The sequence below is a fragment of the Equus caballus genome, chromosome 28 (genome assembly GCF_041296265.1).
Source record: "Equus caballus isolate H_3958 breed thoroughbred chromosome 28, TB-T2T, whole genome shotgun sequence".
NCBI lineage: Eukaryota > Metazoa > Chordata > Mammalia > Perissodactyla > Equidae > Equus > Equus caballus.
The window spans coordinates 34885797-35007692 of record NC_091711.1 but is presented as its reverse complement, the minus strand read 5'-3'; the positions used below and the strand labels follow the sequence as shown (position 1 = coordinate 35007692).

Sequence of the window (121896 nt, the reverse complement as noted above, 5' to 3'; positions counted from 1 at the left end):
TAAGTTGGGCTATTACAAACATTTTTGCTCATGCCTCCTGATAACACATACATACACATTTCTGCTGGGCACACATACACGAGGAATGAAATTGCTGGGGACTTTCAGCTTTAATAGATACTGCTAGCAGTTCAGTCTGTGCTGTTATGAACTGGCAAATGCCTTGAGGGGTATTATGGACTGAAATAAGTCCCTCAAAATTTGTATGTTGAAGCCCCAACTCCCAATGTGACTGAATGTGGAAATAGGTCCTTGAAGGAAGTAGTTAATGTTACATGAGGACACAAGGGCCCTAATCTGATAGGACTGTTTTTTTTTTTCGGAAGAAGATTAGCCCTGAGCTAACTACTGCCAATCCTCCTCTTTTTTGCTGAGGAAGCCTGGGCCTGAGCTAACATCCGTGCCCATCTTCCTCTACTTTCTATGTGGGACGCCTGCCACAGCATGGCTTGCGAAGCGGTGCCATGTCCGCACCCAGGATCCGAACCGGTGAACCCTGGGCCACCAAAGCGGAAGGTGTGCACCTAACCACTGCACCACTGGGCCAGCCCCAGGACTGGTGTTCTTTTAAGGAGAGGAAGAGACCCCAGAGCACGCTCTCTCTCCTAGCACACACGGAGGAAAGGCCGTGTGAGGACACAATGAGGAGGTGGCTGTCTGCGGCAAGGAAGGGACAGAGCCCTCCCTAGAAGCCAAACCCGTCAGCATCCTGACCTTGGACTTGGAGCCTCCAGCACTGTGAAAAAAAAATTCCTGTTGTTTAAGCCACCCAGCCCGTGGTGTTCTGTCACGGCAGCCAGAGCAGACGAAGGCAAGGGAAGAGCGGTGGAGAAGCTGGGCTCACCTCAGTGAAAGAACTTTCTATTTGGGATCTTGGCCTTTCTAGGCCTGGTGTCTTGGCAACTCTGAGCCCACAGTTTTGCCTCCCCAGCTCCTCAACTCTGCCAAAGCCCAGGTCAGAGTTGCAGCCTCTTAGTGGTTTTTATGTGTCTTTTTAGCGTCTCATCCCTGTGCCACTTCCAACCTGGCAAAGCCTTGAGGGAAAAAGCACTTCAAGGGTGGCCTGTGAAAGTTTACTCTATCATTACTGGAAACGGGAATCTAACTGGTAGTTTTTAACACAAGGAACTTACAAATAACTTTAAAAAGTAAAACTGCAGTAGGACCAACTGACCAATTCTGGCCTCTTTTTATTAAAGTTTTTCTCAAAGTCAAATAGCCATTCAAAGGTAGTACCCGTTAGTTCTTGAAATATCAACCTGACAGTTGTTTCCTTTAAGGATGTCTCAATTCGGAACCTACACTTTCTAGATCTTAGAGAACTCAGAATTTCCTAGAAGATTCGATAGGTGACTTCCCTCAAAATGATCAGAATTGTCTGCAATGACTTCTGAAAAAAGATGTTTAAGAAAGACCACCATTTATTGCCCCTGAATAAAAAAACTGTCACATTTGATGACTGAAAAGTAGAATCATGGATGAAACCCAAACAAAGCCCTCCAAGTTAGAAAGCCTGGTCTCAAGGCCCGGCTCGTCCCCTTGTTAGTGGTGTGGTGCTGGGGGAGTCACTCGGTCACTTAGCGCCTCAGTTTCTTCAGCTGTATAAAGGGAATAATCAGCCTTGTAAAATGCTTCTAAAGCACAGTTACCACTTTGCCTGGGAGCTCTGTCAGCACTGAGGGGGTTAACCCTTACCCGACTGCAAGGCGGCGTTCTCTGACTAGCTCACATCTCAGCCTCCTCCACAGGGTTCTGAGCTCCTTCAGGCAGCGGCCACATCCTGCCCTCTTTTCAGCCTTAGTACAGTGTGTCACACATGGCAAGTACTGAGTGATAAGTACCAGCACACTGGTGGCTCTGCCCAAGCAGACCCTCCAAGCATTCACTGAAACGGTGTGGCACACGGTGCACGGCAATTGCAACTTTGACAGAGTTGATAATGGGGTTGTCACATAATGGGAAATAGTCCAAATCACCCAAGAAAACTCAAAAGGCCCAAGAAGTACAATACATATATCTCGTACACTCAATCCACTATAGTGACCTTTCGGTACCATCATTTTTGAGAACTACGAAGGCAGAGCACAGGACGGAAGGACCGGCATAAGCGAGGCTCCGGGCATTCAGACCCCTCTGCCTCTGTAACCGCTATGGAGACCCTGGGGTGAATGGAGACCGGTGACGGCAGAGGACGGCCTGCTCACCTGCAGCGTGTCCTTCCTTCTGCTGTCACTGTGAGGCCTCCAGGACTTTTCTACCTGTCTGGGAGCTTTTTATTGTGAAGGAAATGAAGTGATGTCGAAGCTGGGTTCTCAAGTTAACGAGATGCTGGCTCCAGGAACATCCCTCTTTTGGAGAGGCCCAGTGCACAGCAGCTTGGTGAAGGCTTTGAAAAACTCCGGTTTGTTTAACTTGGTTACACCCAGCTTCACAACCTTATTTGACTGGAATTTGATTCTTGTTGGTGTATAATACCTATTGATAGTCTGTGGAACATGTTCAATGTGACATGCTAGGAATGCAGCCTTCAACCATTACTGAAAGCTTTTCAGACTTATTTTATAAACAATTCTTAACACGAATATTTATCCAGCTTCAGGGTACAGCAATTAAGAGCAAATTAGAAATGGGTGAAGAAGCCTGTCAGATTAAAAAGAAAATGGACAGCGAACATCCTGGCAGGAACGGAAGGGACGGGAAAATTATGAAGCATCCATGGAATTATTTTCAGATATTCAACAAATATTATTGCATGGGATGATCACGGTTCGAAGTAGTGGCAATTAAGTCCGTAAGAAAAGGTGACACCCTTAACACAGAAGTATATTTATTATATTTCGTCAAGATTAAAATTAAAAAGTTTGGGTGTATAAAGGAAAGATTCAATTGCTGGGAAAATTTATCCCCTCGCAGCACCAGAGAAGAGAGCCCCCACCTTCCCAGCCGCTCTCTCGGCTTCCCGTGGTTCTCTCCCCTCACACAGTATCAGCCACCTTGACAAAGGCCGAGTAGCCAATTCAAACAGATTCTTCATATCCTTCAAGTTTCATAAGAATCTTGAGTTTTATTTAACCCCATTCTTTTTGTTGTTGTTGTTTTTAAAAGCCTGATTTGTCTGAGGCAATTTTTTTTTAAAGATTTTATTTTTTTCCTTTTTCTCCCCAAAACCCCCTGGTACACAGTTGTATAGTCTTCGTTGTGGGTCCTTCTAGTTGTGGCATGTGGGACGCTGCCTCAGCGTGGTCTGATGAGCAGTGCCATGTCCGCGCCCAGGATTCGAACCAATGAAACACTGGGCCGCCTGCAGCGGAGCACGCGAACTTAACCACTCAGCCACGGGGCCAGCCCCAAACATTCTTTTTAAGGAGGAAGGTCCTTTTCATGAGTAAATTTCAAAATACCAGAACATAAATAAAAGTTTATTTATCTTTTAGGGCACCTCCATTTATAAATCAAATAAATTCGCACATGTGCAAATGCACTATCATCCACACTACTGGCATCTCTCCTGAGGCCCGGGGCTCATCGACCACGGCTGTTTAGTCAGTCTTCCGGAGTATCAAAAGCCCCTCCATCAGTATTTTTTGAGACGGAGCATTCAAAGGAATTATTCACAGGAGTAGTCCTCAAGCCCTCCTGCTTGCCGCCGGGTCGGACACATCAACTGCCCTCTTTAGGTCACCATCTTTTCCCTCCTCACTCGTTGTACTTTGACAGTTTTAACCTGGGGATGATGTTCATGGACTGCAGCTCCTGGAAGAGCAGCTTGCAGGCGTAGGGGATGCGCAGGGAGGACACGTGGCAAGACGACTTGCAGTAATGGCACCTGAAACCGAGTCAGCACGAGTTAGAGGGACAGCAGCTCAGACCAAGGCCTGTGCGTGGAGAGCGAGTTTTCTCCACTGCGTCCTATCACTGCTGTGTCAGGTGAGGCAGCATTCTATTCCTCGGTGCTCAGCCACACGATCAAAGACGGACACATGTGCCCCAAATAAAAGGAAGCATCCAAGGAAGCAAAAGAAACAACCAAACAACTATCACTCCCTCAGTTTCAAAAGCATGCAATTTAATCAGTTACTACCATACTTCTAGACCTTTCTCCTTAAAATGCAAAAGTCTACCTATTTACTTGTTTTGAATGAGCCCCAGAAGGCTGAACCATCTGAAAGTTACTCAGATTTAGACTTTTTCATTGTTGAGTGTTTTAAACTGATTCAATCGATCTCCAGGTATTTGTTAAGCATCTACCACACTACACTATCCCAGGCAAGGACATTTTGATTTCTGTTACTGAGGGACTTGAAGTATGATAGAAAAGACCACACTTTGATGTAGAAAGCTGGTATCCAATGCAATGCCACTTATTTTTCCAGTGCTCTTCAAGCTTATTTCCATTAGTATTGGAAGCTACTATACTTACAATGTGCTGTCCCTTGTGCAAAAGTAAGGGACCTGTGTGTGCATATACTCCCATATAATCCTTATAGTAGCCCATGTTCCTAACCAGTGAGCCTGATATTCCAATGAGGATTTCCTTTTCTCTTCCTTCAGGAAGAGCCAGTGAACTGAACCTAGGTCTTAATCAATGGCTGCACCTGAAGGAGGATCCCTGGGAAGAAAGTGAACTGTTCTCTCAGGTTTCAGACCAGAAAAGGACCTTACCCTAGACCTCAGGGCCCTGGGGCAGCTGGGACAATAGGTGTCCAGTACAAATCCTGAGACTTAATAGGTAGAAAACTAGGTCCTCCCAGTAACAGGGGGAAATGAGTGCAAGAGGAATAGCAACCAAGGCTTAGAGGACTCACTGCTGATGGGGAAGCAGAGGGAGACGCCGCAGTGAACAAAGGCCACTCTGGAGGGTAGTGGGGCAATATGTGTAAAATGCACATGTGCGTGCTATTTGATTAAGTAATCACAAAAATGGCAAAGATATGTGCACAAGAATGTTCCTGGTCACACTATAACAGCACAAAGCAGGAGTCTGCTCAAATGCCCAACAGGCAATTGGTTTTGTGATTATAGGACATTTATACGGAAGAATGCTGTGCAGCCATCAAATGGGATGTAGACCCATATTTACTGAAAAGTAAACGTGTCCAGGACACACTATGGAGTGAAAAAAGCAGTTTGCTAAACAGCATGGTCCCAAGGGGGTTCTCAGATGGGTTTTAGTAAATGTCTGAAGCCCCCAAAATCATATGTAGCAAGATTTATTGTATGAGTATATATTTGTATTTTTCTGCTCTTATCAGAATCTCAAAAGGGTTCATGATTTTTTTTAAAAAAAAGGGTACAGAACTACTGGCAAACAGAGATGTCCCCCAGAGTCACTAAAACGTTAACAGTGGTCATCTCTGGGTGGCGGGGGTTAATGTGACTGTTTACACTTTTTCTTTATATTTTTTGTAACTCTGAATATTTTACAGAGGGCAGGGATCATTTTTGCAATCAGCAAAATAAGGTTTTATTATTTTAGAAAAGAAAAGCACTAAGGCTGAGAATGTGAATGTGGTGGCGAGTGACTACGTATGAGCTGCCTGAGGAGAAGAGAATGGGGAAGGACGAGCCATCAGGGACCCCAGCTTGGTCCCTGTGAGGGCACTACAGGGGCTTAACACACTGTGGAGGATTTGACTCCAACGACAGCAGTAACAGAAACATGGTCAAAGACCTTTTTTGAAAGATTATCTGAAGGCCTCTTTAATGCATTACAGCTTAAGAATTATGTTTTCAATGTGCCTTATTCAGGAATCATGCTCATGCTTTAATTAAATTGGAGAAATGGATTTAAAGCAACTTCTTGCTGATTCTCCTGTCTAGTAAATTACCCTGTGACTTCAAGCCAAGCTTATCTATTTAAAGTTTCCACATGTGCTGATTCATAATCCAGAAAGTCCACTAATCTTGTCTATTATTAAATATTTCTCCATCATTTAAAATGTTTCAATGCATATATATACATACATACATAGAAATACATATATATACATACATGCACATATACATATATATAAATAAAAATATATAAATTACCTCACCCTGTGCCTGAACAATTTCCAAAGGAAGATACTTGACCCAAATAACAATAAAATAAACTGATTTTTTAGGACAAAGGCAGCAAAGGAAGGAGGCTGTGGCTTCACATGAGAAATGATTGCCCAGTAAAATATCCTCTATGAGCTAATTACCTTAACAGGAGATTTTCCTTTCTCTGCAGTTTTCCTTCTGGACCTCTCTTTTGTGACTTATGCCCTTCGTGTCTTCTGCAGAACAAGTCTTGCGGTAAACATCCCCATAGCAATGCCTTACTAATGTGCAAATCACTAACAAAAGGCCAGTTTCAAGGTTCTGAACCGCTCTAATTATCCAGCCTCCATTGTGCTGTTCATTAAAGAGCGACCTCCTCCAGCAAACGCCCATGCTCCCTCCCACACAACCCAGCACACATGGTCAGGTAACGATGGGAAAGTGATGGCATCGTTACGCTCCTCTGTGGACAGCAGCACACAAGGAGGCTGCCAGACTACCAGACTGGGTTAGGATTTTTTTCCGTTGGCAACAAGGGTATAAGCAGGCCACTTGAAATCAGACGTACGGTACACGCAGGTCGGTTTAATTACAGTAAAGACCTTATATCGTGTAACCTTATTTAGTCCTCTTTCAAAGGATTTCAAATACAATACAGACTGAACACATGAGCTTCAAAATCAGGCACTGCCATCAGACGATGTCTAAATGAGTCAGAAATGAAGCAGGAAAGAAGCCATGAATTTCGCAGAGTGATGCTGAGATCATTACTGCTTACGGTGGTTTCCCTGAGTGTTCAGGGAGGAGAGGGGAAGGCTGTCAAAGGGCACGAGTGAATCTGGTCTACTGCTTGCTTCTTCCTCTTTCCTCTTGGCCGGGGCGGGGGGGGGGGGGGGGGGGGCGCTGTGTGGAATGCGCAGGAGGGAATGCAGGAAGGATGGAGAAAAACTTTGAACTTTTTGACGTTTCATGATCCCTATTTTTAATAAAATGGCTCCTCTGCAACATCTTTTCAAAGTAAATTACTTAAAAATCTGTGCCAAATTGGAAGATTTAAGCATAGAGGAACTGGGTTCCAGGCATCTCCTTATTACACTTCTTTTGGGTTACACAGCCAGGACAATAAAAGCAAACTTGATATGCATTTCAAAAGATGAACAGACATCTCAGAATTGAACCCCGCCCTGCCTCCACGTCATTGATATAAGAGTGAGCCAGGCTTATGCTTAGAATAATGTCACCCCATCTCTGCAACTTTATGAAAGGAATGAGCTGCACATGGCCACTTCTTGTGTTAGTGTTTAAAATGAAATGATTTCTTCACAGACAGGTCTCATCAACTCTTCTACACCAAAAGTCATAAAATAATTGGCTAAAAGGTTTTGTCACTTAACCAGCAAGGTATAGCGCTGTGTTCTAAGCAGCCCACTCTTTCTGACTCTTAATTTGCTTTATTCAGCCCAGAAACTGCAGCTTAGGGTGGCAAGAAGCTGGGAGCCTCTCCTGGAAGGAGCTTTGAGGGGGGACTTGGCGGGGAAAAGGTGGCCCAGTACTCCTCAGGCTCCAGCGATGAATGTGCATCTGAGCCTGACTCATCCTTCTGGGGAGGCCCGTTCCTGGGGAAGGGGGCTCTGGAGGGCAGGGGCGGGGTGACGCAGGAGTTGAGGCTGTTTCCCCTCCCTGCAGCACCTGCCTTAGCCTTGGTCTCCGACAGGAAAGTGGGCAGACGCGGGGAACGAAGGGTCCCCCGCCCACAGGGGATGTCAGGGCTCTGGAGCGTGACCGACGCTGAGCAGAGCCGCTGTTCTTTGGTGGGAAAGTGGAATCACTACAAGGGGGAAAGGCTCCAACCACAAAACAACACAAAAAATACGCAGCATCTTCTTGTAAGCTGGCCTTTGAAGACTGAACCCTACACAGAAATTACAACTTTATGAATTATATAATTTACCTATTGGCAATCCTCCATACACAGGGTCAGTGTCATTTAGCAATTATTTTTTATTAAACATCTACCAGGTCCAACGCTGACGAAGCAGGGGTAAACGAGGCAGACGTACTTAGAATGAACTAGAAGATGAGCTCCCTGGGAGCAACCATTCATCTGTCTTACTCACCACTGTATTTCTGGGGCCTAGAACAGTGTCTGGCACTTAGCAGACTCTCATTAAATGTTTGTTGAATGAATGACTGAGAGAGACATGGTCTGTGCTGTCATGGAATTCACAGTCCAAGTGTGAGCAGCTTGCGATAGCAGAGAGAGTACAGACAAGGGGTCAGGGTACCAGGACCTGGTCCTGGCTCCATCACCAATTTGTTATAAGACCTGGGGCAACATACCTCACTCTCTGGGCCTGAGGTTAAACAAGGACATGCTACATAATCTCCTTTAAAAACTTTCTAGTCATAAAATGCTATAATTCTAACATTCAACAATGAATCTGCTAGGATTTTTACTAGTGAATAGTGTTTTAAAAGGTACCTGAGATAATATTAAAAGGAAGATAAAGCTTATAATCCTTGGGAGGTTAAGCTCTAGCAATGTGGAAAGCAAAACATTGGGTAGACAAACTAAACATGTACATACAAAATCCCTAACTCTAGGAACGCATGGATGGGGAAGGCTGGAGAATATGTGGGTATTGATGCAGGGTCAGTTCTCAAGTTGTGATTTAAGAGGCCAGGGGTATGGTATGAGAGACATATGGTATCCACTTACCAGCCAGAATACCCCAGAAGTCCACACTGCCCACAGACATCAACCTCAAAGGCATCACTTGAAATCATTAGTCTCTCTAGTAAAAGCATACTGGCTCCATAACCGATTAAACAGTCACGTTCCATTTCTCCAAGACGCAAACCACCATCACGAGATCGACCTTCAGTTGGTTGCCTTTGAAACAAGGTAGACAAATGTGTTGTTATTATATTGAACACACTAAGAGGCAGCACCGCCTGGTGGCTCAGGGCAGAGGCTTCGGCGCCGGGCTCACCCGGACTCCAATCACCTGTCAGACAGTGATTGTGAGCACGCTGCTCAGCCCCTCACCCCCGTTTGTAAAATGTATGTAAGAACACCTATCCCAAAGAGTCTCAGATGAGAAGAGATGTAATACTAGTAGTTGCTATTATCATTATTAAATGGAAATAATAAACAATTACATAATGTTATATAACAACAAATTAACACATAACCATCTAACAGCACAGCTAGCACAACTATTACCATCACCATCATTAGGACAGCACAGTCCTCAAATCTGGGAGGAATGTCTTCTCGGTATTTTCGGAGATGTCTCACTTCTCTGTTATTTAAAAGCAGAAACACTAAGCAGAACTGGGTCCCCCACTCATTGCCAGGGCTCCAGGGAGGAGCTTTACTGTTCAAAAATCAGTTAAACATGGAAAGAAGCAAACGGATTTTTATAAAGTTTGGAATAGATCAGGAATCATCTGGAAGGAGAGCGCCTGAGCCAGATGGGAGGTTCCCCAGAGACCGAGAAAGTTCCGGGGGTCTCGTTCAGGTCTTCCCTTCACTTATGAAAACAGTCTATTCCTCCTTAGAGAGGGCACTTAGCCCCCCAAACACACTCCTTGTGGCTTATATGTCTACTGGCCTTGAGAACCAGGGGAGTCTGGAACAACCTGGGCAAGCTCACCTATGCACTAATGACACAAATTGTTTAAAAAAGAAAAAAGGGAACTCCCTGGCTGGCTGATTGTGGAGTAACACTCCTTGGAGGTGGTCTGAGCAGGGGTGGACCATAACCCTCTTGTTTGCTTGATTTCATGACATCTGTTAATCTTTGTTGTTGTTGCTGCCAGTCTCCCAGAGTCACGAAGGTAAACAGTGTATGCCATCACAGGCTGAAATTTTAAACACTTGCTGCTGTCGAAAGTTACAATGGGAAATCAATTTAAGTTGTCGGTTCTTCACTGAAAGAAATCTACATATGAAAAACTTACAAACAGGTCTAAATGAACACACTGTAGTGGAAACTTCATGACTGAGACCAACGTTTCTGTTTTTATCTGCTGGTAGAACCACCCAGGAGTAGGGGGTCCCCCCACCTGCGGTCACTGGGCAACGTGACGGTGGTCAGACTACATGTGGGAGAGCCCAGCGCTCGGATCAGAACCAGCTTAGGCAACTGACTGCAGGCAAACACACTCCGGGCAGCCTTCATATGGAATACACACAGTGATGCTAAAGTAGTGACTTTTTTACACAAGAAAGCAAAAGACAGGAAATAACTGCTTTGGCATTTATGTTCCTCTGAAATAGTTTTTGGATGCTGTAACTGAAATGCAAGTTTCAGAGGGGATAGCATTCAGGGGAGAGATACACCTAACCCAAGTAGGGTCTCACTGCGGAGGATGGTACTGTTCCGAGAATCTAAACTCCTCTTCCCTGTTTTGCAATTTTAAGCACACATCTGTCTATCATTTGAAAAGGCATGTGCATTTGCTCAGTTTCAAAGGGTCAAGGGATTGAGTCATCTACACCTCTCTCCGTTTAAAAAACCCCAAACACTAGCTGCTTGCTCCCCTGCCCCCTCCCGCGTGTTGCAACATCCAAGCAGTGCTCAGTGACAGCGGGGAGGGAACTGAAGAGTTATGGAGCATCTCCTATGGATCAGCACTGTGTACATTCTACATCCAAACATTTGACATTCACCAGCACCCTGTGAAGCAGGGATTGTCGTCTCCACTTCACATATGAGAAAGACTGAAGCTGAGAGGAGCCAGGTGATTTGCCCAAGGTTCCTGGGAGTGCTACAAGATAGAGATGAGTTCATGTTCATGTCTATCGGGCTCCAAGCTGGTGTTCCCTCCCCTGGCCCAGGGTTCTTCAACTTCAGCACGAGTGCCATATTGAGCCAGGTAATTCTTTGGGGGTGTAGGGGGAGCTGCCCTGTTCATTGTAGGATGTTTAGCAGCATTCCTGCCCTCTACCCACGAGATGCCAGTAGCTCCCTCCCCACTCCCCAGGACGTGACATCCCAAAATGTCTCCAGACCTTGTTAAATGTCCCCTGGGAGGCTAATTGCCCCTGGTTGAGAACCACTACCCTAAAATAGGCTTCTCCAACTGCAAAATGTAGTACTAAGAATATGTAGAACTTAGTATTGGTAATTTTCTTTCCCAAGAATTATACCCATTTATCAATACACAGACATTATGCTGGAATTGAGGATACACTGGAGAATGGGACGCACATGGACCCCAACCCCTGGAGCTTATTCAAATAAGCAGACAGGTGCCTTACGCTCCAATAACAGAAGGTTTACAAAATGACATTTGTAATACATACATACCAAATAACATACGTATGTGTTTTCTGTGTACACATGGGAGCGTGCAGGTGTATCTGTATGTGTGTGGGCGTGTAAGGGCATCTACATTCTTGTATATGCACCTTTTTGAAAAGGACTGCTTGTGCACACTGGGACACAGTAAACGACTGTGTTAGAGACTACGGGCAAGACCTACGGCGGCTTTACTCTTGTGCCTATGAAATGATTAATTGGTGGCTATTGTTTCACGTTAATCAGACATCGATGTCTGTTGTTGATGCCTAACACCCCAAATTCTGGTATCTCAGGAAAGCAGAAACTTCGTCGAGTCTGCTTATTGCTTTCCCTGGGAAACGCAAGGCTGACCTGACTGCGCCATTCATTCTTTTGTGCATGCTTCTCTCACCTGGTGAGCACGGCCCGCGGTCCCCGGGCTCGGGCGTGCATCTTATCCAGCACCATGTGTTTGAGCTTCTGATAGTACACGGGGCCAAAATAGATGTACGCTTCCAGGGGCTCACTGAAAGAAAGGCCAGAGATACGCATTAAGAAACTGAGTTTGCGCTGAGAGACAGCCTTCTCTTGGACTCATCACTGGCAGGTCCGTATTTGTTTACGAACAGGCTGATGACTGAGTAGGAGAGAATGGTTTTAAAAAGTCTGCAGTGAATGAAAAATCTCGATCTGAAAATATAAAAGGACCACGGATATACTGTTTAATTAAGATACAAGAACTTAACCAGGTTGTGAAAGAGTGTGTACAGGATGGCCCCCTCCACTGCTGCCCCCTCAGTCAGGCCACTGTCCCTGCTTGCCTGGGCTACCGCAGATAATCACCTAGTTGGTCTCCCTGCTTCCACTCTTGTCCCTCAACAATCTATTCTTCACATAACAAGCCAGAGTGATTCCTTCTAATATGTAAATCACAGCAGGTCATTCTTCTGCTCTAAATTCCTAATGCTTTCCCATCACACTCAGAATCTCTACCATCCAAATTTTGTATCATGGTCATAAGATCTAACATAATCTGGTGCCTGCCCACCCCTGACTTATTTCCTATTCCCTTTCCCCATTGCTCATTCTACCCCAACAACACTGGCCTCTTCATTGCTCCTCAAAGGCAGCAAGCCTGACTGCCTCAGGGCCTTTGCACTTACTGTTTCTACTGCCTGAAATGTTCTTCCACCAGGTAATCACTTAGCTCTGTCAAACATTTCACCTCCTCAGAGAGACTTTCCTTCATCACCTCATCTAAAGGAGTCCTCCCTCCACCCCAGCATCACCATGCTCCCAAACTGTCTCAACTCTTACCTTGGTTTTATTGTCTTTGGAGCACTTATCACCAAGTGGTAATACAGTATACATTTCTTATTCCTCTGATTCTTGACTGTCTTCCCCACAGGAAGTAAACTCTGCAGGACAGGCATTCTGTGTCCTCTGTCACTGTGGCTCTAGCACTAACGACCCTGCCTGTCAGACAGCTGGTGCTTAGTAATGTCTGTCACATAGCTGACTCAATGAATCTTTAGGAAAACTGTAGTAAGAGTTTAAAAAAGAGTGAATATTTAAGTCCTCTGACAGAAGAGACCTTTATTCTTTAGTCTGGAGCAAGAGCAGCCAGGGGATAGATCCTTTAAAAATTTTTCAGCTGCCCCAGAACTTCCTCCCTCAAGAGAAAGGAAGCATCTGCCACGTGTTGTTTAATCCCTACAACAATCCAGGGAGGGAGATACGGTCATTCCCATTTTTAAGATGAAGAAATAGGCACAAGGGTCCGAGGGGTCAGGTAAGGGCTGGGGGTGCGGCAGCGGGGCTCCAATCCTGTGCTCCCCCTGCCATGCTGGCCAGTCGGAACCAAGCCAATTTAGGCCACAGCACGACGTAAGGGGGAAAGAGCACAGGAATGCAACAGACACGGCAGAGAGGCGCATGAAAGCATCTGGCTCCACTTGCTCGGTGCACCTCATAACACGTTCAGCATCGTGAGCAAAGGCTTTTGCAGCTACCAGGCATTCCGCTGGCTTAGGCACAACCAGATTCTTGGAAGATGCTGAGTAGAGTGGAAAGCACAATGGACAGGGTGTCAGGAGACCCTTTCTTGTCCCACTTGTGTCACGTGGTAATTACATGAGGTTTTTATCTCAGTTTTCTTAGTTGTACAACGTGGTCAGACTGAGGTTCTTTGCAGGTCTAACAATGAATGATTCTATTCCTCCCAAGTATGGTAGCTCATGTAGAATTTATGGAACTCTGTCACCTAATGCCATTCCATCATCAATGGAATAAAGCCATATGCAATTTTTCTTCCTAGCTATGCTCAAGAATGTGACAAGGAATGAAAGCTGGTGGGTGAATCTGTTTGCAAGCCCTTTGTGGAACTTTCAACTAGCAAGCTGGACTAGCGTTTCTCAAACTTAGCTGCCAAGATAAATGACCAAGAAATGAAAACACTGGCTGGGGGCGTAGAGATAGGTGGTGTAGACACAGCTTACAGCTCTCCATAGGAAGCAGAGCTAACTCATCCAAAGCTTTCAGGAAATTATGTCCAGAAGGGCCGCCAAATTGATTCACTGGTTTTGCACAGTTTCTGGTCAAATTCTGCATTATTTCTGGATGAGAAGCAAGACTAAGAAGATCAATGACAACAGCGTTTTTTGAAAAAGACCTTAGCTATTTTACTGAATCACTTTTGACATGGATCATTACTCTTTACCTGTAATGTGATTCTCTATAACATCTCAAGTATGATACACTTAAAGAAATCCGTATTATTATAGTCTGGATAGATCACCTTAGAAGGCACTCAGTCTTGTTAACAGATACAGATTTTGAGCATTTTAATTACATCTGGAGAGTCTATCAGCAGCACCAAAAGCAAGCTGTGTTCTCACACATGCTTCCACGCGGACTGTCGTTTGTGTTCAAGCAGTTTCAAACCTGCAAGAATGGTATAACACTGTCCCAGACTTTTATCTGGCAAAAAATACCTAAGTGTGTCTTAATTGAAGCAACTGATTAGACCTTTAAAACCATGTGTGAGTCAAGTCTCAAAACCTTGTCATTCACGACAGCCTCAGGGGTCTCTGTCTCTCCCAGGTTAACGGGAAGACCCGTGGCTCGGCTGCGTGACCTGCTCCTCCCCTTGTCCAGCCGCAGCGCCAGCCGCAGTGGTGGCCTCTCCACAGTACTGCAGCCAGTCTGGCCTCTTCCAGTTCTCTGAACTTACCAAGATCTGCCCCTGTAAGATGTTAAACAGGCTTTTCCTCTGCACGAAACACTCATCAATGGTCTATTCTTCTCGTCCTTCATATCGCTGCTGAAATATCCGCCTCCTCGCAGGGGGCTTCTAACTTACTCTTTGTCTTCATTTTGCTAAGAGCTATTTGTACTTGTATTTATTTGTTTTCATTCCTTTATTCAACAAATATTTATGGAGCACCTGCTGTGTGTCAGGCCCCGTGCTAGGCACTGGAAATAAAACAGTAAACAAAACAGACAAGGCCTCCTCTCCCGGAGGTTACATTCTAGTGGGGGAAACAGACAACAATATTATGTAGTATTATTACAAAGTATATTTGATAGTAATGAATACTACAGAGAAAAATAAAGCAGAAAATGGGCAATACTGGGTTGTAGTTTTAAATTAAGTAGTCAGGGTAGGCCCTGCTCAAGTTACATTTTGTCTGTTATTTTTTAATGTCTAGTCACAAATCCCCATGGTCAGCTCCACAGGTCAGGGCCCATGTCTATTTAGTTTACTGTTACATACTTAGTACCCAGCACGAGTGAGGTGTTAACACATCTGTAGTGACTGAATGTGCAACTGTTAGGCCTCAGGCTGTCTGTCAGCGCACAAATGATCTGATATGCATCATCTGAATGCAGACAAAGGTCAACAGGGAAGGGATTTTGCATTATAAGCAATTGATGCGTTCCTTAAAAGTTTGCAGAAATCCTATTTTGGCAAATTTAATCTTTTCTGCTTTTTAAACAATAGCCTCACCAGTAAAATAGCACTCCTTAATTTATCAGTTTTCTAAATTTGGATTTTCTTTTCTTTCTTTTCTCCCCGTTCTACTGAGATATAACTGACAGAGAACATTGTGCAAGTTTAAGGTGTACATGTTGATTTGATACACTTAAATACCTCAAAATGATTCCCCCCATAGTGTGAGCTAACACCTCCATCATAAATTTGGATTTTCTCGTATCAGATTTCTTAAAGGAGTGAAGCTTTAAATCTTAAGGGCTCTTACCACTTATCCTAATGAAATCATGCTTTTTCTTTAAAATGTCTAAAAACACACTTACCCTGTGATGCCAGACGTAACATAGTCTTTCCCCAGGTAGTTATAACCATGGCGAACGAGGTCTTCGCACACATCCTTCACCTTACTACCTCCAAACGCAGTGCCGTAGTGGAATCTGCCGTCTAACACACCAGCCTTGCCGGCCAACAGCTCAATTAACTTTCCCACCTGTGGGATGTGAATCAATTAAATGAGCACCTTCTTGTGGTACAGGAATTCTGTTTGTTTATTTAGTTCTGGCCTATTTCCCCAAAGATTATAAGGCTACTACTATTAATGAGAGATAAATTAATAGCAGTAAATATTTATCACTCTCTTATTGTATGACAGACCGTTGGAAAAGCTTGACATGTGTGATCTAAAGTTTATGTCTCCCAAAACCCCTATGACATGGGTACCACAATTTCCCTAACTTTACCTATGAGGAAACTGAAGGACAGACAGATGAAGCAATTTTCCCAAATCATACAGCTGGTAAGTGGTAGAGCCAGGATTACAAGATAACGAGGGAAAGGGAGATGCATTAGGTTCATACAAAGGGTTCTTTTCGCTGAACAGCTAGTTATCACCCAGAAGACTGCTCTCGAAGGGAAGGGCAGACCTGCTCCGCATTACCTCTGTAGAGAGGAGTAGCCCAGCATCACCAGGGGCTAGGAAGCCCTTTACTTGGAAAGAGGTTAAAGGGCCCTTTCTAAAAATCAGTTTCAGGGTCCTAGCACCTCCACTCACTACAAACCAATCACCCCTTTCTTAAAAGCAGCACCTCTGGAAAACATACGGACCGTCATTCGCGATGGGAAGCCATGTGGGTTCATTATGATGTCCGGACAGATGCCAGAATCACAAAATGGCATGTCTTCCTGAGGGACGATCAAGCCACAAACACCTGGGGGAGAGAAGATTTCATGCCACGTAAAGCAAATCATCAGAAAGGAAGAATACAGTACTTAATTGGGATCTCCCCGTTGCTATCTCTATTTCCAGTGCTCTCAAACCTTTCCCATGGTCTCTATCAAGAGTGACAAAAGCAATTTCCAACAATCCTGCTAGACAAATACTTCAAAAACGGCTGTCCTTGCAGAAAGGCACTGCAGCCTGTGGACTGGCCTGCTGGCATGACACACTGGTGCTGTCGGCTGCTTGCCCAACCTCTCATGCCACAGAGATGGAACGGCAGCAACTGCACTGGCCCCTGGCCCCATCAACGTCCCTGAAACTTCAAGTCAGCAGCAATTTTGCCCCTTGTCAGCTAGTCCGTGATCTGCTATACACTGTATCCAGATCACAGGAACCCAAGCTCTCGGGTCACCAAACACAGAACTGATTGAACCAGGGGTGTGTTTCAATTGTGGTTTTAGAAAACTGTGACAAGAAGCACTTGTGTGTGGCTGACATGCTAATAGGTCTACCTATTGGCTGCAGAGCGCTAGCTGGCTGGCTGACTTTTGCCAGGGCCTCCCTGGCTGAGCCTAAGCTGCCCTGAGGAATTTCAATTCCTATAGCTTATAACACATTAGAAAAGTGATCTTGCACTGAAGTGTAAAGGCAAACAAGAAAATTAAACGCCAAATTATTCTTGGAAGAAAAGGGTAGAATTAGAAATGGAATTTCTAAGAATGAAAACAAAATAAAACAAAAAACTTACCAACTCTATGCACACTCCTGCTAGTCTCTTAACTGTACTTTATTACTCCCTTAATATGATTCTAACCTCTAGGGGATTTTGTTGCTTAAATAATTTTTAATTCCTGATTTCCTTTGCTTGGACAAATAGGGGTATAATTTAGATTGTTAACCCAATCTATATAATTTAGAATTGGAAAACTAGTGTATGATGGCTTGGACTAAGGAAAAAATGCTTTTAAATTTAGTTAAGAGAAAATTCCCTTTCCCTTGTATATAAAGTTATCAACCATCCACACCTATTGAAAAGAAACTGCTCTCAAAGAAATTTTTCATTTCTCAGTTTGATTTCTACATAATTAAACTATTTTAAAATAAATGTTTCACGATGTGTTATAATCACCAAGACTTAAAGTCTAAAGAAGAGTGTCATTTGCCTATTTAACACTGGTTATTAATATTCTGATTTCTAACAGCTGTCAACAATATGGTAATTAGGTTTGTGGACTTGAATTCTAGAGCCTGTAGGTACTTTAACTGGCTTTTTGGTTGAAATCGTATTGTTTATTATAAAGAAAGTATGCTTTCGTACATGGAGAACAGAAACATTCAGTTCACTTTATTTCAGATTCAGCTCCAATGTGTTAGAATTTAAATCAAGTAGAGGGTGTGACCCCTCTTTCTTCCCTCCAAAAATCCATCTTGTCCACACTGAAATTATCTGACAACACACTTGGGCTACTGGGAAATCCACTCTGAAAGAGATCAAATAGTAAATCTAGGTGCGCCGACAACAACATTGTTTAGCAGTGAACGAAATGTTAAACATTTAATTCCCGAAGAGGCGGTCCCAGGACGGCTGCGGTGAGAATATCATTTTGGCCGGGGTGGGGGGGGTTCAGTCACATCCCCTAAACACAAAACCAAAGGAAAACCTCTGCACCCCTTCAGCAGCATTCACAGGGGGATGCCGGCGTCTGCTCAGGAGGAAGCTGCCTGTTCACCCCCCAACAAGAGAAGGTGGGAGTGAGGGGCAGGAGGTACAGAAACCCGCCGAGGAAGCACGACAGACTTACATGGGGGAGGCGAGGACAGAGACGATCTGCATTTCGCATTTTCAGTTTTAGATGACATGTTTTAATCACGCAAATTTAACTTTGTTATTAAAACGAAAGTAATGCTCCTTCCCCTGAAATCTGAATCTCTAATGACTCTGCTTGAAATCTGATTAATATTTAGTATGGAGGTTCCTTTCTGGAAAGTTATTTTCTTATCAGTTCTTTTCTGACATTGCATTTAAAAATACAGTAACTTTCGGATTTTTTCATTCCATTATAGGAACTGCTTCGGCCGCATCTGAATCAAGGGCACCTGTAAGCCAAAAATTAAATCTTAGCTAACTTAAAATTACTTTAGGCTCTGAAAACCCTTTTATATGCCAAGATGGTTCCCATAGCAGACAGCCCTGTGTTGTTTGTTTTGTGTGAAAGTGAATGATAAAAGATCCATGAAATCGACACAGAAAGCCAGAACAGCAGAAAGAACTGAGGGCTCTCCATCATTGCGGCTTCTACCCTCTGCTGACTTGCGGAACAATGGAAGCTACACATCCAACTGCAGATCTAACACAGCTGTGCATTTCATTAGATGAAGAGCACTAGTGACACAAGTAAATAATTAACTTATTCTGGTCCGCTGACTGTGCTTATGAGACCAGTCATAGCTGACAGATTTTAATACAAGTTAACACAAAGAAACCATAATGAGCTTAGAAGTTAAAACAAAATATTTAGACAGAATTTGATGATCTTGAATCTCAAATTAGACAGATGATTTTTTAAAGTTTGTATTTTACTGAATTCATTAGCGGAGAGAAGAGGTTCTCAATCTCAGAACCAGACTTTTCTTTTTTTAAAAGGTATTTCTGTTTCAGAATTATTCAAATCCTTAATCAAAGCAGGAAGGTTCCTTTTCTTATTTTCAAATCAGAAATTAAAACTGTTGTCTCCAGGGACAGAGACATGAAAAATCTCTGCTAATATTTAGAACTCTTGAAAGTTATAGTCACTTTCCTTTAATGCTGGTTTAAAAATGTAAATGACATGCAGTGCGCTCCAGTGTGCTAACCCTCCCCTGGATCCTTGAAAAGAGGATGGACTACAAATAAACCACATCGAATGGAGGCTGTTGTGAAACAACGACTAATTCATACCTTAAATGCTTACACAGCATTTCAGATTTTAAAATAAAATTTCGTCCCCTGGCTCATCATGCTGGTGTCCCAACCCCATTGTTTATAGCACGACCTCCTGGCAGTGAAATGCAAATACACCAGTTTAACAGGCCCAGGAACAGTCAATGCACTCACAGGAGCCGAAGGAATTAGACGACAGACTACACGGCAGAACTCTTACCAAATGAAAACAGATAATTGGGAGAAACTGGAACACAGAAAGTCAGAGCAGAAAGGTTCTACAGATACCCAGTCGATAAAATATTATTTCGTCACCACCACTCTTAATCTCAAGTTATAAAGGTGAAGATTTTACGGAATCTAAAGAAGCCACAAGTCTGAGCATCAAGCCACTCAGGAAAGGCAAATCTGGGGAGCCACCGGCACCGTCCGCCTTGCGTCATGCCCCATACACCGAAGGTTTTTACACCAATTTGTTATCTCTATTTCCGAGGCCTCGCAGAACAACATGTAAATCATTTTACGAATAGGTTTACCCGGCAAAAGTCCAGTTAATCTGATGAATCATTCTTAAAAAGTATTTCTAATTATAAACAGCAACAAATTTGTTCAAAAGTCATTTTTGGCTTTTTTTAAAAACTAGTTTTAGTATAATGGACCTATCTCAATTCAAATAGAAAAAAAAAATTAAAGGTAAGAACACAAGAAAAAAGGTAAAAAAAACTAAAGCTAGTACCATATCAAGACAGGAAAACAAGTAGCAACTGGCAGAAGACAACTGTAAAAACATCTTTAATTCAAGTGCTGTTTTTAACGTGACTTCAATGTGTTGAGAACCAGGCAGCAAATGGTTTTCTATTTTGTTGTTAGCCAGGTCTCATTTTAATACCACACTCTGCTTCACTTTTTAATTTTTTAGATTTGTGTTTAGCAAGTCTACTTTCTATGTATAACCACTTTTGGATTACATTTGCCACTCAGGTTGAGATATGTTATTACTCTTCCTTTTCTGAGTGAGTTAAGAGAGAATCATTTCCCTCGGTTTCCCAGTATATGCTGTGTGCTAAGTGCCGTGGTGGAGGTGGGTATATGAAGAGGTTCAGGGACTCAGTCCACTTGAAAGGTGTCCTATGCAGATTCATCTGATTGAATATTAAAAATGAAAACATTTCTACAATTCAGCTTGCCATGTTCTAATGCTGAGAGATGTAGAGCAAATTGGGTGGTACATTCTGCTGAAATCTTACTAAGCAGAGTCTAATTACCTACTTTTACTTTCTGCAGGTACTTAACTGTTAGACAAGACTGTTTATTCTGCACAGTTTAACACCCTCTGCACTAAACGAAGGGTGAAATGATGCTGTGATTTTCCTCTGTCAGTCAAAGTAGAAGAAGAGGGCTGGTGTTTATTAGAGGAATGATCACTCTGCAGTGCCCGGTAAGGAGGTTCATAAATGGGGGGGAAGCCATCTGTGAAGGGCTCATCATCCCCTGGACTCTCAGACAGAGGTATAGAGGGCAGGCTATCAAGGAAGCGGGTGACCTTAATTTGACTCTGTTCTGTTCAACTGATACTGTGTTACCTGGGGGGAAAGCACCACTTTCTGGTGAGCCTTAGGTGTCTGATCTTTGTAATGGGAATAATTAGCACCTACCCCATGAGGCAATTGTGTTAGAATAGATGAGCTAATGTCTGAGAGGTACTTTAAGGTCCTTAGAGAAAGGCAGCATCTAAATACAAGGAATTATTATTATATAAGAAACCTAATTACTCTCAGCAGGAAGCAAACTAGCAAACCAAAGGAGACCAACTTAATGAATAGAAGGAGCAGTTGTAGCTGCACTAACTTTAGCTGAAGAGGCCCAGAACAAGCTGGCTCTGCTGGGCTGTTCAGATCACTTCAAATTAACAGGACGGTGTCTCCCGACAACTTGCGAACTTCACAGGACCCAGGCTGCAGCTCTCCAGCGTGGCACAGTTCACGGAGGATGAAGATGGCGGTAAATGGGGCCAAAGCGGCAGCGGGAATGCTTTCAAGTTCTACTGTTGGTGTTAAGTATGAAATGTTTTTGCTTTGAATCAACTCATCTCGATCAGCCTTTATATATTCAGAAACGTAAATCTCTAAATCAAAACGTGAAGACTAACACAGGTGGTTAGTCCTTTCTTCCTTTCCCCCTTTCCAGTCATTGAATTAACCTTCTTTTATTCTTCACACCACCACCTTAAATAATCCCGAGGGGGAGGGGAGGAGACAAAAACTGTTGAATCCTATCAGCTCTGTTCTGGGGTTGAATCCTTTCCAGATCTATCACGTCGCTTGCCATGTCCCGGTTGACATAATTTTAATTCGGCTCTTCCTTACATGTTAACAGATAAATAATGCATAAGAAAACTTGATTAGCTTTCTTATTAAAACATCACTCTAAATGAGAGGAGGCGCTCGAAGACAATACAGTTTTTACACGGCTTTCCCAGGAGCAGTTGAATGGTTTGATGTGATAAATTTGCATAGTCTGAAGCACACAAAGGGCTGATTAATTGAAACCCTTACAATACTCCTGGAAGCAGCTATTGTAAAACAATAACCATAGGAACTTTACAAAATACACACGGCTGAATGTGTCAAGAGCTTAATAAAATGTGCTGAGGCTATACTATTTGGAAACAGAATTGGAGATTTTTATTCTGGGCCATAAAACACTAAACACCCTAATTTCAAAGCTTTAGTTGGATACTTACTGAAAGGTCAGAGGGTTACTGGCTAGCTGGTGAAGACCAAGATTTGTTCTTAAAAAAGTAAATTAAACAAAATCTTTTTACAATAATGGGCCTATGCAGACAAAATAATCCTCATATCTAACATTAAAGTAAGAGTTGCCAGAATTTCTTTTTGGACCAAAATTCTGAAGGATCATTTGGCATGACACACCTTATCTTGGAGCCCACACTGCTAGCTCGATCGGCCCCCTCCTGCCTTCCGACTTAGAATCTTTCATTCAAGCAGGATCAGGCAAAGTAGGGAGCCAAAGACACCGCGACTTTGAAGCCCCGGTCTAGCAGAGAGGATTGTAGATGGTCTCAAGTGCTACATGAGCACAAGGTGTTATTATTATTACTTGAAATCCAAGTCTCTTCATTCTCTCAATTTTAGAAAACTTAATCTTGAAGAAGGAAATTAATGAAGGTCTGGAAAAAAGCAAAGTTTTTAACCAAACCTTGTTTAACAAACAAACCTTCCTCCTGGCTTTTCTGCCACACGCAAATTAACACTTTCTCACTTCCCAAAGCCTCTTTACACGCACTGTGTAAGGATTCTTTGATGTGGTGGAAAGTCAGGGTAGGTTTTCTTTTCTTCTAATAAATATTCAATCAAAATCTTAATAAATTAATTCAGCAGGTTGTTGAAGAACTTTTATTAATGCAAAATGGAAGCAAGTAACCTTATAATGGAACTTTCGTTGAATGAGACAGTCAAAGGTGAATCCTCTAAACAATTTTATCCGTAAATGCATACTCCTTACGGACCAAAGATACACTGAACTACTCCGTGAAAAGACTGCATGTGGAGAAGACTGTACTTCTACTTTAAAACAAGGGCTGACTTCCCTCTATTTAAACTAGCTGTCAGAGGGTTTAGGGGGAGATACCGAGGAGCGTATGCCATTATCTCAGATTTGCAGTTATTAAAAAGCTTCTGTTTGCCAGGACAAACACTCTTGCTCAAATACAGTTTTTCCTCTCCTTAGGAATACTGTTTGGTATTGCTGCCCAATTCTGTGATCTACAGAACCTTTGTTGGAGGTGCTAATCCTTTTTCACATGAGAGACTGAGAAATGTGCTTTCAGGGATGTGATATATTGCTTCCCCCCCCTCCCACATCAAAGGAGTCCACTTTCTCCTCCCTCATTGTGAATGGCAGCAAAAGTAAGAGGAAATTGGGAAATATAATAATTTGGTTTGCCTGAGCACAGGAATGAAACTTAACTTGGAAATTCCTTAGGCTGACAGATAACTTTTGTTAAAGAACTAAAAAAAACAAAAACCAAGCCAGAAATCTGCTCAGCCTTCTAATAAATGCACTAACCATCAGAAAAAGCAAGGCTCCAGGGCAAAATGTTCGCCTTTGATGAGTTCCCTTCATATAGAACTTATACCAACGTTCAAGAGACTTACATAAGTTATCTTGATTTTAATAAAAAGTTTAGTTCCAAGCACGACTGCAATCAGCATTATATGTGGAGATCTCTTCCTATCTTTATCTATAAACTGACTGAGAAAAAACATGAAGAGAAAACATGAGGAACATTCCAGACTCACGATCTGCTCTATTTTCCCCCATGGAACATCAGTACGTATCTATCGTAAAAGCCATGGCTTCACTCTAAGGTACCTAGCAGTCTGGAACACTTGGAAAGGAGATCAAGATTTTAAAAACAATTCCACATTTCAAGAGTGAAAACTACATTCAATGAACTGTTGCTCTCATTCTGGAGTGTGTCTAGACCAAAATAGAAACAAATCACCGCAGGGACCACGGTGTGACACATGTACCCTGAAAACTCACACTACTACTAGGAAAGTTTTATCAGCTCATTTCATGGCAACCACAAATAGCAGAACTGATGTTGGGGACTACAGTCTCCATTTCATCCACATTTTACTTGCCAACGTATACAACTCTTTGGGGCCTGATCCAGTTCCTCTTTAATGGCTGGGTTGCTGCATGGCTCCTTACAGACGCTGCCAGCTGTGCCACTGCACGTGAATGTTCCAAACCAGCTCCCTTCCATCGCTGTCCAAACATCCTTCAATGCTCCTCCTTTTCTGGCTCTAACCATCACAGCTAGCCAGATGAGTCAGGAGAATGGTCAAAGTTGAGCGCTCAAAAATTTACTTTCTTTTCTATCTGCTCAAATTCTTGACAATTTTGAATTTTAACCAAGGCTACTAAAGCCTGACCAGAGGACCAATTAAAGAAGGGAATGGGGGTAGTGTTCTACAATGAGTTTATTTTAGAAGGAAAGGGATCCCTGGAAAGACAGCTCTATGCGAGGAATATGTCTTAATATGGGGGTCTGGCAGCCATTTCTGGTACAAGGTATATGGGGATGGTATTTACTCCGGATTGGTAGCAGAGGAGTGCTGTGCAAAGCTGCTTAGCCAGGAAGAATGGGCATTTTAATAAGATGATCACCTTAAGGAGCAGACTTAAAGATATATTAAGAAATACTAGGATTCAGTCTCAGGAAAAGGCTGTGTCTTTTCCAAGGGGAATCTCAGGGGCAGTGTGACAATGGGATGTCAGAAGAGAAAAGAGCCACCTTAACCACATTTAACAGAATGGGCAATGCACTCAGAATCAAAAACCCGGATTTGATTGCTGACTCTACCGGCACTAAGCTGTAGTAGGCAAGCTACTCACCTCCCTGAGCCTCAATTTCCTGGTTCTATAAGGTAGGAATAACAATACTAACCAGAACTGTAAAGGTTAAAGGATGGAATACAGATGAAAATGCTTGTAAATTACTAATACACAAAGGTGAAATACTATAAATTTGCATGCAGATGACTTCCAAATTTTACCTCTAGCCCTAAACTCTCCCTGGAGCCCCAGACTCTAAGCAACTGCCTACTCAACATCCTCTCCTGGAGTCTAATAGGCATCTCAAACCTGAGGCCCAAGCTCTCAACCCCTCCTCTGCCTAACTCCAAAAAACTATTCCTTCCCCAGTCGCCCAGTCTTGGTAAATAGCATTGCCAGCTGCTCAGGTCACAAATCTCATCCTCAGTTCATCTTTTCCTCCCCCAACACCTGAGCCATCAGCAAGTTGTGTTGGCTCTCTCTCCAGAGTATATCCAGCATCCAGCACGTCTCTCCATTTTGCCACTGCTGCTACCCTAGTCCAAGCCACCATCCTCTCTTGCCTGGACACTGCAGTAGTCTCCCTGTGTCCCTGTCCCTCCTTGCTCCCCCCTCCAGTCTGCTCTCCACATGGAATCCAGGGCGATCTCTTACAATGGTAGGTTAGCTCTTGTTACTCCTTGCTTACACTCGCTAGCCAACAGGCCTATTGGTTCCCCGCATATTTAAAATAAAGTCCAGGGGCCAGCCCCTTGGCCAAGTGGTTAAATTTGTGCGCTCCGCTTCAGTGGCCCAGGGTTTTGCCGGTTCGGATCCTGAGTGTGGACCTAGCACTGCTCATCAAGCCATGCTGAGGAGGCATCCCACATAGCAGAGCCAGAGAGACCTATAAGTAGAATAACCAACTATGTACTGAGGGGCTCTGGCGAGAAGACGGAAAAAATAAAATCAAGTCCACACTCTTTTCTTTTGGCCACAAGGCCCTGTAGGATGTGCCCCTGTACTATTTCTCTCACCATATCTCGTACCATGCTCCTCCTCAGGCATACGCCTGGCCTGACTGGCCTCTTTTCTATCTCTTGAATATATCAAGCTCTCTCATGCCTCAGGGCTATTGAACTTAATTCTCCCAGACTTTTGCTTGGTTGACTCTTTTTCATCTGTCGGTTCTCAGGGAGCACATATGACATCTTAAATTACTGTGTATTTCTGTTTACTTCTTTTCTGTTTTCTCCCCCAAGAGAACATAAACTCCAAGAGAGCAGAAGCCCTGTCAGTTTTATTTACCATTGTATTTCCAGTCTCTAGAACAGTGCCTGGTACACAGGGAAAGCTCAATAAACAGATGAAATAATAATACATGCATGTGAGATGACCTTCCATCATCTCAAAGTCAACGAGACAAAAGTTGCTCTGTGACTGGTGTCCTCATTGACCAGGCTTAAAACCACAGTCACTGTGGCCTCTTTCCTCTCCTTATTCTTGGGGTCAACCAGTCCCACGCACTTGCTCTTCTCTGTCACCAATCCGTTTTTCTTTCTCAGGCCTCATCTTCATCACAGCCCTCCAAGTCCAGATCCCACCCCGTCTCTGAAGCCTTCCCTTCCTGCCTAGCCCGCGAGAGGAGACACAAGACAGACCTAACGGGAGCAGTTCCCCTTTACCGACTGCCGGCTGTGCACCGGGCACTGTCCACTGCCTTACACACATCATTTCGTTTAATCCCCGCAGTAACTCCTAGGAAACCGTCTCCACTTCAAAGAGGAGGAGATGAAGGCATAAAGGGATAAATAGCTCTCTTAATGCTCTAGACCTTTACCTCTCTGCTATACTCTTTCTCCACCTGAAGGCATTCTCTAAATGCTGAACAGAAGGAGCCCAAGAAGAAAAGGGGAACGTGTCCCTTCAGCACACCAGCAGGCCAGGGCAGGTCTAGCAGCGCACGTTACAGAAAGTGCACTCAGGCTCAATATACCCATCGCAACGGTGTCACTACAGAACAGGTTGTCTCAGACGGCAGTGAGGGCCTCCCTTCACAGGCCACATGTGAAGTGGAAAACCATCTGCCAAAGATAACCTGAAAGGAATTCTTATACTAGGAAGACGGATTTAGACTAGACTTTTAAAAGGTCTTTTCAAATTCTAAGATTTTATTCCTATCCACAATAAACTCTAAACTTCTCTATCATGAGTGGTCTTTACCATATAATTTACTATTTAACGCTTTGTAATGCTTTGTACTGATCTTTTTGCTTCAGGTATACAGCCAGCTCCTCATGGGCATCAGCAAAGGGCTGAACTTCCTTTCTACCTCCTAGAGAGCCCAACACAGTTTTGAGTTCACAGTAGTGACTTAAACATGACTGAATAGATTTCTCTGGGACCGTCAAAGCAGATTCTCTTTGATGCCCAGGGTGCACATGGGTGGGTTTAGTATTTAGTTCTTCTGTTTATAAAAGCTTCAGCGGGCTTATGTGGTCAGTTAGGACCGGGGAGCTATGAGCCTTGGGGGATGAAAGGCTGGTACCAGTCTGGATAACGATGAGGCATCCCACTTCTGATAGCCAGCAAAAGCAAGAAGGCTTAGAGGCAAGGCTCTGGTCAGAGAACAAAATGTTGGTGCTCTAAAACTCCTCCTCACCTTTTACTACAATAATTTCAACTTCAGTTCTACAAACCGCAGTGAAAAATACTGGGCACACTATTCTCGTGTTGAGCATTCTCAGACGGACATACAGATTTCCAGTAAACATGGCAGATGAAACACGTTTATCTCCACTCCTCCAAACCTCACTAACATAAGAGTTGGAAAAATTATGGTATAAACCTATAAGGAAAAAGAATGGTCAATGAGCTAGCAGGGGACGAGAGATGACTGCTGAATTCTGAAAGCTGATGAAGAGAGGCAAGAACAGCCGGCAGCTTAACAGAAGGAGCAAGGAGGAGGCACGAAGAAGCGAGCTGGTTCAGCCTCACCCCCATTCCTGGGGAGGCTCGGGAAACAGAGACAAAGTACTGTGAAAAGCGGGATGAAATGTGAGGCTGGAAGCAGGAGGACCGACTCAAAGTCACCCCATCCATCAGCAATTCCAGCGGGCTCTACGTTTCAAACGTGTCTAGCCTGACCCGTTCTCACTGTTTCTCTATTGTTAGGCTGTTCCTACTCACCACCACCCTCACCTGGGTTCCGTGATAGCATTTTAGCTGGCATCACTGCTCCCTCCCTTCCCCCACTGCAGTCTGTGTTCAACACAGGAGCCAGAACAAGTCAGATCATATTTCTCACCTGCTCAGACTCCTCCAGCGTCTCTCCCTCTCACTCAGCCCAAGTTCACAGACTGATGACCTATAAGGTCTCGTCTCCGATTACTCTCCGCTCCCTTCTCTGCTCCAGCCACACTGGCCTCCTGACCGGTCCTCGAGCGCTCCAACCTCAGGCCTTCCTTTCACCTCTGAAGTTCTTCAGCCAGAGAGGGTCTGTTCCCTTACTTCTCTCAAGTCTTTACTCAAACGTCATCTTTCCAATGAGGTGGTGATGCTTCACCACTTTACCTAAAATTTCAACCACTAACCACGCCCCCTGCAAGATGCTTCCTAGTCTGCTTCCTTATCTTTTATTTACTTTCATCTCAGCACTTGTCATTATGTCTCTTGCCCACAAACTGTAAGCCCTACAAGGGCTAGAAGTTTAGTCTGTCTTGTGCACTGCTTATCACCAGGGCCCAGAATAGTCTCCGACACTTAGAAGACACTTAATAATGTTTGTAGAAATAAACGTCTGTATGAGAAATCATCAGATCCCGAGTTTCTATTCCTCACCCCATACAGCCAGGAAACTACCCTTCTCCTCTCTCCCTCACTCGAGTAAGTGAACCACAATGACCCAAGACCCAAGGGGAGCCAGCACCGTGGAGGGTGGGACCCGATACAGAGGAATTAGATGAAAGTCTGTGCACTGAACAGTGGGCTCCAGCCCCCTGCCCCTGCCAGGCTTCCAGAAGGTCAGCTGATAGCTTTAAGCACTGCCCCCAGCCTCACTCCCAGCTCCAACCTTCAGGCAGCAGTTAGAAAGATCTTACTACGTAGAAACTGATGGCACTAGCAATTAAAATGGTTCCCTGCCTAACCACCCTACAATGATGTCCACCAGGCAACAAGTTCTATCCATGGGACATAGAGCTTCCAACTGCTTTTTAGGGTTCAAGGATATACCAGGTATTAGAAGAAAGATTCCAAGAACAACAAACCAGACCCTAAAACACAGGTGAGGGAAAGAAACCTCTCAAGAAATACAGACAAAATTAGGAATAGAAGAAAACTAAAAAGAAAAAAAGCCCCCAAAAACAAAACCTGAAAGAAAACTAAAAATATATACTCATTGCTATAAAAAGGAAGAGTACAGAGGCCAGCCTGGTGGCACAGCAGTTAAGTGCGCATGTTCCAGTTTGGCGGCCCGGGGTTCCCCTGTATGGATCCCGGGTGCGGACATGGCACCACTTGGCAAGCCATACTGCGGCAAGCGTCCCACATATAAAGTAGAGGAAGATGGGCAAGGATGTTAGCTCAGGGCCAGTCTTCCTCGGCAAAAAGAGGAGGATTGGCGGCAGATGTTAGCTCAGGGCTAATCTTCCTCAAAAAAAGGGAAGAGTACAAATTAAAATTTTTAATTAGAAATTAAAAATATGATAGGTAAAAAAAAAATCTGGAAAATAAAGTTGATCAAATCTCCTAGAAAGAAAAACAAGAAGAGAAACAAATGGACAAGGAGGGGGAAAAGATAAGAAAACTATTGGAAGATCCAACACCTAAGTAGTAAGAAAACCAGAAAGGGTACAGGGAAAATGATGAAAAGGAAATTATCAACAATATAAGAAAATGTCCAAGAATTAAAGGAATCTGAACTTCCAGAATAAGAAGGTCCCTGATTTCCTAGGACAAGGAATGAAAAGAAGGCCTACGAAATTTCAGAATTCCAAGAACAGAAGACAGTAAAAGCTTAGGTGCAGGGAGTAGGGAAGAAGGGAAGGAGGGAGGGAGGAAGAAGAGAAAGAGAGAAACAGGCACACCTACACAAAAGATCAGGAAGAACCATGTTACAGTTCATGTAAGTAACACGGAATCTAGACGATAATGTGGCAGGGCCATCAAAATCCTTAGGCAAAAGAATTTTCAGTCTAGAATTCTATACTCAACCAAAGTATAAATCAAGTATGAGGACAGAACATGTTCAGACGTACGCAATCTCAAAAAATTTACTTCTCATGCCTCCTTTCTCAGCAATTTAATGTACAGACTATTCCACTAATTGTTGGGGGGTGACATGGGAAGAGCCAAGAAACAGGAGCTCAAATGGGAATTTAATAAGTGGCTGCCATTCAGCAAGCTTAGTGTGTGCCATGGACTGTGCCCCTAAATTCATATGTTGAAGTCCTAACCCCCAGGATACCTCAGGATGTGACCCTATTTGCAGACATGATCTTTCAAGAGGTCACTAGGGTTAAATGCGGTCATAATCCAATATGACTGCTGTCCTTAGAACAAGAGGGATGCGGGCACATAGGAAAAAGGCCACGTGGGGACAAAGGGAGAAAGTGGCTGTCTGTAAGCCAAGGAGAGAGGCCTCAGGAGAAACCAAATCTGCCAGCACCTTGAGCTCGGACTTCCAGCCTCCAGAACTGTGAGAAAGTAAAATTCTGCTGTTTAAGACTCCCAGTCTGTGGTATTTTGTTATAGCACACTAACATAGGGGGCTCCCCAACCTTTTCTAAAAATATTTCTAGGGCACACAAGATGAGGCTGCCAAGGGCCTTGGCTGCACCAGGCTCCGCCCAGCACTCCGGGGGCAGCCGGAATCAATCCCTCAGCTCATCTGTTACCAACTCTTCTTTTTCTTTTTTTGAGGAAGATTAGCCCTGAGCTAACATCTGCTGCCAATCCTCCTCTTTTTGCTGAGGAAGACTGGCCCTGAGCTAACATCCGTACCTATCTTCCTCTACTTTATATGTGGGACACCTGCCACAGCATGGCTTGCCAAGCGGTGCCATGTCCGTACCTGGGATCCGAACCAGGGAATCCCAGGCCGCCAAAGCGGAACGTACGCACCTAACCGCTGCACCACCGGGCCAGCCCCTCACCTGTTACCAACTCTTGACATACTGGCTCAGAGAATAACCGCCACAGTTTGGAGCAGCAACAGTGAGGGTGCTATAGAGGAGATCTTCTGGGGTGACACGGGGAATGGTCCTACCAGACTGCCAATCGTGTGGCAAAGTGTGTTGAGAGGCTGTTGATGGCACAGAAGAATGGTAATAGGAACAAAGAAAATTAAGCAAATTTTTTTTTTTTTTTAAAGATTTTACTTTTTCCTTTTTCTCCCCAAAGCCCCCCCGGTACATAGTTGTATATTCTTCGTTGTGGGTCCTTCTAGTTGTGGTATGTGGGACGCTGCCTCAGCGTGGTTTGATAAGCAGTGTCATGTCCGCGCCCAGGATTCAAACCAATGAAACACTGGGCCGCATGCAGCGGAGCGTGCGAACTTAACCACTCGGCCACGGGGCCAGCCCCAAAATTAAGCAAATTTTAAAATAAGATTATTACCTTCTGAAAAAATAAAGTCATATACTTGGTCTGGGAGTGAACAATATTTATCTAGTCATAATAATGCAATCTAAACAATCGAATAACCCAAAATTATGACAAATTTACACAGGAAAGAGAGGTAGCAAAGTGCTCGGTCCCCCCATCTATGGTAACAGGAAATCACTAGGTAGTAATATCTACGATGGATGAATGAATATCCAGCTGTTTAAGAATGTCATTTAGAAATACGAAGGTAAAAATGAGAAGAAATTGCTTCTGGGAAGCAGAATTGGAGGAAAGGCAGCAATTAGTGTTTTTCAGTACAAAACCCCTTTTTTGTACTATTTCACCTTTTTAAACTACGTGCATTTATTATTTGATAAAAAATTAAATAAAAATTACATTCAGTTAAGGGTCCTATATCATTCCAATTCTATTATTCTCTTAAAGTTTACACTACCTATTTTATGTTTGCTTGTTTTTTCCCAATCTTTTCAATAAATCTGATGAAGCTGCAAGAGAGGGGAATATCAAGGGAATCTAGGCTAATCAGAAGGTTTTTACCCTTGGATTAAAAGCCATCTGGAAAAGGAAAACGAGCAAGATAAACTCCGCACTACAAGTGAAAGGTCATCTAACCCCAGGGGCCTTCTTTCAGCTTCATAGAGAGACATACAAGTCACAGCCCCCTAAGATCGAACAGATCTCCAAAATCTGCCATGTTTCAGACCACTGCACGCTGGCAACCACTTCTGTCAATGAACGTTATCCCTGTCATATTAATAGTCTGAAAAAACGCTATAGCACAAACTTACTGACACTTTACCTACAGGTCTGTGTTCATAGGAGCTCACGAATCAAGTGTGTTTTTCATTTTCAAAGGTACATATAACGTACAGATTAAAGCCTGAGTAAACTTAATCCATCAAGAGTAGAGAATCTGTCCTCTTTCATTTCCCCTACCTTCAATTCATTCATATATTCACCCGTTATCAACTACCAATTAAGTATCTACTGTGAGAAAGGCTCAGTCAGGCTTTTTAAGACTACGCGGACATGCTCCCTGTCCTCCAGAAGTTTGGTGGAGTCACTGAACTGAACACAGTGGATAATTACTGAAATGTACGCCAGCCTTCAACTCTTCACATAATACTCTGATGGAGTAAAGCATAAGGATTTGGGATATCTGAAGTTTGTAAACTGATTCAGAAGGGAGATGTTCTCTTACCATGTGCATTCTTATAAAGCTTTCAGTGATGACATTTTATAGAGAATTTGATTTTCACTGGTAAGCAATAGAAAACACTAGAACCTCAAGATACGTTTCCAAAAGGTACTAAGAATTAGCATCTTAGGTAACTGTATGAAGTAGAAGTGTCAAATTCACATTTATAGATGGCATCAATTCTTATAAAATACTGACAGGTTAAAATAATCTTGTGTCTGTCAACTGAACTAAAAATGCTTTTGATGAAATAGTATCTTAGCCTGAAATAGTTTCATTGATGGAACAACAACTAAGGCTGTATTCATTGGACCAAACAAATTGTAATATTTGATGTACTTGCTTGGCAAATAAACCGTTAAAATCAGCAAGAACATAACGTGCAGTTATCTTCAAAACAAGAAGATATCACACTAGTAGTTTATAAACAAAGGCAGGATTCAAGGTTGAAGAGTGGAACGAATACTAGCCCATGTTCATGATCACTGCCCTCACTTCTTGAGCACTTACTAAGTGCTGGGCACAATGCTAACTGCTTAGCAGTCAGGATAGTATAGTTGTAAAAACATGGACTCTGGAGCCAGGATGTCAGGGTTCAAACACCAGTTCTGCCACCAACTGGGGCCCTTGGGCAAGCTATCAATCTCTCTGTGCCTCTGTTTCCTCACGTATAAAATGCAGGTAATAACAGTACCTGCCTCCCAGGATTGTGAGAGAAGCAAATTAGTTAGCGTATGTAAAGTGCTGAGAACATTGCCAGGCGCACAGTCAGTGCTACCAAAGTGTTAGCTGTTGTTGTCTGTAAAACTAGTAGGAGGCAGACAGAGCCAAAATTCAAATCCAGGACAAACTTTCCACTCTTACGCACTATGTATATTGACTAAAAGAGACCCTACTGAAAAATGCATTAATCAATGGTGACGTAGCTATGCTTCTTGAGGATAAAAAACAAAACAAAACAAAACCACAAATGGATGAAAACCCAGCAGTAACCATCAAAGGAAAGAGTGAGGCTGGGCAATGGGATCAGACAGAGAAACCCCATGTAGGAGAGGGACCGCGCTGCAGCTGACAAAGCCCCGCAGTGGAGCCGGGAGACCCAGGTTCTAACACCAGCTCAGCACCAACTAGTGGGGTACCCTTCACTGGCCGCTTAACACACAGGGTCTGCACTTCCTCATGGGTTAAATAAAAGGGCAGACAATCCTGAGGTATCTGCTAGTGCTCACATCCTACGATACCGTGGCCCAACAGAATGTACAGTATTCTAAACACGTATTTATAATTTTGGGCCAAGCAGTTACAGGAGAGTAAAATAACTAGCACAGAGAAGTAACGCTATGGTATATTTTTAAATGCCATTAAGACATAAATAGGTTAATCTGAGAAACAAAAGAATAATTTTGATAACAATGTAATAATTTTTCAAACATATTAATTTTTTTAAATAGGGGAAATTATAAAATATTTCACACACATGTGGTTAATAAATACTTTACTGTATTCAGTTGTATAAACAGGTTGAGAAATGAAACAATTTACCTTTTTGCCCATGACGACTGCTGAATTTGTCTCCAATCTCTGGACGCCTCGTCTGTCTCAGCAGCATTTTGATTAGAAAAGCATCTTCGGCATTTGAAGATATCATCACTTTTTCAATATATGAATCCGTTGCCCCTTTGTAGCTAATGTTAAGAGGAAGTCACTTTAGCAGAGTTTTCAAACTGCCCTTTGTGAACCTATCGCCCACAAGCCGTATTTTATTAATACCGACCACGGAATATTGTGACATTCCCATTTGGGCTCTGAAAAATGACTTTCATTTTTCAACATTAAATTCGAATGTTACAATTTCCCTTTTATGGTCATAGTTTAAAATGGCTAACATTTACTAAATATTTATTATGAGGCAGGCATAACACAATTTAACCTTCACCACACATACTATTCCCATCTTGCTATGCCCTTATTATAGATGAGGAGAACTGATGCCAAGAGAGGGTGAGCACTCGTCTAGAATGCATGCCTCATACGAAGTGGACCCGGCATCTGAGCTGAAGCCTGGCAGACTCCACTCCAACTTCTTAACCATTTTTTAAGTATTACTTCTATCTACTCAGCTTTCCCACTAATTTTTTCACATACTTTGCTGTTTTTCATACAACAAACATTATTAAGAGTCTACTCTGTGTCAGATCCTTGTAGGTTCTGGACATACAAAGACTAAGGAGACATAGTTCCTGCCCCAAAGGAACTACAACCCAATGAAGGATGAGAGAAAGTGCAGTAAAGACATCAGTGGCATGGAGGTCAGGAAAGGCCCAAGGGAGACCACAGTCAATCCGGCTGGTGGCTGGGGAGACAGTGGTGGCAGGCAGGGGGCAGCCTGTCAGGGACTGCTTCACAGAGGAGGTGACCCTAGGGCTGAGACCTGACCGGGGAAGGGCATTCCAGGCAGAGGAGCTGCACGAGTAAATGCATGGAGACCTCGAAGTCGGATGGCACATTTTGGAGAATAAGAGACAATTTACCAGAAATATGGGGCCCAGGATGCAAAAGGGTAGGGTCAAGGGTCACAGATGGTCTTGTATGTATGACTATTTCATTTGGCCTTTAGGCAACATTGTCATTGAGAGTTTTACTCAATCTACCCAAGTTTTATTCTATTTACTCAAGAGAGTAACATGACCAGATGAGTAACTTAGAAAAAGTCACTCTGGCAGTAACACAGAGCCTGAGAGGCGTGGAGAGGTGCAAGACTGGAGGCAGACGAGCAGTTACTAAGAGTCTGGTAGGAGAGGAGGGCCAGAACTTAGAGGGCAACAGGTATCAATGAGGGGTCAGAGAACTGCTCGGGAGACAGAACCTACAGGATGTGCTGAACTGGTGTGTGTGGCAGGCAGAGAAAGTGCTGCAGGTGACTGGCCGGATGGAGGTGCCACTCATAAGAGAGGGACCCAGGAGGAGCCTGTAGGGGCTGGAGTAGGGGCGGGGAGGGGGATGGTTTTGGGCCAGGGTAGGGGTGGGGAGGGGGATGGTTTTGGCGGGGAGGAGGGCCCCATCAAGTTGTCCATGTGCTGATATGCAGCCAAAAGCAGGCACACGTCCACCTGGGAGTCAGGAGCAACAGGAGAGTACGTGGAGCGCTGGCAGAGGGTGAGCACATCCAGACAGTGCAGAGTCACTAGCCAGGGTACTGTCACCACAGCAGGGGAGGAGGGCAGGCTGAGAATGAGAAGCCAGCCTGGTAGGAGGGCCAGGCGTAGGAGGGACAAGCTTTCAATAGGAAAAGAGACACCCTCCTTCAGGACAGGAAGAAAACCAACTAGCATAACCACTTTCGTAATTCTAAAATAGCTTTTCATCTTGTGGGATTCAGTGCAAAGGTCCTGACCCCTCCCCCAGTGGACCGGCCCACTTTCTCCTCTATGCTCCCATGGTAGAGACAAATCCATGGCACCCACAACTCTGCTGGATTTAGCAGAGTAGTCAAGAGTGGAGCTCTGAAGCCAGACTGTGTGAGTTCAAATCCTGGCTCTGCCACTTATAGCTGTGTGACCTTGGTAAATTACTTAACTTCTCTGTGCCTCAGTTTCCATGTCTTTCAAACGAGGCTATTAACAGAACCTAGCTCAAGGGGTGGTGGTAGGATTAACTGAGCTAACACATGTAAAAAGGTCGGAACAGTAACTGGTACAGTGAAAATTCTCAATTAAGCTACTAACGATCATGGCATTTACTGTACTTATTTTTTGTGTAGGTCTTTGCCAACTGGATGTTCCTCCTTGCAGGCAAAGCTTGTGGTTTATTTCAGCTCCATAACTCTGGCCTCAAAGAATTGTGTGTTGAATGCATTTGTTAAATTGCCTTTCACAGCCCAGGAATTCAGTTCTATGTCACCCCCCACCTTCACCTCATGTACTCTGTTAACTTAGCTCCCCTTGGCTGGATTAAACGTCTTGTTACTCCTTCTCGTTTTGTTTTTATATCACAGTGTGGTTGTTCTCATTGACCAGGGCTCATCTCACTAAGTTTCATACTCCATTAGACTTCAGAGCTCCAATGAAACCTGGAGATTAATGAATGTAACTCTTTCATTGTACAGATGAAAAAACTGAGGCCAACAGAGTTTAAGCGCTTTATCCCTGTGAGATAACACACACCACCACGAGTACTAAAACCCAGCTACATTCTAGGGCATCGGTGATGCCACGCTGCGGCCAGAGTGTTTGATTTTATTTTTTGAAACACAAACCTGATCACTTCACCCTCTAACAAATGAATACCCAATCATTCCACAGTCTAGCCCCAGCGAGCTGCACTGGTCTCCAAACCCAGGCGGTGCTATGCCTACGTGCCCTTCATCTTGCTGCCCCCTCTCCCTGGAGTGCCCGCCTATCTGGCCCACAACTCAAACCCAGGTTAGAAGGTCTAAGCAACTCCACAGCCCAGTTTTATCTTCTATGCCACGCTGTCTTCGTGACAAGCGTTAGTACCCCAAATTGCTATTCCTAGTTCTCTAACCCTCCAAGAGCTAACTCCTAATTTCCCCTACTCCTTCTTTTTTTTTGAATCTTTCTAAATTTCCAAGGCACAACCCACACGTACGTGATGGGCACATCTTTGTACTGTGGCTGCTGCGGCACATTACTTCCTTCCAGGGGAATCTGCGTTACTGTGGGCATGGACTTGTTCACAAGCACCTGCTTGTTTTCTACTTTCTCACCTAAGGAAGAGAGAAGGATGGGAGACAAACCGTTATCATCTGTGTGGAATGTAAAGCTTATTGGGACATAAAACTATGTGATTAGACTCGGTCCATGACATCCAGACGTGGAAGGAAAAAAACAAGTCCATACAGTGGAAACTAGAGTTCAACAGGGCTTGTGTGTAATTTTGCAAGCCCATATGAAAAAATTATAGCTTAAGATTACAATGTGTATAAAACTAGGAAACTGATTTAGGGGACCATGTGAACAAGAGAAATGTCACGTCAGTAGGTAGCAATTTTATATATCTCTTAGGGTGTTAGAATAAATTTGCACCACTTATTTTTATTAATAGTTATTTCAACTAGTAATAAGTCACTACCAACTTAACTTAGGTGATGAGGAAATCAAAATATTTCTTTGGTTTTTCCTGCTGTTCTCACCTGTGCTTTGCGTCTTTTTACGGTAAGCTCTAAGACCAACTGCTACAGTACTATCACAGCACGTATTTTCCCAGCGACATGACCTTGTTTAAGAGTGAGGGCAATTCTCCAAGAATCACAGGCAGCAAGAAGAGGGGAAGCCAGGCACCATGTGGCTCAGGGCACTTCAGCGGATGCAGAACTCGCCACCCGTGCACCATCCGTGACAAGGTCATGTGCATTTCCCCTCTCTCAGTGACCTCCCCAACCCAGCCCTTCTCTCCACATCACCACGGCTCCTCTCGCCTGGTCTTCCAGGAGAGCTCTCAGTTGGTCCCCCTCTATCTTGGCTCCCTTCTACTCTTTTCTCCAGACTGCAGTCGGAGTGATCATTTCAAAATGCATATGACTGTATCATTGAGTTTAGGATCATAATGAAAACAGTAACATGGTTGCAAGGCCTTGTGTCTGGCCTCTGCCCTTCCCTCCCTCTTCTCTCTAGACTCATGTTCACCACACTCCCCTGTACTCTATTCCTTTTAGCCATACTGGCCTTCTTTCAGATCCTTTAAATATCAAGCTTGCATAAGCCATTCCCACTGCTTAGAACACACTCCCCTCCCCTCTTCATTAGCTAACTCCACTTATCCTTCAGATCTCGGCTCACTTCCTGGGGGAAGGCTGCCCTGATCTTCCTGACTAGGTCAAATCCTCCTGCTAAACAATGGCTTCACAGCTCGTATACGCTTCCTTAACCTGGTTGTAGGCTGACATGTGTTTGTGTGTGATCCTTTGATTAATGTTAGTCTCCCACACTAGCCCACAAGACTCACAGGGCAGGGGCTGTGAGTTGCATCAACAAAATTCATCACAGATTTGTAATTACAATGGAGTCACACTTTCTAGGGGAAGAAGATTTTAAAGTCAGTCTGTAAGCTAAATGCACAAATGATGAAACACCAGTGTAAATGCAGGGACATGACTTTCATTCTAAATATTTCCTTAAAGTGGCTTTTCTATGATTCAAAATTATAACTAGAATAGATTACTCTATGTAAAAACACATGCACAGAAAAACAGACTGGAAGGAAATTTATCAAAAATGACCACACTGGTGGAGTCAGGATAGTGGTTTGTTATTTTTTTCTGCCCTGTTTACCAAATATTCAGATATACTGTTGAATAACTTTCATAATTTCAAAAAGTATACCTTAAAGTTTTTTTTTAAGTCTTTTACCTGGAGAACAAATACCATCTGCATCTAAAATTTCGTGTCGCCAGATGGGTTTCCTTGTAGCAGCATCCAACATCGGCCCCATCACTTTGTCAAATGTCTGGTTGGTGTATCGTTTCAATGTACATTTAGCATTTTTATATACAAGACAACGCCCAAAGCCTAAAATGAAACCAAAATGGGGATGAGAACCACCAGTACTACAAAACGACGAGGAAACACAGATCTGTAGTATTCAACAACCTACCCCACTCTCCCCCCAAAATAACCCCAATCTGCTCTACATTTGGAGAATCTGCGACTGGCCAAAACAAATAACAATCTGATACTCTGAAGAACTGGCTCAGGACTTCTCTCCTACCTCCTGTCCATAAAAACATGGGAATCTCTACAACCATTTGTCAGCATGGAATATACCCAGTCATGTTGGAGGAAGGTGAGAGAAATCTGAGTGCCACTGTGATTCTTTCAGAGCACAGAGCCACAGAATGTGAGAACTGGAAAGGGCCTCAGAGACCACCTGGCTTAACCCCTCTGTCTGACAGGTGCTACAAGTGAGGTTCAGAGAAATTAAGTGGCCAAGGTCACCCAGCAAGTTGGTGACAGAATTGAGGCAGATCAAGTCCACTGATCAGCCAGGATTCTTCCTACACATCCTTTTGGTGCATAACTTCTACTATCCTTCCCCGGAAAGTGTTCCTTTTTCTGATTTTGGCATTCAGAGGAGATCCCAAACAAGCAAAAAAAAATGAACTTTCTCCAGAGACGAGAAAGAATGAAAAGAAGCAGCAACCAAATAACTTTAATGAGAGTGAGCGTTCACCTCTGCCCTGAAGACTAGAATTTACTTTGATTACATTTTTAGATCACATTTATCTAGTGGATGAAGGAAAAGTCCTGAGACCAACTAAAAATGTAAACATTAAGAAAAATAAGCAAATGAACAGAAGAAAATCTTTAGATGGAGCAAAAAACTCAACCACTGAATCCCACAAAAAGATTTATCAGTTGTAGAGTTGCCCAAAAGACCTGTCAATCCTTCAACACCAAATATCATTTCCCAGGATTCTGTGGCTGCATTTCTTTCTTTTTTTCCCTTTGGCCAAGCAGTTATTGTAAACTGGATTCTCTCTCTAATCTCCCCAGGATATACTGAGCCATGTCAGAGTTCACTTAAATAGGAAAACATCTCAGGATTACATGCTAGCTATTACTGATGAAATAAATGCACGGCTGTGAAATCCTTCACTTATGATTCTCCACCAAAAGCAGAACTCTTTCAAGAAATCTAAGAACGTGAGTTTAGAAAATCAATCAGGGAAAAGTGGCTTTCTAAACAAAATCTCAGTGCTCTAATGTAATTTTTTAAATATGAAGGTGACTGTGCGATGAAACAACAAATTTCTACAATCAGATGTTAGAGGAAGACGTTTGTGTGTTTCAAGAAAGGTCTTAGTCATTGTGCCTTCTACTAAATTGTGTATGGCCATAATAAACCCGGCTCCGAGAGCCAGCTGCTTTGGAAACATTACATGATCTTGAAATTTCGTACAATGGCCATTAACTGCAACGTGCTGGAGTGCAGTGTGAATCTGAACTGCATGAAATCAAGAAGTGTTTTCTTCTGAGTGTAAATGGACATTTTATTTACAGGTGTTAGCTTAAAAGCTAGAGGACAGTAAACTCAGATCATTAAACTGTGTTGCGGAGTTTCTGACAGATATCACAAAGTCTTCAGATTTCCACATAAACGTTACCAGTTAATCAGAAAGGAAAACATCTAGTTTTAAAGCATGGCTGTTGTCATTTGGAGGAAAAAAAGAGGCATAAATTAAGTGCAGCCAACATTAATGCCAAAGACACATGTCTAGGAGTACTATTATTGCTGCCTAGCAACTACAAAGAGCGAAGTGGAAGGCAGAGTGGGTATGCCAGGGAGGAGAAAGAGAAACAGATTATGGAGAAAGTCAGGCTTCAGATCAGGTGATGGCTAACAAACCACCAAGTGGTGACTTGCAAAAGTAAACTGTCCAAAAACCGAGCAAGAATAGCATAAAAACCTATACGCCACGGTTTACTTTTATCATTTTCTTAACAAAAAGGTATAACATTATACAGGGTTGAGATATACAATAAAAAATAGCCTTTTATATATAAACATTGCTACTGCCCTCTCAAACAAGTTTGCTGTTGAATAGATAACTAGATGTCTTCAAAAAATATATTTCATTTATTGTAATTTCTGCTAGAAAATAAACAAATTCTTAAATGTTTTAGAACATTCCTGTTGAGGAATTGTCTCAAGTCACCAATAAAGTAATAACAAAGAAAAAAAAAAGGTTCCTTAGTAATACATTTAACAAATTACCTCTATGTAATATTCATTAAAATAAGTCAACACCAAAATATAACTGCCCCGTTTGTATACTATAAAATTCAAATCACTTAAAACTGACATTAACATTGTGACACTAAGTGATTTTTACATTGATCATCCCTAAATCTAATTCTGCACAAAGCATCTTTGGTGTTAGAACTTTGAAAACTCACTTACCTCTGTCCAAGGAAGCTTTGTTTAAAACCAGAGCATCTTCAATATCATAGCCACTATAACTCATCACGGCAACTGTCGCATTCTGTCCAGCCGGCAGCTTCTCAAATTCTATCAACTCAATGGTCTTTGTTTTAACCATGGGTTTTTGTGGATATGCGAGTAGATACATGAGAGTATCAATTCTGTTCCGCTGGTTGTATCCAATGGTACCTTCATTGATATTGGAGAAAACAAAATGCAACATTCTATTATGTCAAATGATTAGGTACCAACGAATACAGACATAAACACATTAAATTCACTAATTAAAATGAAGAAAATCTTCAGGGCAAACATTTCAAAAGCGATATCCTCATAGGGGCTAACAACTTTTAAGAGTAATTTTTCTCAGTAATAGTAAAAATCCTACAATGAAGAAAAATCACATTCAAGGTATACTAATCTAAATAATTTCAACTTTTTGGATTTATAGAATTGATCCCATTTGAGGAATGTGAGTTTCCACTGGTTAATTTCACAAGTCAGTCACCAATTCTGGATTTGGTTCTGTTAGGCTCCAGGCACATTTCCAGTTGCCGGGGGAAGGTAACTAGACAAGAATGCCCAGTGCTGACAGGCAAGGAGCTTATACAGTGTGACAAACAGATACATTTCATTAAAAAAAAATCAACAATTACAAAAGTTCTAAACGAAAGAGAAAGCAGGAGAAAAGGGAGGGAACAGAATAAAGGAGACGCAAGTGAAAGCAGGGCAGAGTGGACTCATTCACATGCTTAACTATTCATCTATTAAGCAGTTGCTAAACACCTACTCTGCGCCCAACACTGGAGATAAGATGGGGAAAGGCATGGTCCCTTCCACTAAGGAACCCAGGGCCCTGTCCAGTCAGGGAAGGGCTTCCCCCTCCTTAGCAACCAGCCTTTTCACTTGACTGGACCTCGGAAGTGTATTACGTCAACTGGGGGTGAAATCAGAACGTTACTCTTTCTCCCTTTCCCCATAGGGGTTCATCGTGTTCACGGACCTGCCTGAGAAAAGGTTTTCTCTCTGCTGGGCTTGTGAACACACAGGTGCTGCTCCACAGAGATCTTAAAACCAGGAAACTTGGGGCTGGCTCCGTGACAGAGTGGTTCAGTCTGCGCACTCTGCTTCGGTGGTCTAGGGTTTCACCGGTTTGGATCCTGGGTGCAGACCTAGCATTGCTCATCAAGCTATGCTGAGGTGGCGTCCCACATAACAAAACTAGAAGGACCTAGAACCAGAATATACACCTATGTATTGGGGGGCTTTGGGGAGAAAAAGAAAAAAGATAAAGGTTGGCAACAGATGTTAGCTCAGGGCCAATCTTTGGAGAAAAAAAAAACTGGGAAACTCATGTTTGCCCTACTGCTGAGCTTGAGTGTGGGCTACTGAGCCTCTTGAACTTCTCCAGGTCTCTTTTCTTTGCCCCTAAGTGGCTAAGTCTCTCTCCCATACACGCTTCCATAGTGACACATCCACAACACCCACACACCCTAGGATGCCTACGTCCCATTTAATGGAGTTAAGCTCTAAGGTGAGCAGATAGCAAAACTCAACATTTATTTCCTTTACCTTTTTCTCTGTGCTCATACCATTAAGTGAGTGGTGATTTCAAGTCAGGGATGAAAGTAACCTATTCAGGTAGCAAAAATAATCTGGTGCTCCTTGATGACTACTATTGGAAGAAATAATGAAAACTGTAGGGAACTAAAGAAACGAGCACCTGGACAGTGCTGGGCTCCCTATAGATGCTCAATAAATGTCAACCAAGCAAAAGTGAAGAATCACCTTATACTTTTTATGATAGTATATATTTGTGCTTAAATCTCTAGAAAACTTATCAAGATTCAGCAGAAAAACAACAGCTAAACTGAACTTTATGAACTTTTTCGTCAAGTTTACACTATAAATTGCCAATTAATTTATGTTATTTTCGTGCCAACTAATAAGCTGGGCAGGATACCTGGTAATAGATCACTTACTGTTCTAAAAATAAAGCTGCTGCTGCTTGGAGCGTGGTAAAGTTCACTGACAATAAGTTTGTCCTTTTACATGAAATCATTTAAAATTTATGTTGCGATTTCAGCTCCAATTGTGTACTTTACCCAGCTTGAGACAAGGGTTCAGGCAATGTCCCACCAGGCTGCCAAACGTGCTTCTGAAACCTGAGACAAGCATTATTATGCAGCAGGGAAGCATAAATGGCTGTACCTCTGAACAATGGTGAAAGAGACTGGATCCTGCTATAAATTGTGCTACCAGGCCCGGAACATAATTCTCGTAACCCACCACTGACCATTCAATGGATGAAGAGCAAAATGGTTTAGCAAATGTTGAGTGCTTATGATTGCATCAGAAATTGTTCTTTAAAGACTTTTTAAAGAACGTGTAGGAGTATACGTGTATATTTTTAGTAGCACTGACTTTGGATGTGTAGGTTAAAACAGGATTTATATCCAACTATGACTTCTACATATTATAAAGCTTCAAAATGCCATTACACTCCATTATTTCTATAAAAATTATAAATGAATTACTAGCTATTTTGTCACTAAGCAAGCTTCTTTGACAAAAATGTTACGCAGAAATTAAATTATCAGACTAGAAGGTGAAGCATGTGTTCAAACCAGGATGCCTCTATGACTGTCTCCAGCTTCCTTAAAAAGGGCATTGCATCTATACAATAACTAACACAACAAGATTATCTGTAAGCTGAATTCTCCTTCTACTGCCCCATTTTGCTATAACTATAGTCTCCAATGATCTCATTTTCTTACTACCCAGGACATAATCTTTCTTATAAAGTCATATTTTCTTGATCATAACTTTCTTAAGAAGTCACAAGTTGGCATAGCAAGGTACATAAATGTATGTTAAAATAGGGGAGAAGTTTTTTATTTTAAAGTGGGATGAAAAAAAGGTTAGTAAGGGGGCTGGCCCCGTGGCCGAGTGGTTAAGTTCGCGCGCTCCGCTGCAGGCGGCCCAGTGTTTCGTCGGTTCGAATCCTGGGCGCGGACATGGCACTGCTCGTCAGACCACGCTGAGGCAGCGTCCCACATGCCACAACTAGAAGGACCCACAATGAAGAATATACAACTATGTACTGGGGGGCTTTGGGGAGGAAAAAGGAAAAAAATAAAATCTTTAAAAAAAAAAAAAAAAAAAAGGTTAGTAAGGATGCATATAGCTTAGAAAATCACACCGAAAAAAATAAAATGAAGTTTTATGTGTTTCACTATTTTTGTATTCCTTTGCCCAACTGCTTTTTTTTTTCTTTTTTTTTTTTTTTTTAAAGATTTTATTTTTTCCTTTTTCTCCCCAAAGCCCCCCGGTACATAGTTGTGTACTCTTCCTTGTGGGTTCTTCCAGTTGTGGCATGTGGGACGCCGCCCCAGCGTGGTCCAACGAGCAGTGCCATGTCCGCGCCCAGGATGCGAACCGACGAAACACTGGGCCGCCTGCAGCGGAGCGCACAAACCCAACCACTCGGCCACGGGGCCAGCCCCTGCCCAACCGCTTTTTAATCAACATTATTGAATACAGTAAACGTCACCCATTTAAACTGTACAAATTCATGAGTTCTGACAGATATATACATCTGTGAAACCACCAACCACAATCAAGATCCAGAATATTTCCAGCATTCCCAACAGATCCCTCCCTCTGTCTCTGGCCCCAGGCAAACACTGATCTGTTTTTGACCATTATAGATTAGTCTGAATTGTCTATAAACGCACGTATGTACACTCTTGTACTGCTTCTTTCATTTAGCATAATGATTCTGAGATCCACCCATGTGGTTGTGTGCATCATGATTCATTCCTTTTTATTGCTGAGTAGTATTCCGTGGCATGAATACACATTTTGTTTATCCATTCACCAGTTGATGGAATTTGGGTTGTTTCCAGTTTGGGGCTACTGTGAATAAAGCTCCTATGAACATTCACACACAAGACTTTGTGTGTTTATTTCTTTCGGGTAAACACATAGGAGTCAAATTTCTGGGTGGTTCGGTAAGGGTATGCTTAACAACCGTCCAACGTGATCACGGCATTTTTACATTCTCAGAAGCACGGTATGAGCATTTTGGTTGTTCCACATCCTTACCAACACTTAGTCTGCCAGTCTTTCTCATTTTAGCGGTTCTAATGAGTGTGCAGTGGTATCTCACAGCTTTAATTTATATTTACCTGATGACTAATAATGTTGAACATATTTTCATGAGCTCATGGGTCATTCCTATTACTCTTTATGAAGTGTCTGGTTTTTGCTTTTGTTTTCCCCATCTTTTAACTGAGTTGTCTTAATATTGAAGAGTTCTTTATATGAACTAGATACAATTCTTTCTTAGATGTATGCACAGTCGGCCCTCTGTATCCATGGGTTCCCCATCCTCGGATACAACCAACTGTGGATCAAAAGGCCTATGATGGTTGCATCTGTACTGAACATGTACAGACTTTTTTCTTGTCATTATTCCCTAAATAATACAGTATAACAGTTATTTACATAGTGTTTACATTGTATTAGGTATTATAAGTAACCTAGAGATGATTTAAAGTTACAGAGCATGTGGGTAGGTTACATGCAAATACTACATCATTTTATGTAAGGGACTTGAGCATCCTCAGATTTTGGTATCTGCGTAGGGTCCTGGAACCAACCCTCCAGGGATACTGAGAAACGATTGTATTGCAAATACTTTCTCTCATTCTGTGGCTTAACAGTGTCTTTCATATTCTTAACAGTATCTTTCAAAGAGCAAAAGTTTAATTTTGAGAAAGTCCAATTTATTAATTTTTTCTTTTTTAGAGTTTGTGTTTTTTGTGTTCTATCTAAGAAATCTTAGATCATTCAAGGTCATGAAGATTTCTGCCTATTTTCCCTTCTATAAATTTTATGGTTTTAGCTCTTACATTTAGGGCTAAGATCCATTTTGTGTTAATTTTTTGAATGGATTGAGGTAGGAGTTGATGTTCATTTTTTTTCTATATAGATCAAGATACAGATATTTTATTTTGTTGAAAAGATTTTCCTTTCCTCTGAATTGCCTTGACACGTTGAAAATCAATTACCCATAAATGTGTGGGTCTATTTCTGGATTCTTGATTCTGTTCCATTGACCGATATGTCTACTCTTATGTCAATATACTGTTTTCATTACTGTGGCTTTATAGTAAGTCTTAAAATTAGGTTGTATAAGCCTTCCAACTTAGTTCTTTGTTTCAAAGATTCTTTTCAAAAATCTGCACCTGATTTCTTAACAATTTTAATGTGCTCCGAGGATCATTCATTCGTTGCTGAAACATTCATTAAGTACTTACTATACTCTACCTACTAAGCTGGCACTACGCTAGACACGAGGGACATAGTAATAAATAACACAGACAAGTCCTTGTCCTCAAGGAGCTTATAATCCACAGTCTAGCAGGGACAGCACCTTGATCGTGATCCACAGTAAAAAGGCAAAAGTGAGGAAAGAAGTTAGCTTCAGTTGAGAAGAATTTTAGTCAGTTTTATAGATAGCCTTGTATAGACGACATGAAGGAACACTTTATAAGTTGCTCAACCTAACTGGGATTCAGTTTTCTTGTCAGAAACAAAAAAGGTATGTATTATATCTGACAGGATTATTATGACGACTAAAAGAAGAAATGTATATAAATCATTTGGATGTTCAATAAGTGGCAATATTATGACTAATATTAACAATATTAGTAGTAATAAAAATATATACCCCATCACCCTGCAGTATCACTCATTCTACTCCAACTCCAACCCTAAATACTGAACTTTAATTTTACTTCCATAAGTATTTATTATTAACCTGCTAGTCTCAGGAAATGTCTTATAAGCTTATATCTAAAATAGCTACAATGATTTTAATTTTTTTGAACCAATAGCAGAATTTTAAAAAAGAAGTGCCAAGGATAATTTGGCCAAGGCATCTTTTCATTTTGTAGCCCCAAATGGATAAAGAATAAATATTCTAAAAAAAATTCAAACAGAAGGTGGGGGAGGAGGAGATGCAGAATAAAACGAAATTTTATGAAGATCTTTGTATATTATGTGTTTTTTAATATCTCAAAATTCTCCAGCCTATTTCTAGTACATCTCATCTTACTGTAAAGTGGGAAATACAAGAGCAGGAACTATCTGCTTAAGAATAGAATCTACTGAAAACACAACAACAAGAGAAGCTGCACTAGCTCCTGAGTTAAATAAGAAAGAAAAAGTCCCAGCAATTTGGAGCTGAAGGGGGAAGGGGTGGTGAGAAGCAGCCCGCCAGGGAGGTATGTGATGCATATTCATTAATTGAGCTGATAGGGACTAAAAGATCCTTTTAAACAGGAGAAAGTGTTCCACTAGAGGATTGCCAACTAATAAAATGGGCAGGATATGAAAGCGTGACTCGTGTGAACTTGGCGCCTGGTGCCAGAGAGAGTGCATACACAATGCAGCTCCAACACACAGCCTTTCCTTGTAGCACTGAGGGCCCTGGAGACCTCGCCACTTCCACACACATCTACCTGACTTCCTGCCCTGAGCCATGTCACAACAGACAGAGCCATATCCACGGAAGTGGTGTTTCTCAGTAGCTCAGTAAGACATTGTGTGGAAGTTTGAACTTTATTAATAACTCAAAGAGCCTTGGATTTAAGAGACACCCTCTGCGGGTGTTTCATGTTGGATTAAAGTCAGCTCTCTTTCACATACAAGGTAAGGCTTTCAGTCTCTGGTTTGTGCTGGTCTTGCTCTCCTTTGCAGTGACGGAAAATGACTTTTTCTCATTTCTTCACTCTGCCGAATGGGAGGGACTGGTAGTGAGAGGGACATAGCAAATTTCCCAAGTTGGCTAGAATATTTAGTGAGTTAATTCTGGGCTACCGTCTTCCACTTTCCACATGGACTAATGGATGAACGGTAACTAAAACATTACTTTAGAAAATCCAGATAGAACCTCTGAGATGTATATGGTCTTCAGCGCGGCTCATGTTTTAAATGGGACGGTGTGACTTTCAGCTATCAGCTAGCAAGACTGCATGGAATTAAAATGACTCAGAGAAGTCCAACTCAAAGTGCCAGGTCTGCTTTACAGACCTGGGTCTCTGCTATGGGTTTCTCCCTCTGCCAGCCTTTCTCCTTTTGTGGTTTTTCATACGGACCTCACTCGATGTTTCTGCAGCTATTTCAGTGTCCAGAGAGAAATGTGGCCACGTTATGTGCCAACTTTAAACGTACTTTTATCTCACTGCTTTTCTTTCCAGTCAGGTGTTTTATAATAACAAACAGTAACAAAGGCTTTTTTTTATTACTTAAGATATTCAGTGGCTTTTGTCTTCCTAGCGTCAGCAGTAACGTCAGAGGATTGTATCCAAGGAGCTAAATGTGCAGGACCCAGGGTCAGAGCAGCTGAATACACCAACCTCAGAAAACACAGACAATGAATTGCAAATGACACTCAAAACAAAACGAGAAAAAAAACCTTCACACACAAAACTACAAAAGAACTCTACAGACACTGAATTGGCTTTCTGCACACACTGATCCTGCTTAACTGTGTGTGGTAACTCACTGAACGTTTCAGATACTCATGGCCACAAAATACAGACTTTTTTTTAGTCGGAGGGGAATTACAAAAACAAAAATATTATTTCTTTCCTTCAGGTCTCTCCTTTACTAAAAAAAAAAAAAAGGAAAAATACGTGCTAAGTGGAGACAGACGCAGCCCTTTCTGTTTCAATCTTCAAACACACTAAAGAGTGGCATTAGCCACCAAGTGATTAGTCTTCCGTTAATTCTGCTGGAGGTTCTACACAAAAGGTGTATTGTTTCAGCTGGGATTCACATCATGAAACAAAACGGTTTGGTAAACCCAATAGAAGTGATAGCCCTTTCACGACACACAGGGTTCAGCACTGTATATTCCAACTTGTTAGCAAGTTAGCAGCACAAGCGGGAAATGAGCCTACGCTGCGGCTGAGGATGAATGCGGAAGGCGAAATTGAGGAGCTGCTGTTCGGATGTTCCCACCGGGAATTATTGTGAACTGTCCAGGCATTACACCATCAGGTAAATGGCAGCAGGACAACATGCTTCGTATTTCTTCACGGCTAACCAAACGGCAATATAAAGCTTGAAAAGAAATACATACCCATTATCCGTAATGAGAAATAGGATTCCTTAATTGTCAAGCTATGGTCAATTGCAGCTGATAGCTGGGCACTGAGAAGCTAACTGCATTCCGGTTGTTACCCAAAGGCAATGCAAAAACCTTTGACAGTTTCTTTATGAGACTCCTTGTATTATACTTATTTTTTTCTTTTGAGGAAGATTAGCACTGAGCTAACATCTGCTGCCAATCCTCCTCTTTTTTGCTAAGGAAGACTGGCCCTGAGCTAACATCCGTGCCCACCTTTCTCTATTTTATGTGGGACGCCTGCAACAGCATGGCTTGACAAGTGTTGCGTAGGTCTGCACCTGGGATCTGAACTGGCAAACCCTGGGCCACAAAAGTGGAACGTGCGAACTTAACCGCTGCACCACCAGGCCAGCCCCCTCATACTTTAAATCAGAGATGACAAGTCATACTGATGTCATAGATACATATGAAAATAAAACTAATTAAACTTACTAGGATTTGAATGATTTTCAAAAACATTTCAAAAAAAGTTTATAAACAAAATGGGTTTTTTTGCCTGGTCTCCTCTCTACCACCCAACATAAACCCAAGCTCTTTAATACCTGGCACCTCTCCAGCACACCTCTATACCCATACTATACTATACTAAATACCCACACCAAAGTACCAGGACTTTTCCATGCAATGCTTGCTTATATTTCCATACCTGTGAAAAATACTCAGTGTCTTTCAAGACTTGGCCCAGGTCTAGTCTTCAGAAACAACCTACTCCCTAACCTTATGTGACCTTTTCTGCTCTTACGCCTTTAGATTCCACTGTCAGTCTATTACAGAGTTTATCACACTATACTGAATTACCATCTTATTTGTGGTCCCTCCTACTAGACTGTGAACTCCCTGAGGACAGGACTCTGTCTCATCTCTGTACTTTCAGGTTCCAGCCCCACTGTCTGGTCTATAGTTGATGATCAATAAATGTTATGGATGGATGGATAAATTAAGAGATGGATGACAGAGAAGAAAAACAGAAAGAAGAAAGGAAAATGAATTCAGAAATTGGTGTGACACGAATTGGATGTTTCAGGAGCTATAGGAGCAACTGCAAGGATATAATGGCTCAATGACTATCATCCAGACAATTACTAAGTACATTCTAATACACACTGTGCATCTTCATCTCTATTTCCTTCCCCTCTCTTCCTTTAACCCTGAGTTTTTCTGCTCTTTCTTTCATCTCTCCTGGTTAACAACTTACATTTTATAGGGCTTTTCTCCTTATATTTACCCTGTCATAATTCTGTGACGTTTATTCTATGTCCCTTTGTTTGGTCAAGGGAACAAGTTCAGAGAGGTTTTCTCCATGTCTGTTTAAGCCTTAGACATGACAGGGGCACCTGCAAGCACTGCAGAGCTCCACAGGCAACCCTGTGTGTGTGGTAACACTCACATGGTGGCAATGCCCGACCTGGTGAAACGTGATACTAGTGAGGAAAGAAGAAAGATATAAGTCTTTTATCCAAGTATTTAGAACCAAGTTCAAGAAGGAAATCTTACCCATGGCTTGTTTCCCCATGGCACACTGATACGTGTTTCTTGGGGACTGGTTATGATGAGGGTATGGGATCAGGCCAGCACAAACGCCGAGAAGAGTGAAGGGTTCAATCTCCAAGTGGGTGGTATCTCTATCAAGTTAACAAAGAGTGAGGCATCTTAGGTACCAAGTACTAAAATAAATATCTCTTAAAGGGTATAAAAATATTACTCTCTAAGTCCCCAAGGGGCCTAGGTAACATTTACATAACTTTATATAAACATATATAAAACATATAATAAAACCGCAATAACAATAAAATCTGATGCTAGTAACACTGATAAAATGAAAACACACTTAAATTAAACAAATTATTTTTTTCAGTGATAGAAACTTTTATTATTTGTAGAAATACAAGAGAAGGGAGACAGTATGGTATGCCTATATAAAAAATAAAGCATTATTACATACTAACTAATAATAACCATAACTAACTCTTTTAAAGAAATTACTATACTGAGCATATAGAAATGCAGTATCAAAAATATGCACAGCCCTGATGGCCTAGTGGTTAAAAGTTTGGCACTTTGGGGGGCTGGCCCCGTGGCCGAGTGGTTAAGTCTGTGCACTCCGCTGCAGGCGGCCCAGTGTTTCGTTGGTTCGAATCCTGGGCACAGACATGGCACTGCTCATCAAACCACGCTGAGGCAGCATCCCACATGCTACAACTAGAAGGACCCACAACGAAGAATATACAACTATGTACTGGGGGGCTTTGGGGAGAAAAAGGAAAAAATAAAATCTTTAAAAAAAAAAAAAAAAAAGTTTGGCACTTTGGGTTCAGTTCTCAGTCACTGAACCACACCACTCGTCTGTCAGTAGCCATGCTGTGGCAGCGGCTCACACAGAAGAACCAGAAGAACTTACAACTAGACACAACTACATACTGGAGCTTTGAGGGGGTAAAAAAAGAAGAAAAAGGAGGAAGATTGGCAATAGATGTTAGCTTAGGGCAAATCTTCCCCTGCAAAAAACAAAAATAAAAAAATAATGTGTATATGAATGAGTAGCCTACTTTTCCTCACTCCCCAAGTTATATCAATGAAAAACTTGTATGATCATTTTAGAGAGAGGACTATGTTCCCTTTAAGAACAGTTACGATAGACCTATGGGGACAATGCTGTAACCACTAGCTAAATGTGACTACTGAGCACTTGAAAAGTTAGATTAGTATGAACAAAGAACTGAAGTTTGTATTTTACTTAATTTTAACTACTTTACATTTTAAAACTCAAATTTAAATTTAAATAATTCAGTTCAATTATTTAAAACCTTTTAGTTATGTCTGTAATAACTTACATTTGTGAATCTGCTTTTTCAATTATATGTTATGAAATCAAATCAAGCATTTCTGATGAAAATTCAGCATCCAAACTGAGATGTACTGTAAGTGGGCACCAGATTTTGAAGACTTAATGGGAAAAAAGGTAAAATATCTCAACATTTTTATGTTGATTACATGTTGACACGATATTTTAGATATACTGGCTTAAATAAAATTATCAAAATTAATTTCACCTGTTTCTTTTTACTTTTTTAATGTGGCTACTAGAAAATGTAAAGTTATATAGGTGGCTTACATTACATTTTTATCGGATAGCTCAGCTATAGATACTGGACACAAAGTAAGAATTTACCTAGTAGGTGTTAGAATCTTGGTTACTTTCATAACATATTTTTGCAGAAAACTCAGTTTTGGCTAAATGGTAAAGCAACTCAGATATTTTACTGGGAAAGGGCAGCTACGTTGTTTTAAGCTCTTGCTGAAAGTAACCAATATCACATCCAGGATCTGTGCTCTCCATTGACCCTCTATTCCTTCCTCAAGTGTTTCTGAAGCTTAACTAATAATTTCAATGGTTTACAGCATCTGTAAAGAGAAGTGATTTCCAAGATAACCTAACTCATCACGGAAAATTAGTTGTAATGTACATGGCAAAAGATCACCTACTTACCCAGTTATCTATGTTTTCTTTTTCAGTACACATATATTGAATTGTCCCTAGTTCGGTTAGAGAGGATGCTCTTCATGTGGTTCTAGGTTTGAGGGATACAGTGTGACCTTATGACCTAGTAGAACCCCAATCCTCTCAGATACTTTAGGCCGTTGTCAGCAGAGAAGGGCTCTAAGTTTTGTTTTGTTTTCTTTGTTTAAAGAGAAATAGCTTATAGTGACATTTTATAGCCTAGAATAAAGCAGAGTTTGTTTTAAATATACTGTTTTGTTTAAACATTGGCCAATTTGACATTCCTCATGTAAATAAAAACTACTTTTTCAGATATAAAGACTGGTGTAAGCTGAAAATGAAGAAGGTAAAGACGTAAGTTTCTTCTTTTTTCATGACAACAACATATATAAGATCATATATTATCTAATAATTATTGAAAGTCCAACAGCCTGGATTCTGATTTTACAAAACAGAAAGGAAAATTATTATTATAACTACCATAAGGTTTCTATCCCGAACAGGAAATAGGAATCTTCCTATTCGCTGTGCATAATGGCCTTAAATTTAGCTCAAATTAAGACTAAGTAACCTGTTGCTTGCAATAGTGGAAAAATTGGAAACAACCTAAATATTCATCAAGTTATCAAGGGGACAAGTTAAATAAACTGTGCGTAGTCAGATAATGTTAAGTATTGCTCTTTATTAGCAATTAAAATAACATATTTATATATATAAATATAGATACATAAACTAATATGGAAAAATGTCCAGAATGATAATGTCAATAATAATGTTAAGTTTAAAAATCAAGACACTGAAAATATGTTGCTATTGTCTCACATACTGTGTGAGATCATGTAAGGATACTTGTATTCACTTAGGAAAAAAATCTACAAGAGTACATATCGAACCATTAGCACCTGGTACTTCTGGATGGTGGGGTTTGGTGGGATGGGGAAAGAAGGAGATTCATTCTTTTTCACTTTATTCATTTCTACATTTTAGAAAATGTCATAAGTATGAATTAAATGATACCAAGTCTTGTCTAGTTTTAAAATAAAATCAATCTGATGTATGGGACAGCTTGGTGACTGGGTGACACTGACAGTTATATTCCTTTACAGCAGTAGACAGAATGGAGAAAAACGCCTTCACGAAGCTTCCAGTGGAGGGAGACAGACAATACACAGATACATCAATAAAATTTACCTTTTATAGATTTTATTGCAAGGTAATAAGCAATAAAAAAATAAAGCAGTGAAGAGGGGTGGACACAGGAGAGGTTTCTATTTAAACAGGGTGGTCGTGAACACTCAGTGAGAAGGTGTGACCCGAGTGAAGCCCTGAAGGAGAAGGAGTGAGCCGTGCAGGCATGTGAGTGTTCCAGGCAGAGGGAACAGTCAGCACAAAGGTGCTGAGGCAGGAGCATGAGGGGTTCGAAGAGGCCAGTGTGGTTAACCCAGAGGGAGGGAGGAGAGGTAGGAGAGGATGCTGCAGGCATGAGGTGAGGTGGGCAGATGGTGGAGGAACCTGAGTCCACCTGAGGACTTCTGAGGGGGATGGAAAGCCACTGCGGGGTTTGAGAAGTGACGAGACCACTCTGATCTACTAAGGATAGATTGTATCGAAACAAGTGTAAAAATAGTCAGGAGCCTTTTACAAGGATCCAGGCAAGCAATGGTAGTGGCCTGGTCTAGGGTGGTAGGTGGAGGTGATGAAAAGAGCTCAGACTCCGGGTCTACTCTGAAGGCCCTCAGGATATGCTGAGGAAGTAGATGGAGGTGTAGAAGAGGAGAGGAGCCAAGGCTGAAACTGAGGGTTTTGGGTGGCATAACAAAAAGGATGGAATTGCTCTTCATGGGGTTACTAGACAATAGTTCTCCTTTATTCTCGATCTTGAAATGAAGGCCATAAAAATAGTACTTTGAGAGACTTATACCCTTAAGGAATAAAAATTCTGACTTAAAAATATTATTTGCTAAACTATAATATGACAATAATAAAGTGGTATATTTCATCTCGTAGCCGAAAACAGAAAAGTATTTTCTTGACTGAAGACCTAGTTATTAGGTGGTAGTATTAAATTCCCTAACTATTTAACAACATAACTGTGAAAATTCCAACTTCAGGTAAGCGGTACATCAGACAGCAAGTTATACAAATGTTCTCCAATGGATTCCAAATGGGACACAGGTGCTTCCCAAAATAATCACCTTTCTAGAAGAAAATGGTGAACACATTACCTTTTCATGTTCGTACTGCACGTAAGTTCAGACATACCCTTGCAACATAGAATGTAGGGAATTCCTGCACTGACAATGAGAATTTGGATGTCCACTGAAATACAGCTTTACACAGCCTAACTCATTAGTTCAATTTTGGCAGTAATCAAATATTAAAATCAGAAAAGTAATTTCTTTAAAAAAATATAAACTAAGTGTAAAATGAATAGGAAGGATAATTAAATCTAAAGATTACTTGTTAGCAGTTTTGTGATACTCTTACATTGGGATAAATGATGGATTATGCTTCCTTATAAAATAGTATATTTCTAACCGCTCTTAATAAGAGATCACACAATTGAAGATGAAACAAAAAGAGAAGAAGGTAGTTTCTATAATCAGAACAGGTTTTAATTATGGTTGTTACGGATCCTACTTACTTATTAATTGTATGTTCATAGAGTGCGATGTTACAATCATTTTCTTCATTTACATCTAAATATTCAACCAGACTCTCATGTAAGAAATCTTCAAAATTCCTGGGAGAACATTGGTGAAACATACATTATTAAAAAGCATTTTACTGCAGTATTTTCTATGCAATAATGGAAAATACTGGCTTTCATTTAGGCCCAAAGCACCCTTCTCTCTGAGAGAGTATCAATACCCTGGGATGCTTGCAACATATTATCCTTGGATCTCAGAGTGATCACAAATCACTGAAATAAAAACAGTAAAACATCTGTGATTCTTGTCATTCTGGTCTCCACTTTTAAAAATATGTTCTATGACTTTAGAAATCCCATATGACGAGAGACCCATAGTGCCTACAACAAAATATGCTTCTCTGACTAGAAACACTTAATAGTGTGTTAATTTACACAAATACCCTGTAATCCTCAAGATCTAAAGTGATAAACATTTTACAATGTCCACGCAAGTTCACATAGAGAATAGGTTTTTAACAGATTGACACATTTGGTAAGGAGGAATTAAGAGTCTACAAAATGGAAATATACTTTTTTTAAAAAGCTCAGATCAAATAATGTTATGCTGATTAAACATACAAATGGGTGTTAAGGAGATGGAGAAGTTCTGCTTTTGGCCATTTACCTGTAGCCCTGAGCCAGCTCTTCCATATGCTTATTTGTGACCGCAGGCTTCTGTTTCTTAACAATTATGTAGGGTCTGGAATGGAAAAAAATATCAAATTCATAGTAGTTCAACAGAAGAATTAAGTTGGCAAGTAAGTTTACTGTAGTGAAATGAGGAAAGCTGTAGATATAATCACATTTATTTCTGGATTGCTTGAGGACACCAGGTATTTTCTGCATGTGAGTGCACTATTTTCTCTATTCTCACATATATAGACACACACACACACACACCAGCCCATGCGTGTATGTGTGTACACACAGTACTTCCTCCAAGCATCTTAGGAAACACTTGGTTTTGCACGAAAAAGCAACAGAAAAATGATACTCAATAAAGTCTAGAAAGGAAACAAAACCTTTAATGTCGTCTTTTAAAAACCTGTATAAACGTATCATAGCAAAAGCATCTCCTGATCTCATACTGGGAATACGTGGTCCACTATCCATGGAGTCAGCGGGCGGAGAAGAACTGTCACTGAGGATAACAATGGCATTTTGTAGTGAGGATCGGATGAGGATCAGCTGTTTAGAGCAGTTTGCTTTAGGACAAACATCACTGGGCTACACCAGCAGGTCACCGAAAGCTGCACACAACCAGAAAGAGTGGCTATACATTCGCAGTGAATACAGCATTTTTCCTTTGTGATTTCTGGCGATGTAACAGGTGTAAGGTAGAGAGCGTTTGGTCTACACGTTCTGGTAGATTAACCTGTAACTGTCAGTGGTGATTTGCCTCTGAGGGCTTCACCACCACGAGGAAACACCGACACAAAGGATGGCATGCGGCACTGAAACGTCAAGGGCTGTTGCTATTTGGATAAGCTGCTCTTACAGAGAGGAGCAAGTAACCACCAGACACTTGTGCGCTCTACCCGAAAGACCAAATAACTATTTGAGGACTAATGAGCACTTTTAAACAGTTAAGGAGAGGAGCTGCACAATTACAAAAGGGGAATACAAGTTGCTGAAAAATGAACTGGGGAACTTTTCATGGAAATCAACATTACCTCGAAATACCGGCTGCTTCTTGGTAGCAGGGCAACACTGCTGCCTCCTTCGAGGGCTGCAGCCTGGTCCAGGGTAAGGGACTCAGAAGCGATGACAGAAACAGGAGTAGGAGAGGGAGGCAAACCCACGGAGCTGCCTCAGTTACCTTCTACTTTACTCAATAAATTCTACCAATTTTTCCTGCCAGACCTACGTTACGCCATTATAAAATTACTCCTAAAAAAGAATTAGTTTTCTTTTAGACTCTGCCATATTATATTGGATATAACGAAAGAGAAAAATCCTGAAAAAGAGTAACCTAGAAAATGTCATTGTCTTTCCCACCCCTAATGTGTGCCGCGCACCCTACAAGGCACTTACCACACCTTTTATCAATTAGTTCTCAGGACAGTCCTAGCGAGGCATTGTTATTCACATTTTTATAGCCAAGGGCACCAAGGCTCAGAGACTTCAGTAAACTCAGAGGCACACAAGTCAATGTGGGAAGTTCAGATTCAAACACAGGTATATCATCAGTTAGGGTTCTTTGGTTGCAAAGCATAGAAACCAATTCTGGCTAACTTAAGCAAAAGTGGAATTTACTAGAAAATAATAATTAATAAATTAAAAAGGAATTTACCGAAAGCATAAGCATTTACTAGAAGGATAAGAATCACAGAAAAAGGTGAACTGCTCAGCCTCGAACGAAAAGGAACTAGAAGAGTCCCAAGGATCCAGGAAGGGAGGAGTAATGGGCAGTCTCTCGCATGCCTGGCTGTCAGGATGAATCAGTTCCAACCACTTCTTCCTTTGAGTTACTCTATTTGGGATTCAAATTCTCTGAGGAGAGAGTATGACTGGCCTAGCTTGGGTCATATGCCTGACCCTTAGCTGCGCAGGAGAGGGCACCTGACTGACCGTCCCAAGAAGACTGCCCGTGGGGAGGGGCTGTCCCCAAAGGAAAATGAGGAGGGTAATCGGAAGGAGGGGATGCTGGACAGACATGAACGGTGGCAGTCTACTCACCCAGTCCTGATAGGCTCCCAAGTCCAAGCTCTGTCCACTACTCTAACTACTGCTGGCTCAGGAACCTGTGCCCTAACTGCACCAAAGTCTATAAAGAACAACTACAGCGAAACAAGCGCAGGCTTATGAAACAAGGTAACGCCCTCAGCTAATGTCCCTGCATATCCCCAAAAGACCAGACACATAGCTTTGTACCCCTACTTCCCAGACAGCACCTGAGCTTAATAAGCCCTTAATATTTCCTGAGTGACCAAAAGGCATCTACTTTTCTATTGGGTCTAATGTCATTTTATTTCTTCATGCCTCCACATTTTTATTCTTGCCATTCCTCAGCCTATCTCCTTTCCTCCTTCATCCAAGTAACACAATCCTACTCATCCTTTAAAATTCAGTTCACAGCAACGGGATATAATGGGTAAAATCATGACTGTTGGAGTCAAATGAATTCTAACAACTTTCAAGTAAAAAACAGACTCCAGCACTATCTAGCTTGGGGTAAGTTACCTGGTCTCACTAAACTCCAGTTCCTCATTTGTTAAATGAAAATAATAATCCAGCCTCATAGGACTGAATGTAGTTAGAGCCTTACACACAGTACACCTATTAAAAAAATAATGGCTAGCATTTATTACTAGCATAGTCAGTTGTTATTAGCAATTCTTTCTGCTTTCACCAGCAGACTGAGCACTCTGCAGGCAGAGACTGACTCCCATTAATCTTTGAATCCTTAGTACTCAGTATGCATATTCATGAGGTGTTTGCTAACTGAATTAAATTTATCTTAACAATGAAAGAGGTTAAAGCAGATTCAAAAATAAAAACAAGTCTATTTCTTTCAAAAGTAAACATAAAGAGACTCTTAAAACCTCTTTTTAGAACTTATACCTGCACAGCCTTCCTCCATCAGAGGAAATATAAACACATCGATCTGTAAGATTTGTTGAGATGGACACAAATTCATTGATATATCCTGCTCTTCGCATCAGTCGAAATGTATTCACTAGCTTCTTATGGTCTCGAATGACACCCAGGATGTTACCTAAGCAGAAAGAAGAAAGAATATTTCTCACAGGAATAAAGAATATATTTAATTGGATTTAAAATATCCACCCAATAAAAATGATAACCAGCATTAAGTAATAATTTAAAAATACTGTTATTTCCACCCGCAGCCAGCCCACAAGGCTGTAGGGAAGCTAACACAGTGGAGTGGATAAGGGTGGTCTGAGGGACCTGAGGCTAGGGCCAGCCCCACCACATGCTAGCTGAGTAACACTGGAAGAGCTGGCCTCATTTTCCTCATCTGTCAGCACCATGATGGAGGCATGAACTCGCAGTCCAGACCTCCTGGGTTTGAACACCGGCCCTATCACCTCCAAAGGGTCAGTGTGAGGATTAAACGAGTTGATCTTATGTAAAGCACTTAGAACTCTGCCTAGCACCTAGTAAATGCTGTGATTAAACTACTCCTGCTGTCATCATCATCTGTGAAATGAGCAAAATGGACTTTGCCTCCCAGGGATAACGGGAGGATTCAGAGGTTTCAGGTGAAAGTGCAGAGTCAGGGCTCATGTAGCATTAGCCACAGGGATTCACTGAACGAGGCAGTCAGTGAATGGCCCCGCTTTCCTTCTCACCAGCCCACGCAGTGAAGGAGTCATACCTCCCAGAGAAGGAGGAAGAGGGGGAAGAGGTGGGAGCTCAGTGGTCAGGACGAGCACACTGCGGAGGGACAGGCACCAGACCACCAACCACAGGCAGGAAGGACGAGGCACGCTTGCTGTTGAGTGTCCAGAGGACTTAAAGCCCGTGGGGAGGAGTATGTGAAGGAAGATCTGGAGCAGGAGCCGAAGGAGAGGGACGCTCTAGCCACAGGCTGTTGACAATCAAGCACTGAGTGGCTGAATACGTCAACTCACTGCCAGGGTGGATCTGATGATTTTTGCAAAATGCTTCACATATTTAACTTGAACTTAAAGACACCATCTTGAGCCTTATTCTGCTGTGGATATTCTGGCAGTTGCACAAGGGTGTAAAACAGCCAATCTCTGCAACGTTACCCTCTAGCTCTGACAGCTGTATCCTCTCAGAACCTGGATGACCCAGCCAATGGAATAACTGTTTCTGTTACCATTTTTCCTACCTTTAAATTAAGGTCAACCTGGGCCCAGAATTAAAGTATATTTGTACTTTAAACACATGGATAATAATTGATTTCCCCCCCCTCCCCCACAGACTGTTTAGGATCAACATGTCTCCATAATGTACTCACCATTGAGGAAGACAAGAAACACATTTGGGTAAGAGAGCTCTTCCCCACATAATAAATTCACATCTTCTACGCCCAGGTTACTGGCTAATTTAACAATGGGTCCATCTTCCATGTCAGTCGTGATGTGTGTCATAAGGGCCAAGTTTTTCACCAAACCACACGCCTAAAAAAATGAAAGATAGTCATTTCTAAGAATGAACATTAGTAAAACAAAGTACAGTTTGTGTCTGAAAATAACTCACCACTTTGCTGGCGGCAATGTAAAGCAGTACAATCTTGTAGGTGACGCTTTGGCGACTCACACAAAAGCCTTAAAATGTAAATTCCCTTTAACCTAGAGCAATTTATCCTAAGGTAACAAGCAAGGGTATAAACATAGACTTAGGCACAGAAATGCCCGGCATAGTACTATTTGAAATGGCAAATAATGATGGCCTCATAAATGTCTCCCCAAAGAAACTGACTACATAAATTTCTATTCCCAGACAACAGAACATCACAGTCATTAAGATGACATTGTACAAAAACAGTAAAGGAAAACATTGATAAATGTGGATACATAAAAATATAAAACTTCTGGCCTGAAATGAGAGACAGTCTACAAAATAACTGGCCAGGACTCTGTAAAGCTTCTTGGTCATAAAAGGCGAAAAAGGACTGAAGAAGTGCTCCAGATTAAGAGACTACGGAGACTTGACAACCGAAAGCGATGTGTAATCCTGGATCAGAAAAAAGACATAATGGGACAACTGGCAAAATCTGTAAGGTCTATAGATTCTAGCACTGTTATCAATGTCAACTTCACGAGGTTGATAACTATGCTATGGTTATGTAAGATGTTCACATTTGAGAAATCTCGGTGAAGGATTATGGAAATTCTTCGTACTATCTTTGCAACTTTTTTGTATGTTTGAAATTATTTCAAAATGAAAAGGAAATAAAAAAACATTTTTAAACTTCTATACAACCCAAAAAAAATCTAAAACAAAAACATAAACAAAGATGTAACAGAGTGAATAGAAAAAAACACTTGAGACACATGTGGCATGTAAAGATTATATCTCCAATTCTTAAAAATCATGCTATAGTGATGCACAAAATAGGTACTTTATCGAGGTCAGGTGAAGCAATCTCTGGGAAATTTAATGTCCCATAGCTTAAGGTATATTAGTTATGCAAATTTGACTAGCTGTATAATTTTAGTGTGAATTTCCGTACAGTTCAAGAAAAATCAGGAAAAGAATGATAATTTCTAAAAATCCTAACTCTGCATGGACTCCCATTTTTCACCTCTCCTGAGTCATAACAAACTCCTACACTTTGGAACTTCTACCTTTTACTGTCATAATTAACATATTTATTCATTCAGCATATATTTATGGGGCCTCTACTTTGAACAAGGCTCTGTGCTAGGAGCTTGGGCTATAATGGTGGACCTAACAAGGTTCCTTCCTCTGGAAGTTTAAAATTTAGAACAAATAAAATCAAGTGAAATCAACACTGGTTAATACGGGGAAGGGGCCGTGGCACAGGAAGTAGTAGCTGCCATGGAAGGAAGCTATTGAAACTCCTCAGTTTAATGTTTAGGTAATTGTTTGTGTTTCCTATATAAGTGAGTTGGAATCCACTTCAGATCTTAGACAGCGTGCTCCCAGTTGGCTGCAGGTGCAACTATGCTGTCCTCTAAGCACACCTAAAGATGATAAGGAGTCGCTTAAAAAGAGCTCCTCGTGGGCAAAGGTGATGGGTCTGTCAATTTTCCTTCACATTCTTATCCCCTATTCATTGCGTGGTTTGATTCTTGAGATAAACTAATAGAATATTTGGACCATATTTCTATTTAGGTAAGATACTACACCAAACGTTTCTGTAGGTCTGGTTTTGGAATGCTACTGATGTCATTCTGACAGGCTGCACCAAGATTCCTCTGCCAGATAAGTGGGTGACACGAAAGAGGATATGGCCTGGGGGAATGGGAGCAGAAGCAGACATCACCATTGGTATTACTTCTGATGTAGCACAGACTCCTCAGGTACCTTACCTCTCCTTCAGGAGTGTCCGAAGGACAGAGCATTCCCCACTGAGATGGCTGGAGGGATCGAGGACCACTCACTTTTCTTGTTTTTTCAAACTGGGAAGAGATTCTTGTCATCATGCCCAGTGCAGATATATATGACAAACGAGACAGCACTTGAGTCACACCCTGGCGGTCCATTTTAAATCTCTTGAGAGACCAATTTCCCTGCAGAGAGAGGAAAGACATAAGACTATCCCTAACCCATTCACATGGTGACTGATACTTTGCAGTCACTCTGAGAAATTCTTCATAGGAACTGCTTGTTTGTGAAATTAGAGCCATGACGTATATTCAGAAATCAAAATGTCACAATTAAAATTAAAATTTAGCCAGATCATTCGCTGAGGTTTTCCAGGAATTTAATGAATATCTATGTCAGCAACCATCTCAGAATGCTCTGATGTATCAACCATATCACATCAGAGCAGTAATATTCTGAAAAACAAATTATATCCTGAACAAGCCAGTTCAACCAGAGATTTCCAATGGAAGCAATCAGCCAACTAATAGAACACTAGCAATTTCTTTACACATTTAAGGTAAAACTAGCCTGAAGCTCAAAGAGAGAATTTCATATTGGAATGTGCCATTATTTGGATGTCTTCCAAAATTACTCTGAATTAGAGGAAAATATAGCAACAGAAAAACAACTCTAGGGGCCGGCCCCATGGCTGAGTGGTTAAGTTCGTACGCTCGGCTTCGGCGGCCCAGGGTTTTGCAGGTTTGAATCCTGGGCACGGACATGGCACCGCTCATCGGGCCATACTGAGGCGGCATCCCACATGCGACAGCTAGAAGGACCCACAACTAAAAATATACAACTATGTACCAGGGGGCTTTGGAGAGAAAAAGGAAAAATAAAATCTTAAAAAAAAAAAAGAAAAGAAAAACAACTCTAACAGTAATTATCAGGGATAACGAATAAATTGTAGGCTTCTTAAAGCTAAAAACTACATATATATTCATATTAAGAAACAGTATATATCCTGTGGCTATCACGTCAATCTTAAAATAGATTCATATGAAATAAATCTTGAACATCAAATTTACTTTATCTCCTACGCATTAAATATATTGTATTACATCAAGTACATTATTTTATAGTTGTATTAATTGCACACATTACATATTCTCAAGGATAGTTTAAAGATTAAGGTTAGGAACTATTAAATTTTCAACTCATGGTAATATGAATTAACCATAGAAAATAGTATGCATAAAAAGGCAAAGCAGATAATTAAATGTCAAAAAAACAATTCATTCAATAATTTTTCTGATTTAAAAGAGAAAAAATTACATCTGCTAAACAGTGGCTCTTCATTTTTCTTTTGAGAATCTGATGAAAGCTGTGACTGTTCTCTTGAGAGAAATGCACATAGGACCATGAATATAAAATTTTACATTCCATTTCAGGGGAGGACTCGTGAACCCCAGGTTAAAAACCCTTATAGCAAAAAAACTGCTAGGGTTTTAGAAGCAGATAAGGTAGCCTGTTTGAATTGAAATATGTGACTTTGGGGGAGCTTCCTCACAAATTAAAGTTTAATTATTATTACTGTGAAGATCTATCACTTCAGAATCTTGAGTTTTTGATAACATGGAAAAGAGCTAAATTCTAGGGAGAAACTCTATCCATTACAAAGCAAAGAGACAGAGCAAACACATTTATTCCACAAGTTAACATCTTCTTACATTGCTTATTAACTCCTCTTATGCCTTGAATGCGAATGAACCTAGTAAACTGACTCATGCCCAGAGGGTAAAAATATGTAAGGTAAATAAATATTCAGAGCTAAGCTAAGGCAGCAGCTGTTGCCGGATAGGAAGGAGATGGGGAGTGAAGCCAAGGTGTTCGGTGAGAGAACTTGTTCCAGTCTTCTGCAGGAGCATTACAGAGGAGAGAGAAGAGGAACAGACAAGGGGTCTAAAACTGCTCCTCTGAGAAAATTTATTTGTTGAAAATATTCTACTAATGGCAACACACAGAATTTTAGGAGCTGATCTTTCTCTGGTTGCCTACAGATTGGGGTACACCTGCAACAAGGCTACTACTGATTTTCCTAAAAAGTAGTCTTCTCCAGGAGGTAAAGCAGTGTCACTTAGGGGCAAGAGAACAACTTAATTACGACCTGAAAATCATGGGTCAGAAAGTAAGAGAAAGCAATTCTAACAGAAATGTGTTCAAGTGCTCTTCGGAGGCTGCTCTTCAAATATGGAGGGATCTACTTTCAGACACATTTGGGCCGCAAGAGCTTAATGTGCCTAAGCAGGCACAAAGGCCTGGTTCACCTCGAGTTTAGACGTAGCTGTCACTGCAAGGGCTGCTCACAGAGACCCACCGCAAATTTCTAAAAGTCAAGTTTGCAGCGAGTCGGCCACTAATTCTTCCATTGTTAAGGGAATCAACGTGCTACACTATACTATTCCTTTGTTGGGGAAAAATCCCATCCATAAAACTAATTTTATGTCTGGCATACAATAGAGGAGCCAGACTTCATCAGATAGACCTATAGTTGGTACGCTCTAAGAAAGGGAGCAAAAACCTATCTGATGACCCTTTATGAACAGCCAGAGGCCTTCAATACACAGCAGCTGTGGGGCCTGAATTCATCGCTCACGTGAGGAACAGCTGACAGCCCTTTGAGGAATATAACCCTACAATGAAATGAAACATTCTGTACTGTTTTGAACAAAAGCTGACATTAATAAACCTATTTGTAATATGTCAGTTTTATTACAGGAAAAAAAACAGGGAAAAGGATCCATTAAAAGAATGGCTATTAATGATTATAAGGGTATCTATTTTCGTACTGCCTCATGTAACAGGAACTATAATTTGGCAAAAAAGTTATATATTAACAAAATTCCTACTGATAATATTTAAACCATACACTATCTTTCAAGGTAGAAAATTTGTGACTCGTAAGCATCCCTTTAAAAATATGTATATATATTTCACCTACATTCTCAAAGTACTTTTAGTTTCTATTCCATTGAATAGGTTTACAAATAAGTTACAAAACCCCGAAGAAATGACTGAAGACTCACAGTGGAAATGGCGTTCACCATGCCATTTGTAATCTGGTCTTGACGCATGTGTTTCACAACATCAAACTGGGCTGCTCTTTGCTTAGGAATCACCTGGTCTGCAATCTTCTTCATTTCAGAATTAAATTTTTTAAACAAATCTTCAAAAAGAAGAGATAAAAGCTAAAAAAAAAAAGTATATGGTAAACTTTCAAAATGCATTAGTAACCTATTCAATAAACTTCGTCTTCATTAAACTGTTAAAGAAAACATTAAGAAACTGCTTAAAACTGAAAAAAGTATTTAAAAATTCAATATGATAAATACGTAGAAGATTTCTATGTGCTTATCGCTATACTAGGCGTTGGGAATGAGAGCAAAGATGATGACATAATCCCTGTATTCAAAGACAGTTAATTTAAAACAGTCACTCCTAGACTTTGAGATTTCATTGACCAGTGACCTAACTTTCAATTTTACAAAGAAAGATTATTAAAACTCAAAAAGTGGGGTGGGGAGAATTACCATTAAAAAGTCTGACAACACCAAGGATGGATGCCATCTGAACCTTCTTAGATCGTGGGGAAAAATGCAAATTGGTACAACCACTAACAAAACAGTTTGCCATCATCTACCCATCCCTATGCCCGGCAGTCCCGCTCTTACTATGTCCCCTGTAGCAGTGGTTCTCAAACATTAGCATGCACGGTAACCATGCTGAGGGATTGTTAAGACACAAACTGCTGGCCTTACCCTTACAGTATCTGATTAAACAGGTCTAGAGCAGAGCCCAAGAATTTTCATTTCTAACAAGTTCCCAGGAGATGCCAGTGCTGCTGGGGGGTGGTGGGAGGGGCACCTTGAGTATCACTGCCCTACAGAAACACGCCTTTATGAGCACCAGGATACGTACACAAGATGTTCATAGCAGCACTATTTGTATCAGCTAAAAACTGGAAACCATACAAATAATATTCAGCTAGACAATTTGTAGCATACTCAAATAATGGAACACTATAAAGTGATGAAAATGAACAAAAGATAACTAACCACAAAATCATGGCTAAATCTTAAAAACATAACATTAAGTGAAAGAAGCCAGACACAAAAGAAAATATATGAGACGATTTCATTTATATAAAGTTCAAAGACCTGCACAACTAAGCTATATTTTTAGAAAGGCATAATTAGGAGGCAAAATTCTAAGGAAAAGCAAAGACTCGAATACCATAAAAATCCAGTTAGGGATGAGACCGTGGAGGGGAAGAATTATGATCAAGCAGAGGCATGCTGTGGGTGGTGCACTTCTAGAGTATTAAAATGATTTCATTTCCTGACCTAAGTGCTATTTACAAAGGTATTTATTTCACAACAATTTAAGCTGAAATTTACGTTTTATGCACTTTTCTGCATTATGTAATATTTCTCAATAAAAACTTTGTAAAATAAAATACTCCTCACCAATTACTCTGACATCATCTCATTTTAAAAAGGACATTTCAACATCAAAGAATGGCAAAGCAAATACTCTCAGAAGAAAAACAACGAAAGTAAATACAATTTTCTTGATGAAATTCATATCATCCACCCTTACTCATTACTCTCCAGACCAGTGAAAAGTGGACCACAGCCTCACACCAATCCTCAGACCAGTGCCCAGGCACCACAAGCCTAAATACGCAGAGAAAGATATAAACACAATAAAGACCAAAATAAAGTGTGAAACAAGATAGTTCAGCCTATGCAAAAAAAAAAAAAAACCAAAAATCAAAGTGCTTAAGCCCCTACACTAAGATTATTGGGAAAGGATTAATCAATGATTTCATGGAACAGATGAACAGCAGAGATGGAAGGAAGGCTAGAAATGAAAGGGAGTAGAGAGTTAAGAAAGATTTGCAAGTTCCATTTCCACTTAGGACGGAGAAAGCCACAAGACAACATCCCTTCCAATCTAATAATAATTTTTAAAAAAAGATGAATCATCTAAAAAATCATAAATTTCTTCACTCTAACAGAGGTAAAATTGCAAGGCAACCAGGTGAACTGAATTACAAACGGTGACAAGCCTCTCCAAGGAGAGATGGGACACATGACCGAGTAAAGGCCTGCCAAAAAGAAGAAATCATTTAAAATTTTAAGGACTTCTTAAAGGCCAAGTGTAGGCTAGCATGAAAGCTACGAATCTTTTGGAGTCCCAGACACAAGACGATCTACATTCGCTAACAAGTTCTTTTCCGTTAGTGCTCATGAAAGACTAGAGTAAGGCAGAAGACCTGAGAAAGACCTCTTTGTTGGAACAAGCAACAGAAAACCCTATCTACTTCCCTGGACTTTCCCTCACATGATGCAACACCTTTAAGCCACTGGAGAAGGGTCAGGATACCCTCCTGGTGATGGTCCCAGGCAAGGGTAACCTGCACTGAGAGAAGGAAGAAGCAAAAGCTGTCTGTCCCTCAGGATGGAGGAACTCCCCCTGCTCCCACCATAAGCCCTGCACCCAGTAACAGGCAACAGCAGTCCACAGCTGGAGGAAAGCCAGCAAACCCTCTGGCCCCTGATTCCAGGAAAATGTACAAGGCCAGACAGAAGCAGAGAAGTCAAAACATCCTTCCCTGAGGGAGGAGCAGGAAACCCGCTTGGGCCAAAGACCCTGCACTGATACAAAGCAAGGGCAGAGTACCACAGGGAAGGCCAGCAAACAAAGCTTTCCTATATAAAATCAGGGCAAAGGAGAGACTGCCTCCTCTCACCACTCCTATTCAACACTGTACTGGGGGTACCATTCACCGCAATGGGGCAAGACAAAGAAAGAAAAGACGTAAGTATTGAAAAGGAAGAAATAAATCTGTCATTACTTACAGATAACATGTTTGTCCACATAGAAAATACCAAAGAATCTAAATCAAAACCCTACTAGAACCAATAAGAGAGTTTATCACGCTTGCAAGATACAAGGTCAGTATACAAAAAGCAATTGTATTTAAAACATTACTGAGAGAAATCAAAGAGAATCTCAATAGGAGAGATATACTATGTTCATGGATTAGAAGACTCAGTATTATTAGATGCCAATTCTCCCAAATTGATCTGTAAACTCATATGCAATCCCAATAAAAACTAGCAGCCATTTTTTTTAAATGGAGATGGTAATTCTAAAATTTAAGTAAGAATGTTAAAATTCCTAAGTTTACAATGACAGAAAATGAAAAAAAAAAAACCCTTCACTATTCACCTCTGGAGGAAACTAGAGAGCTAAATCAATATTCTGCAAACTGGCTTAAAAAAAAAAATCTAGCAAGCATTTATCCTGCTTTTGCCATATAAATTATGTCTCAGGGTAACCAAAGAGATGATAATGAAAATATTCTTTATTGAAAAATTCCAGCTAAAAAATGCAGAAAGAATGAAACTACTAGAATATCAGTACTTTGCATGCCTTTAATAATCTTAAACAACCAATAAAGGAATGATCATCAGCCGCTAAATGAAACCATCAGGAGAAAAACTGATGGGGAACTTTACAATGGATGAATCAGGGCCCCACACACCTAAACCCAGTGATCAATTCCAGTGGCACAAAAAGCAGATATGACCAGACATTCTTCCTGATAGGATACAACAGAAACTATACGCCACCACTGATGATGTATTCCAGGCAAAAGGAAAAAAACAACCTGGAAAGGATGTAGCCCCTGAATTTAACTCCCAGTTTACAAGAAATTTAGAGGAGAGAGGACTATAGGGGAATATATATGTTAAAGACACCATGGGGGTACCATAAGCAAAACCCAGGATGTGGGAAATTCTTTAGGACAAAAGGTCTAGTTTTTTTAAGAACACACACAGACACACACACACAGAAAACCTATAAAACAAGAGGAATTTAAAAGACCTATCAGCCGAATGCAATATGTGAGATATGTTTGGATCCCTATTTCAACAATCCTACCATAAACAAGAATATTTATAAGAAAATCAGAGAAACTTGAACACTTAATGAATCCTTGATGATATTAAACAATTATTCTTTAAAAATTTTAGGTGTGAAAATGGTGTTACGATTTTTTTAAAGTCCTATGTTCTAGAGACACATTTTTAAGTATTTACAGAATGTGATTTGATATCTGAGATATTGAAATGATCTGATTTGACGGCTTCGATTTGTTTAAGCAACCTCATCTGCAGAACTGGAGAGAGCTGAAGAGGGTACAGACAAAACAAAATTGACCTCTACTGATAATAATTGAAGTTGGTGATGGATACATGGGAGCTAATTTTACTATTTTATTTTCGTATATGTTTGAAATTTTTCTTTTTAATATTTTTATTAAAAATATCTCGCTCAACATCACTGATCATCAGGGAAAAGTAAATCAAAACTATACTAAGATATCACCTTACACCTGTTAGAATGGCTATAACAACCATGACAAAAAATAACAAATGTTGGAGAGGTTGTAGAGAAAAGGGAATCCTCATACACTGCTGCTGGGAATGCAAACTTGTGCAGCCACCATGGAAAACAGTATGGACATTTCTCAAAAAATTAAAAATAGAAATACCAGATGACCCAGCCGTCCCACTACTGGGTATCTATCCAAAGAACTTGAAATCAACAATACAAAGAGATTTATGCACCCCTATGTTCACTGTAGCATTATTCACAAGAGCCAAGATGTGGAAGCAACCCAAGTGCCCATCAACTAATGATTGGATAAAGAAGATGTGGTGTACATATATACAACAGAATACTACTCAGCCATAAAGCATGACAAAATCGTCCCATTTGCAACCACATGGATGGGACCTTGAGGGTATTATGTTAAGCGAAATAAGCCAGATAGAGACAGACAAACTTCATATGATCCCACTCATATGTGGAAGATAAACACATGTACAAAGAGAACTATTTAGTGGTTACCAGGGGGAAGGGAAGTGCAGTGTGGGCACAATGCGTGAAGGGGCACATATATATAGTGACTAACAAATAATAATGTACAACTGAAATTTCACAAGGCTGTAAACTATCATAACCTCAAGAAAAAGAAATCTGCCAGAAAAACCCCTGCAGTATTTAGAAGCAAACATAACAAGAGAGGTGCAAGATCTTCATGGAGAAAATTATAAATTCTTAGTGAACCACATCAAAGAAAATCTAACTAAATGAAGAGACGAAAATATTCATGCATAAGAGGACAACATATTTTAAGATTATTAATTTTCTCCAAACTGATCTACAATTCCTATGCAACTCCAATCAAAATCGCTAGAAGATTTTAATGAAAATTGACAGACATTCTAAAATTCATATGGAAGACGGTAACACAGCCAAGACAATAAGGTGAATGGACTAATGAATGCACAGACAAACTGACCAATGGATAGAAGAGAGAGTCAAGAAATAAACCCACGCACATATTAAAACGTGTTATATGACAGAGGTGGCATTTCAGGGCAGTGAGGAAATGAAAGGCTATATAATAAACGGTGCTGGGACAACTGGTTATTTGGGAAACCAATGAAATTAGATTCCTTACTTCATTCCACGCACAAAATCCATTCCAAGAGGCTAAAGAACAAATATCAAAGGCATAAATTTAAAATATAAAGAGCACTATTAAAAAGAAGAAAGGGTTGACAAAATTGATCATAATTAAAATTATAAACTTCTAGACATTAAAAGATCCCATAAAGTTTAAAAAAAATAATACTCCAGATTGGGAGAAGGTATCAATAACACACATAAACTGACAAAAAATCAGGATCTAAAACATACAAAAAAAATCTTGAAATCAATATGGAAAATGCAAACAACCTAAAAATAATTTCAAAGAAAAAAACGATATGGTCAATAAGCGTATGAAAAAGAGGCTCAACCTCATTAGAAATGAAGGAAATGAAAATTAAGATCACAAGGAGACACCACTTTACACCCAGTAAATAGACAAAAATGTAAAAGTCTCATACTAAGTCCTAGGAGGGAGACCATCAGGAACTCATATACAACGCAATGTACAAAGACGTGGGAACTAGCTTGACATTCTCCAGTCAGGCTGAAGATTGAACCTGACTCCGTGACTAGGCAATCCTAATCGTAGCAAGTCTTGCATATGGGCACCAGAAGTTATGAATAAGAACGTTAGTATTTAAAAAAAGGGAAACTATACAAAGTCCTTGATCTGAATGAATAAAGTAATATTTATCATTTATATCATATCTTCCCACAATGAAATACAAAGATAAAACTGAACTACATGCAACAATATAGAAGAATCTTAAAGACAATGTTGGGTAAAGAAAAAAGTTGCAGAAAAATGTGTGTGGTATGAACCTACTTTTATAAAGTTCAAAAATAAGCAAAACATACTGTAATAAAATATCTTAAAACTTTAAAATTAAAATTTAAATGATGCAGTAAAAAAATAAGACCAAAAATTCAGGATAGTGGGGGGGAAAAGAAGAATGGAGTAAGGAAGAAATACTTAGGTAAATGAACGGTACTGATGATGGTCAATTATTAAGAATTACTTAAGTTGGGTAGTGGATTTGAGGGTGTTGATTTTACTTGTACCCTTCATAACTTACGTATATGTACAATTTTTTATTTTTTACGTCAAAAATTACATAATAAAAATTCAATATTAAACTATGGTGACATATCTAAAACAGTGTAATCATGGAAGCCAAATCAATGGAATGGAATAGGAAGTCATAACAACAGACTAGGATGGTCTGTTCCTGAATTGGTGGAGCAGCTCCTCTGAGATGGACTAGCCTGCTGATAATAACTATAAGCTCTAGACAAAACATTAAAACTATCTAAAGGCACTGGAGAGTGTCGAAAAGCAGGCAGAAACTGGATGAAGCCAACACTTATCAAGAGCGAATGGCTCCGGGTGCATTTCCTGTTTCCAATGCTTTTCAAGGAAAGGTAGGCCACATTGGTAAGCAGGGTCCAAGCTACATCCAAGCTTATAGTCCAAGCTAAAACTCAGAGATCCACAGCCTTGCTGCATTGAAGAACCAGAGGGAAAAGATCTGAGCCACCACAGTAGCTGGAAAGTTAGGGGAAATTCACAGAAAGGAGAGAACCACAGGGAGAAAATCTCCAAGTTATGCGTATAAACTTTGCCCAAAGCTCTGGCTGACCCCTGAACTACACATTGAGAGGTGTGGCCCATGTCCTCCCACTGCCACAAATGTGGGCGGAGGTTGTTGACTGCTTTATCCAATAAAGTTAAGGGAAGCTGTGATTTTTAATACTACGTCATTAAGGCCACGCAGGTGCCATCTTATTCATTGGAAACACTCACTCGGAGTCCTGAGCCACTCTGATGCCACAGCACTGGAAAGGGCGGGTCCTAGCTAAGACCAGCGTGTCAACCCGCCCCACTACCCTCTAGCAGAATACTACCAACTGACCACATGAAACGGCCTAGTCCTGCCTGAATTCCTGAATTGTGAGGTTTAATGAAATGGTTATTGTTTTCAAACACTACTTTGGGACAGCATGCAATGCAGGAACAGATGACCAGAAGTAAATAGGTGGCTTACTACAAATAAATAGCAGGCAAATTCTTCAACAATCAAATATAACAGACATGACAAATACTTAGATTCCCCTACAAAATTAATTCTATTAGTTCTTTTTTCTCTAAGGTTTTTTCTTTCCTTTACAGAAGAAGAAACAAGTTTGATATATTTATAGTCTAATTACCTAACAAAATAGTAAAGTAACATTGGAGAGGTAGGGGCATTATATTCATACTAATTATTTACTTAAGGATGAATTCTGAGATTCAATGAAACCTTCCAAGCCACTAGAGAAGAAAGGATTTCCTAAGCGGAATTTGATTTTACACTTTTCTCCTTAAGTCAGACATGTCCTTCCACTCTTCTACTCTGCAGATAGGAAAGGCAGGATCCTGGACTTGAATTCACCAAGCAGAAGTGTTCTAAAAAGAAACCTTCCTCCTCTGAGAGCTTACTCCTTCCTTCCACTCAGACCCAGCAGTTCCGCTCACGGAAAGAAGGAATATGGCACTGGAAGCAGGTGCAGGGGGGTGGGAGGGACGAAGAAGCCCATCGCAGCATCTTCCTGTGGACACTGGCGAAAGGAACTTGAACAAGCATCCTGAACAGAAGCAAAGGCCCTTCACCTAAACCACAAAAGCACAGCTCTGTTTTAATTAGTTCCTCACTCTTAGACTGCTGTGTCTCAAATTATGACAAAGTTCTTTAGATCCCAGTTGAATTTATTGCAGCCCCTGGTTAAACACAAATACTAAACAAGTAAAAAGTAAGAACACACCCCACAGAGCTACTGCCTCATTAGTACATTTCTCCCCCCTAAATTTTCACTCTAAGAAAAATAATGTTCTCCAGTTCACAGAGCAGTGAGAAACTACACGGCCAAGATACACAATAAACCACATTATTTAGGTCAAGAGTGAAATGATGAAAAGGGATGGAATGCTGGTGATAATATTCAATACCTTTCATCACCAGTACGAGGCCTTTTAGCCTGCTTAAGACAGGAGTACTAAAGAGCAAATTATATTTAAGGAAAAAATGCTGACAGCTCATCAATTGATTTTCAATGAAAATGCTAAAAAAATTAATAAAGAAGTTAAGCTGCTGAAATACAGTTTCGCCAATTAGCTTAATGTCAGAGAATTCTAATTAGGCGTCCTGAGATTGCTATTTAGTGTTTAAGCCTTCAGAGTGCCAAATTCTCCTTTTCACACAAACTGGTTGCAAAATTAAAGACATTAGGCAGCCTTAATTACATTATCAAAACAGCTGGGATTAGGCAATCTCTGAAGTCAAGACGGCATTCTTTTGTCACAGGGTGGAAATCCCTGGCTTTCCAGGGTGCCGGATTTTTGGTGCCGTTCCATATCTCACCCATACAAAGCAAGCTGCATTAGAAACAAAAAATTTGCGGACAAAGAATAGAGTAATGCTCAGCAAATAATGAACACATTACCGAAAAAGAAAAGGTAGGTGAAAAGATTAAGCCTGAAATCGGTAGGTTTTGCTAACACCTCTACTGGCGGCTGGCCTGCCAGCCCTCTGGTGGCAGTAAGACTGAGGGAAAGCTCTGTGAACCTGCTTGGCCATGGGATACAGCTCTGTTATCTAAAGCTGAAGCACATTTATACTCTCTCATCCCATGGGGTGTGAAATTAGCAGCTATTGTTTTTACACATTTTTGCCAACACAATGCCTTTTATGTCTTTACATTGTTTATAAAGCGATGTTTTCTTGCACATGGGAACACTCTTTCTAATTCTAATTTTTTAAGCAACAGGATAGTCTCTCCACTCCTCTCCCCTCTCCCGACTCCACTCCTTATTCCTCTAAACAACTAATGTTTTTTTAATGGACTCATTTAACAGCATGTTTTTTTCCAAGTAAGAAACTGTAAAAATTGAGATTGATGGTAGTGAGGATACCCATAATCCCCTGAAGAGTGATCAATCTGAAGGTGGCCAAAAACCCACCAGCTGGCATCAGCCATTAACCAAACAGAACATCCCCAGTAGTTAAGACACAAACTTTTCCCCAAAATCTACATTGCTACCATTTTTTAATTCTAGTTTTTAAATTTCAGTTGTGGTAATATCTGCTATCACCCTAGCCATGATCATCTGTCATCTGGAATATTGCCACAGCCTCCTAACGGGTCCATTCCTGTCCTATTTATCTCCAGCTCAGATCTTTCTAAACTGAAAATCGGATCACGTCACTTCCCTGAGTAAAACTCTCCAGTGGTTTTCCACTGCATGTGAAATGAAATCCAAAACCCTTTCTGAGACCTACACACTAGATCTCCACTTCCTCTCTCAGCACCCCCACACCTCAGGCCCTCCAGCCACACCGACCCTCTTCCAGTTCCTCCAGTCCAGCACCTGCCTGGGGACGTATGTGCTTGTGTGCGTCTCTTGCTGGACAGCAGTTCCCGACGTTATGTGAGACCCGCTTCTCCTCATCAAAGTCTCAGACAGAATGTCTGAGGGCTCAGTTTAAAATGTATCACCTTTGCAAAGAGATCTTTTGTGACCATCCTGACAAAAGTAACACCCCTTACCTCCACCAACACCCCAACGCCCTAACACGAACCTAACTTTTGGTTTTCCTTAAACACGTAGGACCATCTAATATTATCACATTTATTTACTGTTCACTTGTTCATTGTTTGTCTCTCCTACCAAAATGCACTCGAGAGCAGAAGCTTCACCAAGGCTCATTCACCACTGTGTCTCTGGTGCATAGTACTTTATCTGGGGATAGAGAGATGAATACAGATGGTTCCTACCTCAATGAGCTTACAGTCTAAAGGGGGAGAGAAGCACGTGGGTCAAGAATTATACAGTAATTCAGCATGCCAATAAAGACTTGAACAAAGTACCAGTGGCATTAGGAAGACAGAGCAACTAACTACTCATGGGGTTCACGGATGGCTTCAGAGAGAGCGACTTAAAGAATGATGAATGGGTAGGAGCTCCTCATTAAGGGGAAGGTGAGGGGCGTTTAAGGGATGAGGGAGGGGCAACTTAGGTAGAAGGCATGACTCAAAGGCATGGAAGGATGAAAGAGCATCATGGTGTGGTTGGGAAGATGTAAGTGGCTCGCACTGGCATGAGATGAGGCTGGAAAGGCACACAGGAGCAAGATCATCAAGGACCCCACAAGCCCTGCTAAAGAGTCTACAGTTCATTGTATAGAGCAAACCGTGTTTACGAATTCCACAGCGGAGTTTCAGGGGAAGGGCAAGCAGGCAGATTAAAAGCCCTTACAGCCCCCCTCAACCAGAGAAGCTTTCATGCTTTAATATTGGGATTCTGAGTAAGAGTTCATGCTTTAAAAACCTCGAAATCCACATCTGAAGCTCAGGCCTGCTGAGGGATGCTCCTGGGAAATGGACCTGTGTTTGGACCCAACCTTACAGGAAATGCTCAGGGTGTGTTGGAGATGCTTTGCACCAGGTGAATAGGCAGGCACCTGGTCAGAGCCTCAAGAAGAGACAGATGGCAGGGGCAGCTAAGGATCAGAGAAGGTGCATGGAAGATTCCAACATACACTGCTGTGGTCACTCAAGTTGATTTGGGACATGTAAATATTTGCTTTATGAGTCTTAATATCCAAACACACATACACATTTATACAGTCTTGTATGCATGAAATATTTCATAACTGAAAAGCACATACACAAAAACAGGCATATGTCAATTTCTGTAGCAACACACACCTTTAACTGATTAAATCCCCCCTTAAGTAAGAGACCTTGGCCGTACAGGCAGATCTCATTTCACTGCACTTCGCTTCACTGTGCCTCACAGATACTGTGTTTTTTACAAGACCCTCCACCAGCAAACGGCTTATGACTTGCTGAAGGCTCGGACGATGGTTAGCATTTTTTAGCAATGAAGCATTTTTTAATTAAGGTGTGTACATTGTTTTTTGAAACATAATGCTATTGCACACTTAAAAGACTATAGTATAATGTAAACATAACTTTTATACGCACTGGGAAACCAAAAAATTTGTGTGACTTGCTTTACTGCAGTGGTCTAGAACCCAAACCACAATATCTCTGCGGCATCCCTGTAATGGCCAAGTGACATTCACAGACATACTGCTTTGAATATTTCTTTTGTACCAACGAGGACAAATCAATCCTTTATATGATTTGTTCTAAAATTACAAAGCCTGACTCCAAACTCACCCCTGACAAAGGACCCAGACAAAGGGCCACAACAGTTAGCATAAATTCACACATAGGCCTGAATGTCTGCAAGCCAAGAGTTTCCAACGGTATAGCTTCAAAATGCCAGTTGATAAAGATATTTGTATATGCATAGGGTGTCTCTGGAAGGACAGAGGAGAGAAAAGGAAAAGTGACTGTTACTGGGGAGAGGAACCTGGGGACTGGGTCAGGTAACTTATAATTGTTTGAAATATTTTTACTATACATTATTTTTAAAAACCATTTTTACCATATATTTTGATTTTATTTTAACATATCTGCTATTTTATAATGTTTAATTTATTGTTACATTATTTTTTTTAATTAAAAATACTTGTTTAAATTGGGAAGACCACCACGAGAATGGCAAAAGGAGCATCTTGCAGCCCAGCTATGACTGAAAGAACTAAAGAGTTTCAGCTACTTGCTGCAAGGAGACAGGAAGTTAACTGCCTTAAAACAGGCAAAAAGAACAGAACATTCTTCAGAGGAATAAAACAGAATCCAGAGTCCCTACAACTCATCAGTCATGATGTCCATCTGGATACAATTCAAGATTACTAGACACATGAAGAAATAGGAAAAAATGACCTATACGCAAGAGAAAAGCTAATCAAGAGACTGATCCAAAGATGACTGAGATGTTGGAATCAGCAGACCAGGAATCTAAAGCAGCTATTAAAATTAAGGATCTAAATAAAAATATGATTGTGATGAATCAACAAACAGCAAATCTCAGAAGAGAAACAGAAGATATAAAAAACACCCAAATGAAATTTCTAGAACTGCAAAATATAATATCTAAACTAAAAAAATTAACTGGATGAGTGTAAGAGCATATTAGAAATGACATAAGAAAAAGTGAACCTGAAAGTAGACCAATAGAAATTATCCAACCTAAGGAAGAGAACAAAATTTAAAAAAAAAAATGAACAGAGCCTTAATAGCAAAAAGTATAACAGTATAATTTGAGTCAGAAGGAGAAGAGAATATAGTACAAAAAAGATACTTGAAGTAGTAAAGCCCAAACATTTCCCAAATTTGGTGAAAGAAATAAATGTACAGATTTAAGAACTGAGTGAACCCTAAGTAGGTCATCAACAGAGACCATTGCACCAAGGCACTTCTCTAAAACCAAAAATAAAGAGAAAATACCAAAAGCAGCCAGGTCTACGTTCTAGCTCTTTGATTGAAAGGTAATTTCTGACTTAAATGCTGAAATATGAAGTTTCAAAGACTTTTAGACACTTGCTACCCAGGTGAAAGGGATACATGCTCTCAAAATAAGATAGAATTTATCAGCTAAGACTTAAAACGAGATTAGAGACATCCTCACTAACCCACTGCTACATGTCACCAAAAAAAGTGGGGGGATTGTTTACTTGTTTATTGCCTATCTCACTAGACTATAAGTTCTAAGAGAAAAGGGACCTTTGAATCTCTTATTCCCACTATGTACCAAGTTCCTAGGATTCTGCCTGGCACATGATAGGTGTTTAATAAATATTTGTTAATTGAAGAACTGATATTACTTAAAGTCATACTTCACTTCCTACATTATGCAAAATGAGGGTAAACATCTCAACAAAGATATAATACAGGTAACATACTATTAACAAAAAATTAAGACAGAGTTTTCATAGTCAAAGAAACTCAAGACAAAGAGATAGTAAGTTATGTGTGAAATATTTATGCTTCAAATATATGCAACCTATATTCCATTCAACTCTCTTCCTTCTATCTAAAGTGAATATCAAATTAATTTTTATCAAATAAAAGAAGATTTCCAACAGGAAATAATTAAATCACCTGTCCTGCCAACTCCAATCGCTTGTTACCATAATAGTCTCTGTCGTCAACTTTATTATCTCCTTGGGCCAGAATTACTCTTCGCACCATCACTGCAGTATAGATACATTTCGCTCGGAAATTGAATTCTTTAACCTGTAATTCAGAAATTAGAGAAGATTTTTGAGACAATGCACATGAAAATTTAAGGTGACTCCAGAAAAGAACCATTGTTATAATATTTAAATAAGAAAATAATGAATTGTTATGATCCTACCTATTCAAAATAATTCAATTAGTCTATAAACTTCCTGAGAGCTGAGATGGTGACTTTTCATCTTTGTACTCACTACCTATGGTAGCTTTTCTTCAAAGATGACCATGATCAACTCCTTCCCTCCCTATATGTTTCATGCCGCTCCTTCATTAAGAGGTAGAGTCCATCACCCATTTTGGGTTGGCCTATAAACTAGCAGGCTCCACTTCCTTTCTCTTAAACTACTGAAGCACCATGTGAGACGTCCAGGACACTCCCAGGACGTCTGGGAAGAGAGGGCCTACTTGGAAAACACTGAAGAGCCACAGACATGATGAAGAAGCCACCTTGGACATCCAGCCCGGGTGAGCCTTTGGATGACTCCAGTCTCAGCTGCTATCTGTCTGCAACCCGATGAGAACTCCCTTCCACCACTAGTGAGCCCAGTCAAACCACAGAACCATGACAGATAGCAATAAACAGTTATCTTAAGCCATTAAAGTTTTGGAAATGTTTGCTATACACCAATAGGTAACAGGAATAGTACTAAAAAATTGTCTGGCACTCAACATATATCTATTGAAAGGATGAGTGGACTGATGAACGGATTTGCTACAAATATTCTATTCAATCTTCTCAAATCCTGAAATCCACATTAATGAATCTGGCCCAATCAGTAAGTTAAATCAGAACTGGTTAAATAATTGCACTGGTTTGTTTGGGGAGACAAAACCCTTAGGTAACTAAATTCTTTCTACACATCCAAAATGATGAGGTCTGAGAGTATGGCCTAAGCTTCTGCCAGTTCTAAAGAATATTTTACAGGCTTTTCTATAGAAGATTCATACTATAAAATTTCCGTTTTACTTTCCTTAATCATTGAGTAAGATGCCAGTGAGACCCTATCAACCTTATCACTGTGACAGATCAATTCAGGGGATCTTGATTTAAAAGAACAACAGGAACCCTTCTCCTTCACACGGTTTGTTGTTGCTGTTAAGGAATTACACTAAATAATACAGGATGTCAGAAATTCTGTACATATTTCAAAAAGTTCATTCTCCTTCAAAGGAAGCTCCATTTCTTCTCTACGTCAATTTCTTCCCTTTCTATTACTGAGAACTTCGGAATGTGTTTAAAGAAACGTGTTAACTCTGGAATGTGGCAAAAGAAAAAGTAGCCCTAAAAGCTAGGTTGTCATCTTGTACTCGCAAAACAATTACATCAATAAGACAGGTTGGAACAAATTTAGGTCTTTAAAAAGAAAAGCCTCTTGTCCATCCTCAAAAAAAAAAAACAAAAAACTCACACCATAACAACAATTACCACAACACTGAGCAGAAAAACCCAGTCTCTAGGCAGCTTTAAGTAATTTACATTCTCATTGATGTTTACCTCCATTCAGATACACCTAATTTGCTTTTTTTCTGATCTTAATGTGGCAAGCTACATTAAACACGTAACTCTTTTAGTTGTATTTATCTTTCTTGTTAATGTAAAAAATGAAGCAAACTTTCATAACCAAATTTTCGACTTTTAACAAAGTCCATTTCACAATTTGACTTTGCGTAAATACTGGTAGATTCTCCCAAGACATTTATAAGCAGAAATAAATGTGGGTATTTATGGCAGCTATCCTGCTGAACTTTATAAGGCACTTGAACCGTCATTCATTTTACCCCTCTTTTTTAACTACTATATGCTGAAAAGTAAACTCTAGGTCTAAACTGAAAAAAGTGAGTTAATACTTTTCCCATTTTTCTGATCCCACTGATGCGGAGAATAGAAACTCTCTAATCTAGTGGCTGACAGCACTTTTTGGTAGAAGGCCAATAATAGTTCAGATGTCCCTTTGTGGGATGTCAATCTGTGGATTACCTGAAAGAGGGAGAGAAAGAAGACCCATCAAATGAGCCTGGAACACTGAAACCGAATTTTGTCACCAAAACTCTGAGTCCTTTTAATATTACCTTAGAGGAAAGAGAGGTCTTAGGCATCCTGGGGAAATCCTTAGGCAGTGGTTTCCAAACTTTACTGAGCATCAGAATCCCTGGAAGCTTGTTAGAACAGACTGCGGGGCCCCAGCCCCCGAGCGTCTGGTTCAGGCGGCCTCAAGGAGAGGCTAGGAACTTCTAATGAGTTCCCAGGTGATGCTGATACCACTCGTCTGAAAAATGCACTTTGAGATCAACTGCCTCCGAGGAACTGAGAGGCTGGGGTTCCAAGCCAAAGCCTCTGCAGGTCACCCTCAAGTACAAGTGCTGGGGGCTGCGAGTACCTGCCCATCTTTCTCCCTTAACGCAGACACCTCCAAACCAGTGCTTTCTAAATGTCAGTCATTCAGGTCCCAACATCATGATTATTGTCCTATCTCCTTAACACTTAAATTATTATTGGCTTTCTATATTTTTAATCAATTTTAAACAGCTCATTTTTAAGTAAGCTTCCTCCTTCACAATAACACCATAAGATTCCAAATACCACAAAATGGATTTTATAGGCTAGTTGTATTTTCTCTAGTAATATATAATTATTTAAATAAAAATGTTCCTGTATTACCTAAAATCATCTCCAATATTACACTTAGGTAAATACTGTCCTAAACCATTCTGGAAAATGAAGGTCTTTTTCTTGGTTTATCTACTCTGGCTTTACTTCTCACTGAATTATGTACAACAAAACTTTTAAAATGGTAGTTTAGGCCTGCTGCAACCACATAAAAGTGCCCGTGTTTAGCTTTATCAATTTAAGTAAATAAATGTCATTTTAGCCAGCATTTTATCAGCTAGGCTCTTTAATTAATCAAAAGTTCTCCTCAGTTATCACACAAAGGTAAGTGAGACCCTAAGAGAGACTCTTTGGCCATCGTGGGGAGCTGGGAAGCCATGAGCTTTGTGTACATCGTGTCACTGAATCATCACGACAACTCTGTCAGGAAGTAGTATTGGTTTCACTGCACAGATGAGAAAACTGAAGCTTAGAAAAGATAAGATTTGCCCAAAGAAAATCATCTAGGAGCAAGAAAGCAGGATTTGAACTCCTATCTCCCTGGCTCCAAAGCCCTTCTTATTTCCGCTACTCATTTTTGCTATTTTGAGTTTCAAACTGTTTTTCCAATCATCCAAAAAAGTTGAAAATTCGGTTCAGACCCAGCTTTAACATTAAGACTTTCTAATTCTTTGAATTAGATCAAGGATACACACAAACAAACAGCAGCCAAAGGGCAGAGGCAGAGACCCCCATTATTTGGCTAATAAGGTGTTCCAAAATAAGAAAACTGAATCTGAATGCTTTTAGGTGGTCACTGACCACTTCCACAGATCTCACCAGTTCTCATTATTTATAATCAGCCCCTGAAGGTAGAGTTTGCAATCCCTGAACTAAATCATTCATGAATAGAACACATGGTAACTTATCATTAACCAGCTATTTGATTGACAAGATAGTCTAACAAATAATTGTATGACTTAGAAAGAGTAGCATATCTATTAAATGGGAGTGGGGGAAGGATGGCTCTTGCCAACATGGCCCAACTGTTTCAAGTTAATAAAAAATAAACATTAAGCACTGGTTCAAGGGTCAGAAGATAAGATTCTAACCCTCTCGCTGACCACTAAGCAGCTGAGTGACAAGGCAAGTCATCTAGCTTGTCTGGACCTGAGCATCTTCACAGCAAGTGACGGAGGCTGGACAACGTGAACTCCAGAATCCAAGGTGTAGGAGACGAACCCATCCAGTATTTTAACAAGCATCTACGGTAGTGATGGTAACACAACAATGAGAATGCACCTAATGCCACAGAACGCTACACTTAAACACAGTAAATTTCATTTTATGTATATTTTACCACAATAAAAAAAAGCGTCCATACGGGCAAGGCACTGTAAGCTTACTTAAAAACATCTAAGATACCATCTCTGTCCTTCGAAACCATGAAATCTAGGAGTGGCGCTAATATATGTACAAATATAAAAAAATTATAATTTTAGATTGAAAGAAGAACCACAACAGAACAAAGAGAATCAGATGAAGATGCAATACAGGAAGCTTCTCTGAGTGCAGACAAATTATTGATCATGAAGATTATTTGCGGGGGGCAGTCCAGCCCTCTCTAGGATTCCCTTTTCTTAAGGAACTAGACTTTAAATAATGTAAACATGTATTCAAAATTCTTGAACAGAAACGCACGCACCCCACAATGACCATTATTCACAGTTGTAAAGGGGTTACTCACTGGCACATGGGTCAGGATGGTAGACGCCAGGAGCTCTCTTGCTTCTTCTATTTTGGTTTTCTTTGGTCCACCTCCCCACATCCTTTGCCTTCTTACTTTGTTCCCTATATATTTTAACGCCTATAAAAGAACAGCATATATTATAATAACGTTTGAAGGACACCATCAGAGAGAATGTATTAAGCACCTACCCATACTTAAACACTACAAGCAAAAAAGACAAGAACACTGGTTATAGAGAAAGCTACACTGGGACTAGTCAAAAATCAACATTTAAGGGCCAGCCCTGGTGGCCTAGTGGTTAACTTCAGCGTACTCTGCTTTAGTGGCCCAGGTTCAGTTCCTGGGTGTGGAACTACACCACTCTGTTTGCGGCCACGCTGTGCTGGCAGCCCATGTACTAAAAAATAGAGGAAGACTGGCACAGATGTTAGCTCTGGGCGAATCTTCCTCAGCAAAAAAAAATCAACATTTGTCATGAATCAATGACAAAATAGCAATACACTGGTTCCCTTTTTATTTTATAAAGTTTTCTTCCTATAAAATTGCTACATGAATACTGTAGGAAATTTAGAGAATAATTATACATAAATATATAAAAAAGTATAATATATATAAAGCAGCCATCAATCCTCCACCCAGAGAGACCCTAGACCACAGTGAACATGTTGGGGTAGTACTTTTTACCTTCAAAAAGGAATCATACCACGTAAGACCTCTATCCTGAAAGCTACAAAACATTACTCAGAGAAAATAAAACCTATATAAATTGAGAGTTATGTCAAGTTTCATTGACTGGAAGATTTAATAGTGTTAAGGTGGCTTACTGTTAAAATTCTCTCCAAACTGACCAATAGATTCATCATAATTGCTAATTAGACTCCTGACAGGCTTTTTAAAAATCAAAAATTGACTCTAAAATTCTAGATTCTAAAATTTACACAGAAATGCAAAGACCTGGATCAGCTGAAACAATTTTGAGACAGAAAAGTTGGAGGATTTACCTCACCTCATTTCAATGATGAAACTACAGTAATGAAGACAGTGTGACACTGGCAGAGGATAAGACAAATAGATCAATAGAAGACAATAAAAACTCCAGAAATAAACCCACACTTTTATGGTCAACTTATTTTTTTTAAAAGTTATTTTGAATCAAAATTACACTAAGATTTAGCCTTATTACCCATTAAAATGGCTAAAATAACCAAGACAAAAAATAACAAATATTAGAGAGGCTGTGGAGAAAAGGGAACCCTCATACACTGCTGGTGGGAATGCAAACTGGTGCAGCCACTCTGGAAAACAGTATGGACATTTCTCAAAAAATTAAAAATAGAAATACCGTATGACCCAGCCATCCCACTACTAGGTATCTATCCAAAGAACTTGAAATCAGCAATTCAAAGAGATTCATGCACCCTTATGTTCATTGCAGCATTATTCACAATAGCCAAGATGTGGAAGCAACCTAAGTGCCCATCGACTGATGACTGGATAAAGAAGACACGGTATATATACACAATGGAGTACTACTCAGCCATAAAAAAGCATAAAATCGTCCCATTCACAACAACATGGGTGGACCTTGAGGGTATTATGTTAAGTGAAATAAGGCAGATAGAGAAAGAGAAATTCTGTATGATTCCATTCATATGTGGAAGATAAACAAATACATGGACAAAGAGAACAGACTAGTGGTTACCAGGGGAAAGAGGGATGGAAGGTGGGCACAAAGGGTGAAGTGGTGCACCTATATTTTGACTGACAAATAATAAGGTATGACTGAAATTTCACAAGGTTGTAAACTATCATAACCTCAATAAAAAAAATTTAAAGAAAAAGGAAAGAAAAAAGTTATTTTATTAAGGTCATATTGTCTTATAACAATTTGTGTAAATTTCAGCTATACATTATTATATATCAGTTGATTTTTTATAAAAATGCCAAAGCAATTCAACGGAGAAGGGAAAGTCTTTTCAACAAGTGGTGTTGAAACAACTAAATGATCCATAAAGTAAAAAGCTAACCTCGACCCATACCTCACACCAAATAGAAAGTTAGTTTAAGGCAGATTTTAAACCTAAATGTAAAAACTAAAACTATAAAGCTTCTAGAATAAAACATAGGAGAATATATTCTTGCCCTGGAGTAGGCAAAGCCTTCTTTAAATAGGACACAGATATCAATAACCATAAAAGAAAAACAAATTTAAAAAACCTCTGATAATTAGATTTTGTAAAAATTTACAACTGCTCATTAAAAGCCACAGTTAAGAAAATGAATAGGGAAGTGATGGACTGGGAGAAAATACTCATAATACATAAATCTGACAAGTAGTTTATATCCAGGAGATAGATAGATAGACAGATATTATACATATATATACATATTTTAAAAAGGACTCAAATTCAATAATAAAAAGACAAACAACTCACTAAGAAAAACAAGCAAAAGATTTGGACAGACATTTCACAAAGTAGGTTGATAAGCACATGAAAAAATGTCCAACATCATTAGTCATCAGAAATTCAAATTAAAACCACAATAAGATACCACCAAACACACACTAGAATGGCTAAAATTGAAAAGACTGACAACATCAATTGTTGGTGAGGACAAGAAGCAATCAGAACTTTCATCCACTGTTAGTGGGATTGCAAAATTGTACAATCACTTTAGAAAAACGTTTGGCAGTTCCAACTTCACAAAAGTTAAATACACTACTGCCTTTTGATCGAGCAATTCTGTTCCTGGTATTTATCCAAGAGCAATGCTAACCTGTCCAAGCAAAGACTTGTACAGGAATATTTGTAGCAGCTTTATTCATAACAGCCAAACAGTGACACAAACCACATGTTCATCAACAGGAAAACATAACTGTGGTACATTCATACAATGGAATACTACTCAGCAATATAAGGGAACAAACTACATGGATAAATGACATAAAAAGGAACAACTTGGATGAATCTCAGTATGCTCAGCAAAAGAAGTTAGACACAAAAATATATACACTGCAAAATTTCATATATATAAACTTCTAGAACAGGTAAAACTAATCTACGGTGAAAAAATCAGAATGGTGGGAAAAAAATTAGAGGGTGGAAGTGAAAACTGACTAGGAAGGGGCGTGAGGGAACTTTCTGGGGTAACGGAAATATTCTGTATCTTATAAAATTATGCAATTAAGATTTGTACATTTTGGTGTATAAGTTTTACCTAAAAAAATGAAATATTAAAAACTAATCAAGTAATGGGTGAGGAGTAGGTGGAGACAGATGGAACAAGAAAGGGAAAGTGTCTGCGATAGTTGAAGCTAGGTGTTAAGTACATGAGGGTTCATAACACTATTCTGTACACTTTGTATAATGTTGACATCTTTCCATAATAAAAAGTGGTTTTTTTTTCTTCTCCCCAAATCCCCCCAGTACATAGTTCTATATTTTAGTTGTGGGTCCTTCCAGTTGTGGCACGTGGGATGCCCCCTCAGTGTGGCCTGATGAGCGGTGCCATGTCTGCACCCAGGATCTGGACCCATGAAACCCGGGGCCGCTGAAGCGGAGCGCGTGAGCCCAACCACTCGGCCCCCATAATAAAGTTTTTAAAGAAGAGGATCATGTGGTTCTTCTTATTTTGTAACAACAACAAAATGCCCTTTTTTTTTTTTTTCAACTGGCTTTCAGTGAAAAGAAAGGGCTAGGATCCCTGAATCTTTATCCTGGAATTCCTGTCCCCAGTTACCCACCTGGGAAATCTCCTATGCTTTAAAACCTAGATCAGGAATCACCTCCTCTCTGAAGCCTTTCCTAACTCCACTTCCGTTCCTCTGCTCGTTTAACTCTTTATGTATAAAATTGACTACTTTCGTTTGTGTTCAGAACACACTGTATTTTAAGCACTATTTACACATGTCTCCTACTAGACCTTGCGGCATCTTTCGCTTTGATTCCTAATGACTAGTATAGTGCCCAGAACTGCACGGAACTCCCTGTGCTAACATTTGGATATGAACCCTAGGATCTTCCCCGTTCAAAGGCCAGCAGAGCATGAGACAAACTAGGTCTCTAAACACCACTGCTGCAGTGGCCTAGCAGTAAGTAACTGAATACAGCTAGTCAGCTGCTGCTGGCAGCCACACACAGATAGGCAGTTCCCTAAACCGAGTTGTCTTCATTAAATTTTGGTCTTCTAGTTCCCTTGGGAAAGAGGCTAAAGATTCTTCACTTCTTTTAGGAAGAATTAAAGGAACACAGGGCAGCCTAACATCCCTTCCGACGTAGCAGAAAGTCACCTTTTCCCTGGATTACCTAACAATGTTGTCAGGGTTTCACAGTGTGAGGGTTGGGGTAAGAGCCAATGGATTCACAAACAAGCCAAGATGACACTCCTAGTGCATCGTATTCTCCCAAAAAGGTAATAAAGAATTTCCTCTCTAAACCAGAGCCCTCGGCAACAACGAAATGAAATGGACATGACGAACATACAGCAAATAGGCTTTGTGAGAAGGAGAAACGGAGGAGAGGCTGAAAAGGGAGGCATTAAAAACAAATCAAAACACGGGTTTGAAGCACTGCACTAACGTGCCACATCATCGAAAGTTCTATGCCACGTCATCGAAAGTTCTATCGTATAAGATAAAGTCTACTCACTACATTTGCATTTAGAACAACATAAAATATTCATGTTGTCATAACTCATAATATATGTTCAACTTATCAATCATTTTGGATCACACGTGCCTCTGTGCCCTCTTATTAGTTGCAAATATTAATCTATGCTTTAATCTAGCGTACAGAGTACAACGCATTTCCAACTTACACTTCCTGTTTGACTTTCTCATGTTAGGAACATGTATTTCTTATGTTAACTAACTGTATATTCCCCCCATCTTTTAACCGAAGTTCTCTAATTCAGTTAGCTGAAATTTTCTGGCCATACCTTTTTAAGAGGAATGAATGAATGATTTTCCAACTCACTCTTTAGCCCCTGCCCAAAAGGCTTTATGATGCCAGAGTTATCTGACCAACACTGATGATGTCCGCAATAAAATGAGTAATGGAGTTCACTGAATCCACTGGGGTAAGGCTAAGGTAAATTGCTCTTTCAGGGCATTACACAGCTTTACAGGATGGAGTGTTTACAGGATAGAGTGTATCTCCCAAAATTGAACCAATTTTGGGGTATTTCTTAGCATTTTCTCTTCATATGCTTGCAACCCTTGGACAATATAATTTCAGTTTGTAACAAAGATTCATGCTTACTAAATGTTTCACTTTCAATAAAAACCAAAAATAGACTCTCCTAAATCCAAACAACTTTTCCGGATGCTGCCTGCCTGATGACTAGAGTTGACTATTAACTAAGTGCAGAAAAAGAGGAACGCAGTGATGAGAATAAGCCCTGCTGATGTGTGCTTTGGGGTAAAATATACTTACACATGACAATTAACCTTCCCAAATGTTTGGCTCAGGCTATGAAAATATCAAAACGGATTTGATTTTCAAAACACACACTAACAGACATTAAGTGGCAAAACGCTGGCTCTACAAGCATCCTGGGCGGCAAGAAAAAAGCAGCCTGGAATTTATACCTTGTTGTAAGTAACCCACAGAACAGGGAGTGTACATATGGATAAATAAGAACTGTCTATTGTGGTTCTGTCGTAGGGAACTCCTACCTCTGAGGATGGCTATGAGCAATGTCACTATTGATTTACACTCAGCAAAGCACTTCACAAACATGGGATAAAAACCCTACGTATGGCTATGAGGGTTCCCTGCCACATGGCAAGGGAGGGGCAATTATATTTATTATGTTTGGCATAAATGTAGCTCCCTATCTTCATCTTTGAGTCTTGCCATAAAATTCCCAGGTTCCAACTTGGAGTGCCTAAGCAGGTCAATGAAGGCTCTGAAGTGGTAAAGGGGTCCCTGATCTTGGGCCTTTCTTGCTGATAACACTGTGAATTCATGAAAAGGGATAAAGACTACATATGACTGGATGCCGAAAGCAACTAGAAGTAAGGAATAAAAAGTGATAATAAGAAGAAATGCATGAAAAAAAAAACCTTTTACGCTAGCGTTGCTGTAGTTTAAAAAAAACATATCACTCAGGCAAATAAGGAAAAAAGAGTACTTGCTATTGTATCAGAACAAAAGCCTACTGGCCACATATCCGCCTTCTAAGTTAGATGCCATAGGCTAAAAACTTATCTAGACAAACTCCTCCCTTTAATCCCTAAAAAAAAATGAGTCAAAGAAGCATCTCTAACATTCCTCCCATCTCCCCAACACCCCTCCCAAATCCACACCCCAAAAAGTCATTGCATCGGATGCTTTATCAATGAGCAGCATTAAATCTCCAATTCCCTTTCATAGCAAAGGACAAGATGAAAAGACACACCTGCATCTGTGTGAAAATCTGAGCTTTCTGGCACTCTTCCAAACTGGGTCCAAATGCAGCCATCACGTGCTCCTCTGTTCCAATCATCTGCACAATTTCCTGGTCACTCTCAACACCCATGGCCTAGGAAGGAAAGAAAAGATAGAAAGAGTGTTGGCTTTGTGTTAACTCACTGACATTTGCTTATGCTAATTTGGCATTGTTTGTGGGTATTACTTCTAAGCAAAAGCTAGCTCTTTTCTCAGAAACGGTGCCATCTGGCATTGGCAGCCATAGCCCAAGCTGCAGAAGAACCTGAAACAGAAATTTTGATTAGGAAGAGGAAAACAAACATTCTCAAGCACTTTGTGCATGTGTACTATCTTCTAAAATTTTTAAATATCCTACAAGTTTCATCATGAAAAAAGGAGGCAGGAAGTATAGTGCAGACACTGGTCACCATTACAGAGGCAAACTGAAAAAAATTAAACAAAACAGCCAAAAAGCAGTAAATGTGAAAACGTGCATTGCTGAAAATAAACAGAACCCCAATTACTTTTGTCAAAAGATTAATTTTTCTGAGAATTGCCAAATCATTCACATTCAGGCTAAAACAATTTTTGCTAAGAGATGTTTTACCTCACTATTCTAGGGACATCAAGTTATACTTTATACAGATTGTAAGAGATTTGTTTAAAAACTAAGAACACACTTAACAGGTTTAAGAAACCCACTTAAGTGTTTCAAGGTGGCAGCCAGCAGTGTAGATCTTCGTAGTTCCATATGGCACCGAGGCTCACTCCTTCACACACTTGCCTGGAATTCTGCCATATCAAGGAACAGAGCATAATCTCCCTAAACCTCTCTTGGCAGGGAAATAATCTGCCCCTTAGAAGTTAAGGGAAAAGTTATGTTTGCATTAAAATTCTCCTTTAGCTATGCAGAGACACTGAAGCAGGGAGGACTGTCGCGTCAGGCTCCAATGCTCTCGTTCTCAGTTCGCCACGCCGAGAGAGAGAAAGGGAAAACCAAACCCCAGCTTCCAACACAGAACACCAAGGACACTGCCCTGAGCACAACGGCAAGGGCATCTCTTCAAAGTCGAGAGAGAGGTCTGATGGAACGTCAACCACAGACTCTCCAACCACCACTGTCACATCACCTCTTCCACCTCAGTGTTTTCATTTCTGTAATGAGAGGGCACGACCAGATCCCCTCCAGCTCAAAATTCTACAATTCTACATTTGAGTTTTAGTAGTCTGCATTCTGTAAATTCAGTTTGGATACTTCAGGATCAGATGGAAACTTACTGAAAGTTTTGAAGATTTGAGGGGAAGCTAAATATCTGTTCTATCCCTTTTACGCCAACTGTGGTGGTTTTAAAGAAGGTCACCAATTCTTCAACACTCTCTTCAAAAGGTGAACACTAATTCTCCTCCCCTCGAGTGTAGGCTAAACTTAATGACCCACTTCTACAGAAAAGAAGTAGAAACGGCAGTGTTCGACTGTGGAGGCTCCATCCTAAGAGACACTGTCGCTTCCTGCTTGCTCTCTCAGAGGGCTCCTCTGGGGGAAGCTAGCAGCTGTGTCAGGAAGACATTCACGCAGTCTACGGAGAGGCCCAGGGGTGAGAAGCTATGGTATCACGTGCAAGAGCCATCACGGAGACAAACCCTCCAGCTCCGATCCAGCCTTCAGATGACGGCAGCCCTGGCTGACAACTCCACTCAGGAAAGAGCCTGAGCCGGGACCACTCAGCCACACATCCCCCAAAGCCCTGATCAACATAGACTGCACTGATTTGTCACACAGCACAGATAACTAACAGACCAACTTTTGGAATTAAATTTACTATTTAAACTTAAAAAAAAATTTTAAGTGTATAACTTGTTTTGTCCAAAAATTTTTTTGTTTAGTGAACAAATAAAGAAGTTCTCGGGACACAAATCCCTTTTTTTGGACTTTAATTTTTCCATATTTTTATCTCTAATTTGATATGATGTGTTTATTCAAATGGACACTAGACACAAACTCCACTATTTAAAAATTACACACATTCATTAACCTTTCATAGATTAAAGAAGAGCAATCCTAAAAAATGATCCGTTCTAATTTTCAAACAAATGAAAAACAAGCTGGATTCTCCTTAGATCAAGCACATTGCATTGCATCTACTCCGAGGGTGATGGCGTGTATGCAGAACTATCTACACTTTCTCCTCGGTCTGCACGCAGCCAGTTACAAATATCAGAAGAGAAGATTTCCCTGTAAAAAGCTAATTAAATTTAAGTTAATTTTTATCTGTCAACCTCTCAAAATAATGTTATATGAGTTTCAATGAAATCGAAATATAAGAAAAACAATACCAATTTGCAGTAGATTCTAATCAGCTTTCTCTAAAATCTTTGACATAAAACTTTGTAGCCCATGCAGTTCTATTCTCAGAGGAAAGCCCAAACATTGAAAGATCTATATGGGACAGATACCTAACCACACACGCAAAACGACAGAGCAGGAGGAGGTCGCACTGAGACACACTTAGAAACCTAGAGCTGAAATGGCAGTAGCTCTCTAGATCAGCCCCCTTTCTTTAGGCATGTTAACACCCAAATCATCTGAACTGAAGGCCACCTAGATTATTTTAATAATTAATTTTTAGTTCAGTAATCTCCAGGTGAAAAAGACTATATACTTGATTGCACATTTTGGTGTTTAATAACAACAAAAAAGTCTTTCCTCATTTAACATATGGATTGCCACTTCAAGTTGTTCTGATGCTGAATCTAAGCAGTAATTTTATAATTGCATAAAATTCTCGAGTGGCCTAACATAGATCTAAACAGACTGCTCAGGCCCTCCAAACATTTCTAAGCCATGAAGCAAAGATATGCCAAGCACAAGGTAAATGACACCATATGTGCAGAAAGAATGATCAGTGGCAAAGCTTTCCTTTAAAAGGACTAAACTCTTCCTATATCAGGTCGCTGAAATACAGGGGGATAACTCAGATTATCACCAAAAGTGCTCCAACTCCAAAGACCAAGCTGACTTGATGACTATGTAGCCTTCAGAAGTCACAGCTCAAATAAATGACATATTGCTATGGAAACAACAGCAAAATGCCCAACCATTTTGCTTTCCAGACATAATTTAGACATCTGAAAACTAGCTTTATATGGAACTCTTTGTACTCTAGATATCTGAAATCATTTCACCTAACTAATAAGCCAGAAGTGAATGCTGTATAATAACCTCATGAAAAAATAGCAGAGACAATATGTTTCAGCAGAAGATCACTCAGTCTGGGAATCAGCAATAAGAAAGAACAAAAATAAGGGCAGTGCTCCTTAACAAGAGGCATGAAGTCCTCTCCTTGGATATCCACTAAATGTGACTGCAAGTGTGACTTTTAAAGACAGAAAAAATACCAATAAGCAGAAGAGAACAATATGCAGGCTAATGGTGATACGCTGAAATATATTATGTGAAGGAGGGAAAGGAAAAAACTTCTTAAAATAGCTCGTATTCAGAAATCTCTAATTTTGCTTTAAAGTAGATAGAAGTCAATTTATTACCAAAAGTAGTCCTAGCAGATAACAAAAGAACTGCGATGGCCCTCTATAGCTTTGTGATTTTTTTCTCTTTAAAGATCAAAAATTTCAATGTAAGTTGGTTTCCAAGAAATAGTGCCCAGCACCCTTGAAATTTGATCCTCTTTCCTGTAAAAACTTTCGGACTCCAGATGCCACCACAGCACAACTGCTGAAGACTTGGGAATACAAAACGCAAAGTGGGGAAGATTCATGGGCGGGAGAACCTTTGTAGTGATTCAAGTCCATAAATAAGGCTGATCTAGTTCTTAAAAGCTTGATCCATCATATTCAGACTCAGCATGAAATCTGGAAACCCTGCTGCTTCTGTCACTTTTAGCCAATTGTTGGTTACAATCAACAACCATCAAGTCCTAATGACTGTCAAGGTCTGTGTTAGGGCCACACAACACAGAAAGAGAAATGATGTGATTTTCCTGGTATCCCAGTTTACTTTCCTGGGCTTCTCAGTAAATGCGCAAGGAGAACTAAGGAAAGAGAAACAGCATCCTCTTTCCAGGCAGTCTCACTTTTCAAAAAATATATTAACTCATTTGTTCTTCACAACAACCCTCTTACGTGAAATTCTCACTTTATCGATAAATTATCCAAGACACAAAGAGATTGGGAAATGTGCCTAAGGTCACAAAGGTAATAAGTAGAGAAGCTGGGATTTAACCTAGATTTGTCTGATTCTAAGCTATCCAATACTCTATGCTGCCTCCCAGATGTAAAAGTCTAAATAGTGGTTATCAAACAAGTTTCCATCAGATTATTGAAATATCCTTACAGGAGGAGACCAAAATAAGAGACTGAAATTTAAACTGAAAATTCACAGTGAAAACTATGAACTGAAAATTTAAAAATATTCAATTCTTATACACGGCTGATTAGAATGTAACGGATACGTTTTGAGAGGAAAATATGACAACACGTACCAAGTTTTTAAAAAAAGATCTAATCCACTCCCAGGAATTAAGTCTCACAAAATAATCAGCAACATGCACAAACATGTATGTATAAGGACACCCAGGGTTGTGTATAAGAGTGAAAACTTGGGGGAAAAAAATGACACCTAAATGACCCACTACAGGAAATTGACTATAGATTATAACACACACATGTAATTTCTACACAACACCTTCTAAAAGTAATGAAGTAGATTCATATTTATAGACATGGAAAGCTATTCACAACTCATTTTTAAGTGAAAAAATAAAATCGATGTGTATATTACAAAAGGAAAGGGAAAAAATGCCTAGAAAAATTTATCCAAAATTGTAGTTATATTTTTCAGTGGCTTTCTAAATTTTTACAATGCAAGGACTGTTTTATAATCAGAAATGGGTAAGTTTGAAATCTCAACTACTGGTTACATAAAAATGTACACTGTTAATTCATAGCCCCACTATAAAAAGGATTTAAGTCAGTTCTATATATGTATACATATACAACATAAATATTAAACAAATTTGACAGAAGAAAGTGTCTTATCAAACTTTTGCCACCTAGCCAAAAAAGGAAGTATTTAATAAAGGTTTTCTGATTTTAATGCATGCATGTGTCTAGTAATTCATTTTCCATGTGAGTGATATAAGAGTCTATGTATAGTTAATTTATAATTTCGGGACTAAGGAAAGCAGTCCTGTGCATCTTCATGCATTGTAGACATTCAAAGAAGTCCTTTTGATGCATGGGAACATAGTGCCCTCTGCTGGACATGTAATTCTACACAGATAAAATTTTCTTTATCTACTGAACATCACTAACATACACAAGATACTACACTGGATACCGTGCGATCCCTACAAGAAAAGCCAAAATTACTTCTGTGCTTAAAAAAAAACCTTGAATAAAGGCACTAAAAAGTATAACTAAGAATTCTCTCTGGCCCCCCACATATAATGCTCCTGCTTTTATGATTGTCATTCTAAAAAGAAAATACATGGCACCATCTCATGTAGAGAAGTCAAAAGCACATTAAGCTATATTAAACACACAGAAAATTGCCTAGAACCTCCTTCACATAACTGCATTCGAATATGGGTATCTCCTGAGTTCAAGAACACGACTTGTCAACATCCATGTGATGCCTATGAACAATCAGGCACACAGCCTGGCCCCCAACACCAGCCTGACATGAGAAGGTCCACCTTCCCTGTCTCCGGCACTCTGGTACCTGGTTACAACTCTAACAGGACAGGTTCAACTCAACTCCTTCTTTCTTACTCCTCTGAGGCTTATCTCCAAATGTTTTTCTTTTTCAACCAACATTGTTAATTCCACCTCAGAGGATCTGCTCCTCTGCTTTCTCTCACTGCATCCCCCAAAATATTTCTACTATCATAACAACTGCTGAACAGAAATATTTAACTCTGAAGTGAAACTAAATGATAGAAAAGAGTATTACCAACCTCTAAAATTATCTGAGGCTCCCGGTATCTCTTCAGTATTTCCTCGAATAATCTGAGTTCTTTATTCCAATCTACCCAGTCATCAAAATTCCTTTCACACCCGCATACAGTGGATTATCGTTACCCATGGCAGCCATGTTCCACGAAGCTGCTGAAAATGCTTGGGTCAACCAATCCGGAAGCACTGCTCCACGCCGACACAGTTAGGCTCCTGTGAGATTCTGTTACATTTTCTTCAACTGATCAATAAGAACCTTGTTTTATGTGTGTTCCCAGTTAAAAATACCTTATTTAATATATATAGTTGATTCCTAACACTGAACTCACAGCCAACAGCCCTGTAATTCACACCTGAAGTGTACCTAACGCCTGCATTTCCTCCACAAGGCACATCACGTTCCCTGCAGTTAGGAACACGAGACAGCACTTCAGCACTATGCTCAGGGGCCATTTTAAACAGCAAAATCATCAACGAAAAGCACAAAAATGCAAAAAACATGGCAATAAACAGATCTCAAAAAGGGCACTGTTTATAGGATGAGAGCTGAAACGCAAAGGCGGAGCATTTGACCTCAGCTGGGAACGGGCCTGTTGATGACTCAAGTTTTTAGCTGCTCGGCACATGTGCACGCACGAATAACTGTAAAAGCACCAGAAGTACTGATTTGGAGGTTAAAATAAATTTTAGCAAGTAGGAGAACTGGCAAATATAGAATCTGCACATACTGAGGGAGAATTGTTATCACATAATGCCAACTATTTTTCTGCTTTGTCTAATGTCGAATACTACAATTTAACTATTCACAGAATGGATATAATATTTAAGTCTCAGAGCAGGTTAAGTGGGCTAATAGGCAATTATCTGAAAAGACTACACCATTTAAACATTACCTCCATGGGAAAACGTCTTTTAGGTTCTAAGCCAACATACTCACAAAGAAGCTGAAAAAAAAAAAATACAGTTGTAGAATGAAGATTTGTGTTGATGCAGAAAATCACCAGAGTCCGGAAGTCCATAAAAAAGAAGAATGAACTTGGTCCATACTCTTGGACCCAGAAAATTCCACTGCTAGGAATTTAGCCTACAGATATTGCTGCCCACGTGTAACATGACATTACAGCAGTTTTATAACAGTAAGAGTGTATACGTCCACTGACGGAGTTAAATTACGATACACCCATAAATGGAAGTTTGTTCAAAAGAATGCAGTAGCTCTGTATGAACTAACATAACACTATCTCTAAGATGTAAGTTACAAAAAAAAAAGCAAAGTGCAAAACAGTGTGCAATGTATGTAAGTAAAAAACAAAACAGAATAAAAACCTACCATATACTACGTGCCTGTATATGCACAGACTATCTCTAGAAACATGCACAAGAAGCTAGTTTCTGGGGAGTGGAGCCATGTGGTCAGGCACAGGTGGGTGGGAGGCTTATTCATCACTATATGCCCTGTTTTATCTTTGGAACTTTTTATAATGTATCTATTTAAAAAAATAGATTACTGCTTTTAAAAATATCTGACCCCTGGTCTTATTAGCTTTTAATTGGAAATATATTACATGACTGACAACTTATCTATGCCATAAATCTTTCTACTCCTAGAACTTCGCATCCTCCAAATTTCTTTTTTTTCTAATCTTCCTCTTTTTCAGTGCCTAGGTTTTTAATTTTGACTTCTAATGTCTCTTATTTTTTTTTAAGACTGGTAACAGATGTTAGCTCAGGTGCCAATCTTTTCTTCTTCTTCCTCTTCTTCTTCTTCTCCCGAAAGCCCCCCAGTGCATAGCTGTATACTCTGGTTGTGAGTGCCTCTGGTTGTGCTATGTAGGAGGCTGCCCCAGCATGGCCTGATGAGTGGTGCCACGTCTGCGCCCAGGATCCAAACTAGCAAAACCCCGGGCTGCCGAAGAAGAGCACACAAACTTAACCACTTGGCCATGGGGCCAGCGCCCAAATTTCTAATTACACATGCAAATAAGCTGGAGAATTTTTTATAATTTTCAGCAGATACACACAGCCTTACCTTAAATATGATTACAATGGGTATATCTTCTGACAAAGTATTATGCCTCAAATAAAATCGTCCTTGTTTCACAGCCATATTAGTTCTGCTCTTTTTCTCATGGGTGGAGCTACAAGGAAACATAAGTTGGTTAAGCTGCATCCCCACTTAGTTTCAAGCTAGTAACATGGCATATGATTAATCAGTAAGGTTCAACTGATCAATAATGGTTGGTAAGATCCTTTCTAACAAGTGCTTTTTAAAGATGCACAACTCCTCTCCTGACACTTCCATGAACATTTTAAAACAGTATAAAAGCTTCTTTAGCTTCGAGATTATGGTGGCAGTTTTGTGGGTGAATGAGTGACAATCACCAATTCATTTTGATCTGCTTCACTTTGTGCTGCATTGCTTTGATCCACTGTGGGACATATTCATGATCAATTTCATAAATCTGAAGAGAAAACCTCAAAATGAGCTTATGCCATAATGAGAAAACTATGAAGAAATGAATTTATAAACTATGAATTTTTTTTATTAAGATTGTGATAGATTACAACCTTTATACTATGAATTTTTAAACTATAATCCAATAAAACATACCTCAGTCTTGGTATTACTGTGAAGCCAAAAGAAACTAGGGAACCTCTCTTTACTGGTATCTCTATTACCTACAAAATTCCTAATGGATTTAAAAACACTCCCAAGCTTTAATCAACCACAACAGTAACACAGACCGATCCCCTGCCATGAACACTGTGCTGTTACTCACTCTACTTGTATCAGCCCTAATCTCCTACATACTAACACTCACTTTGAAGTGGTGTCTCCAGATCCCAGATGAGGAAACCGAGCATGGAGACCAAGTGCCTCATAGCTGCTATACAACAACTCCGGGATTCAGATCCCAACTGCCCTGGCTCCAAAAGGTGTGTACAGTGGGAAGACACGGGTTGTAGAACTATTAGACTTGGGTTCAAATGCTGGCTACCTCTGATGATTGATGGCACCCTGACCTCAAGGCCTGTCACTCAGCTGTGAAATGGAGATACTACTACTTATCTTGGAGGGCTGAGGTGACAATTAAACAATAAATGTAAAGCACTTAGAATACTGCCTGGCTTCTAGTAACTGCTCAATAAATCGCCATTATTGTTAGCTGCCTCTTCATCAGAAAGAAAAATGCAGAAAGTCCGAGTTAAGCAGTTCATTATAGGTTGTCAGAAGAGAAACCCTATTCCACACTGACATGTGTTTTTTTGTGTGTGTGAGGAAGACTCACTGAGCTAACATCCGTGCCAATCTCCCTCTATTTTATATGTGGGAGGCCACCACAGCATGGCCTGATGAGTGGTGTGTAGGTCCACACTCGGGATTTGAACTCACAAACCCTGGGCTGCTGAAGTGGAGTGCTCAAACTTAACCACTACGCCACCAGGCTGGCCCTGCACACTGACATCTTAACTATGCCACAAGGTTTTTAATTCCCAGAACTCATTAACATTCAAATTTCAAATTACATGATAATAAACCAGAGAAAAGAAGTTATGGGGGTAATACAAGGGACGCTGTGGTAGAAAAATGAGTACACTGTGAAAGAGTCTGGTCTAGGAAACTAACAATAAGATGTTAAGTCCATTATATAATTCATTAAATGTTTAGTATAAAATACTGATTATTTCGATGTAGATGTACATATGTAAAATGGTCAAAGACTGAAAAGGAACATGAAAAACTAAAGAGTGGTTTTCTATTTCTTTTTTACAAGTTCCTTTAATGCTATGAATAGACATAAAATTCAACTTGAATAAAATAACGAGTTGCCTTTCAAATAATGTCTCACACTTTCATCACGGAAAATCTTAAATCAATATTCTACACTTACAGACTTATACAATAAATTAAACAAAGGTAGTTTGAATATTATGCTGCCTGTTATCAGAAATAACTGGTTACTCATATTGAAAGAGCACCATCTGATATGAAAGGAATTAACAATATTTCTTAAGGGCATCATCTCTGCTCTCCATACCTGGTAACCGAAGCACCGACCGTGCCTTTTCTGTCAGCCTCCACGATGATCCTGTTCTTAGACAGCTGCTCTTGGATAAGAATAACTTTTTCTACTCCTTTAACGATGAAGTAGCCACCTGCCCAAAGGAAACAAGAAAAGCTTCACCACCCATTCCTCAGCGTGATTTAGTAATCTCCTGAATTAGAGAACACGCTCCCACTGCTTCACGGCGCTGGCACCACTTAACTTGAAGGGCTTTGCTGATACTGTCTCATGACTGGATGACAGTCAGCACCCGATTTTACACAAATGAGCCATAAGACACTAAACTTCTTGAGAACAGGGAATGCATCTTATAGGTCTATGTAGCATTAGCATCTGCCATACATAAGAGGCAAGTGAAAAATGTGAAAAAATTACTCCTTAGATTTCTTAAGCACAAAAATACCAACAATCTTTAATATAAACTGAAATTCGCTCTAAGTTTTCTAACAAATCAGTGACAATGGTAGAGTAAGATTAGGCTTCCAAAATAATATTCTATATTCAATAAAACTCATAAAACATTATCACACATTTTTTGCACACAATTCAGAATAAGATAAAGTGAGACTTTATTTTACCTGCAGCATATAAGCAAAAAAAAGGCAACATATTTGACTTACACAACATTTTACTATAGTCTAGTAAAGTTACCTTGTTAAGGTCTTTCCAAAACCTTCTTGGAGTCTACATTAATGCAACTTCAAAGGAATGAGATTAAAGTAACTATAAATTAAATCAATGTGAAACATGAGTTAAAGAATTAAAAGAAGCTCTCTGTTAAACGTAAAGCTTGAAACTTTACAAAAGAAACTGCCTAGAAATAGTACAGAAAACATAATTGTTAAAAACTTACAAGATTCATTTTTTTGCCCCTTTACTGCATTTAAACCCATCTACAGTGAGCTATTTGAGTCTGTTCAGTCCAGCTAGACAAATAAGTGTGAGATTATTCTTGAATTTGTAAGCATACCAAAAGAAACCATTGAGCAGAGACAAAGAAAAGACTGACAAACCATAGCAATACCTCAGAACTTGAGTATTAAAGTTTTAAACTTGAAATAAAAGAGGAAATAGCATATTTTTCAGAAATACAGAGTAATAGAATAAAGTTAGAGCCAAATTTCCAGAAGTTTTATGAATGAAGTTTTATCCAAGTTCAAGTTCATCATACAGCAGAAAGGCTGCTATTGCGTTTGCAGAAAAATGTTAAAACAACATCAACAGGGGCCAGCCCGGTGGCGCTGCAGTTAAGTTTACATGTTCTGCATTGGCGGCCCAGGGTTCGCTGGTTTGGATCCCAGGTGTGGACCTACACACTGCTTGTCAAGCCATGCTGTGGCAGGCATCCTACATATAAAGTAGAGGAAGATGGGCACAGATATTACATCAGGGCCAGCCTTCATCAGCGAAAAAAAAAGAGGAAGATTGGCAGCAGATGTTAGCTCAGGGCTAATCTTCCTCCAAAGAAAAACTAAAACAACATCAACAGTAAAACAAAAGCAAAAAAGAAAAGGAAAGGGGGTAAATCCGAGGAATCACACCTACCTGGATCTAACGGACATTCATTCAGTTTGGCAAATTCTGCTGGCGTTTTTCCTGTGAGAACACAGTTCGAACTACGTAGCATTATGGGCATTCTGTTTAAAATAAAACAAAAGAAAATATCACACAAAGATTGTCACTGGCAAAAAAAAAAGGTGAGAAGAATACAAATCATGCACTACAAACATCTCTAAGGGGTCTGCCTTCTTCTCTAGCGTGTTAGAAAAGGCAGAGGAATGGAGTTACATGAGACAGCTGATGAAATGAAGTATTTCCTCAGGCACAATGCTCTTCTGGTACAGATAACAAAAACTCAAATGTTTGATTTCCTTGAACTTTGCAGACAGGCTTTAGTGAAAGTCAGAAACGGCAGCAACTCTTCATTCATGGTAAACAAAGTGATTCTCATTAGTTATGTAGAAATAGCACAATGAGTCAAAGTATAAGGAACAAGAGACTGACTAACTATCAAAACTAACCAGGCAGTTTTCAACAAGAACTAAGTAACACTTCAAAAATGAAAAATGTAAGCATTAATTTAAAAATCTATGAATAGTTTGAATAATAGTAGATTTGACACTGCTGAAGACAGAATTACTCAATTGGAAAAGAGATCTGAAGAAGTTGAGAATGTATTTCAGAGAGACAAAGAGATGGAAGATACGAAAGAGTTTAAAAGTCAAAGAAGGCTGGAGTGAGAGGGTCTCATATATGTCTCTTCTGACTTCTAGAGGAAGAGAATATACAGAATGGGTGAGAAGTCCTATTCAGAGATAATGGCTGAGAAGTTTTAAAAATGTGTAAAAGCCATAAATCCTTACAATAATATCTATGCAGGATAAATAAAAAGAAAGCCCCACCTAGGGGCTGGCCCGGTGGCCGAGTGGTTAAGTTGGCGCACTTCACTGCAGGCGGCCCAGTGTTTCATTGGTTTGAATCCTGGGCGCGGACACGGCACTGCTCATCAGACCACGCTGAGGCAGCGTCCCACATGCCACAACTAGAAGGACCCACAACGAAGAATACACAACTATGTACGGGGGGCTTTGGGGAGAAAAAGGAAAAAATAAAATCTTTAAAAAAAAAAAAAAAAAGAAAGCTCCACCTAAACACAGTTAAGATACAAAACACCAAAGGCAGAGAGATGATTTAAAACCCAGCTAGAAGAAAAGGCAAGTTCCCAAAAAGGGAAGGATTGCCAGTGGAGTGGTCACTGCCAGTGCTGAGAGACACGCTGTCAACCGAGATGCGTGCACTCTGTTGAACCATCCTTCAGAATGAGGCTGACACAAGGATAATTTCAGACAAAAACTGAGAGAAGTTACTACTCACAGACCCTCACTAAAAGAGTTTCTAAAAGATAGCACTTCAGGAAGATGAAAAATAAATGTGGAATGAGAATCTGACAGGCAAATGTGTACGGTAACACAAAGAAAATGGTAAATAACGTGGGTAACTATAACAAATATTAACTTTAAGACAATAATAATAATTCTGATTTATGTGCTAAAAAAAAAACCAAGGTAGAACTAAAATTTGGCACAACAAAGGCACATAAACAAGTCAAAGCTCTCTAAGGTCCTTGTTCTTTCCAGGAGGAGAATAAAGATATTGATTATTTTCAAACTTTGTTAAGTATGTATTTTAAAATTTATAAACTAAACATAAACAATCAGAAATACTGTATACAACTTTCAACCTCTTGAGGGAGAGTAAGGAAAAAAAAAACTTCCATTAATCCAAAAGGCAAAAAGAGAAAAAAACTGAAATATATGACAAGCTGGACAAATTTAAAGTACAAAATAAGTTGACAGAAGTATATCCAAATACATCAGTAACATGATAAATGTAAATGGACTACATTCTCAGGTAAATTTTTTTTTTTTTAAAGATTTGTTTTTCCTTTTTCTCCCCAAAGACCCCTGTACACAGGTGTATATTTTTAGTTGTGGGTCCTGCTAGTTGTGGCATGTGGGATGCCACCTCAGCGTGGTTTAATGAGCAGTGCCATGTCCGTGCCCAGAATTCGAACCGGCAAAACCCTGGGCTGCCAAAGCATAGCACGTGAACTTTACCACTTGGCCACAGGGCTATCCCCGTCAGGTAAAGTTTTTAAAAATCTAGCCATATGCAGTTTACTCCAAATGTAGCTAAAACATATGGACAGGGGCTGGCCCCGTGGCGGAGTGGTTAAGTTCGCATGCTCTGCTTCAGCAGCCCAGGATTTCACCGGTTTGGATCCTGGGCGCGCACATGGGACCGCTCATCCAGTCATGTTGAGGAGGCATCCCACATTAGCACAACCAGAGTGACCTACAATCAGAATACACAACTATGTACTGGGGGGATTTGGGGAGAAAAAGAAGATAAAAAGATTGGCAACAGATATTAGCTCAGGTGCCAATCTTTAAAAAAAAAAAACAAAAAACTACAGACATAGAAAGATTAGAAAGAAAAGGATTTTAAAAACGATATGCCATAAAAATAACCAAAAGAAAGCAGATGTGGTTATATTAAGAGCAGACAAAATAAATTTTGAGGCAAAAAATATTACAAGAGAGAAAGAAAATAAACACATAATAATAAAAGGTTCAATTCATCAGAAAGACCTAAAAATTCTAAATTCTATGCATCTAATACCATAACTTCAAAAAGCAAAAATAAACAAAAAGGTAAGGCGAAATGCATACATTTGCCACCATAGTGGGAGATTTTAACACATCTCTACCAGTAACTGAGAACGAAAAAATCAAATATCAGTGAAGATACATAACATCTAAAGAACACAATTAGCAAGCTCAATCTGAAGGAAAAACATAGACAAGGACGCAACCAGAGACTACCCCTTGCTTCCAAACACACCTGAAACATGTATGAAAAGAAACAGGTCTCCATAAAGTTGCAAAGACTGACATAAAGCACCAATTCGGAAATTTTAAAACAGTCTTCTAAGTAACCCATAGGTTAAAAAAGAAACCATAATGGGAAGGTAGGGATAGAAATATCCTCACTTTACACAAAAGGAAATCAAAACACTAAGATATAGGAATAGTAAAATGACCACAGTACCCATAAGAAGGATTAAAAATAAGAAACAAAATTTAGAGGAGGAAGGAAGGAGGACAGGGGGTGACAGAGATAAGCTAATCCACACCTTTATTAGGAGTCAATAAATAGTGTCTAAAGTCGATGTATCAAGAAATAAAGGTATAAGCAAAGCATTTAAAGTTATAGACTTGATCACCACCAGAAAAATAACAGAAATGGTTATGAGGTTGGGAAGGGGACCGGGGTGAGGAAGGTTTGGGAGGAAGACTACTGCTCTGTATCAAATGTTCTTATGCACTACTGGGTTTGTTACCATGTACAAATGTTATTTGGATTAAACTAAAATTTTTAGATAAAAAACAATTAAATGAGATAATGTATTTAATGTAGGTAGTGCATGCTACATATAACCATTCTAATTAACAGAGGTCATTTTTATGAATGCAGGGCTAACCAATGAAATCACCCATCACTGCAGCTGGCACACAGTAGGTATACAACAAATACTAGCTACATTCACGCCCTTCCCTGCCTTCTCTTTAACCTGGATCTGAACCCTAAATCTTAACAACTACTTTGGTTGTGCTCCTATCTCTCCAGTCTTTCCTTCACATCTTCCTTACCTCATCTGGGTAAGAATTTAGCAGTGGTCCAGATTTAACTGGACACAAGTGTGGCCCACATATAAGAAAGAGAAAAGCTCTCATCTTAACACTGATAAACTGTCCTGCTACAACAAAGATTAACATTTTAATATCCCTACTTATCTTCCTTACTGAAGAATGAGGAGAGAAACAATACAAATAGCCCCTTCCTTAGGAGAAATTGGGGAAGGATTTGCTAAACTTGTGTGTTCCCACAGTATTCTGGACTTCTCTATCCAAGTACTTACCCAGTGGTGCCATAGTTACTTAAGCCTGCCTTCCCTGGCAGCTGGGATTTACGGGAGCTGACAGGAGCTGTATCTTAACTATCTTCTGTTTACCTGAGTACCTAGCACAGTGCATGACAAATGACAGGAAGCTGGTGCATATTTGTTGAACGAATGGACTGTTTATTAAGCTTCTAGCACTTTTGAAGAGGGGAAAACACTTGAATGGGAATTATTTGGAGTAAGTTTAAAGTCCAATATCATTATTAAGCATTATTATTATTATTATTATTATTATTAATGTGGGTTATGTCCATTTCTATAGGAGAGTCAATATATTTCTCTAATTAGGAAAAGCAGACTGCAAAAATGCTAGCTAATGCTGGCTATCATTTCCTAGCTTGTTCTGGGCAATAAGTAACTTCTCCCTTAAATACTGCTACATGGGAAACACTCAAACTTCCAGGAAAACTCAAACTTAAAAGATACATGAATCCATCAAGAAGACCAGCCCAGGAGAGTTCACTGAAATGCTACCTTACCTAATGCTCCGAACTGCCTGGAGTCACAGGAGGGAATGGAAGCATTCCCCTTAACTTTACAGAAAAGATTTCACAGTTCAAAACTAATAACCACAACTATACGCTGGACACTGCTCCCAGTGCTTTACCTGTGCTGGCTCATGGAATCCATTAAATAACCCCATGAAGTGGCACCCTTTCCCACATTTTTCAGGTGAGGAAATGGGGCAGAGAACTTCAGTACTTGCTCAAGGTCACATCACAGGGCTGGAATGCAGACAGCGTGGCTCCAACACGGACGTCATTTCTCACCTGCCAATGGGTAAGGCGTTGCGGATGATCCTCTGGCTGCCTCGGGTGTACTCAATATCCACCGTGATGGGGGCCGAGTACGTCATGTCCCGCAGACGGCACTGAAATACAGTCAGACAGTCACTGCTCCTCGCGGGAACAGAAAGGGTCCTGGCAGGGTCCAAGAGCTCTGTGTCTAGTAGAAATACAGCCCACTTGTGATCTCTCCACAGAACACTGAGCTGTTCCATGTGCTGCCTTAGGACACTGGGAGTTATGAGCCTACCATCTTCTTGAGGGGAGCAACACCAGCTATTGATCTAGACATCGCCACAGCATCCCTGGCCCTGCCAGCCCAGGAATGGAACACTAAATTCTCACTGATCTGACACCATCACCAGTCTGCTGCCACATCTTTGAAACAATTAGATTGTTCCTTGCAAATGGGTCCATGGAAGGTAACCAATGTGGCTGGCTTATTCAAAACAGTTAACCAGTATAATAACTAAAGTATACAAATACACGAACTAAAAAATTTAAACTATACTTCCTTTTCTTCTCCAAATAAACTATATGACAAAATTCCTTAGCAAGTGATATGCTATAGCACAAATCATTCATCATGTCATTCTAATAATTCCTGAATCATTTGTGGAACTTTAGACATTGGTGTGTGCTTTAGCTTTACATGGCAGTGACTCTCGAAATGATGCCCATGCCTCAGCCATGATAAACATAGGAAACCCCATCAAAATCTTCCAATGACTTTCCCATTATATTGATGGTCATCAGGTGACTTGTAGTCTCAAAAAGAGAATTTCTCTAAACATCCACCATGCAATTTATAAGTACTGAATCCTCTCTCTGGCTGCTACTGAACCAAAAATAGTTAAGATTTAAATTTTTTCCAGCCTTTTTAACTGTGCCTAGGATTTAAAAATACCAGATATCCCTATTATTAACCAATAAAAATTGTTTATCTTATATTCAATTAGATCAAGCCCTCTCCTTCAGGTCGGAGCAAAGGCAGGGTGGCACAGTCGTTCAGAGTGCGGACTGTCTTGCCTGTGGTCAAATTCTGGCTATACCAATTAAGTTTTAAATCACCCTTCTGCATCTCAGTTTCCTAGCATATAAAATGAGGATGAGAATAATTTTAATTCCCATGAGTATAAATATATACTTTTAGAAAGGTATCTTGGTATACAGCTATTATATAAATATTATCTCAATTTTATTAACAAAACTAAAGTAATGCCCATGATAGGCAAACATTCATGGATTTTAACAAACTTATCCCTTCAAATGGCAATGAAACTCAGCCAATGTGGTAAAAATGGGGATCCATTCCCTAGGCCCCAAACGATCCCTGTAGCTCCCTCTGTCTCTCTCAGTCTCTCTCTTTTTGCAGGAATAGGGCTGCGCTGGTCCAGTCTGCAGTAGCTGCACCCTGCCAACCGTGCTGCAGGTCCCGTGACTGCCCACCCTCCTGCTCTCCCACTCGCCCATCTCTCCACGAGTCAAAAATCCCTCAGTAATCCCTGCACCCTCTCTCTCTAATTGTGGTAATACCCATGTAGCTTTTTTCAATATCAGGAAGAATAATTATACTGACAATTGTAGCCTCAGCTTTCTCGAACTACTTGAAACTACTTTGTCTTCCTCCTTCTCTGAATTCAATAACAGAGTTTAGAAGACGACTTGGAAATTGCTAACTGGCTGCTTAGTTCTTGAAAAATTGGAAAGTTTTAGCAAAACAGAGGTAGGAAAAGCCAAAGTGGGGCACGCACTTTCCAACACTCCAGTCCTCACCACTGCATATTCAACACAACGTCACATATGGACCTCATCTACCTGACACTTCTGAGCACTCAAGTCTGCAGTCCCTGGTGTGTCTGTCTCACATGTTTGCTATTTTAATCTCCCCACAAGACTATGAACTCCTTGAGGAAAGATACTGTGTCTCATTTCTCTGGTATGTCTCAATGCTGCGGCACAAAATAAATGTTCAATCAACACTTGGTGACTAATACCAAAATTCGCCCCTACAAATGTCTGGTCACTTGATCATGCTTCCTGTTTAACCTTGTTCAGACAGCCACAAGACTCTAATACCTTACTTGTTGCTTAATAAAGATTCCTGTGCTACGTTCTCTAATTGCCATTTTAGCCTTACATTGGCACAAACCAGACATAGCTACAAAAATCATTTCCTTTCCCAAATCAATTCCAAATTATGGACATTAAGTGGATGAATTTGAAAAGAAAGCTAGAATCTATTAAAAGCCAATAACTAGGCCTGTTCTATAGGCTTTTGTCTGTAGCTCTGTCAAAACCCTGGTATTTAAATTCTCTTCGCATCCATCTCTTCTATTAGACTGTGAGCTCCCAGTCCTCAGGCTCCTCTGCCTGACACATTGCCTGTTGACCCTCAAAAATGTGCTAAACAAGTACCCTGTGCGACGAGCAGCTCACCACGCCAGGCAAAGTGGCCGGCGAGGGGGCATAAGGAAAGATGGCTAAAAAGCTCAGAAACAGAACACAGTTATTAACAGTGCAAGTTAATTAAGATTAAATGAAAAACTAAATAGTGCAGAACTGCTTCCTAATATATTACAGTATTATACAGGTGCTTATTTATTTTGGTTGTCTTTGCCTCATAAGACTTTTTCTCCTGTTTTTAAATCTTTTAAGAATAAATATTAAGGGCACAGACTGTTTGACTAAAAGCAAGCAAATCCAATTAAAGTAAGGTTGAGGATTACCTCATGAGGGGACACTGGTCGAGTCACATTGAAGCTTTCTTCCACATCAGGAAGCCCGACATAGATATTAAGATATCTGAAAAGCAAATTATTCCATTACAACGATACCCCCTCAAAGGACAAATAAACAGACAAGCTATTTTCCTCCCAAATATAAGGATTATACTTTGACAAATGCTTATCTCGCTAAGGATGACAAATTTAAAATTATAATTGGAGATCTTCTTGAAGTGACGGTACAGATAGTATTTTCCCTCCTTTGGAAAGCTATCAAAAATTCTTTTCAAAAATTACTGCACATCTCCTTACAAAAATACTGGAAATACAGCTCCTAAAAATGATACCTGATGAAAAAAGCAAAGTGCAAAAGAGTATCTACAGTAAGCTATCATTCATGTTAAGAAAGGGGATATAAGGGGAAAAAATATATATGCTCATTTGTACAAAAGCAACATGGGAAGGAGAAAGTAGAAACTAATGAGATTGGTTACCTACAGGAAGTACCTGGGAAGAAGGTGGAAGGAATTGGGAGGGGAGTGACAATTTCCTTAACATACTTTTTTCTATAGGTCTAACTTGTACAATCATAATAGTGTTTCAGATACCCAAAAAATAAATGCATAATTAAAATCAATCAGGATGCAGGGGGAACCCAGATGGAACACAAACATTACTGCATCACAAATTCATAACATAACTGCACTGAAAAGGTGTGACAGAAGACTGATCAAAGTAACTTTGGAAAACTGCATTTTGAGTCGATACCGTAAAGATACAAAAGTGGTATACCAATATTTTACTCCATTTAGTAAATTTCACTCTCACAGAGGCATGAATGAACAATTCTGAAACTACTTTATGTATATTCTAGGACTGAATAACTAAGTAAATATAGTGTGGATAATGATCTAGGCTTCTCACTGTCAGGGATAGAAGCTACAAAGAAGGAAAGACAGGAGGTTAGAATGAGTCTTGTAGAGTTGGATTACAATCAGGGGTATCAGTATGCATGGTTTTTAATATGTATAAAAGAGGAGAGGCTATAGAAATACAGGTGCGTGTGTATGCACGTGTTAGTATACACACATATATTTCCTAGCTCTGTCTATGGAGGCTTCAGTATCCATACCTTAATTTCTAAAAACTATTCTCCAATAAGAGATACTAGGGCTCCTTGAAGAAACAGTTGATTCCAGGCTGGAACAGGGAAAATACCAGATGAACCACAGCTCATGGTGCCAAAAAGCAAAGGGGTGCTTGAAATATTAACAGGAGCGTGTTGAAAGGACACAGGAGTCAACCTGAAGAATCTTCCCATGCAATCTGAGCCACACAATAATGATGGTACTGGATGATGATCCATAGAATAAAATAAATATCCATGAATTCATATTGACATAAATAAAATTATAGATAGATAAATGAAGGGAAGAAAAATCTCTTCCTTATGTAGAATTCCAATATTAATGTAGAAGGAATGATGGAAATAGAGGGTCCCATTAGGCAAACATCACAGCAATAACAGTTATAGGTAAGAAACATCAATGTATGCTAAAATTAGTGGATAAGATGTGATGAGAAATAAGATATCTGCATAGTCTCAAAGGATCTCCCCCTAAGATACTTCTTAATTACAAAAGGAAAAATAGCAACTTGACAGTGGAGAAATTTGGAAGATACTACCTTAATCAGTGAACAAAGTGAAAATCACTAGTAAGAAAATATATTGACCTCTGCACTCCCTGATACGATGCAGTGAAAATGACAAAACATCGCTTCTACGGTATTCTTACCAAAAATCCATAATCCAATCTAATCATAAGCAAACATCATACAAACACAAATCGAAGGATCTTCCACAAAACAACTGAGCAGAATCCTTCAAAAGTGTCAAGGTCCTGAAAGACCAGGGAAGCTGGAGGAGCTGGCACAGGTTGGAGGAGACTACGGAGACACGGCACCTAAGCACAACGTAGGGCCCTGAATTGAATCCTGGACCAGAAAAAGGACGCTAATGGGAAAACTTTAGTAAGATCTCCAGATTAGTGGATAGTATTCTATCAATGCTAACTTCTCCATTCTGCTAACTGTGCTTTGGTTATGTACGATGATAGTATTAGGATAAGCTGGGGGAAGGAACTCTGTACTACTTTTGTAATTTTTCTCTACATCTAAAATTGTTTTAAAAAAATTTAAAACCTAATAGTTTCAGTAACTTCTCAAACAAACTCTACTTGTTATAGTTTACCAACTAAAAATTGAGTACTTGATAGTGACAATTAAAAACTGAGCACTTGACAATTAACTTCTTATTAAACAGATAAAAATTATTTAAAATATTTAAAAGTTTTAAATTATTTAAAAATTATTTAAAATTATTTAAAAGTTTTGATAGCAACTACATTCACTTTAAAAAATCTTAGATAGAATCAAAAGAGCCAATTAACAGCAGTTGATTCCTTACTTTAAGTACCACATGGGGTCAGCATCACTCGTAACCTTTTCATTGGCTTTCATGATCTTCTTTATCTGCAGTGGAAAGAACAACAGTAGTAAAGACTCTGGCTTCCAATCAATTCCTAGCTACGTCTATTTCTAAGATCTGATGCTTACCTCTACATTAATGAAATAGTTAAACGAATCTATATGCTGTTTCACAAGGCCTTTAACCTAAACAGATAAAAAGTAAAAGGTAGGTTAGCAACAAAGTAGCAGATTATATAACAGACTCCAATAATAGGTGATCATCAAATTTTTCTCAAAACCAAAGTGAGAAAAACAATCCCTGACTTCTATTTAGTAAAACTTCACATTTATGTACCCTCCTTGAATTTCTCCTCCATCTTACTAGTACACCCTCAAATTTTCCTCCTTGAGAAGCAACCTGATCTTTGGAGTTCAAGATAGGAGTATTTGAATATACCTAATGACTCCCTCAAGTTAATAAATAAGGCAGGATTTACTCTGCATACTTTGAATTTTCAAAAAAATCCAAGAAACAAATATAGCAATTGAGCATTATCTCTTCAACCCTCAAAAAATGCCTATTATATTCTTTATCTTTCTCCCTTATGGCAATTTCATGATTTTCACATATCCAAACTCTGGCTATTTATATCACTTATAGAAGAATGAAGTGGGAAAAAATAAAGATCTTTATTAAGAAAACTGAAAATAATTGCATTTTAAATTGAAACTCAGGGAACTGAAGATCAGATACCAGCTAAGAGTGACCTCCTTTTCATCTCAGAAGTCAGAAATGTCTGCACAGATAGTACTGTGTGCTGTAATGGAAAACGCTGGAACAACAAACACACAGACTCCAAAATCTTAAGATTTAAAAGGACTGTGCATGTTCATTTTCTTTACATTAATTTTCAAACACAATTAGTTCAACACTTCTAGAACATTCCTAACCAATAATCATAGAACCTTTGCTTTAATTACACTTCCTCATTGGGGATCTCACTGGCTTACAAAGCAACCATCACATTTTGAAGGAGTCCTGATTGATGGGGAAAAAATTCAACCTTATAATGACCTGAGGTCTGCCTTCCTCCAGTTTCCACCCCATGGACTTAACTGTCTCTTCTGGAGAAAATAAATGTTCTAGGACAGTCCATTCAGTTATCACATCAATCTTTCACGTTCTCACTTCCAGGCTGAACAGGCCCTTCAACTATTTCTCCCATGCAAGTCTTCCAGACCCTTCAGCAGCCAACGGCCTCCTCGTGGACTTGCTCCAGTTTGTCCATGTTCCTCTTAAGATGAGCACCCTGAACTCACTGACAACATTCTGGACAGTCTGACCAGTGTACAGGGGGCTGCCACCTCCCTCATTCTGCATATTATACCACTGCTATTAAAGAAACAGCCCACATTTATGGCTCATCAACTAAAACTCAAAAGGTAATTTTATCTTCACAAAAAAATGCTATTAAGTTAAGCACACCCCATTTGGTACTTGTGCAAAACTAAGTACCAGGATTTACATTTGTCCCTCTGCACTGTTGTCATCCCAGCCTAACATTCTGAGCCTTGATTCTGTTGGCCAAGAGCACTGGTAGCCTTACAAGCTTTGCGTTCCTGTCTTCAGTTACATATTAAAATCTCTACACTTTCCTTCTCGGACAAGTATATTTCAAGAAAGTCTGCCCAACTTTAAATGAATGAATGCAAGACTGAATGAATGAATGAAATAACCACAGTCTTATGTCTCTACTAAGTTTTCTCTCTCTTCTTGGACTGTGTGCCATCGATGACATCCTCTTTTTTGAATCATAAATACCACTCCTTCTCTTATGCTTATGTATAGTTCCTTTAAAAACAAGTTATAATTACTTTTATATAAAAAATATATAGTTTATATATATAAATATATAAAAATAGATTTATAATATAAATTTTATAAATTCATTATTTATAAGTTTAAATTTATAAAATTTAAATTTTATAATACAAAATATATAAATATATAAATAATATGAAGATATATTTTTATATAAAAAATATACATTATATACCCTTTTTTAAATATTAAAAAAAACCTTTCCTTGACCTATCATTTTATTTCATTCCTGGTCACTCCTCTACTTAAAAATTCTTTAATAGTTTCCTATTACTGTCAGAAAAAAAGCCAAAAATCTTTAAAATAGCTTCCAATTTGGGTCAGAAATACGGCCCTGACAGCTCTCCCAGGATCATCTCCCAGCACTCTCCCCTCTGCTGATAACACAGAACTAAGTCAACAAAATTTAATTGAAAACTCAATTTTCAAGTCTCCATTCTTTCACTTAGCATAATGCCTTCAAGATTATTCATGTTGTGGTAAGTATCAGCACTTGATTTCTTTTTATTGCCCAATAATATTCCATTATACGGATATACCACATTTTATGTATCCATCCATAAGTTGACACACATTTGGGGTGTTTCCACTTTTTGGTTATTATAAATAATGCTGCTATGAACATTTGTGTACAAGTTTTTGCACGGACATACGTTTTCATTTCTCTTGAGTAGACACCTAGGAGCAGACTTGCTGGATCTTACAGTAACTCTTTGTTTAACCATTCGAGGAACTGCCAGGCTATTTTCCAAAGTGGCTGCAACATTTTACATTCCCACTAGCAGAGCACAAAGGTTCCAATTTCTCTACATCCTCATCCACGCTTACTATCTTTCTTTCCCACTACAGCCATCCGCGTGGGTGTCAAGTGGTGTTTCACTTGTAGTACTCCCTGCTTCTGAGAAGAAGCTCGTTAAAACGGAACTGAAGCCCTACACCCTTATATTCAGCAGTTCCTCGGACTATCCAGTCATCCATTCCAGTCAAACAGACTGGTCGCTGTTTCCTACAGACCCTGGGCAGGCTCCTCTCAAGCACCGCTATTAAGCTAGCTCTCTTAAGCCGGCTCTCTGCATCCTACCTTTCAGCTTAGTTAACTCCTTTCCTCTTAAGATGTGGTTTGTCTCACTTCATTTGGGAGGCTCTCTCTGAACACCTGTGGCATCACTCTTTTGCCAACAGCACTTCAGTCTGTATTATTCTCCGGCCATGACACCAGGTACACTACTTCCTGTCTCTAACATTAGATTACCACTCCCCCAACTAGAACCTCATGGGCAGGGATACCGCCTTGTAATTCCTCGTATTTCCAAAACCTAGCAAGGTACACAGTTATACACAGTCAAAAAATTTTGGTGATAAAAATTTAATCTTAAAAAAAGACTTATTTCTTGATTTTTCACCAGAAAAATAACTAATTATTATTAAATGTTCATTACCTTTAAAAATGCTGGAAGCAGCCTCCATTTTTCCTGTAACAGGAAAACAATAAGAATATCAGAATTCTGTGCTAGGAACCACAATATTTCTATAAGAAATTACTCTAATGTACCAAAAATGACTCACTTTACCATAGGAAGCAAAAGAAAATAAACCAAAACAAAAAGAACAATTTTTACATTGTAACCACTTTTATGGAAATCATGTATGTGCGTGTGTACATGCATATAAATACAGGTAGACACACATACATATATATATGTACACACCACAGACTTCTTAAATAGAATAGAATTTAATATCTTCTTGATGATCAAGCTTCCAAGCACTTCTCCTCATTATTTTATTCTCATGACACTTCCTGAGTTAAATGGGGTTTGCCAGTTTGAGAAAAGGAGAGTAAGCTTCAGAATCCGGTGGGGAACGCAGGTCTCCTGAGTTCTTTCTCCCTTCCATTTTCTCTCAACTAATGCATGGTCAGAGCTCATCTGAGGGCAGCAGACGGACGACACACATGGTGTCCACCTCCTACATTAAACAGCTGCAGACTGCCATGGGTCTGGAGTTCTTTGGCCCGCTTTTTATAACCTTCCTGGGTTTGTAAATAGCCTACCATGATAAGACACCTTTCATGAATCCCATAATCTGCTAATGGGAAATCTGACAAATGGGTAGAACTGAGTCTAAACTCGGTTTCTCACTAAGGGCCTAAGGATCAGGCAAGACCTTGCAGCAACTGTAAAATTTTTGACTTTCACTCTGAGTGACATGAGAAGCACGAGAAGGTTCTGAGCAAAAAGCAACATGGTGATGTGACTTATTTTAATTGCATCAGGTGAAATGATGGGTTGAGTTGCTGGGTTGAGAACAGACAGGGTTAGAAGCAGGGAGATCATTTAGGAGCTTACTACAATACTCCGGGCTGCTACCAGTACAGGTAGTCAGAAACGGTTAGCTGGGAGACACAGTGTGAAGTTAGAGCCAACAGGACTTGATAATAGGTTAGATAGAGACTTTGAGAGAAAGAGGAGTCAAGAATAACACCTCAGAGTCGCCACTTATGGAGATGAGGAAGCAGGAATGCTGTCAAAGCAACAGGTTTAGGTGTGGAGGGGCTATCAGGAATTTGGTTGGGGGCATGTCAAGTCTGAGATATCTATTAGACATTGGGGTGGAGATGTCAAAAAAACAACAAATATGAGCCTGGAACTTGGGAAAAGAGTGGCCTGGAGATATCAATTAGGGAGATATAAAGTAGCAAATGGATGGTAATTATAGCCAAGTAATGGAAGAGATTTCCTAAAGAGTATAGGCGGAGAAGAGTTCCATGAAGTGAGATCAAGAACACTCCAACATTTAGAGATGAGGGGCACAAGGCAGCTATAGAAAAGGAGACAGAAGAAGCGGCCAGGGAGGGAGGCAGACAAGCTGGAGAAAGTAAAAACATTTTTCAAGTATAAAGTGAGGTGGGGGAATATAGAAATCTCTGTACCTTCCTCTCAATTTTGCTATGAATCTAAAAAGCTCTAAAAAGATTGTCTTAAAAAAAAAGTCAGGCAAAGCTAATCAATGACGCTAGAATTCAACAAGTGGTGGGACTGAAAAGGGAACTTTCTGGGGTGATGGAAATGTTCTGTATCTTGTGTTGGGTGGTAGCTGTTTGGGTATACATGACTGTGAAAACTAATGAAATGGAACACTTATTATTCCTGCACTTATTGTATGTAAGTCTACAAAGAGGAATAAAAGAAAGATCAGAAAGAACTATAAAAGAAGAGAAGAAAGATCTCAGGGATGGGCGGGAGATAGAAAAAGAGGCTGGAGAAGTAAGCAGTGCCTAGACTGAGGAAAGCCTTATAAACATGGTAAAGACTTTAGATTTTGCCCAAGAGCAATAGGCAGAGACTGAAGAATTTTAACCAAGGGAACAATACGGTCGTATTTGTGTGTTCTGTGTTTAAACCGATGGCTGAGAGGAGAGAATAGATTGGAGTGGGGACAAATCAGGAGCCTCGTTAGTAGATGACAGTGACTCAGAAGTGGGAGAAGAGCAGGAATGAAGTCTCAGACTTGAGTAGACTTAGTAGGCGGGACCCTTAAGATGGGATGTGGCTTGGGAAGAGGGCCAGGAAAGGGAACTGTTATTCCTAAATCAGAAGACTCGAACTGTGGTTTTGGTCCCTTCATAGCTGGGCAAATTCAGGCAAGAAATATAAATCCTTTAGGCTTATTCTTTCAGCTCTCTGGAGAAGGAATCCAGTTAGCAGTCAAGGACGAACACTCTGGAGTCAGACTTCCAGAGCCCACATTCCAGATCGGCCATTTGGCAGCCTTCTGACACTGGGTTAGTTACTTAACCTTTCTGGGTCTCAAAAATCTTAATTGGCAAAATGTGGTAAAAACAGTGCTTATTTCAGAGAATTAGATAACGTAAGGCCTGTTTAGAGCCTAGATCACAATAAGTGCTCTTAATATTAACTCTTCAAGAGTTAAAAATCCAATATTGCCTGATGACGATCAGCAGTGTATTGCAGGCACTCACAGATTGAATTTGATGGACTGATTATAATTCGACCTCATTAACCCGCCAAATGATTATAAAGAGGTTCTTATAATAGACTCACTGATCACATCACTCTTCTGCTTAAACCCTTCAACAGCATCTCACTGCTCCCTCACATGTCTAACAAAACCTTGCATAATCAGGACCCTTACCTCTCCTCCACCTTTCAGCTCTCCTCTACCCTTCTCCACTCTAGTACTTCTGGATTTTAGCTCCTCAAAAACATCAGCCAGCCTTGCCTACGGGGTTTCAAAGAGTCCTCTTCCCTCTGCCTGGAATCTCTCGCCTATTGTTTCAAGCCTCATTTCTCCAGTCCCTCATTCCATACCAAGGAAGATTTTGAGGCCCAGAGAGGTTATAACACGTGGCTTTCCAGAAAATAAAATTATGTCACCAGCTGAACAACATCAGGCAGCTCACGGTAAGGCAGTTATCCTTAATTTCTCATCATCGGATGGCAGCGATGGGGCTACTCCCCAGAAAACACCTAGGCAAAATTTTGGGTAAGTTTCCAGGGTGATTAAAATACTCCTGCAGCCCAAACTTGAATTCCAAGTTAAAAGAGAGGAAAACTGGTCTGCAATTCAGACGACTTGGTTTGACCACCACAGGCTGCTACGGGACCCCATCAAAGCGGCCTAAGCTCCCTGCACCTCCCTGTCCTCTCTAAGCCTGAGAAGATGCAATATGTTCCCCCAGGTGGGCGAGGACCAGTCCTCCCCTGACACACGCGACCAGTGAAAAGGGTCCGACCCGAGGGCCGCGTGGCAGCTGACAACTCGGCAGAACTCGGGCCTTCCACGCGCACGCGGCGGCCGGCTGGGGAAAGGAGCCCCCCTCCACCACGTGGCTGCCTGAGCATGCGCGGAGTACTGAGCATGCGCAGAAGCCGCGGGCCGCAGCCCTCCGTGGCGAGAGCTCTCGGGGCAACGCCCCCTGAGGACTCGTCCCGGCCCCTTCCGCTCCCCGCGCGCCCGGCCCTCACCTCTACAGTCGGGATGGGCGCCGCCAGCTGCTCCGGAGTCAGGCTCCCAAACTCCTCCGCCAGCACGTCCATGCTGCTCACGACAAAGGAAGAAGCAAACAGAACCCCCACACCCGCCTTCCCTGCCCCAAGCAAACTGCAGCGCCCGTGGAGAGCGGGGCGTGAAGGCCTAAATGGTCCCCGCCGCACAAGTTAATGGAAGGCGCGACAGAAAGGTTCCGCCTGCACGCTGCTCGAACCTGCAGTGGAACCCGGATGTGGCTGAGGCGAAGCTGGGGAACTGCGCCCCCTGGTATCGCTCGGAGGTCTCGCCCGAGTAATCCTAAACCCCAGCTGATAGATTCTTTGCCAATTATCCCATGATTAAGACCAATAAAGCATATTGGTTGTAACTTTTTAAGTAATTCAAAGAAACGAGTAAACCGATAATTTGCGCAGCTTGAGCCACGGAGGCAGAGAATTCATTTAATTCAGTCCGAAACTACACATGTAGTGTGGAAAAACAGAAAACTTACCAAATGCCTAGTAGCAGGGGATTGGTTAAAAAAATTATGGTACGTATGTGATAGAATATTATACAACCATTAAAATGACCATAAAGTGAGGAGGAATTAACTCACTAGAGAGTAGAGCCTAACAGGACAGTAATTAAGACAGTGCTGTACTAGAAAAGGATTAGAGGGAAGATCCAAGAATAAATACCAGCTCGTCGAGAAATTTAGAATGAAAAGACATTTTAAATCAGTAGGGGAACGGTGGATTATCCAATAAATGACGTTGGAACAGCTGATTAGTCATTTAGAAAAAAGATACATCTAAATAAATCCTATATAGATTAAATATTTAAATGTTAACTTTAGAAGAAAACATAAGTGAAAATTTCATAACATTGAGGTGGTGAAGGCCTTCGATGATGGCAACAGTCAGAAATTGTAAAGGAAAATATTCATAGATTTGATAATATAATTCTAACCATAGTTCCATGATTCCATGAAAAATTTAAAATTTTCTAAACAGATTTTTAAAAATCACCATGAGTAGAGTTTCTTAAAAACACGAGTTGGTAGAAGACAAAGTCTTGGTATCCCTAATTTAAAATGAACTTATACAAATCAATAGGAAAAGAAATCCTCTCGGAAAAAACAAGGCAAAAGATACCAACGATTGTTTAACTAGTTTGGAAGTTCAGTTTGGGTAGATGCCAAAGTTCTGGAGCTGGATGGTGGTGATGGTTGCACAACGGTGTGAATGTACTTAAGGCCACTGACCTGAACACTTAAAAAGAGTTAAAATGTTAAATTGTATGTATCACACAATAAATTATGAAAATTTGTAAATACACGTTTGCCATTTTCTCATCATGAATATATAGCCCTTGTACCAGGTTAGTCTAATTTCTGAATTAGGTACTTCAAGTAAATTTCAACACCTGTGTCTTCTAAGTATTGTGCTGATGTCTGAAAGTAGGAGGAGAAAGGAAAAAAGAATCAGCTCCTGAAGATCTTACAGTTTACTTAAAGAGACAGATACACCTTGGTATCATCCTGTGAATTACCAGAGAGCAGCCTGTTTAGAATCTAGCCTGGAAGGAAGCATGAAGAGATTTTTCAATAGCAGAGTTCTCAAGATAGGCTCAGCTGTGTTGGCTCATGGCTCCTGAGACCTCTTGGCTTTCCACTATCAACATGGTTCTCCAACTTCAGCATACACCCGAATCACCTGGAGAGCTTGTTAAAACAACCTCAGCTTTCTGATTCAGTAGATTTGGGCCAAGACCCACAAATTTGCATTTTAAATAAGTTCTCAGGTCATCACACTTTGGGAATCACTCTCTAACATAAGACTTGGCACTCGATACCACATCCTCTGTTCCTGTGTCTAGCTCTCCAGACCGGGAGCTTCTGGAGCACAGACCGTCTTGTTTGTATTCCCAGGTTCTAACCCACTGTTTGTTCCTGAATAAATTTGTGTTGAAAAAATAATTTGAAAGAAAAACATGCAGTGAGTGATGATAAATTCAATATTATAGTTCACATTTTTTAAAAAATGGTTGTTTTTAGTTTTTCTTGAAAAGAGGAGGACGTGGTAGCTGTGGTCCCAGAGTCCTACATGGCAACAGTTGGCTGATGCTGAGTGGTGTTGGCCCTTAGGCCACAGCTACCACGATCCTTCATTTATTACACCTGCCTGGCCCCCAAGCTATCGCCACTTGCACCTGAGGTCAAGTCCATGACTTCTTTCTGATCCCCTAAGGGGATGGGTTCTTAAAACCAAAAAGCCAGGAACAGTCTCCTAATTTCTCTTTCTGCTGTCACATCCTTCTGCTGAGGTATTGGTGCAAAATGACTGTTGGTTTGCACAGAGGGCCGGTCAGTTAGGGAAGGGAAAATGGTTGCCATCTCAGGATACTATCCCATCACTTATGTAGATAATGTTTTGGTAACCGGATGAGAAAGTGACCAGTGCCGGAGGAGTGGGCAGGAGAAGAGGGGCCGTTGGTTAACGGAGAGCAAGAGACAGGGAAACGCAGAGGTGGCCAAGCTGGACCCTGAAATATCAGGGAGTGCTTTCATTTATTGTTTACAGTTTGCCAAGCATGGGAATGACCACTGTATGTGCATTCCCTGATTTAATGATCAACTCCTGAGGGATGGTGTGATTACCCCTGCTTGACAGATGAGGAGACTGAGGCTTGTAGAGGTCAAGAAATGTGGAATTGAAATCCATAATTACTTGACCCCAGAGCCCATGCCTTTAACTTCTCTATCATACTACCATGCTGAAAGGATGGTGCTGCAGAAGACATTTCAAGCAGGAAAAAACAGCCTGAGCAATGCCAGGAGGGCTTTCAGATACCTAATACCACATTCTGGCAATTGAGTGTGGTTTTCCCATAGGGCTTGTCAAGGAAAGTGTCTATAGATGATACTAGAAAAATCCAGTGGGGCTGGGCCATTACTGGCCTTTATGCCGTATGAAAGAAATTTGACCTTCTTCTGAGAGGCTTCAACATGAAAATCCTAGAGAC

The 121896-nt window shown here is 40.3% G+C and overlaps 1 protein-coding gene across 1 annotated transcript; it reads right to left on the bottom strand.

The window, feature by feature from the left end:
• Positions 1–3398: 3398 nt before the first annotated feature.
• POLR3B (RNA polymerase III subunit B) lies at positions 3399–119131 on the bottom strand. The gene is made up of 28 exons (XM_001498980.7): positions 118869–119131; positions 115320–115352; positions 112146–112202; positions 111997–112061; positions 109533–109608; positions 106789–106889; positions 102040–102131; positions 100468–100585; positions 98457–98565; positions 90447–90569; positions 84042–84161; positions 79573–79707; positions 66033–66194; positions 62949–63149; positions 60908–61070; positions 59521–59674; positions 56582–56656; positions 55909–56007; positions 51260–51387; positions 41542–41751; positions 38991–39149; positions 37231–37348; positions 34165–34307; positions 16417–16520; positions 15636–15802; positions 11731–11844; positions 8747–8920; positions 3399–3826 (listed from the first exon to the last, which is right to left on the bottom strand). Exons 1-28 carry the CDS (start codon positions 118938–118940, stop codon positions 3697–3699), a joined length of 3402 nt encoding a protein of 1133 aa, XP_001499030.1. The 5' UTR covers positions 118941–119131; the 3' UTR covers positions 3399–3696.
• Positions 119132–121896: the final 2765 nt, after the last annotated feature.

Bases quoted from the DNA above. Each gene is read 5' to 3' on its own strand.
- POLR3B (XM_001498980.7), bottom strand. From the start codon at position 118,940: ATGGACGTGCTGGCGGAGGAGTTTGGGAGCCTGACTCCGGAGCAGCTG. The intron at 98,566-100,467 runs GTATGGAGAGCA...GTTTCCTTGTAG, and splicing joins GTCGGTGCTTCGGTTACCAG to CTCCACCCATGAGAAAAAGA. The intron at 34,308-37,230 runs GTACGTGTGGGT...TCTTAACATTAG, and splicing joins TACAAAGATGTGCCCATCAC to CTACAAAGGGGCAACGGATT.